General features: G+C 45.4%; 6 protein-coding genes across 7 annotated transcripts; 4 read left to right on the top strand and 2 right to left on the bottom strand.

The window, feature by feature from the left end:
- Positions 1 to 10,495: 10,495 nt before the first annotated feature.
- On the top strand, positions 10,496 to 15,241 carry LOC118087945 (protein C19orf12 homolog). Its single transcript, XM_035121025.2, has 3 exons — positions 10,496 to 10,970; positions 13,079 to 13,254; positions 14,528 to 15,241. Exons 2-3 carry the CDS (start codon positions 13,095 to 13,097, stop codon positions 14,791 to 14,793), a joined length of 426 nt encoding a protein of 141 aa, XP_034976916.1. The 5' UTR covers positions 10,496 to 10,970; positions 13,079 to 13,094; the 3' UTR covers positions 14,794 to 15,241.
- A 3,925-nt stretch (positions 15,242 to 19,166) lies between these two features.
- LOC132592364 (protein C19orf12 homolog) lies at positions 19,167 to 21,738 on the top strand. Its single transcript, XM_060276465.1, has 3 exons — positions 19,167 to 19,216; positions 19,910 to 20,088; positions 21,458 to 21,738. Exons 1-3 carry the CDS (start codon positions 19,167 to 19,169, stop codon positions 21,736 to 21,738), a joined length of 510 nt encoding a protein of 169 aa, XP_060132448.1.
- Positions 21,739 to 29,816: 8,078 nt separating this feature from the next.
- LOC118086800 (protein C19orf12 homolog) lies at positions 29,817 to 32,297 on the top strand. The gene is made up of 2 exons (XM_035118793.2): positions 29,817 to 29,979; positions 32,017 to 32,297. The coding sequence occupies exons 1-2, from the start codon at positions 29,817 to 29,819 to the stop codon at positions 32,295 to 32,297; spliced, it is 444 nt and encodes a 147-aa protein (XP_034974684.2).
- Positions 32,298 to 38,996: 6,699 nt separating this feature from the next.
- LOC118087956 (protein C19orf12 homolog) lies at positions 38,997 to 43,670 on the top strand. 2 transcript variants are annotated; one of them, XM_035121049.2, is made up of 3 exons: positions 38,997 to 39,293; positions 40,893 to 41,070; positions 42,367 to 43,670. In XM_035121049.2, exons 2-3 carry the CDS (start codon positions 40,911 to 40,913, stop codon positions 42,630 to 42,632), a joined length of 426 nt encoding a protein of 141 aa, XP_034976940.1. In that variant the 5' UTR covers positions 38,997 to 39,293; positions 40,893 to 40,910; the 3' UTR covers positions 42,633 to 43,670. The 2 variants fall into 2 exon arrangements, with proteins under 2 accessions (XP_034976940.1, XP_034976941.1); XM_035121050.2 differs by having other exon boundaries at positions 38,998 to 39,125.
- PLEKHF1 (pleckstrin homology and FYVE domain containing 1) lies at positions 43,667 to 67,432 on the bottom strand. Its single transcript, XM_035120455.2, has 2 exons — positions 66,976 to 67,432; positions 43,667 to 57,036 (listed from the first exon to the last, which is right to left on the bottom strand). The coding sequence occupies exon 2, from the start codon at positions 57,021 to 57,023 to the stop codon at positions 56,214 to 56,216; it is 810 nt and encodes a 269-aa protein (XP_034976346.1). The 5' UTR covers positions 57,024 to 57,036; positions 66,976 to 67,432; the 3' UTR covers positions 43,667 to 56,213.
- A 16,012-nt stretch (positions 67,433 to 83,444) lies between these two features.
- POP4 (POP4 homolog, ribonuclease P/MRP subunit) lies at positions 83,445 to 94,852 on the bottom strand. Its single transcript, XM_035120454.2, has 7 exons — positions 94,777 to 94,852; positions 92,631 to 92,683; positions 91,587 to 91,810; positions 89,498 to 89,575; positions 88,511 to 88,572; positions 85,946 to 86,047; positions 83,445 to 84,212 (listed from the first exon to the last, which is right to left on the bottom strand). Exons 1-7 carry the CDS (start codon positions 94,781 to 94,783, stop codon positions 84,076 to 84,078), a joined length of 663 nt encoding a protein of 220 aa, XP_034976345.2. The 5' UTR covers positions 94,784 to 94,852; the 3' UTR covers positions 83,445 to 84,075.
- Between the last annotated feature and the right edge of the window lie 22,954 nt (positions 94,853 to 117,806).

Here is a 117,806-nt window from a genome sequence, read left to right as displayed (position 1 = left end):
GAGCTGTGCAGGATCTCTAACAGCGCAGCTTGCTTGAATCTGGGGGACTCAGGTAAGGAATTATGGTGGTGATGTCACCCTTTGCATTACGCAGAGGCTAGATCCTTGTATTCAGCATGACCCCTGTTCTCCTAAGACAACAGCACTGAGATGTGGGGTTCTTAATATTTACTGCTTGGTTATCTTGGCCTTTTGAAGCATACTGTCCTTAGTTTCTTAAACCTTATTGCCACATTAGTCATGAGGACTAGAAACCTAAGAGATGAAAGTTTCAGGACTGCAGGTTTCTGAGCTGCAATAACATGACAGAAGGGGCAGCCTGCATTTGTCCTGTAGTTTGTGTATTGCCATTTAGGATTTCCAGATGCAGAATGCAGTTTTTTGCCAGTATATTGCTGGTTAACTTCTTTTAATTGGAAGCAACAGATAACTATTTCTAGTAAGACCTGACTTTAAAGATAATGCAGCCTGTAAAAGATTCGTATGTTGCTGGAGATTGGTGCTGCTGGAGAGAGAAACTACGGCACTTTGTAGCACTTTGCATTTTCAACAGTTTATCAAGGTCTGAGAGTGCAGATTTCCTTTGGGGGAAGTTAGTTCTTAAGTTTACAAAGTGCCCCTGCCATAAATACCCGTAAAAAGGACAATTTGGTAGGTCATGTTTATTTTTAAGCAGGTCAAAGGACATCCGTATGTTCGACTACATAAATCTGTCTGGTACAGTACAGAAATCCGCATGCCTCCATATCTCAAGGGGTTTTGCTTCTAGATCTGTAGAAATGCAAAAATATTGCTACACAAAGACAAATAGAAGGTGTGTGGGTGTTTTCCTCCCATCCATCACTGATACTTGTGTTTATTGATTTAAACCATTTATATACTGCTTAGCTACAGTAGTCTTGCCCCTAAGCAGTTTACAGAGTCGCCGTAAAGTCATCACCAGGTGTGCACCCAGAAAACTCTTGAATGCATGAGGCTTCTTGTTGGTGGCTGATATTTGCACTGAAAACTAGAGCTTTCAACCTGCTACATTGCATTATAATTAAAAAAAAAGATGATGATGATGACAACTATGGTGGATGCAGTGGTCAAGGGTCTGCCTCCCACTTTGCTGCTGCTCTCCCTTGATTCACATTTGTGTCTGTTGTCTAGGAAGCAGTCAGGAAGCAAGAGAAGCAGTAACACACATGCCTCTCCACCCCACATGCAAAATAATACTCATTTCCCTTGCCATCTATCTGCTTTGATCTAAAATACAGAACCTGATGGATGCCCTAGGTAAATCAAACGTTTTCCGTCTGCCAAAAGGGTTTTGCAAAAGCTTATTTCATGCCATTACCATTTTTCTGTTTCCAGCAGTAAATCAAAAAAGTATCAGCCCATTCATCCACTTTAAAAAAGTAACGCCTTGCCTTTGTGTAATTACCCAGGCCCAGTGGAGACCTCCATACACAGTAAATCTGTTCATTTAAAAGGTTTCACTTTTAAGTACAGCGGTGACATAAATTGGTGGAGAGCAAATTTATTTATTTAATAGGTTTATTCTGTTAACTGGCCTGATAACTGTTAAGACTTCTGCTGCTTCTTCATATGGCACGGCTCTTGCTAATGTCTCTGATTTATTTCTGCAGCGGATATTTATGTACGAAGGTCTAACTCCATCTAAGAGTGGTGGAAATTGGTATGTGGTTATGATTTATTCTCATTACTCGCCTGTACTTAACTGGTGTTCAGGGGACCTTCATTGTCTCTACAGCAGATTTCTGAGAAATTAAGTGGCTTAACAAGTAGCAAGAAGGGAAGCTGAAGAGAATATGGCTGAATTCAGAGATCACTTTGTTCCATTTCCCCAACTTTTCCTTGCCTGATAATTTCCATTTTTTAAAATGTGATCTTTCACACGACATAAAAGCCACTTGTGGAAATCTAGTGGAATCCAGCTGATGTTTTAGTGCTCATTTTCATGTTAATTGCTTCCAGGAAAAAATCCTACTGCAACCCCATTAACTTAGAAAATCGTGGGAGCTTTCCCCTGTTTTATTTATTTATTGCTGTTTTTGTGGATCACGCCGTGAGATGAAACCTGGGGCTGTTTTCCGGCGTACAGTTCTTTCCTGACATTTTCATGGGTGAATTGCCGGGAGAATTGTGAGGAAAGGGTGGTGACACGTCCAACATTGTCCGGTTTTGCATCACACCACGAACACTGGCTTGAATGAAACTTAGTGCAACATGGTATATCGATCAGAAACCCAGAGTTCCATGACGCGACAGGAATGTTAAAAACTGGGGCAGAAGTACTAGTGTTATATCCAGGAAATGCACCAAGAGGTGTAAGGCTGTTCTCTCCAAGGGCCGACTCATACTTGAACCATTGCCCAGTAATCAGAGGTGGGTGGAGGGAGAGAACCAATTTTTTCATGGTTGCTGCATCACTGCTAGATTTATTGGACAGCTTTCTTCCTCTTCCGCTTCCTTTATGTTGCTGCGAGTAGCACTGTACTCAGCATTGCTCTGGAAATCTTAAGAAACCTAAACGCACCAGTGCAGGTTTGAAAACAGTGGTTAGATTCAGGCTAAGGAGAAGGCCTTGAAGCTCCCACTTGGCTGCAAAAGATCTCCAATTCAATCTTTCATATTTCCATGTAGGACTGAGACTCCTGCCTGAATCCTTGGAGAGCAGTTATCAGTGTTACACCCAGGATGGGGAACCTGTGGGCCACCGGACAATGTTGGACCCCCAGTTCCCATCAGCCCCAACCAGTGCAGCCTACGGTCAGGAATGATGGGAACTGTAGTCCAGTAAACATCTTTGGAGGTCCACAGGTCAACTGCCACTGCTGCAGACAATCCTTGGCTAGAGAAACCAATGACCTGCTTCGGCGTCAGGAAGCTTTTCTGTGTTACTGTGCCTGCAGAATTAAGCCTGGGCTCAAATTAAGCCCTGCTTCTTCATTCGTATACAGTGGGATCTCGGTTTTCAAACGTAACCCATTCTGGAAGACCGTTCGGCTTCCGAAACATTTGAAAACCAAAGCATGCAGTTGCGGAAGCATTTACTTAGGGAAAACTTGATACGGAAGCCTTGTGGCACCTTCGACTTGCGAAAAGCATTCGAAAACAGAAGCAGTTACTTCCGGGTTTTAGGCATTCGAAAACCGAAACATTTGACTTCCGAGACGCTCGAAAACCGAGGTTCCACTCTAACAGAACAAGGAAAAGGTCTGCTGGAATACGCAAAACCATATTAATGTAAAGCCTAATACGGGTAGTCTGAAATCAACTATAATTCTGTGACATGCCTCTCCCCGCCTCCCCCCCTTCCCTTTACCCAGTCAAAGAAAATGTTAGGGAAATATAATCGGCAGTGAAACAATTAAAAGAATTGTCTTTCGCAAAGAGGGTTCTGCACAATATTTTTATAAATTGAAGTCGTATGTGTGGTTGTTTTTTGTTTAGGGATATATATGTATGTTTGTCATGCTCACAAGCCATCTCATCCCCCCCCCCGGCCTTTCTTCTTAAATCCTATTTGTAAATCTCAAGGGTGTCAGTTCTAAAGCAAGACAGGCCCAGCTGGCAGAAACTTGCAAGTGAAAGGCTGAATTTTTTAGCAGCTCCGAAGTTATTTTTAGAAAACATCTTTAGCTTTCCAATAAATTAAGATTGAAAGGCAGCGTCTTAATAAAAACAGAACAAGGAAGAACAATACCAGAGCAATCAAGCGGCGAGCTAAAAATATTGTGCTCGGGGACGGTGTGGAGCCGTTCTCTTCCTTTCCCATAATCCCTTGACACTTTTGCTCTTGGTTTTAGCATCACTGTCCGCAGGTTTCCATGCTTTCTCCCACGAATATTAAGTCCAGAAATTTGTTCTTTGTGAGAAGAGAACTTGGGTATGTGTAGAGTAGGGCTGCCACCCAACTGAAGAAAAGTTTGTAATTGATGAATCGTTTAAATGGGCATAAAGAATGCTTTAAAGAGAGAGGAAAACCTGTGGAAGAGCATATGGGTTCAAAGCTGCAGTAGTCCTGTTGGAGTGCTGGACTAGGACCTGGGAAACCAGGGTTCGAATCCCCACTCAGCCACAAAGCTCACTAGCCACTGTCTCTCAGCCTATCCTACCTCACAGGGCTGTTGAGAGGATAAAAGGAGCATTTGTACCACTTTGAGTTCCTTGGAATGGGACATATATATCATAGTAAATAATAATTATAATCTTATACCCCTCAGTCAGAACTAGGCCTTAGGTAAGCTACTGTACTGTTCTTTCAGAGTCAAAGGCCTTTGAGAGGAAGAATCAGTGGGGGTTTTCGGGGGGGGGGGACACGGGTACTCATACCCCTAAACATTTTGTGAATCTAAGTTTGGCCTCATTGAGGGACAGTATTTTAATATGAGTAGGAAAATGAGAGTACCCCTAAACATTTTTTGGGGGGGAAGCACTAGGAAGAATAATGTAAAGTGCTTTGAACTTTGCTATAGCTATATATAATTGCTTTAATTTTAGAAAACTCTAAAACGAATGCTGTGTAGACTCATAAATACAGATTCCTCCTTTTCCTGATAAAACGCGTTGCGTCAGATGTAGGTATTTTTTCACTGAAGTTGATTCCCCCTAATTTAAAGCACAGGGTAAGGTGGCAAAAAAATGGCTCATTAAGAACGGCTACCTCTGTGAGATTTCATGAGCTATAGCACACCCTAGTGATACCAAGAAATTAGAAAACAGAACCAGGTGGTTTAATGTGCCTCACAGAAGCTGACACACTCAAGAGTTATTGTGAGCTGGCAAAATTCCTTTGAGTACCTTGGGGAAGTGTGTTTGATTTCCATTTTTAAAAAGGGAGGGTGGGCATTGTAAGAGCTGTAAAATTGTTGCAGCGCAGCTGCATTCATCTCATCATCAGATGCTGCAAGGAAAGGGGAAGCCAAAATGTCAGTTTGTGGGCCCACCCTACCATAAACAGCAAAACAGGCCTGAAAGGTCACATAATAATAGTCACAGTTGTCATATCCATATTAACTCATGTTTTTTAAAAAAGTATGGAATGTTTAGGTACATTTTCAAAGTGGTTGTTTGGGAATTTAGAGGGTAACAGGTGAGGCAAAGTGGCCTCCTTACCACTTCATTGCTTCTGTGCTTGCAGCCTAACTCATGGACTGGCTGGATGCAGGGCGGGGGGGGGGGGGGAGAGGCAACAGCAGGAAAAAACCCCAAATGATAAAGCCTCAGTGCCCAGGCAGGGATTGGTGCTGAGACGGTGCTGAGTGGTCCCGTAAGATATCCCCAATGCATCCTTCCTTCCTTCCTATTCCAGTGACTGACTGCAATATTTTGAATTGGGACAGAGACAAAAATCTTTCCTGCAATCATAATGGAAGGACCTGTTTTGTGTGTTTATGCAAATAAAGTTTGCCATCGTGTCGGGTATTTATTTAAATGCCATGCAATTCTTCCCCTCCACATAGGCAGACAACCCTAAGGGGGGCGGGGGCGGCGGGGGAAGAAACTTCACCCCGAACAAAACAAACAGAATTGTTCCTAAGAACAATTTCGTTTCAAATCCACAGAACAATATTTCATTCATCCTTAATTATCTCCCCACTGGTAAGAGAAGCATCACAGACTCCTTTTGTTCTCCTGATTTTGCATGCAGTGTGATTAGGTAGCAGATTTATTTATTTTTTGTATATATATATATATATATATATATATATATATATATATATATACACACACACACACGCCAGTGTACACATGTGGGGTTTGGCCTCATTGTTTGACTGGTAGAGCAACAAGCAAGAGGAACACGCGTCCTGCCAAATTTCGCAGCCCCCCAAGGTGCACAAGTTCCAGGCTCCCTTTTCACTGCAATCCCCTCCCTTGCACTGCTTTGCTACCGGAACGGCGACCCCATTGTCTTCCGCCGCATTATTGTGAAGCGGCTTTTCTCTCCTGCTGTTTGTCCCCTGTAATCTGTTTGGTTGCTGCTGCTGTCATGAGAATCTCCTCTTGAAAGGAATCACTAAGTGCTCACAGATGCCTCTCTTGAACCTGCTGGCAAAGATGCAGGCTTTGACTAAAGTACCAGGCCTGTGATCCTACTGATGGGGAAGAAGGGGCAGAGTGAGACAGCAAATAATAATAATAAAAATCTCTCTGGTTGAGTTTATAATTTGTTGCTTTCATGGTGCTCTGTTCTCTGTGCTTGTACTCAACGTTATCTGCTCTCCCCTGTGGATTTCTCTACAAAGCATGATGGGAATGTTAGCATGGGAAAGGAAAATTAATACTGGCTGGCGATGTTTGCCTAGCGCACAGGCAAGGCAGATCACACAGCTACAAGCAAAGGGAGACATCTACCGTTTGAGAGATAGTAAAGGAGGCCCATGGCAGCACTGCAGGCTTGGTAGGCAATTTGTCCGATGTTAAATACCACGTTTGGGAATTCTGTTCGAAAGGCAGGCTTGGTATAAAAGCGAGAGAGTTTGCAGAGGCGATCATGGTTGGGAAAGCAAAATCTGTGAGAAAAAGCTGAAATAACTCTGGTGGAGTGGGGGTTGTTGATGGATGGCTTAACCATAGCAAAGGATCTGAGACGAGCTGCTCTCTGAAGTTCTGCACGCAGGGAGTTTTTCATGGGGAAATCATGCAAAATGTGATATCCTACCTACACGCTGGGATTGGTAGGGCAGGAGGCAGGGAGACTGACAGTAGAGGGCGCCAGAGCCAGTGACCAGCAGAGCCAACTCATTCTGACACTGTCCCATCTGCCTTCTCCCTGCTGAGCTCCACAAGGGGAACACTGAGATGAGGAAGGCGACAGGCAGTGCCACCCCCACTGGACTGATTGGAAGTAAGCAGGCAGGCTGGGTGGGGGCTGGCTGAAGACAGTGTGGTTGGTGGGGCAGTGCCCCATTTGCCCTAATGAGCCAGTCTCCAATGGCTGTATACCAAAATTCTGCTGCACTTGGCAGGCCCAACATTTTGCTGCCTGTTCCATGTAAAAAAAGGGGAGGGAACTGAATCTCACGTCAACACAAGAAATGGGGCAGGTTCTTCAACTGCACTTGAGGGCTGTTACCATTCGCTTTGGTGCCAGTGTGCTCCCACTGCTGGCGATTGAAGCCTAGTACACATGCCATTAGACACAGTCCATATCTATCCTGCAGTTTCTTGGGAAACCAGTCTTCCTCCAATTGAAAAACACAAGCCATACTCACTGTACAGTTAAGCTATAGTTACCAGATGTCCCCGTTTCCTGGGGACAACCCCCAGATTTACAAATCTGTCCCTGGACAAAATCCGTCCCCAGAATGTCCCCGGATTTCATTTAATGTCCCTAGATTTATATTTTAAGTATTGTAGATTTATTAGTAGGAAATGAATGTTGCATGATTGGTTCAACGGCACAAAGACACATCATATGAGGACTTCCAGCGAGGCAAAATGGCAGGCGCCACAGCAGCGAGCAGCTCCTGAAGCCAGCCAGAGTGAACTGCACTACCAGGCTGGCTCCGGGCCACTGCTACCACCACTGCCAAGGGGGAACCGGGGACGCCTGGCGCCAGGGCAGTCTCGAGCAGGTCAGCGCCCTGGCGCTGAGGGGCGGAGATCGCTCCGGCACCCCCGCCCTCGCAGGGCGCAGCATGGTTTCCGCGCGCCTTCGCCGCGCAGCGCCCTGCCTGCCGGCCCGGCGCCCTGGCGCACCATGCCACCGAGGCTCTACCGCTGACCCACCCCCATGATCCAAATTGAGCTGGGAGTGATTGCGCCCGGCCACCTGGCCAACTGCCCAGCAGCGCTCCAGGGCCAGTAAAAACCCCAAAGCTGATGCAGGGAGAAGGAGGAGAAGGAGAAGGAAGAGAGAGAAAGAGGAAGGAAAAAAAAGAGGGGAGCCCCGACCTTGCCGCACTGCTGCCGCCACTGCTACTGAGGAAGAGAGGTAGGAGAGCACCGAGAGGGCAAGGCCATGTGGCCGTCCCCAGGCCCGACCCAAGCCTACTCCACAGCAGATAAAATAAGGCCGGGGCCCAGAGGAAGGCCACATGACAGAGGAGACCACAGAAGAGAAGATATTACTTCTTAATTTTTAAAAATATATATATATATTTCTCTCTCTTTTTTTAAAAAAAAAGTGCCCCCGGATTCTTTGGAAAAAAATCTGTTAACCTTAAATTAAGCTGAGCAAGACACATGTGAGAAGAAGAAGAGTTTGGATTTGATATTCCGCTTTATCACTACCCGAAGGAGTCTCAAAGCGGCTAACAATCTCCTTTCCCCTCCTCCCCCACAACAGACACCCTGTGAGGTGGGTGGGGCTGAGAGACTTCAGAGAAGTGTGACTAGCCCAAGGTCACCCAGCAGCTGCATGTGGAGGAGCGGAGACGCGAACCCGGTTCCCCAGATTACGAGTCTACCGCTCTTAACCACTACACCACACTGGCAGGTGAGACAGCCATTGCACATGTGCAGATGACAGTTTAATGAATAGGAGGGGTTGTTGCAGGGGGAAGCTGCAGTCACACATAAACCAAACAGGTAATGCACATAAGATGAAGATATCCCCACACCTCCTGTGATGTGCAAATATGAATTGAAAAGCAGCTGGGAAGGTCAGACAACCTTGTGATGGTTTAAGTCACTAATGTGTATGTAGCCAATTTGTTTTAATTTTTTTTTGTTTATTTGAATATTTATGAGCCACACATTCATAAAATATATGCAGGTGGCTTACAACGTAAAATACAATAAAGTTAAAAGTGATAAATATCTATACAAAAATAATTAAAAACTTCAGTAAGGCAGCAATGTATACTGGTAAGTTAGAAAGGGGGGGGGATAAAAATCCTGAAATTCATATACAGTATATGATGGGATACTTGTGCCTTCAAATGCCCCAGGCAAGCATAAACCAGGATGGGCAGGCAGTGGATGCAACCTAAAGCACAAAAGAGGTTCACAAGCATGTGCTTTTCTCACCTGCCATCTATCCCCCCATCACTCTTCCAGAGCTCATCCATAATGCCACTTAATGTGACTAGGGAGCTTCCTGTACCTCCATTCATTCTCTGTGGTTCATCTGATGCTCTCCTCCTTGCTACGCTCCCCACCTCCCGCAATCCAGGTTTTCTTATATCAGGGATACTACCCCAACAATATGGACTGCGGAGGTAGAAAGTGTAGGAAGGCAGCTTTTTGGAGGAGAGCATCATATGGACAATGAAGGCACGGGAAATATCCTATGGTCATTAAACAACACTGTGGGTGATGCCCTAGTGATGCTCTGATGCCCAAGGTGAGCTTGACTCGGGGACAGTGAAGTGTAAGAGCACCAAGAGGAAGGAATACTCCTGTCCATTGCCTGTACTTTCCATCACATCCTCGTTGTTACTGGAGGACAGCTGTATTTGGAGATACAAGCCTCCCATGACCACATGCAGACTGATCTTCAAGTGTCCTTAAGAGAGTTTCCACTAGCTAAACACTGCTGGGCATGTTACAGGGCTAAATTTTAATGCAACCGCCAGATGGGGCTGTTTATGCAATACAATAAAAGCAACTTCAGAGGCAACCTTTCACCTCCTGCTGTTCTGATCCCCTCCCCAACAAAATTCATCAACATCCTTGGTTTTTTGTATGCGAAGTGACCCAACTACTGTACATCTGCAGGGGGGCATCAGGCCAGCAGACTCCAGGTCACATAATAGATTCTGCATTTAAGCAGCAGGAGTTGGACTCAAGGTCCCTTCCAACAACTCTCTGATTCTATGAAACCCTTGTCTCTCAGCAGCTCCTGATCCTTGTGATATAACAACAATGGTAATGTGTGCGTACCTAGCAGGGCCGTTTTAAGGATCAATGAGATCATGCATGTGGAAGGTTGCTAGATACAGTACTTACTATGATATATAAGCCTAAGCAGAGAGAGTTTAGCATGAAATTCGAGTTGCTTGGGAAGGCAGGAGGAGAGACGCTTTTAAAGGATGAAAACAAATGGAAACACGTTTATTCATATTGGATTTTAAATTGTCGCGAATTCCCCCTGGGTTTGCTGATAAAGGGTGGGCAAGGCATTAAAAACAACAACACTTATATGTGTGTGTTAATATACTTAACATTTTTAATATTTAAAGCTAATATACTTATTGAATAAATAGCCTATCTATAATAAAGTATTATTATTTTCCAGGGGCGGGGGAGACGTCCACCCTAAGCATTTCCAAGGAAAAACGAGGAAGGAGGCGCGCGTGGAAAGCGGACAGATTTAATATCTTTCTCCGCAAAAGCTTCCCGCTTCTTCCGGCAGAGCTCCGGCGCCTTTGGCACACGGGGAGTCAGGAGGCGCAGCCGCAAAGCTCTCCTCCTGCAGAACGCCTGCCTATTATGTTAAAAGACAGCTGTTGCAAGCACAGGAGCTCTGACAGCGGCGCGGGGGAAAGACACGCGAGCCATATAGTTTGCAGCTGGAACTTCCGTGCCCCAGATCCGCCTACATTCCGGAAACTTGAGCAAGCTCGGCTGGAACCGCGGCTGTGCGGGACGCAAAGCGAGGCCCAGATCCGCCCTCTGTGATGCCCCCACGGAACCTGCGGCTGGGCGGGAGCGACCTCGGCGACCCGGCTAAGTCGAGGCGGAGTTGTGCGCGCAGCCCCGGGCCGAGGGAGGAAAGCTTCCGGATCCGGGAACGAATTGCATGGCCCCGGGGCGGAGAGCAGGAGTTTGCAAAGGGGGTGGGGCCGGAGAGACTCGAGGAAAGCGCCCCGTTTGCCTCCCGGGGCTGGACGGAAGGGGCTCCCCATCCCCTCCGAGGCCGCTTTGCAAAGGCGCCGACTACATTTCCCGTCACCCCTCGCTCACGGCCGTGCGTGCTGGGAATTGTAGTCCAAAAATTAAAGCACATTCTCAAGGACTAACGGGTTTCCAGGGCAAGCCTTTCCAGGCTGGTTAAAAGGGCTTCCTGTCAGGTAAGTGAGAGTTTAGGCTTGCGGACTAGCAGCTTGCGTCGACTAGGACCCTCCTTCGCATGAAGCGCGCAGCGATTCTAAACGATCAGATCTGTTTGTATGAAAATCACGGCTAGGCACTACGGATTTCTCTTGTTTTGGCCCCGCTGATGACAACAGAAAGACCGTAGCTAACAGTGCGTGGCCAGTTGTCTGTCCGCTGCTGGAGGCTGTGGACAGAAATGCAGGGAGGGACTTGTTAAAGCCGAGATTTCTCGTAATGCAAAGAAAGATCCTTGCCTGCCATTTGGAAGGGGAGGACGGGGGCTGAACGACAGAAGCCCCGGGCATGGTAGTTTTGACAGGCAGCGTGGCTCATGCAAAATCTCTGGCGGGGCGAATAAGAAGGAAGCCAGAGCGGTTTCTATCAAACTAGGGGGGAAACCCCGCAATATGCAGGCAACTGGTGGGCTCTTGATCCCTGCAAAAATCAAAGGAATCTGAATCCGCTATGAAGGACCGTAGGTGTGGCTGGGTTTCAGAGCAGATCTTCGAATCGCAGTAGTCTCCTGTGGTTTGGGGGTGAGATCACTTCTGTGCGTTATTATGCATCATGCCCGTGCAGCAATCTTTTTATGTAAGGGCATCAATCCCACGAAGTCTAAGGGGTTTGTTTGTTTTTTGCAAGCTGGGAGTTTTTGGATTGCAATGAGAATGATGAAACCATGAAATGTATGCTCTGTCTGCAAAAGCAGGAACAGATCAGAACTCTGATTCTGAGAATTTTTAGTTCCCCTACCACTACCGCTTCTGCAGTCATGAGAGCTGGAGACTTGAGATGACAATGAAGCTTCCCCCCCAGGAAGTAAAGCCCATTGACTTGCTTGCAAGTAAATCTGCTTGGTCTCGCAGACCATTGGTTTACCTACCCCAGTGCTGTATACGCTGGCCTGGTTTCCCCACAACACTAAATCATGGTGTGATGTTATATGTGAAGATGATGGTTTCTTTACTGCTAACAAATGGTGATCTGGAGCCATGGTTTGTTGTTGACTTAGGAACCTTGGTTTGTTATAACTGTGGTTCGGTAATGCACGTAAACCTAGGGGCTTTCCTTTATTGTGATTCGTTTGACCACCCCACCCTACCCCAAAACAAAAAGGCACAAGGCAAGAGTAGCTGGGAAGCAAGGCAAATCTGGGAGACACTAGCCATGGTTTGTCTGAACATCTGTGGGACAACTCAACCATGGCCAAGTGTTTTGTCCAAACTGTTGCTCTTCCGACAGATAATCTCTCTCTGAGGTCTTCAGCAGGGATGAGAGAGGACGTGGCAGAGGGCCTTCTTGGTGGCTGCTCCCAGACTTTGGGACTCCCTTCCTAAAGATGTTAGACTGGCTCTCTCCTTGTTGCCCTTTCACTGCCAGGTGAAGGTGGATTTATTGCAACAGGCCTTTAGGAGCTGACTGTTTTTAGAAAGGTCTGGTGCTGTTATGTTTTTATTGTTGCCTGTATTTTTAATAGATGTTTGTTTTGATAGTATATTGATTGTCTTGATGTTTAATTACTATTAATGATTATCTTTTCTATCTTACTTGTGTATTTCCATTTTTCTCTGTAAGGTGCCTTGGGTCCCTATTTGCGGAAAAGGCAAAATATAATAATAATAATAATAATAATAATAATAATAATAATAATAATAATAGTCAGCTTTGTTACCCAGGATTGCTTTTAATTAGAGGTGTGGTGGACCTCCTACATTGAGTATAGGAAACCTTTGGCCCTCCAGATATCGCAGAACTATAGCTCCCATTAGCCCCAGCAAGCGTGGCAATTAAGAAAACATCCTTTCACACTGGTTAATTGATGTCTGTTTTTGTGTGTGCGTATTTTTTTAAATATACGACAGCGCCTCTTTGCTTGCTTGGATGGAAGCATGGGTATACTTTTTTCACAGTTGCCTGCTGCCTGCTGTACAGAGGTCTGAGTCACGTCCACTACACCCCACCCACCATTGGGGTGCACCCCCGCCCAGAAGAAAGTTGCTCGTGGTGGGATGCGACCCTTGAGCCTGAGTCAGGTTCTCTCGCATTTCTGTTAAGGTGTTGTACCTTTCCGTATGCTTTCAAGGTGTGAGCTACGCAAGATGCCTGTCAGCCTGAATGACGTCATGCAGCTCCTATGCCATGTGTCTGAAGAGCGGAGAATGAGGGCGGCCTTCAAGCATTCGGGGCGAGGAGCGATCGTGGCTGGGGCAACTGCTTTCTTGGGAGGCCTGGTGGGAGGCCCACCTGGGATAGCCGTCGGTAAGTCAGGCTCTCTTTCTAGCAGAGGGTCTGTCGAAACTACCTTGCTGTTCTTCTTTAGAGCTAGCAGTTACCAAACTTTTTCCGGCCCCGTAACCCAACATGGCTCCATGGTGGTTTGCATGGCACTATAAAATTCAAAACAGCAACAAGGAATTGCACATTTATTCAAAATCCAATTGAAACTAATTGTTTTTGGTTAATTCAACAAAGTTCATGCCTTTGGTCCAGCGATACCAGCTCTTCCAAGTCTGATAGTCTTTTACTCTTCCAGCCCTGCCCTGCACTTGCCTCTTACCAATTCCTGGGGGAGGGCATGGTACTGCCCACTTTGGGGAACAAGCAAATTAGAATGTTAATATCCTGATTTTGCTCAAAAACGGGAAACAAAAAACCAGCCCTGCAAGATGGGGTAGCAACAATAAATCCATAGCACAACCCTAACCATGTCTACCGTACTCGAAAATAAGGCCTATCAAGGTCAATGGGGATGACTCCCAACCTTAATAATATACCACCAAAATGCAACAGCAACCAGGATGTAAGGGGGAGAAAGTACAGAGAACCTCCCCCTTGCATCAGAAGTAGCTCCTCCCCAAGCAGTGATGGAAGTGAGGGCTCTGAGGAGGCCAGTCAGGAAGTGGAGAGAGAGGGCCAGGGCTCCAGCAGCATGGGAGAGCCCCGGCTACACAGGAGGGAGGAAAGAGAGGGTGAGAAGGGAGAAAAGGAAAGCATGGAGCAGGCATCCCCAAACTTCGGCCCTCCAGATGTTTTGGACTACAATTCCCATCATCCCTGACCATTGGTCCTGTTAGCTAGGGATCATGGGAGTTGTAGGCCAAAACATCTGGAGGGCCGCAGTTTGGGGATGCCTGGCATGGAGCGTAGACCCTTTCCTCCGGTTCCGGAATTACGCAGGAGAAAGAAAGGGAGGAGATTCACTGTCCCGAGACTCCTATGTTGGAGAAGATCACGTGGGGGGGGGGGGCAGTGCCGGATTCTGCATCGTTGGAGGTTTTACACACCTGTCTCACTGTAAATAGACTGCACTAATAAAAACTGTTTAAAGACAAGCATGCGGAGCGTCATTACTCTAGAGTAGTCGCAAGAACCCCTGACACAATATGTGAAACAAAACACCCTAAAGCCTTCATCCCCATCAGGAGGTTTCCACCCTAGATTCTGTGCGTCTGCACATGATTTGCCACATGGGGGTGTTTGGCATTGGTGAGCAATGTGTGGCTTAAAATTCATTTCTGTGCTGCTTTCCTAGGGGGTGCTGTTGGGGGCTTGCTTGGTGCCTGGATGACCTCTGGGCAGTTTCAGCCCATCCCTCAGATCATCCTGGAACTGCCTCCCGCGGAGCAGCAGCGGCTGTATGACAACGCCTACGCCATCATTGGGAATTTAGACTGGACCGATACAGCGCAGCTCATAGCCCTGGTCATGGGCAACAGAGCCATCCAAGACCAGCTGCTCTGCATGCTGACGAGCTACATCACCAACGAGCTTAGAGGTGAAATCAAGTATGAAAACTAGGGTCTGATGTGAAATTGAGTGTGGTTAAACAGACCTCTCCCCACCACCCACCACCCCTTTTTTGGGGGGTAACGTGGGGAATATCTTAAATCTGTTTGGATCGATGACTTTTCCCGTTGCAACTGGAGATTGTGACACTCTTATCCTCTGTTCCTCAAACCAATCTCAGAATAGTGTTTCCAATGGTTTGATGAGCCTCTGCCTTTCTACATCATTATCATCGCTCTGGCTGCTGTGGATACGTCCATTTCAGGCCTCATGTTGACTCGTGAGAGCCACATGTATGTTCACTGGAAGTTGACCACTTGTGACTACTAGGATCAGCCAGTGCTTGCAGCAGTCCTGCCCTGCGGTAGCTGCTTGTGTGTGTGTGTGTAGGTGTAGTGCTGATCTATCTGGCGTCCTAACTGAATAATGCTGACAAGGGGATCGTCCTGGTTTAGATGTCTCTGGTTAAATGGAGCTCACAACAGAATTTTGTTGGCTTGAATGAAGCTCACTGTTATTATGGGAGAGGCCGTTCACACTGCGCAATGAAACACTTTACCATGTGAGCTGCGTGCATCAGAGACATCCCCAGACGTCCAAATCCACAGGCACACTCACACATGGGGGGGGGGGGGGGAACTGGCAACAGTCATTTGTTCTATGACACAGAGCACCTTCTTTTGTAATGCTAATGGTGGTGCTTAACTAGCTGGCCAAGCTTAATACAGTGGTACCTCTACTTACGAATTTAATGCGTTCCGAATGCACATTTGTATGTCGAAAAAAATTGTAAGTTGAATCACATAGGAATGCATTGGGAGAAAAAAATCGTAAGTAGAAGCAACCCTATAAAAACCGCATCCAAGATGGCGGATGGAACTCTATTCGTAAGTAGAAGCATTCGTAAGTAGAGTTATTCGTAAGTAGAGGTACCACTGTATTGTAGACTTGGAAAAGGTTTGACAAGCTTCAACCCACTCAGTTAAGGGATCCCAAGAACTGGAAGGGGCTCAGTGCATGGGCATACCCAGCGTGGGGCGGGGGGGGCAGGGCCGGCACAGCCGTGGGCGAGAGCGGTGCTCCCGGCGGGGCTGGTGGGCGGAGGCGGAGCACAGCCTGGCGGAGTGCGAGTTCGGCGTTCCCACCCACCGCGCCGCGCCCTCCCTCCAGCTCCCCGTCGCGCCCTCCAGCAAGGCCAAGCACAGCGGGGAACCAGAGAGCGTGACGGAGTCAGTTTCACCTGGGCTCCGTAGCCTAGCCCACATTCCCACTTTGTGGCCCCACCCCTCCCACCCCTAGTTTTGATCCTGGGTATGCCCCTGGCTCAGGGCATCATCCACAGTGACCCCACCCCACCCTAAACCCACAACAACATATATAGGGATGGCTACCTGTTCTTCATCAGCATCTCACATTGATGCTCAAGGTGCTACTCACTGCCACTGTGATTAGTAGCTATTGATAGCCCTCCATTAATTTGTCTAATGGTCATTGCTACATCTCATGGAAGTGAGTTCCACAGATTAACTTGTTGCTATCTGGAAGGAAGACGGGAAAAAAAGCCATTTTCTTTTGTCTACCCTGAATCTTCCAATGTTCATGTATTTATTTCATAAAATTTATACACCGCTAGATTGTAAAACCTCAAAGGGGTTTACAAAAAGATTTTTTAAAATCAAGTAAAAATTACAACAATACTTTTAAAGCATAAAGTTAAAATAGCAAAATACTAATATTCACTTCTGCTTTCTAAGCATCTGGCTAGGGTCGTCTAAATGAATTATTATTATTTAAGCAGGCACGGAAAAGAGTACAGCGAAGACGCCTGCTTGATATCAAGAGGCAGGGAGTTCTGAAGTATCATCTTCTTCTTCTTTGGCGATCACTCGTAGCCGAGTAAGATTGTCTTCCATAAGCACGATTTAACAATGGGTCCGTAAGTGACTGTGGGGGCCAATTCTGGATCCACATGCCCTTCCACAGTGGGGACATTGGTTTCCAGGTGGGAGTTGATCATGGTGTGGATTTGCCAAGCGTGCCTTCCTCTTAGCATGTTTCTCCCTTGCGTCCTGAGATCGAGTTAGGTGCGCTGCCATGCTAAATAATAAAGTTCTTGCAAACACGGAATGGGAATGGGATAAGGTGATCCAGTAAGTATATGTTCGACTTTATTGGATGGTTCCCTGGTTCTAGTATATGAGAAACAGAAAAAACTTCTCAAAGAACATAAGAAGAGCCTGCTGGATCAGGCCAGCAGCCCATCTAGTCCTGTGTCCTGCTCTCACAGTTGCCAACCAGATGCCTCAGGAGGAAAACCCACAAGCAGGACCTGACCACAAGAGCCTTCTCTCCCCTCCTGTGGTTTCCAGCAACTGGAATTGTGGCTAGTAGTAGCCATTAACAGCTCTCTCCTCCTCTCTATCAACTTTATCCAAGGTGAAGGTCTGAAATACTGCATGGCCCCTGGTGCAGTCACCCAGGAATCCTAGAACTGTGCCATTAGGGACTTTTGCTACTTTAAAAATTAATCATGTTTCCTTTTGCTGTTGGAGAAAAATAAAGCTTTGAAGCCTCAAGGTGCCTTCTTTGAAGCCGCAAGCTACAGAGCCAATAATGTATCATTAGCTGTAGTTTTTTGTGTGTGTTGGAAATAAATAAATTATCACACTGAAACTCAGAGGTAGTTCAGGTTTTTTTTAAAAAACTAGTATATAGCGTGTGTTTGCATGACAGCTGATTCGCCTGCCTTTGGAGGGGGAAAAAACCCCAATTAAAAGCCACGTGTGATACAGGTCTGTTTGAGTCTGTCCTGGCTCAAAATTTGGGTCGAGTGTGCACAGCCTCACTTTCAATTCTAATTGCATAGGAACATAGAAAGCTGACTTACACTGAGTCAGACTATTAGTTCATCTAGCTCACTATTGTTTACAGCTCTCTGGGGTTTCAGACAGGGAATCTTGTCATCATGGAGGGTGCCTTTTCCAAAGGCCCTCCTAAACCTGGAGCCAGGTGCTCGGATTGAGTGATGAGCAGACTGGGTTTGCAATAGAATTACAGTGGTGCCTCGCAAGACAAATTTAATTCGTTCCGCGAGTCAATTCGCTTTGCGAAAAATTCGCCTTGCAAATCACAGTTTCCCATAGGAATGCATTGAAATTTCTTTTTTTGCCCATAGGAACGCATTAATTAAATTTCAATGCATTCCTATGGGAAACCGCGATCCGCAAGACGAATTTTTCGCAAAACGAATTTGTCTTGCGAGTCACCATCAGATCGCAAGACACATTCGTCTTGCGAATAATTCGTCTTGCAGGGCATTCGTCTTGCGAGGTACCACTGTACTTTATTCCCAGCTAATGGACAGTTGGGGTATGGGGCATGGCAGTACAGCCAGGGAGTGGCAGTCATCCTCCCATCGTTGAGTCAACAAGCACACATCCAGTGCATAGGATTAGACTGGATTCAGGTCCTTTCCTTGTCTATTTGCGGTGGCCATATTTGGCAGAGGATCAAAGCAACAGTTTGCTTTGAAAGGTGAAGTTGCTTCATTCACACTTTTCCCAGAACAAGATGTGAACAGAAATGCCGCCATCATTTGACATTCACACTTCTCTGAATTTTCCAGTGCAGTTCTCTACCCAAGTAATGTGTACAAACATGCTTACACTGGGGATAAAGTGTGTTTTAACAATTAGTGAAAATAACACCCTGATATATGTTGTGCTAGGCAAAACTGCATGCTAAAAAACGTATGTTTTGGAGAAACACACTCAGTTGCTGATGAGGGTTTTTTGGGGGGGGGGCTTTATTTTTGCAAACTGATGTGGAAATGTGAATTCAACTGTATTCAAGGTGGTAAAAGCAAGAAACAGAGAAAAACTGACATATTCACCCATCCCTACTTCTGAGCAAACATGCTTTAGGATTACACTGTAAGCCTTTCTAATTCTAACACATATAGCAGGTCCTTCTTTCGAAACGCCCTATTTCACCAGCCTATTCATAAGATGAAATGTTTTGACCACTGATAACCTGGGCCTGCAATTACCTGAGTGGCTGATGCAAAATCACAAGGCTAAGACATCCCACTTAGTTTGTAATGGACTGGGGGAGGAGGGAGAACCACCTAATTTAGGCAATACTGAGCTAGAGGGACCGGTGGTCTGGCTGGAATAAGTGGTGCTGGATTACCCAACAGACAGATCAAGCATGTGCTCAGTGCACTAGCAAAGCAGGGGCTCCCCGCCCCCATACAAAAAAAAGTTCTGGTTCAGGTGAGTCTGAGGAAGTATTTGATTAGGCAAGTGGGAAATGGGTGGCACCATCAAGGTCTTCTGCAAGATAATTCCAAATCAGCAAAAGAGGGCTGGTGGGATTGCTTGAGGATGGAAGAAACCTCTGGGCTGAGGAGCCTGGTGAAGTCTAAGGAGCAAATGTAAGACTCTAGAGACCAATGAAGATATTGGAAGTGGGGGAGCTAATAGCAGCATGGCTGAGGACTGAGTGGCTCCAAGGTAAGGCTGAAGACTTTGTGCTGGATACAGGAACAGCCAAGAAGCCAATGCAGGGTTTAATTTAAGGAGGCGGGGTTTTCTACAAAGCTGCTCAGGCCTAACCTTGATTAGGTCAGCAAAGAGGAGCACCTGTTTTTGAAAAAACTGAAAAGGGGGGGGTGTTCTACAAAGCTGCTCAGGTTCATTTCCTCCTTTGCATCCTGAATTAGAAGAACCATCTCCTCTGAAGTGGTCCAGTTTGTGGAAACATTGTAGCCAAAGAAGTTTTCTTTAGGAGTCAGGCAATTGGGTAAGTGATATTGTAACCCTCTTAAGCTTTGATGTTTCCTAAACACATTTACTTGGAAGTGAGGCCCTCTAGAAGAAAAAGGCTCTCATTTTAGAGGGCTTGCTTTGCATGCAGAACGTCCCAGATTCAGCTCCCAGCATCTCCAAGCAGGGCTGGGAGAGGCCCCCTGCCTGAAACTGCAGAGTTGCTTCCATTAGGAGCCCTATTCTGCCATATACTGGTACTATTTCCAGTCATGCCTAGATGGGCCAAATGGCCTGACTCAGTATATGGCAGCATCTTGTGGGCATGCTCATTAAAGGGGATCTTCCTTTCTGCTTTCAAGGTATAAGCCAGACATGTCTTCGCTTACCGAGCAGGAGATGATGCAGCTTCTGAGCCGACTATCTGAAGTGTGGGGAATGAAGGTTGCCACCAAGCAACCCAAACGAGTTTCCCTTATGGCAGGTTTGGGGGCCTTTTTCGGGGGCCTTTTAGGGGGCGGACCAGTTGGCATTGCAGTAGGTAAGTATGTGCTTCCTTATGAACCGGAAACCTCAGCGCACAATTGTCTTGTCTATTTAATTAAAGCGGTAGTGAATGGGTATGGAGGCATACATTTTATGCTTAGCGCTGGGGAAGGGCCATGGCTCAGTGGTAGAACATCTGCCTTGCAGGCAGAAGGTTCTTGATTCAATCCCTGGAAACTGCAGTTAGGGCTGTCCGAAGCCCTGGAGAGCTGCTGCCAATCAGTGTAGAAGATGATACTGAGCAAGATGGACCCATGGCAGTTTCCTGTGTTCCTGTCCAGGAAGGAGTCTTGACTCCTTTCATGGACAATCACCCAGGATTAATGGCAGTCAAAGACCTGGTTCACACATCACAGTGAGCCCAAACGATGACCTACTGAGAGTGCTGCTTGGTTTCTCCCTGGTCCTTTTAGCTTGGCAGCTAAGCCCTGCTCAGTGTGTTGTCCGAACCCAGGATCATGGTTCATCTCTCTCTTCCTTAACATTGGACACTGGGAGGGGCCTGCCTCTCCAGAGAGGGGTGTTCAGATGGTGTAGCCCACTTATGATCACCTAGATCCAGAAGGCTCCATCTCCATCTCCTTCTCCATCTCCATCTCACCAAAAGAGGAAAGAATAGGTCAGGCACAGGCGAACTCCGGCCCTCCAGATGTTTGGGACTACAATTCCCATCATCCCTAGCTAACAGGACCAGTGGTCAGGGATGATGGGAATTGTAGTCCCAAACACCTGGAGGGCCAGAGTTTGCCTATGCCTGGAATAGATTAATCCACCTAATGGGTGTAGTGAGAGATTGCAGAAACACTTGCTACTCTAAGCTGAGCCTGCCTCATTCCAAATACAGGATAGCAAGGGCGTGTGTCAGTATCAGAGCAACATTCAAAGCTTTGTGAGGCAGATCACCTGCCCTTGTTGTAGCTGCATGCAGAATTAATTATGTGTATTGCCCTGCATTACCTTAAGCTAGCGATTTGCATGTATATTGTGGTGATCTAAACATTAAAGCCTATTGGAAGGCTCCTCCTTCAAGTCCTTGTTCCTCAGCAACTGGGAACCAGGACAGAATCCTTGTATGAAATGAAACATTCCAAGGCAGGATCCTCTGGGCTCTGATCTTCACCTATACCAGAAGACAAAGGGGTGTGTGTTGTGTGTACCTGTGCATGTGCAGCTGGGGCAACCCAGCCAGATGGGCGGGGTATTATTATTATTATTATTATTATTATTATTATTATTATTATTATTATTCATGCACAGATGTACCAGAACTCTTGAATCTGCAAAAGATTTTCTGGATTGGGCTACAAAGCTTTCAAAGCAGGATGGCTTACAAAACAATACTTCTCTCTGTGCGGCTTTTCTAGGGGCTACAGTTGGTGGCTTGCTCAGCAAACAGATGACAGCTGGACAATTTAAGCCCGTCCGCCAGATTATTCAGGAAATGCCTCCTGAGAAGCAGCAGCAACTGTACAAGATAGCCTTACGCGTCATCCGGGACCGGGACATGGAGTGGCCGAACGTGGCGCAGCTCATGAACCTGGTCATGGAGGATGTAGCCATACAAGAGCAACTGGTTGGGGTGGTGATGGACTATCTCGCCAATGAACTCAAAGCCGAAATCAAGTTTGACAAAACGAAACCTTGATGAAACCAATGTGTGTGCATTCAGAAGCGGGTGCCAGATGAACATCCCACCAGCCTCACTGGGGATGTGTGGTGCAGGTCCTAGACTAAGCAGGCACCAAGCATTTAAAGCATTTGACTTTCCCCAAAATAATCCTGGGTACTGTGGCTTTTAAAAGGTTGCTGGGGAATTATAGCTCTGCGAAGAGTGAACTACAGTTCCCACTATTATTTTGGGAGAAAGTGGTGTCCTTTAAATGTACAGTGTGTACACAGCTCTAGATCCATCAGCGTACACAGCTCTAGATCCATCGGTGCGGGGAGCCTTTTGTCTCCCATTTTTATCCTTATATGCTTGTTTTCTTCCATTTCCCCACTACTCTTGATTAAAAGAAGAAAAGTTCAGAGTTGCAATGTGCCTTTTTGAAACAGTGTGCCAAGAACATAGAAAAAACAGAGTCTCTGTTTCCACCCCTCCTTAGCTGCTGAATTCAAATAAATCTGCTCTTCGTGAGCTTTGGTGTGATTGCATTTTAAGAACTGTTTGCAAGACCCCCGAGTAGGGATGAGGGAAAAATTCGAGTTTGTTTTCATTTTAATGGAATTTGCATTTTAATTTGCATTCCAGAACTAATATGTGAGCTTCTCAAAATTTTGTGATGAAGTTCTCTAGCCAGCCAGCCAATGTATGCAAAAATGCATATTTTAGTCAAAATTGCATAGCAAAATATTTATTAGAGGAAATCCACACTAAAATGCTTGCAAATGCAGGCAAGGCACATTGGATAGCCTCCTGTGATGTAAATATGGGTCTGGCTGTAGGCTGGGGGAGTGCCTGTAGCTCCAGTGTTTGATTGCTCTCATCTCCAGGTACAAGGGTCCGGTTATTTAGGCTACAAAACACTTCTGAAAGCTGCTTTCAACCAGAGCAGAGAACCCTTAGGGAGATGAGCTATGGTCATTTGTCTCTGAACCAAAGTAGACATGGTGATAAAAGTGTCAGCATCATTGTTATTATTTTTAAATCTGCATGTTGCATGCAAATTGCAGTCACTGGGTTGGGGGGTGGGGGTACGAAGCCAACAATTGCTGCTGCTGGTGCAGAGGAGGGGTATTAACCCTTTTCTTCCCTGCTGTGGTCATCATGGCTCCTGTGAAACTGTTGTTTGCACGGGAGCAAAGCTCCCTTTGGCATCACACATATGTCAGAGAGATGTAGTGGACAGAGTGCAGGGCTAGGACTTGGGAGAAACCAGGGTCTGATTTTCGCACTCAGCCACAAAACTCACAACATCGGGATGAGGATTTGGAGGTGAAGCCAAATGCTTCATGGACCAAGGTGGCTTTGAGGAAGAATTTGATAAAGCAGTAGGTGGGAGATTTCAAGGAGAGACTTCTAGGAAGTGGTTGAGGAGAGATGAAACAATTGAACTGAGGAGTGGGGTGAAGCTAGAGGAGCAAAGGCAAGACTTATGAAAATGTTAAAGCAGAGAGATAAGAGAGTGCCCCTTTTCCATTAACTTATGTATAAGGTGGTATGACTGAAGTCCAATATGGGCTGAAGGGAAAGCAGAGCCTTCCAGGATTTAGTGCAGGCATTGCATGTATGCCAGAGTGATGTAGTGCAGACACATCCAACAGGTAGATCAGTGGCTCTCCCCAAAGAAGCTGAACAACTTTGGCTCCCCTAAAAAAGCTCAACATTTTGCCCCCCCCCCAAACGGGCCTTCCCTCCTCCCTAAAAGGAGCTCAACAAGTTTGACCTGAACCCCCCATAACAGGGCTTTCCTTCCTAAAAAAAAGCTCAAAAACTTTGACCTGAACCCCCAAAATGGGGGTAGATAACTGCCAGTCGTTAACTCTGTGACTAGATCGCAGTCTCCTGGGACTTGGCCACCCCTGTTGTAGTGGAATAGAGTGCTGGGCTAGGATCTGGCAGAGACCAGGGTTCAAATCGCTCAGCCATGAAGTTGACCTTTGGCCAGTCACTGCCATTCTTCACCTAATCTCACCTCACGGGGTAGGGGGGCGGGTTGTGTGGATTAAACGAGGAAGGGGAGAACCATGTACACCACTTTGAGCTCCTTGGTGAGACCTTTCGGTACGTCCAAGGAAGACACCTTGCATCAACTCCAGAGCTTTGGCATGGCGTTTCTCAGCACACCTGCCCAGGTCTCAGTTACACATGCCAGGTTGTCCTCCTCATTGACAATCAAATCATGCGGGCATTAGCTGGAACACGTGCAGAGGACGGCGATCAAGATGCTCTAGGGTCTGGCAACCAAGCCTTATGAGGAATGGTTGAGGGAGTTGGGGGTGTTTAGCATGGATTTAGAGGAGACCGATAGGAGATCTTCAAATATCTATAGCCATCTTCAAATATCTAAAGGCAGGGCCGTCTCAAGCACGTCGGGTGCCCTGGCTCCGTGGCGCAGAGATCGCTCTGGTGCCCCCGCCCCGCTCCGTTCCTTGCCGCAGCTGGTGGATGGGCGGGCACAGCACGCAGCATGGTTTCCACACGGCCCTGGCGCCCCACGCCACCCAGACTACCCTTAGAGCCGGCCCTGTCTAAAGGACTGCCATATGGAAGATAGAGCGAGCTTGTTTTCTCTTGCTCTGGAGGCTTCGACCCAAACCAATGGATTCAAATGACAAGAAAAGAGATTCCCACGGAATGTTAGGAATAACTTTCTAACAGTAAGAGTTGTTTGACAGTAGGACAGACTACCTAGGAAGGTGGTAGATTCTCCTTCACTGGAGCTTGGATGATCCTCTACCAGGGATGCTTTAGCTGTGATTTCTGCTTTGTAGGGAGTTGGACTAGATGATGATTGAGGCCCCTTCCAACTCTCTATTTTTATGATGATGATGATGATAATAATAATTTATTTGTACCACGCCCATCTAGCTGGGTTTCCCCAGCCACTCTGGGCGGCTTCCAACAAAGATTAAAATACATTAAAATGTCACACATTAAAAACTTCCCTAAACAGGACTGCCTTCAGATGTTTTCTAAATGTCAGGTAGTTGTTTATCTCTTTGACATCTGATGGGAGGGCATTCCACAGGGTTGGCGCCACTACTGAGAAGGCCCTCTGCCTGGTTCCCTGTAGCTTTGCTTCTCGCAGTGAGGGAACCGCCAGAAGGCCCTCGGTACTGGACCTCAGTGTCCGGGCAGAACGATGGGGGTGGCGACGCTCCTTCAGGTATACTGGGCCGAGGCCATTTAGGGCTTTAAAGGTCAGCACCAACACTTTGAATTGTGCTCGGAAACATCATGATAGATGCTTTATTCTGGACAGACCATTACACCAGCGATTTGCTTGGTCAACATTCACAGTTTCTGATATATGGTGGGCAAACAGGGGAAGCAAGTGCTTTGATGTAACTAGCTCTCTCCCCCCCCCCCATGGATACCTTCAGCCACCTCCATACCTCCCACTCCCTGCCATCACTTGCATGGAAGGCCTATTCCCCTCCTCCCAACCAGATGCAGATGCCTCAGGAGGAAAACCCACAAGCAGGACCTGACCACAAGAGCCTTCTCTCCCCTCCTGTGGTTTCCAGCAACTGGAATTGTGGCTAGTAGTAGCCATTGACAGCCCTCTCCTCCTCTCTATCAACTTTATCCAAGGTGAAGGTCTGAAATACTGCATGGCCCCTGGTGCAGTCACCCAGGAATCCTAGAACTGTGCCATTAGGGACTTTTGCTACTTTAAAAATTAATCATGTTTCCTTTTGCTGTTGGAGAAAAATAAAGCTTTGAAGCCTCAAGGTGCCTTCTTTGAAGCCGCAAGCTACAGAGCCAATAATGTATCATTATCTGTAGTTTTGTGTGTGTGTTGGAAATAAATAAATTATCACACTGAAACTCAGAGGTAGTTCAGGTTTTTTTTAAAAAAACTATTATATAGCGTGTGTTTGCATGACAGCTGATTCGCCTGCCTTTGGAGGGGGAAAAAACCCCAATTAAAAGCCATGTGTGATACAGGTCTGTTTGAGTCTGTCCTGGCTCAAAATTTGGGTAGAGTGTGCACAGCCTCACTTTCAATTCTAATTGCATAGGAACATAGAAAGCTGCTTTACACTGAGTCAGACTGTTAGTTCATCTAGCTCAGTATTGTTTACAGCTCTCTGGGGTTTCAGACAGGGAATCTTGTCATCATGGAGGGTGCCTTTTCCAAAGGCCCTCCTAAACCTGGAGCCAGGTGCTCGGATTGAGTTCTGAGCAGACTGGGTTTGCAATGGCATTACAGTGGTGCCTCGCAAGACAAATTTAATTCGTTCCGCGAGTCAATTCGTTTTGTGAAAAATTCGTCTTGCGAATCGCGGTTTCCCATAGGAATGCATTGAAATTTCTTTTTTTGCCCATAGGAACGCATTAATTAAATTTCAATGCATTCCTATGGGAAACCGTGATCCGCAAGACGAATTTTTCGCAAAACGAATTCGTCTTGCGAGTCACCATCAGATCGCAAGACACATTCGTCTTGCGAAAAATTCATCTTGCAGGGCATTCATCTTGCGAGGTACCACTGTACTTTATCCCCAGCTAATGGACAGTTGGGGTATGGGGCATGGCAGGACAGCCAGGGAGTGGCAGTCATCCTTCCATCGTTGAGTCAACAAGCACACATCCAGTGCATAGGATTAGACTGGATTTAGGTCCTTTCCTTGTCTATTTGTGGTGGCCATATTTGGCAGAGGATCAAAGCAACACGTTGAGTCAATTGTTTTTAACATCACACTTCTGGATAATGGCTCCACCAACATGCAGTCAGCATCAAGCTGCTGGTGGTTGCAGCGGCTCCTTTAAGTACAGCTGGAATTCTGGGTTCATTTACCTGGTAGTAAGTCCCACTGAAAACACTGGAATTTCTGAGTAGAGAGTGGGGGGAAGAAATTCAATTCAGTTTGCTTTGAAAGGTGAAGTTGCTTCATTCACACTTTTCCCAGAACAAGAAATGCCGCCATCATTTGACATTCACACTTCTCTGAATTTTCCAGTGCAGTTCTCTACCCAAGTAATGTGTACAAACATGCTTACACTGGGGGTAAAGTGTGTTTTAACAATTAGTGGAAATAACACCCTGATATATGTTGTGCTAGGCAAAATTGCATGCTAAAAAACGTATGTTTTGGAGAAACACACTCAGTTGCTGATGAGGGGTTTTTTGGGGGGGGGGTTATTCTTGCAAACTGATGTGGAAATGTGAATTCAACTGAATTCAAGGTGGTAAAAGCAAGAAACAGAGAAAAGCTGACATATTCACCCATCCCTACTTCTGAGCAAACATGCTTTACGATTACACTGTAAGCCTTTCTAATTCTAACACATATAGCAGGTCCTTCTTTCGAAACACCCTATTTCACCAGCCTATTCATAAGATGAAATGTTTTGACCACTGATAACCTGGGCCTGCAATTACCTGAGTGGCTGATGCAAAATCACAAGGCTGAGACATCCCACTTAGTTTGTAATGGACTGGGGAGAGGGGGGGAGAGAAAACCACCTAATTTAGGCAATACTGAGCTAGATGGACCGGTGGTCTGGCTGGAATAAGTGGTGCTGGATTACCCAACAGACAGATCAAGCATGTGCTCAGTGCACTAGCAAAGCAGGGGCTCCCCGCCCCCATACAAAAAAAAAGTTCTGAAAGAATTTGGAATATATTACAAAGGGGGGAAGCATCAGAGTAGTCATTGAGAAAGATCAGAACTTTATTACACCTACTTACACGTCACTAGATTTTCCTGTTCTCTTTTTATTACTTATCCCCAGCTGTACCAGCGACCATCCTGTCCACATAGATGGAAATAATGAGAGGAAAGCAGATCCTGTCAAACTTAGTAATAAATTGATGTTTTATTATTAAAACTTTGTTCTTATGAGTTATACAAACTTTGTTTCTTTCCCCCTTCTTATCTATATATGCAGAAAAAACAGAATACGCTGTATAAATTGTTTTGTTTATTGTTTTTATTTTGAATTGCATATGGAGAGCGGGGAGATCATTCCTGTGTTACAGTTTCGATTAAACACAAAACAAAACAAAATAATGGGTATGATTAATCACACCAGAAGGATGGACATTGGGCAGTTAAGCAAAAGGCTCCATAGGTCAGGTCAGTCTGAGGAAGTATTTGATTAGGCAAGTGGGAAATGGGTGGCACCATCAAGGTCTTCTGCAAGATAATTCCAAATCAGCAAAAGAGGGCTGGTGGGATTGCTTGAGGACGGAAGAAACCTCTGGGCTGAGGAGCCTGGTGAAGTCTAAGGAGCAAATGTAAGACTCTAGAGACCAATGAAGATATTGGAAGTGGGGGAGCTAATAGCAGCATGGCTGAGGACTGAGTGGCTCCAAGGTAAGGCTGAAGACTTTGTGCTGGATACAGGAACAGCCAAGAAGCCAATGCAGGGTTTAATTTAAGGAGGCGGGGTTTTCTACAAAGCTGCTCAGGCCTAACCTTGATTAGGTCAGCAAAGAGGAGCACCTGTTTTTGAAAAAACTGAAAAGGGGGGGGGGTGTTCTACAAAGCTGCTCAGGTTCATTTCCTCCTTTGCATCCTGAATTAGAAGAACCATCTCCTCTGAAGTGGTCCAGTTTGTAGAAACATTGTAGCCAAAGAAGTTTTCTTTAGGAGTCAGGCAATTGGGTAAGTGATATTGTAACCCTCTTAAGCTATTAATATTACTTTGATGTTTCCTAAACACATTTACTTGAAAGTGAGGCCCTCTGACTTCATTGAGGGTTTCATCCCTGTAAATGTGCTGCTATCTTAGCTATTGACATTAACCTCTTTATTGGGCTTTCTGTTAAAGGAAACAAGATAGGATTTGTTATTTATTGAGACACAAAGAGGGAAGAGAGATTTGCTTGGCTTAGTTTATAATAATAATAATAATTTATTATTTATACACCACCCATCTGGCCGGGTTCCCCCAGCCACTCTGGGCAGCTTCCAACAAAATATTAAAATACAGAAATCCATCAAACATTAACAGCTTCCCTAAACAGGGCTGCCTTGAGGTGCCTTCTAAAGGTCTGGTAATTGTTGTTCTCTTTAACATCTGATGGGAGGGCGTTCAACAGGGCGGGTGCCACTACCGAGAAGGCCCTCTGCCTGGTTCCCTGTAACTTGGCTTCTCGTAGTGAGGGAACCGTCAGAAGGCCCTCGGCCCTGGACCTCAGTGTCCGGGCAGAACGATGGGGGTGGAGACACTCCTTCAGGTATACTGGACCGAGGCCGTTTAGGGCTTTAAAGGTCAGCACCAACACTTTCATATTATATTTCTTTTTTAGTGTTCTTGATTATAGCAAATAAAGACACGCCCATACCCTGACAACTAATTCTCTTACTAAATTGCAAAGGTTGCAGTCTTGCCTGCAGTTGGGCGTAAGCCCCCATGAGCTCAATTGCAGTGTGTTGTAAGATTGTAAATTGAATGGAGGCATGGGGTGTGAGAAGCCTCGAAAATATGAGGACCATAAGGCAATACACACCTTTTTTGGCACCAGTATAAATGGGTTATTGTCTGCAATGTTGGGTTTTGTATGCAAGTCAAAACAAGGGGTGGTATTCAGTGCTTGTCCTGCTCAGAGGAGAATCATTGAAGTTAATAGACATGCCTCACTTCATTCATGAATTTCAGTGGGCCTTCTCCAAGTAGGATTTAGTTGAGTACAATGCAAGAAGCAGATTTCTAGGTCTGTGGTTGTGAGAGAGAAAAGCATGGCAAATATGACCAGCTATATTTATCCCAAGCAATGCGGTTCAAAACCAAGGGAAGAGCCATGAGACTTGTTCAGCAGCAGATACTGTGGGGTGTCTAGAAGAAAAAGGCTCTCATTTTAGAGGGCTTGCTTTGCATGCAGAACATCCAGATCCAGCTCCCAGCATCTCCAAGCAGGGCTGGGAGAGGCCCCCTGCCTGAAACTGCAGAGTTGCTTCCATTAGGAGCCCTATTCTGCCATATACTGGTACTATTTCCAGTCATGCCTAGATGGGCCAAATGGCCTGACTCAGTATATGGCAGCATCTTGTGGGCATGCTCATTAAAGGGGATCTTCCTTTCTGCTTTCAAGGTATAAGCCAGACATGTCTTCGCTTACCGAGCAGGAGATGATGCAGCTTCTGAGCCGACTGTCTGAAGTGTGGGGAATGAAGGTTGTCAACAAGCAACCCAAACGAGTTTCCCTTACAGCAGGTTTGGGGGCCCTTTTTGGGGGCATGATGGGCGGACCAGTTGGTATTGCAGTAGGTAAGTATGTGCATCCTTATGAACCGCATTGCAACCTCAGCGCAAAATTTAATTAAAGCGGTAGTGAATGGGTATGGAGGCATACATTTTATGCTTAGCGCTGGGGACGGGCCATGGCTCAGTGGTAGAACATCTGCCTTGCAGGCAGAAGGTTCTTGGTTCAATCCCTGGAAACTCCAGTTAGGGCTGTCTGAAGCCCTGGAGAGCTGCTGCCAGTGTAGAAGATGATACTGAGCAAGATGGACCCATGGCAGTTTCCTGTGTTCCTGTCCAGTACCTCCTTACCAAAAGAAAGCATTTCTTCATTAAGTGCATGATTTAACTATGGAACTCACTTCCACAGGAGACAGTGTTGGCTACCAACTCCAGGGCTCTCCTTAAGCTGCATCCTCTCCCAAAGCCAGTGGTGGCACCTCCCATTTCACAGCCAGAGGAGAAATGTCTTGACTCCTTTCATGGACCATCACCCAGGATTAATGGCAGTCAAAGACCTGGTTCACACATCACAGTGAGCCCATATGATGACCTACTGAGAGTGCTGCTTGGTTTCTCCCTGGTCCTTTTAGCTTGGCAGCTAAGCCCTGCTCAGTGTGTTGTCCAAACCCAGGATCATGGTTCATCTCTCTCTTCCTTAACTACAATCTGTAGCTCCCCATGGTTCGGAAGGAGAGTGTGCCACCATGATTCTGGGTTTGGACAATATGCTACGCTAGGGCCAAGGAACCTTTGGTGCAATGTCTCTCCTTCTGAGGTTCTACAGAGCGAAAGCTGTAGCTCAGTGGTTGAGCACTTGCCAGGCGTTCCATGTGCAGAGACGTCCCATGTGCAACATCTAGAGCAGAATGCAAGGCAATCAACAGCCGGTGGAGTCACAGACAATGAAATGTAGAGCCATTCCAGGACTGGTTGAAAGAAAGGTGCTGGTGGGGCAGTGCCCCATTCTCCCTAACGGGCCAGCCTCCACTCATCCCCTTCTGTTAGCCATTGCTACAGTAGAGTCCTAGTCATGTAGACCACTTAGAGATTCTTTTCTTCTTCTAATTAAGCGGTATATATAAATCTTGCTAATTTCTTTTTTTGAAATGAGGGGTTAACTCTTAAGAGTCAGTAGGAGAGAATCCAGTTTGGGGTACCTCAAGGAGATCAGTGTTAAATATGCTAATGTCTCCTTCACTTTCAAGGAACGGACTTTGCAAATGGATAGTTTGCAGAGGACCAGAGAGCTGTTATTCCTGAATTGCAGGGGGTTGGAGTAGATGACCCCTGGGTCCCTTCCAACTCTTCAATTCTATGTTTCTGTGACCTGGGGGAGGGCTCCAGTGGGATGTGTAGGTCCCTGCTGGAATTGGGGCAGCCTGGGAGTGAGGATCCTGGGGAGGGGAGAGGTGCTCCTTCAACCTGATCTCTTGCCCCACCTCCTCTGTCACCACTTGCCTCTCTACAGCTGTCAGGTCCTCTCTTTGACACTTCCACAATGCCTGTTGCACCCCCAACCCCAGTGCCATTGGACACTGGGAGGGGCCTGCCTCTCCAGAGAGGGGTGTTCAGATGGTGTAGCACACTTATGATCACCTAGATCCAGAAGGCACCATCTGGATCCAGAAGGCACCATCCAGAAGGCGCCCTGCATTACCTTAAGCTAGTGATTTGCATGTATATTGTGGTGATCTAAACATTAAAGCCTATTGGAAGGCTCCTCCTTCAAGTCCTTGTTCCTCAGCAACTGGGAACCAGGACAGAATCCTTGTATGAAATGAAACATTCCAAGGCAGGATCCTCTGGGCTCTGATCTTCACCTATACCAGAAGACAAAGGGGAGTGTGTTGTGTGTACCTGTGCATGTGCAGCTGGGGCAACCCAGCCAGATGGGTGGGGTATTATTATTATTATTATTATTATTATTATTATTATTATTATTATTCATGCACAGATGTACCAGAACTCTTGAATCTGCAAAAGATTTTCTGGATTGGGCTACAAAGCTTTCAAAGCAGGATGGCTTACAAAACAATACTTCTCTCTGTGCGGCTTTTCTAGGGGCTACAGTTGGTGGCTTGCTCGGCAAACAGATGACAGCTGGACAATTTAAGCCCGTCCGCCAGATTATTCAGGAAATGCCTCCTGAGAAGCAGCAGCAACTGTACAAGATAGCCTTACGCGTCATCCGGGACCGGGACATGGAGTGGCCGAACGTGGCGCAGCTCATGAACCTGGTCATGGAGGATGTAGCCATACAAGAGCAACTGGTTGGGGTGGTGATGGACTATCTCGCCAATGAACTCAAAGCCGAAATCAAGTTTGACAAAACGAAACCTTGACGAAACCAATGTGTGTGCATTCAGAAGTGGGTGCCAGATGAACATCCCACCAGCCTCACTGGGGATGTGTGGTGCAGGTCCTAGGCTAAGCAGGCACCAAGCATTTAAAGCATTTGACTTTCCCCAAAATAATCCTGGGTACTGTGGCTTTTAAAAGGTTGCTGGGGAATTATAGCTCTGCGAAGAGTGAACTACAGTTCCCACTATTATTTTGGGAGAAAGTGGTGTCCTTTAAATGTACAGTGTGTACACAGCTCTAGATCCATCGGCGTACACAGCTCTAGATCCATCGGTGCGGGGAGCCTTTTGTCTCCCATTTTTATCCTTATATGCTTGTTTTCTTCCATTTCCCCACTGCTCTTGATTAAAAGAAGAAAAGTTCAGAGTTGCAATGTGCCTTTTTGAAACAGTGTGCCAAGAACATAGAAAAAACAGAGTCTCTGTTTCCACCCCTCCTTAGCTGCTGAATTCAAATAAATCTGCTCTTCGTGAGCTTTGGTGTGATTGCATTTTAAGAACTGTTTGCAAGACCCCCGAGTAGGGATGAGGGAAAAATTCGAGTTTGTTTTCATTTTAATGGAATTTGCATTTTAATTTGCATTCCAGAACAATTGAACATAGAAAAAGCAACAAATTTAAAAATACATTCGAAAATAAAATATCTGGGGATCTGGATTACTCCAAAAAATCTAAATTTATTTGAAGATAATTATCGAAAAATTTGGGGGGAAATAAAAAAGGACTTAGAACTGTGGAATAGATTTCATCTATCCTTTCTGGGGCGTATTTCAACAATCAAATATATTACCAAAATTACTCTTCTTATTTCAAACAATCCCAATTATACGAAAATTAGAATTTTTAGACAATTGGCAAAAAGAACTGTCAAAATTCATTTGGTCAGGGAAAAGGCCCAGGGTAAAGCATAAAATATTAATTGACAATAAAGAAAGAGGGGGGTTCGGTCTCCCCGATCTAAAAACATATTTTGAGGCGGCGTGCTTTGTATGGTTAAAAGAATGGTTTACATTGAACAATTCAGAACTTTTAGATCTAGAAGGGCATGACACCCGATTTGGGTGGCACGCCTATCTGAATTATGAGATATGCAAGGCCCACACAGCATTCAACAATCACATAAGATACCCGTTATTAAAAACATGGGGGAAATATAGAAAATATTTGGAACCAAAAACTCCAAAATGGATATCCCCAATAGAAGCAACAACGGTTAAGAAAAGGAATATGAACAGATGCTGGACAACATATAACAATATATTAATAGAAAAAGATGGACAAATAACAATTAAGAAATACGAAGAAGTTAAAAAATACTTTACAACATGGCTGGAGTACCATCAAATTCATGATATGTTTATAAAAGATAAGAAATTAGGATTTGAGAAAGATCCATCGAAATTAGAAATTAATTTAATAAATAACAATAACAAAATTATATCAAAAATGTATAAATTACTCCTTGAATACCATGTAATGGAGGAAGCCGTGAAAAATAATATGATAAAGTGGGCACAAGATATTGGGCGAACCATCATGCTTGTAGATTGGGAACAATTATGGAAGGTCAATATGAATTTCACGGCGAGTTACACAATTAGAGAAAATATGTACAAAGTCCAGCATCGGTGGTATTTGACCCCCTACAGATTATCAAAAATATATAAAAACGCATCAAGCGCCTGCTGGAGGTGTGGGGTAAGTAAGGGCGATTTTTTCCATATGTGGTGGACTTGCCAAAAAATTAAAATATTCTCGAACCAAATTTATGAGGAAATTAAGAAAATGTTAGGAACAACCTTTGCAAAGAAGCTGGAAGCGTTTCTATTAAGCATGGTTGGAAGCGAGATTCCAACTGCCATGAAAGAACTTTTTTTATATGCTACTGCAGCTGCAAGGCTATTGATTGCGAAAAATTGGAAGGAGACTGAAGCCCCTACCTTGATGGATTGGCAAAGTAAGCTACAGGAACTGGCAGAAATGGCCCTATTAACTAATAACCTGAAAGGCAAATCGCAAAAAAATTTCTCAGAAAATTGGATAAAATATAAATTATATATTCAAAAATACACTAAAGGTGCACTGGATTTGGTAATAATTGATTAAAAAAAAGAAGGGGGGAAAGAAAAATAAAAGGTATACGCAAGGTTTTGATGTATGAAGAAAAATGAACGTATTAGATGTGTATAACAGAGAAATATATTGGGTTTAGTACGTTCGCATAAGTTTAAAAATACATTAGAAATTGGCAGGAAGGAGAATAAGAAAGGAAAGTATAAGAAAGGGAAAAAAAACTACACAAACCCTTTGTTTTTCTTTCAACATTTTCAGTTTTTAATGACTTCTATCGAATTCTCTCTCCAGGCTTTAGAGTTGTTATATATAATTGGTATGTATAATGTATAATATGAAAAAATGAACGAGGGTAACAGGTGGGAGGGAGAGAAGATGGTAGGGAAGATGGTTGGAAAGAAGAGTGGAGAGGGGTGGGAGCAGGGAGGGTGGGAGGGGGGGAAGGGTTTTTTTATTCGCATAGGTATGGGCAATGGTTATGATCTATAAGATTTGATGTATTTGTGTTGTACCGTTACCATATGTGCATTTATGCTTTATGTAAAATTTTAAACTGATCAATAAACTTGTTTTTTAAATCAAAAAAAAAGAGAGAGAAGCTCAACAAGTTTGACCAAAACCCCCCAAATGGGGGTAGATCACTGCCAGTCTTTAACTCTGTGACTAGATCGCAGTCTCCTGGGACTTGGCCAGGGCCGGCTCTACATAGACCCCCGGTGGCGCAGTGCACCATGGCGGGGGGCTGGTAAGCTGGGCGCCGGCCTGGTAAGGAGGGCGCCGCGCGGAAACCAATTGCGCCCTGCGAGGGCGGGGCGGGCGGCAGAGCGATCTCCGCCCCTCAGCACCAGGGCGCGCGATCTGCTCAAGACGGCCCTGGACTTGGCCACCCCTGTTGTAGTGGAATAGAGTGCTGGACTAGGATCTGGCAGAGACCAGGGTTCAAATCGCTCAGCCATGAAGTTGACCTTTGGCCAGTCACTGCCATTCTTCACCTAATCTTACCTCACGGGGTAGGGGGGCGGGTTGTGTGGATTAAACGAGGAAGGGGAGAACCATGTACACCACTTTGAGCTCCTTGGTGAGACCTTTCGGTACGTCCAAGGAAGACACCTTTCTCAGCACATCTGCCCATGGCGTTTCTCAGCACATCTGCCCAGGTCTCAGTTACACATGCCAGGTTGTCCTTCTCATTGACAATCAAATCATGCGGGCATTAGCTGGAACACGTGCAGAGGACGGCGATCAAGATGCTCAAGGGTCTGGCAACCAAGCCTTATGAGGAATGGTTGAGGGAGTTGGGGGTGTTTAGCATGGATTTAGAGGAGACCGATAGGAGATGTGATAGCCATCTTCAAGTATCTAAAGGCAGGGCCGTCTCAAGCACGTCGGGCGCCGTGGTGCGGAGATCGCTCCGGCGCCCCCGCCCCGCTCCGTTTCTTGCCACAGCTGGTGGGCGGGCGGGCCGAGCCCACAGCACGGTTTCCACGTGACTCCGCTGTGCAGCGCCCCCCTACCAGGCTGACACCCATCCAGACTACCCCTAGAGCCGGCCCTGTCTAAAGGACTGCCATATGGAAGATAGAGCGAGCTTGTTTTCTCTTGCTCTGGAGGCTAGGACCCAAACCAATGGATTCAAATGACAAGAAAAGAGATTCCCACAGAATGTTAGGAATAACTTTCTAACAGTAAGAGTTGTTCGACAGTAGGGCAGACTACCTAGGAAGGTGGTAGACTCTCCTTCACTGGAGCTTGGATGATCCTCTATCAGGGATGCTTTAGCTGTGATTTCTGCTTTGTAGGGAGTTGGACTAGATGATGATTGAGGCCCCTTCCAACTCTATATATTTATGATGATGATGATGATGATAATAATAATAATAATAATAATAATTTATTATTTGCACCACGCCCATCCGGCTGGGTTTCCCCAACAAAGATTAAAATACATTAAAATGTCACACATTAAAAACTTCCCTAAACAGGGCTGCCTTCAGATGTTTTCTAAATGTCAGGTAGTTGTTTATCTGTTTAACATCTGATGGGAGGGCATTCCACAGGGTGGGCGCCACTACTGAGAAGGCCCTCTGCCTGGTTCCCTGTAGCTTTGCTTCTCGCAGTGAGGGAACCACCAGAAGGCCCTTGGCGCTGGACCTCAGTGTCTGGGCAGAATGATGGGGGTGGTGCCGCTCCTTCAGGTGTACTGGGCCGAGGCTGTTTAGGGCTTTAAAGGTCAGCACCAATACTTAAAATTGTGCTCGGAAATGTTATGATAGATGCTTTATTTTGGACAGACCATTAGACCAGGGATTTGCTTGGTCAACATTCACAGTTTCTGATATATGCTGGGCAAACAGGGGAAGCAAGTGCTTTGATGTAACTAGCTCCCCCCCCTCCATGGATACCTTCAGCCACCTCCACACCTCCCACTCCCTGCCAGCGCTTGCATGGAAGGCCCATTCCCCACCTCCCTTCACCCCTGGTCCAGACACCTACTTCTCTTAACCCTTGTCTACTCACAGGGTTAGATGGGAGGAAATGCAAATTCAACTATCCCAGCTAGAAACCACCCCACAAGATTGCTCCATCTTCTTCTAAGTGACATCCCTTTAGATATTTGAAGATGGCTGAGGCATTAGTTAAGAGCATGGTGGTTCCAATAATATTTGTAGTGGTTCCCCTTGGGTACAATGCATAGTGGTTACAGTTACCAGTCTTAATCTTTTAGGGAACGTAGTCCTTTAGATAGGCTGGCCGCTTGGTGACCTGGTTGGATCGCCGAGGGCCAGTATTCGAGTCCAGGGGGTTGCCCGCTGCCTGCTGAAACCACGGTGCGGCCGAAGGTGGTGGTGAGCCCAAGTCACCTGGCTCTGCTACTTTTGTGGGACCCTCCCCGAGTAGACTCTGCGGCCGGTCAGGTTCAGCAAAGGTCCGAACCTCTGGAGAGTCCGGCTGAACCTCTGACGCGGCTTGGCTAAGTTCCCAGTCCATAGATTGTGAGGGGGGTGTTGATGTGCACCCTTGACCAGGGTGTCTTGGGCGTCTCCCAGGTATGTCCTTTCGCTGCTGGTGGTGCCGGTCTCGATTCCTGGCATGGCTGACAGGTGGCGACCCAAGTGGTGATGGCCTTGTCCATGTTAGGCCACCATATGTAGCACCGAGCCAACGCCTTCATTCGGACAATTCCTGGGTGTCCGATGTGCAGGGCCTCGAGGACGCGTTGTCGGAGCCTTTGGGGAACCACAACTCGGTCTCCCGACAGTAAACAGCTGTGATGAACCGAGAGTTCATGCTGCCAGGACGCAAAAGGCTGGAACTCCGCTGCGAAGGGCCCTTCTGGCCACCCCCTCCACACCCAGTTGAGCACACGTCTGAGGGTGCGGTCCTGGGTAGATGCAGAGGCCACATCGGCGTCTGATACTGGCACTTCTGGGAGGTCCTCAATAAGAAGGAGAGAAGAAGCCGGAGCCGGATCTTCCACAAATGCTGGAAGGGGGCAGCGACTGAGGGCATCAGCGTGGCCCAGTGCCTTTCCAGGGCGATGCACGAGCTGGTAATGGTACGCTGCTAGGAATACAGCCCATCTCAGCATACGTGGCGACAGGACCGGTGGAGTTGGCCTATCCCCGGCAAGGAGGCCCAGGAGCGGCTTGTGGTCAGTGACGAGTTCGAAGGTTCTGCCGTAGAGATACTCGTGGAACCTCTTTACTCCTGCCACAAGTTCCTGTGCCTCCTTGTCCAGCTGACTGTAATTCTGCTTGGCTGGTGCCAGCATCCGGGAGAAGTAGGCAAGTGGTGCTTCACTTCCGTCCGTAAAATGGTGACTCAGTATGGCGCTGATTCCAAAAGGTGAGGCATCGCAGGCGAGGATCAGCGGCCTGGCTTCACTGTATTGCACTAGCACACTGTCCGATGAGAGAAGAGCCTTGACTGCATTGAAGGCCGTTGTTTCGTGATGACCCCAGGGCCATGGCGTCTTTGTGCTGAGTAGTCAATGGAGGGGCTCAGCTAGAGTTGCCTTGTGGGGCAAGAACATATTGTAGAAGTTCAGCAGCCCCAGGAACACCTGCAACTCTGTCTTGGTTTTTCGGAATTGGTGCCTGCTGGATGGCCCGGATCTTGGATTCCGTTGGGTGGAGACCGGAGGCATTGACACGGTAGCCCAGGAACTCCACCTCCGGAACAGCGATTTTGCACTTCTCTCTCTTTACCTTGAGCCCGGCGTCCTGGAATCTGGTCAACAATGCCAATCTTATCACCTCTTAGCCTCTTCCTCTCCAGGCTAAGCTCACCCAATTCCCTCAACCGTTCCAGGCTTCCAGGCCTTTATCATCTTGCTCCACCTTCTCAGCACACATTCCAGCTTATCAATATCCTTCTTAACTTGTGGTGCCCAGAAGAGGACACAGGACTCCAGGATTAGGAGGATAACCAAAAGGTTCCTTGGACCAGGTGGGTTTGAAGAAGAATTTGATAGCACGGGAGGGGGGTGGCTTGGGTATTCTGGGAGAGAATTCCAGGCATTATTTGAGAAGAGGAGAACCTTTGTACTCAAGGGTGTGGTGAAGCTAAAGGAGCAAAGGTGACATTTATGTGGACATTCAGGATGAGAGATACCAGACTTGGCTACTGAGATCCTTGAAGTTAAAACTGACAAGTTTGTGTGAGACACAGGAGCAGAGAGGGAGCCAATTGATTAAAGGAGGCGTGTCTGAGGCTTGATTGGATTAGCAATAAACTGTGAGCAGTGGGTTTTTTTGTTAAACTGAAAGTCAGGTTTTAGTCAAAGTTGCTTACTTTCATTTATTAATTTGCCTGCTTCCTGAACCAGAAGAACTATCTCTTGAAGAGGTCCATTTGGCTCTCTTATTCTATCCGAAGAGGTTCCTCTAGGAGAGAAGCTGTTGTGTGAGTGATATTGTAAAATCTCTTAAACTATTTTTAATTGAGTTTCCTTTATTAACGTGTTTGTTCAGAAGTAAGGCCCACTGACTTCAATGAGACTTACTCCCTTATATGCTGCATGCGCCGCTGCCCTAGTTTTCTGCCTGAATTTCCTTTACTGGGCATTCTGTTAAATGAAACAGGGTAGGATTTGTTATTCATTGAGATACAAAAAAAGAGAGGAGAGGAGTAGGGTGTTTGTTTGTTTTTTTAATTTAGTTGCAATGCAACATTTCACTTTACAGATTATATTCCTTTTTCAAGTTTCTGTGGATGGCATTCAGTGCTAATTCTACTCAGAACAGAGCCTTTGAAGTTAATATGCATGATTAACTTATGCTCAGTCATTTCAGTGGGTCAACTCTGAGTAGGGCTAACACTGAATACCACCCATAGGGTTTGTATTACACCTTATTCTATTACTGAATCATGAAGGTTGCAGTTGTGCTTGCACTTGGGTGTCAGCCGCAATGAATTAAAAAAAACACACCAAACGTTTATTTTTCTGCCACACCTTTGTTTTTAATTGTCTGTGGCCCCTTGGTCTTGACATTTACATTAAAAAAAATATGAATGCATTTTTGCCTTTTGTTTTTACTGTTTTAGTTTCATATTTGTTTTAATGTATGAATCCAAGTGACTCTGAGTTATGTTTTGTAAAAACAACAACAACTATTAATAGGTTCAAATAATAATAACAAAAAGAATAATAAATGAGGTTATTAAGCGCACACAGAAATGTATTGTAAGATAACAATAAATTAAATGGAAGTATGGGGGTGCCAGAAGGCCTAAAATATGGGTCATAAAACAAGACCAAACTTATTTGCAGCTGTGGAAGAAGATTGTTGATTGCAACCTTGTACGGTGGAACCCCAGTTTTCGAGCGTCTTGGAAGCCAAATGTTTCGGTTTCTGAACGCCGAAAACCCGGAAGTAATTGCTTCCATTTTCGAACGCACCGTGGAAGTCGATTGGCTTCTGAGGCGCATTTCTCAATTTTCTCCACTGAAATTGCCGCCCGCCCACTGTGCCTTGCTTGTCAAACGTTTTGTAAGTTGAACGGAATAGAGTACATCCGAGTTCAACATCCGAGGCTCCACTGTATCTTCTTGCATTCCAATAAAAATGGGGAGTAGATCCTTGCTCTCTGGCTGCATATGAGAAAAGTACAGCAACTAAGACCCAAAAAGGTTTGCCCAAAGCATTGCAGTTCAAAACCAACAGATGAATCATGAGGCTTGTCAAGCTTAAGATATTGTGGGAAGCTGGGAGGGGAAGCGGCTCAGTGGTAGAACATTTGCCTTGCAAGGAGAAGGTTCCAGGTTCAGTCTCCTGCATCTCCAGGTGTGGATGAGAAAACTCCCTGCCTGAAATCCAGAAGAGTTACTGTACTGCCAATCAGTGTAGGCAACCCTGAGTTATATGGACCAGTGGCCTGACTCAAAGTGGAAAGCAGCTGCCCAGCGCACTATGTGTGTGTTTTTCATCTGTATAATTTTAAAACAAGTTGTTGACTTGCGCATGCATGTCTTGTGACCATTGTACATTTTTTTAAAAAAAGACGTTCAAGGTCTAAACAATGCCGATTCATGTGAATGATGTGATTCAACTTCTGTGCCGACTATCTGAAGTGCGGGGAATGAAGGCAGCCATCAAACATTCGGGACGAGGAGCACTTATGGCAGGTTTCGGCGCGTTCACTGGAGGCTTGTTGGGTGGAGCAGTTGGCCTTGCAGTGGGTGAGTACATGGTCCCTTATGAAAGGGAACCCTCAGTGCAAAATGATCTTGCCATTTAACTAAAACATTAGTGAATATGGAAACACCCGTTGGTGAAAGGAAGGCAAAAGGCTGTGGCTCAGTGGAGGGAGCACCTGCCTGGCAAGCAGAAGGTCCCAGGTTCCACTGCCAGCATCTTCAGAGTAGGACTAGGAGAGACTTCTGCCTGAAACCCTGGAGAGCCGCTGCTAATCAATGGAAGCAGTACTGAGGGTATCACTCTAAGGCAGCTTCACTAAATCATAATCCTGGCTGGCTTACCTGTTGGGCCGCGCAGAGCTAAAAGGACTCTGCTCCTTGGGAGACAGCATGTTTGTGGCAGACTACGGTTTGGCGAAGCATTATGTTCAAGTACATCGAGAGTGGATTTTTTGAGGTGGTGGAGGTGAACAAACACATTGAACTAACACTAAATTGCAGTTTGGGATGGATGTGACCAGAACCAGAAATCCTCTCAATCCAGTGAGCTATTTTTCCTCTATCTTCCATCCTGTTCCCTTCCCGCCTTACAGCTGTCAATGGGCAAAATGTCTACACCTCCCAAATGCCACCCCATGGTGTCCTCCAGTGTGGTATAGTGGTTAAGAGTGGTAGTCTCATAATCTGGTGAACTGGGTTCCCGTCTCCGCTCCTCCACATGCAGCTGCTGGGTGACCTTGGGCTAGTCACACTTCTCTGAAGTCTCTCAGCCCCACCCACCTCACAGAGTGTTTGTTGTGGGGGAGGAAGGGAAAGGAGATTGTTAGCCGCTTTGAGACTCCTTCGGGTAGGGATAAAGCAGGATATCAAATCCAAACTACTACTACTACTACTCCTCTTCTTCTTCCTCTTCTTCTTCTTCTTCTTCTTCTTCTTCTTCTTCTTCTTCTTCTTCTTCTTCTTCTTCTTCTTCTTCTTCTTCTTCTTCTTCCAACTCCCTGCTCTAGCTTACTTCTAACTTTCCTTACTCTGAGGGATTTCTCTTTTCCAAAAGCAGCCCCCAAGAGCTGGTTCATTACTTAGGTCATATCAAATGCTAACCTACTCAGCAGAACCATATTTGTAGTAAAAGGACATGGCTAACACATGTTCAGTAAATACAGTGGGCCTACTACCCGGGTTTTCAAGTTTATGAGCTCTAATCTATCCCCACAACAGAAGATAAGGGGTGTGTGAGAGAATGAATGCAGCAGAACGATTGAATCTGCAAAAAGGCTTTCTAGATAGAGGCTTTGAGAGCAGGGTGGCTTAAAACACCTCTCTGTGTTGCTTTTCTAGGTGGGGCACTTGGTGCCTTGATCGCAGCCTCAATGGCCAGTGGACAATTTAAGCCCGTCCCTCAGATTATTCTGGAACTTCCTCCAATAGAGCAACAACGGCTTTATGAAGATGTCCGGGCCATTGTTAGGAACCTGGAATGGATGGATGTGGCACAGCTCACAGCACTGGTCATGGGAAACTCATCTCTTCAAGAGAAATTGCTCATGGTGGTGACAAACTACATCACCAAGGAGTTTGGAGCTACAATCAAGTATGGAAAGTAAAAACCACAAGAGCAGCAGTCTGTGAAGAGCAACAAGGAAGGTCCAGAAGATCCCACCAACTGTACTGTGGATGTTTGGAGCAAGTCCTAGGCTTTGCAGACACGACACAATTAAAGGGCTACAATACCACTTTAAGAGTAATTAGGAACCATTTGTTAAGGGCGCAGAGAGTTTTGCACAGCACCAGTACAAACCCACCACTAATGCACTATTTCTGTGGCAATGTTGGGTTACAGACAGAACACACCTGCAAAACAACCAACCAACCAACCAACCAACCAAGAACCCACCAGTTTGAAGATTCAGTTGCTAGTTTAATTGTAGCTGGCTTCTGCACAATGGACACAGAGAAAGTTTCTTCCAGGCAGAAAATTGTCATCCAAATTTGTATCCAATGTAGCGTCAAGTTGAAGTTACTAAGCAGGCGAGATGTGTTGCACCAGCAGAATGCTCTGTGCAAGAGCATGCAAAAGTTGGTAATTTTTTGTGCAATACCCTGTTTCTCCGAAAATAAGACGTAGCCATAAAATAAGCCGTAGCAGGATTTTTAAGCATTCAAGGAGTATAAGCCATACCCCGAAAATAAGACATAGTGATAGGTGCAGCAGCATTGCCGGCTGCGGCAGGAGGAGGAGGCAAAAAATAAGACATCCCCTGAAAATAATCCATAATGTGGGTTTTTTAAAGGAAAAATATAAGACGGTGTCTTATTTTCGGAGAAACACGGTAGATTACATAACCTGTTGAGTGGGATTCTTCTGTTTCCAACATTAAAATTCAGCTGCCCATTGGTGCAAGAGCCCTTGAACTAGTGGTCAGAGAACACTCAATACAGCCCATGGACATTTTCACAAATGAGAAAAGCCAGTCTCTCTCGAATGCTCTCTGCGAGAGCAGAACTCATTGATTTTATACAGGATGTTTTGTCTGACTCTTCAAGTCCAGGGATGGGGAACATGTGGTCATCCAGATATCAGTGGATGGGACAGCATCTTCCAATGCACCTGATGGCATCTTAGGCAGTGTATGGCAGGCCACATGGAGTTCTTTTCATAAGCATTTGACCACTGCTGCCTGGCCCGAGGCAGCTACCTTACTCTTTCTAATGGTAGGGCCGGCACTACTGCAATCGAAAAAGCGATAGCCTGCACATGTGGAACAGATGCTTCAGTTTATTCACAATGCAAATGTTTCATATCTATGTCTAGGAAATTGGTTGGCTGGCTGGCTGTACTCTATTCATTCAGATACTGCTGATCAAAGTACTTTCCTGTTTTGGAATGGGAAATGTGTGCCATTTTAGGATCGAACACAAGAGTGCCCATGCAAGCTTGTATTAAATTGGGAATTCCTGGGTGTGTGTTACTGTGCACACACAGTTCTGCTGACTCCTGCACATGCTCAGTTTGTGCAAAATGAGCACACATAAATCAACAATTTGGGAAGTGAGGACAAAGACAAAAGGGAGCACTCCCTGGGATGGGTGGGAACAAGTCCAACTCCCTGCAATGCAGGAATATCAAGTAAAGCATCCATGGCAGATGACCATCCAATCTCTGCTTTAAAACCTACAATGAAGGAGAGTCCACCACCTTCTGAAGAATCCATTCCACCATCAAACAGCTCTTACTGTCCAAAGGTTCTCCCCAATGCTTAGTCAGAATCTCCTTTCTTGTAACTTGAAGCCATTGCTTTGAGTCTTACCCCCCAGAGCTGGAGAAAACAAGCTTGTTCCATGTGACACTGTGACAGCCCTTCTCATATTTGAAAATGGCTACCATATCTCCTCTCAGCCTCCCCTACTCCAAGCTGAACATGGCCAACTCCCTAAACTGTTCCTCATCAGGCTTGGTTTCCAGACACTTTATAATCTTGCTCATCCTTCTCTGCACACGTTCCAGCTTGTCAATATCCTCCTTAAATTGTGGCGCCCAGAATTAGAGTTGTACTATTACTTCCCTTGATCTGGACATTACACTTCTGTTGATGCAGCCTAGAATAGCATTAGCTTTTTTTTAGCAGGGTCTGGTCTGGTTGCAGATTGGAAGGGGCACTGCAAGAGGTTGGACCAGATCAGGGCCGGCCCAACAGCCAGGCTGGGTGGCGCAGGGCGCCAGGCCACCAGGGGGTGCCGCGCTGCGCCCGCCACGCTGGGAAACGGGGCAGGGTGGGGGCGCCGGAGGGATCCAGCGCACCACGGCGCCAGGGCACCAGATCTGCTCAAGACAGCCCTGGACCAGATGACCCTTGGGGTCCCATCCAGCTCTACAATTCTAGGAGTCTGTGATTCCTGTTTAGCTTTTGGTTTACTAAGACCCCTAGAACCTTTTCACATGTATTACTGGCAATCCAGGTGTCTCCCGTCTTATATTTTGGCTGTGTACGCAACATACATTTTTAAAGCATATGGTTTTCCCCAAATAAATCTGGGAACTGTGGTTTACCGCTCATGAAGTTGCACTTCCCAGCACCCTGAACAAACTGCAGTTTCCAGGAAATCGTACGCTTTACGTAAATATTGTATAAGCAACCTTGATGGGAGGGGTTATACAGTGGTACCTTGGGTTAAGAACTTAATTTGTTCTGGAGGTCCGTTCTTAACCTGAAACTGTTCTTAACCTAAGGTGGCACTTAGCAAATGGGGCCTTCCGCTTCTGCGGCACAATTTCTGTTCTCATCCTGAAGCAAAGTTCTTAACCCGAGGTACTATTTCTGGGTTAGCGGAGTCTGCAACCTGAAATGTCTGTAACCCGAGGAGCCACTGTAATGTGTGACTTGGACCTGGGAGACCAGGTCGGCCATGAAGCTCACTGGGTGACCTTGGACCAGTCACCGCCTCTTGACTTAACCAACCTGACAGGGTTGTTGTGGGGATTAAATGAGAAGGGGAAGAACCATGCATGCCTTTTGGAGGAAAAGGTGGGTGGGACAAAATTACAATAAAGAAGGAAAACAACAAGAATAACTTCAACTACAAATGTGTGTGTGAAAATGTGGACCCAGCATTCTGTGGTGTCTTGGCCCTGTAGTTGCATTGCTGTATAAGCTGCATTGTACTTCTTACCCTTTCCCCATAATCCCACCAGCATAATTTGTTGGGATTTAAGGCTGTGTGTGTGTGTGTGTTGGGAAGCAGAGTGTAAGAGCAGCCACCTGCCACCCCAGCAGTCTGCCTTGAGGCTCTTAAGACGGTGCCTCTTATCAGCTGCATAATGTCAGTGCCAAGTGCCAAAAACACAGGTGTTGCCTTGGAAACCCAAGATACGCTGTGCCAGCAGTTCTAGCAAACAGCTGAAGAACTGTGTGTATGTCGCGGGTGGTGGAGAGGTGCACATTTCTACTGAGAAACCATCTGTTCCAGTGACAGTTATTAACCTGCTGGTGCTTTGAGTATGACGGAGTCAAGCCGAACTTTAGCAGGCAGATGGATAGAGTGACTGCTGCTGCTGCTTGCTTCTGTTCCAGCAGAAATCCCTTCTCTCTACTCCTCTCACATTGCTCTCAGGCTTATCAAGCAGTGGGAAGGAAGCCTGTTGAAGGATGAATCATAGAATCATACAACTATTGGGCTAGAAGAGACCCCTGACAGATGACCATCCAACCTTCGCTTAAAGACCTCCAGTGATGGAGAGTCCACCAGCTTCAGAGGGAGTCTAAATGCTATTGGAAAGCTTGCAAGCAGGATGCAAATACTATGGGCATCATCTGTGTGTCTGCATGACTTGGTATTCTGAGGTAGAGTGCCTTCATCCATGGCAGTTCCCTTCCTTAGGCTTACTGAAAGCTTTTGCCTTCATCAAGCTTCTACTATCAGGAATGTAAGAATCCAAAATTGTAGGGAGGAGAGAGGAAGTGGACTTTGCTTTGGCAGCTTGAATCTATTTTGTCTTTAATCAGGAAGGAAGCTTTCATCTCTGCATTTCAAGAGATCATAAAAATCAATGTGTTTCTCCACATTTCCAAGCCAGAATACACACATTTCATCGCTTAATTGCCGTTAACTCTCTCTGTTAATACCCCCCCCAATTAAGTGTGATTTATGAGAGCTGATTTTTTTAAAAAAACTCGGGAAAGATAAAATTTTAATTCATCCTAAACTTTGCAAGAGAGAACTGTGGGATTCCAAAGCCACTGGGAGGCTCAAAATAATTTCACCACAGCCAGGCTGCAGAAAGCAGCTTTCTTTCACTTCACTGTGGTTAATTGCCACAGTGAAACACTCTGTTGCTCAAAGAGAGACAGGGAGATCATGGGCTGAAGAAGAAGCCAACAGTAAAATGCAGCCCTTACTTCTGGTTTCCATTTGAAACTTGGGTGGTGTTCACACCAAACAAAGGCACATGCTGTCTCTGCACAGGTACAAGAGCTTGTGTGACACAGCCCACATCCACACCATGCATTTCAAGCAGTATTATGCTTTAAACAGCCATGCATTCCCCCCCAAAGGATCCTGGGAAGTGTAGTTTCTTAAGGGTGCTGAAGGTGGTTAGGAGACTCGTGGAGGAGAGAGAGGACTATCAATGGTTACTAGCCACAATCGCTATGCTCTGCCCCCACAGTCAGATACAGCAATAGCTCCTGAATACCAGTTGCCAGAAAACCCAGGAAAGTGCTCATGAGCTTGAATCCTGCTTGCTGGTTTCCCACAGGCATCTGGTTGGTCCAAGTGAGACTATGGTGCTGGATTAGATGGGCCATTGGCCTGATCCAGCAGGTGGTTCTGATGTTCTTATAGACCCCTATTCCTATCTCTCCCCCATCTTCTTTTATCTAGGCTAAATCAACCCAGTCCTTTCAACCTCTTCTCCCACAGCTTGTTTTCCATACCCCCTACCTAAACATGTTCCAGTTTATCTCTATCCTTCTTAAAAGAGCAGGACCTATAACTGGACATGATGCTGAAGAACAAAGCGGAGCTATTACTTCCCACCACTTGGATGGAAACTGTGGTCCTACTCATGAAGCCTAATGTTGCATTTGTTCAATTTTTATGTAATGGCTACTATGTGCATGTACTAGCAGTTCGAAAGCATGTCAAAGTGCAAGTAGATAAATAGGTATTGCTACAGCGGGAAGGTAAACAACGTTTCCGTGTGCCGCTCTGGTTCGCCAGAAGCGGCTTTGTCATGCTTGCCACATGACCTGGAAGCTCTACACCAGCTCCCTCGGCCAGTAATGCGAGATGAGCACCACAACACCAGAGTCGGTCACGACTGGACCTAATGGTCAGGGGTCCCTTTACCTTTACTATGTGCATGAGATGAGAGAATTATTATTATCATTATTATTATTTAGCCATCCTCCACCCTAAGGTTTTACTGCAATGGGATAAATCACAGCATTAAAAACATTTTAAAACAAATGATGATCACAATAGGGCGAGTCCTAAAATTATAAATCTCAAATGCCAAAGGCCAGGGTAAAGACATAATGCCTTCATGTGATGAAACTTGTATAGTGAAGCTGCCCAACACACCTGTGTTGAAGGAATTTCACAGCTTAGGGAGCTACCACTCACACCCTTGAGCCTAGTGAGGGTGGAGTAACTACCAAGAGGGCCCCCTGCTCTGATCATAGCACCCAACAGAGCCTATAGCAAATTGTCTGCATATGTGAACCTATACATGGAAGACATATCTGGGCACAGATGTTTAAGGAAGATCAAAAGCTCCCTGCCCTCATTTTTATTTTTAAATCCATTTTGAAGTAATCACAAATGTTGGCAAATTTGGGAAAGTGTGAAGTTCTGCAAAATCTTGCAATACAATGATTTTACAGTAACCACTTGTCAAAGCATCTAATCTCCTGCTGCGGAGCTTTAGCTTCTGCTGCTCTTACAGTGGCTGTTTTTCTTCGGCAATATCTTTCTGTTGACTTTGGAAGGCCGAAGCTTTGGGTTTCATCGCTCCGTAGGCAAGGGAGCCTCGTTTTCCTGTCATTTGCGGCTGGAGCGCCTCCAACACTGTCACTGGGAAGCATACAACAAAGCATAGTTCTGAAACTGCACTCAGCTCTCTCTCTCTCTCAAACAAAACTGCCTTGTTACTTTCCTAGCTTTGAAGAACAGTCATGTCTCACCACTTCAGGGGGAAAAAAATCCCAGAGTTTACTCCAGTCTGGTTTTGATAAGTAAATGCATTTCAAGGTTGAGTTTCCAGAGTCAAGCAGTTCTATGTTTATGAAGTGGCTTCCTGTTGGAAGGCATCTCTACTCTCCCCCCCCCCTTCATGTCTACCAGGGATGAAGAATCTGTGACTCTCATTTCGCCAGAGGTGAAATGGGAAAATCCTGCCCCCTTGCCAAGCCTCACTTACCAGGATCACACAGCTTTCAGTGAGACCTTGTGAGATTGTGCAGAGCTCAGTGAGGTCTTGTGAAAGCTCTGCAATATCCCACTAGAGGTTGTTAAGTTTTTCTTTAAGATTGATGTGGTCAATGGTGCTACGCAGAGATGTGTGTTTGTGGCCCTGATCTGAATGATAGCACACCTGCGAGCTTTTGATAATTTGAATAATTGGAGGTGGAGTTTACTTGCTGCACTGAATGGAGCGATGTGATTGGGTAATTGATTATTTTGAAAACTGTATTTAAGTTACCCAAATGTTTCATACGTTGGTGTAGTGTGAGGTGCAGAGTAATGGTGGCAAGAGGGGTGTATAGCGTATATTCAAAAATAAAAAGCAAGCAAAGATATTGCGGACAAGTTTGTTATTTCATCGTCCCTGCCGCTGCTGACACTCAGAGTTCTGCAAAATTGTGCGAGATCTTGATAGAAGCTACCACAGCGCAACCTTGGCAGCGGTAGCAGGAGTGGGCGAGGTACCCTTTGGGGCACTGCCCATGGGATTCTGCTGCCCGAGGCAGGCTGCTTCACTCCCTTTTCATGTTTGGACTGGCCCTGCCGCCAGATGTTGGAAGCATCCAGGTCACACCAATCCCAGCCAGGAAAGCCAAGAGTCATGAATGATGGATGTCCAACAGTATCTGCAAGGCGATTCCCTGTCCCCCCGATGTTGCGTTGATATACAAAGCCCTGAACAACTTGTGTCCAGGATGCCGTAAAGATCATCTGAGCCTCTATATCCCAGCTCGTTCACTGAGCTCATTCGGAGGCATCTTATTGGTTGTCCACAGTGTTATAGAGGACCAACTGATCTAACCATTTATGGTTGCAGGTCCCTTGGTGTCAAACACGCTTTCAACAGAGATTAGGTCTACATTCGCACCATGATGCCACTTTAAACAGCCATGGCTCCTCCCAAGTAATGATGGGAACTGTAGTTTGTGGTGGGTGTTGAGAGTTGTTAAGTAAAGGTAAAGGGACCCCTGACCGTTAAGTCCAGTAGCGGACAGCTCTGGGGTTGCAGTGCTCATCTCGCTTTACTGGCCGAGGGAGCCGGCGTACAGCTTCCGGGTCATGTGGCCAGCATGACTAAGCCTCTTCTGGTGAACCAGAGCAGCGCATGGAAATGCTGTTTACCTTCCCGCTGTAGCGGTACCTATTTATCTACTTGCACTTTGACGTGCTTTCGAACTGCTAGGTTGGCAGGAGCTGGGACCAAGCAACAGGAGCTCACACCGTTGCGGGGATTCGAACCACAGACCTTCTGATCGGCAAGCCCTAATCTGTGGTCTAAACCACAGAGCCACCCGCCTCCAGAGTTCCCTTAGAAGAGGGATTGACTATTAAACCACTCTGGGAATTGTAGCTCTGTTAGGGGCCTCCTAACAATTCTCACCACCCTTAACAAACTACTTTCAATCAGCATTTAACAGGAAACACTTTTTGACTGAAACATATTTTTAATGCTGCCCCACCCCCTACAAACCACAATACCATCTTTGTTTCATTCTTTTCTCTGGCCATTTTCCTGCGGCTTCCTTTGAACGTGCGTGTAAGCAGGTGAGATGAGTAATAAGGAGATGTCTCTGCCAAGCCGCCCCTCCTGATCTTCATGCTGCAAAAGCCAACCACAATTTTTGTGCAGCGGGACCCTTACGGCAAAGCAGTAGAGCATTGTGAGGGAAAGGTTATTGCCGAGCACCTAGTACCTAATACAGGCAGCCTCATGTGTTATCAAAGCCATTTAATTGCAACATTCAGAAAATGTTGCCAGTGCGGTTTAGTAGGTTAGTGTCAGACTAGGACACAGGAGACCAGGGTTCAAATCCCCCAATCAGCCATGAGGTTGACTGGGTGGACTTGGGCCAGTCTCAGTCTCAGTCTCTCAGCCTAACCTACCTCACAGCTTCTGGACCAAGTGCAAGGGGAGCCCCATACTGAGCGCACTACAGAAATCCAGTCTTGAAGCAACCAGCGCAGGAACCACTGTGGCCAAGCTTTCCCGATCCAGAAATGGTTGTAGCTGTTGTACCAACTGCAAGTAGGAACACCTTCTGTTTTCTATGGCTTTCTAGACTTCTATAATGGAAGGCAACCAAGGACTAGAATGCAGAAGCGTCTACTGTGGTAGCAAGAATGCAAAAGTGTCGTGTGTTTTTCGGAGCAGAATCAGCAAAAATTCCCTCAGCAACACACCAAAATCTACCCTACACACAGCTCAGCCCAGCGTTCTTCACTTGCAGCTCACCAGAACACAAGCTAAAAAGCAAGCTGGGGGGAGGGTGTGCAGTGAATACAATCCTCGTTCACTGTGGACAAAGAGTCACCTGGAATCTTTGCCATTAGAGATTTAGCAGGCACCTTCTGTGGCAATTTTTAAACACCTGCTGAAAACTTTTCTGTTCCACCAGGCCTATGTAGGTGGAATACATCCTTCCACAATGGTTCCCTGATGTCTGTGTTTAACTTTTTAAATATGGTTTTTATTGTGTTGTTTTACTGCTGTAAACTGCATATATACATACCGCTGCCGTATGTGTGTGTACACACACACACACACACACACACACACGATGCAGCAGTATACAAATATTTTTATAAATGAAATTTAGTTAAGATTAGCAGAGAGTTGTCGCCTCACAGACCTCCAATTCCCAGAGTGGTTTAACCATTAGTCCCTCTTCATGGAGAGTTCTGGGAGGGGAACAGGGGTCTCCCAACAACTACCCCAACACCCTGAGCAAACCACAGCTCCCAGAACTCTTTGAGAGAAGAGTGTGGCATCATAGCACATTATATGTATGGTGCGAATGTGGCCTTTGTGTCTCCTCTGTGGAGAACATGGCCGGTTTGTGTGAGAGTTCTTGGGAACATAGCCTAGAATGGGGCCTAGATTCAAACAACCAGCTTCCAGCTGTCTATATCCTTCACTTAGCTTAAGTACAATGCCTTGCAAAGCATCATGGGAACAACACTCCATAAACACACCATTGTTACTGCTATTTATTTGATCCAGATGAGGGAGGAAAACAAGACAAAGAACGTTTTTTCTTCTTCTTTTTAAATGCTCCTTAAAACCAGAAACATCTGTTTCGGTTATGGCTTTTGCTGGCCAATTTCTATGCTGCTTTCCATGGGCGAGGGCAGGCAAGGTACTATTTCAGCTGACACAGGACTTGGGGGAATGTAGTCAGTCGGAAAAGAATGAACTCCATGGAGGCAGGGGAAAGCAGGCCAAGCTCCTTCTCATTAATCTTCACTTTTCCAGCTCTTTCTTTGCAACTTGGAAACATCCACCTAGCACCCGGAGAGCCCATTCAGTTCACAGCAGGCTGGATGGCATTTGAAATCACATGGTCAGCTACTCATTCTGGACGGTTTTTCTTTTTAAGTGACAAAGTAGCCATGACTGTGGCTTCCTGCCATTAGTCCTTGAAGATTACACGCTCCATTAAACAGTGTGCATATCCTAATGCAAGCAGATTATAAAGGCAAAAAGCCTCCACCACACTCCAGTAATGGATTTAGGCACATATGGAAAATAGGGTGTTAGTTCCAAATAGCTTTCAGTAGGTGGCCTTCGGTTCAGTTCAGACCAAAAACCATTGCAGGCACAGCACGGGCTTTGCTACCGAACTGGAAAGCCATCTATGCGAAGGCAGATGTTACAAGAGACCCCACGGCATGGGCAGGTGAGCAACAGAGCAGGGTGGGGAACCTCCGGCTCGCGAACCTATTTCAGCCCACCAGACCTCTCCAGTTGGCCAACAAGGCAGTTTCAGCCAAGCCCATGCCCTCCTCAGTCAAAAGGGGATTTTCAGGCACCGGCTATCAGTTGATTGGTTGAGCCCCATGCAAAGCTCTGGGAAAGATGGCGCCTTGAAAGGGTCACCTGAAGACCCAACGATCAGCTGGTTGTCAGATCTTGAGAAGCCCCCTTGAAGGCGCTGCACAGCCTAGCCCTTCGGAAGGGGCTGGTGAAAAGGGCCACCTGACGTCATCGTGATCACAAGGGATCCTCTACATCAGGCACCCCCAAACTGCGGCCCTCCAGATGTTTTGGCCTACAACTCCCATGATCCCTAGCTAACAGGACCAGTGGTCAGGGATAATGGGAATTGTAGTCCAAAACATCTGGAGGGCCGAAGTCTGGGGATGCCTGCTCTACATCCACCTTTCAGACCTGGTGTGCAAGGGTAGGGGAGAGAACAGTCTGGTCCACTGGCCAGATCTGGTTCTCAAGCCCTGATACAGAGCATCTGCTTTACACACACAGAAGGTCCTTGGTTCAATTCCCAGCATCTTCAGGTTAGGCTGAGCATGTCCTCTGCCTTCCAGATGTAGCTGTACTGCAACTCCCATCAGTCCAAGTCATCGTAGACAATAACTAGAAATTATTTGTAGTCCAGCAACATCTGGAGATTTCTCCTGGAGTGGACAAAACTGATCTCATCTGAGCAAGTATGACTAGGCTGCCACATTTGCCCTCTGCGGCAATTTTTAATTCATTGCATTTTCATCCCATCTTTTTCTGCAAGGAGCTCAAGTTGGCATACATGGTTCCTCATTTAATCCCCACAACAACCCTGTGAGGTAGGTCACCAAGTGAGCTTCATGGCCAAGTGAGGATTTGAACCCCGGCATCTCCCAGGTTTTAGTCCGTCACTCTAACCACTGCACCATACAGCATGCCATGACAGTCAAACGGGGCCCTAGCATTTTTGTGTTATTTTCCACCAGCATGCACTAATCTTCAAGAAGAGACCTGAAAATTGCATCAAGGCAGTGTAGTATTAAATTAGAACTCTGTGCATCCATTAAAGGGAGAGAGAAAAGCCTGGTTAATTAACTTAAAAAGCTTGTTGGCCAACAGCTCTGAAGTAAACACATTGACCAATGAAAACAAAAACCCACAGATTAGGAAACGGTAAGTATAAAAATGCCAGTCAACATATTTGCTCCAAAAAACCCTGAAGAGTATAAAAGACAAGGTAACTGAACAGGCTAACAACACTGTGGTTGTCATTAAGGTCCAATATAACATTTGTTGTGGCAACCAAGTTGCTGCTGTCTAACGGTCGCAGACAGAAAAGAGTTAACCTAAATTCTACGGGAGTAAGGAATGAGTTATTTTCTTTTAGATTAATGTTAACAAGGCTTTTCTGCTGTCAATGACTGGTGTTGCAGCAGGTGGGGGCAACTGTTAAGTGCAGAGTCTTAAAAAAACTTTGCAGGCGGAAACAACCGGGTCCTTCCCCCACCTCCAGGAAAAGCCACACCACCACCTTTTGTCTGCAAACTATTTTTAGCGTTTCACATATATAGTGTTTTCAGTTATTTGTATGATTTTCTGCATGTGGAGAACATGACAGTTGGTTGCAAAAGGCCTCTGCATCCCACAAACAAAGCACTTCCTCTTGTTGTTTTGAATAATAAAAACAACAGTAATAAAAAAATTTGGGGCCAGGAAGCAAAGCCAAACTTAGTATACAGTGGTGCCTCAACTTACGAATTTAATCCGTTCCAAAGGCACCTTCGTAGGTTGAAAAATTTGTAAGCCGAAAAGCGCCATTGGAAACACGATTTCCCATAGGAATGCATTGGAAACGGAAAAATTCGTAAGTTGAAGCAACCCCATCTAAAAATTTGTAAGTTGAAAAAACCCTATCTAAAACCGGCGCAGTTTCCGTTCGGATGTCGAGACATTCGTAAGCGTGCGGCCATTTGCCCCACTCGTAAGTTGAAAAATTCGGTTTTCGAGTCATTCGTAAGTCGAGGAACCACTGTATATATACAAGCCAGCACTCGTGATACAATACCACTGTTAAGAAGCCATCTGCTTACATGAGAAAGCTGCTCCGAAAACCTTCATTTCCAAATGCTCAAGAAGGTTCTACCCTCCTTCTGCATCAAGCAGATCCAAAAAACTGCATCCTTCTGTGAATACCTCCCCAAAATGACTAGATTTTTTATATACAATCATATTATAAGCCCTTGATTAATTTCTGCATGGTGCTGTCAGCTTAAAAACTGTGAAGGGGATCTTCCTCTGGATTTCATAACTTATGATTTATGGATCCAAAATTTGACTCCTGGGTGTAAGAAAGACAGAGACTTCAAGTTGGGGTGGGTGCTGTTCTGATGTACAAGCCTGCAAGATGCCCAAGCTGAAAGTCAACACTTCAGGAGCCCATAGCTGCCAAGTTTTCCCTTTTCTCGCGAGGAAGCCTATTCAGCATAAGGGAATTTCCCTTAAAAAAAGGGAGAACTTGGCAGCTATGCAGGAGCCCCAGAAAATCTATCAAAGGGACCAAAACTTTCAGCAATGCTCAACACCTGATGTGTTTGGGGTCTAATTCAGCTCTGCCTCAAATGCCAATAAAAACAACTCACTGTTAGACCCCATCTGCACTATACATTTAAAGCAGTATCATACCACTTTAAAGGTCATGGCTTTCCACAAAGAATCCTAGGAACAGTGATTTGTTAAGGGTGCAGAGAGGAGACCTCTAGAATTCCCAGGGTTCCCTGGGAAGAGGAACGGATTGTTCTGGAAACTGTAGCTCTGTGGGTGGAATAAGGGGTCTCCTCACAACTCTCGGCACACATAACAAATGACAGCTCCCAGGATTCATGAAGGGAAGCATAAGAAGCTTCCTGAATCAGATCACTGGCCCACCTAGTTCAGAATGGTCTCCACTGACTGGCAGTGGCTTCCCAGAGTGTCAGACAGGAGTCTCTCCTAGCCCTAGATGGAGATGCTACTGGGGATTAAACCTGGGGACCTTCAGCACGCAAGGCAGATGCTCTACCGCTGAGCTACAGCCCTCCCCCATAGCCATGACTACTTGAAGCGGAATGATACTGCTTCAAATATATAGTGCAGGCCAGGCCTTAGAGCAGGCATCCCCAAACTTCGGCCCTACGGATGTTTTGGACTACAATTCCCATCATCCCTGACCACTGGTCCTGTTAGCTAGGGATCATGGGAATTGTAGGCCAAAACATCTGGAGGGCCGCAGTTTGGGGATGCCTGCCTTAGAGGAAACAAGCAGGCTCTTGCATATTTTAGTTTGATTCAGTTATCTTCTTCCTTAACCACAGAGGAGGAAAACCCATGGCACCAAAAGACATGATGAAAGCCACTCCTCTGAAAAGTGCACTTTGGAAAGTGTGTGTTCCCTGTACTCCTTGGAAATAAGCATGCGGCCCCTGAAATTAACAAGACCATGCAGGGGTCAGCTATGGAAAGATGACCAAGCTGTGTGGGATGTGTAAAACTCTGCCTCCGCTGACCACTGTTCCACTCTGTCCTCGTCGGACCTGTCGCTGTCATCTCCACTGGAAGGCTCATAGCCAGCCAGAGGAGAATGGACTATCTTCGGCTGGTCCTCGCTCTCCTTTTGCGCTGCCACCAGCTGTTTGTAGCAAAGGTTGCACACCCTTAAAGGCTTCGGGGACAGCCGGGGCATCAGGAACCTTTGCCGAGAGCAGTCTCCGCATACCACAAAGCCACACTTCCGACAGTGGTGCCTGCGCGTGAGAGCGGAGAACTTGGTTTGCGTGCAGCGCATGCAGATGTCGGTGGCCTTGTCCGGGATCCAGGGGGCGGCGTGTTCCGTGGGGGGCTGCTGGCCCATCTTGGACAGCAAGTGGCGGATGCATTCCTCCAGGTGGCTGATCCATTCTTTCCTCTCGGTCAGGGAGGCGGCGGAAACGACGAAGGACTTCTTGGCCGTCTTGATCATCCAGCGGTTCTTCATCTGCAGGGTATCCGGCAAAGTCTCCAGGGTGACTTCGTCAAGCGGTATGATGTGCTGGGAGCTGTACTTCCTCCTGTTGATCACAATGCTTCCATACACAAGGATGTCGTTGAACAGGAAGAAGATCCGCGGTTTGGCTTTCTTCCGGCATTCTTTGGTCAAAATCCCTTCGCCCAAGAGGACCCTTCCAGGTATGGCCAACGGCTGGCCGGATGCTCCAAAGCAGCTCTCCACAGTCGCAATGCGTTGGCTGTTGATCTCAGTGTTGGCCAGATGGTCTACCATCTTGAAAGGTCACCTGGAAGCAAGGAAGGAAAACAGAAGCTGTGACTGCTGAATCTGAGACCAAAGGGATCAAAGGAGTGGGAGTAGCTCCCCTAAGAGGAAAGGTTTTTTGTTTAGAGCAGAGTTCCCCCAATTTGGGTCTCCAGCTGGACTACAGTTCCCACCATCCCTGACCACTGGTCCTGCTAGCTAGGGATGATGGGAGTTGTAGTTCAACAACAGCTGGAGACCCAAGTTTGGAGAAAAGGCAAGCAAGAGGAGACACTTCAACTCCCATCATCCCCAGCCCAAATGGCCAATGGTCAGATATGATGGGAGCTGTCCAGCCTGAACAGCCACAGGTCCCCCACCCCTGCTACAGGGAGAGAGAGAAAGTCAACTCCCCCCTGAAATGCTCCCCAGTGCTCATGAGCCAATGCATGTGCTATAGGAGAAGGCGACCCCGTCAATCTCAATCTAATTTCACCTGCGGAAATAATTGCTTCCCAAGAACCATATGACCTATACCCACCTGCCAATTTATTCCAAAGAAAGTTTATTGCATACCTCTTATGCAACAGCAGCAGACAAGCCTAGCACATAAACCAGGCATCCCCAAACTGCGGCCCTCCAGATGTTTTGGCCTACAACTCCCATGATCCCTAGCTAACAGGACCAGTGGTCAGGAATGATGGGAATTGTAGTCCAAAACATCTGGAGGGCCGAAGTTTGGGGGTGCCCGACATGAACTGTGGAACTCCCTCCCACAGGAGGAGGCGATGGCTGCCATCTTGGATGGCTTTAAAAGAGGATTTGACAAACTTATGGAGGAGGAGAGGGCTATCGATGGCTACTAGCCAGGATGACTATGCTCCGCCTCCACAGCTGGAAGCAGCAGCACTGCTTCTGAATACCAGTTTCCAGAAAACAGCCAGAGGGGATTGTGCTCTTGCGCTTGAATCCTCCCTGCGGATTTCCCCACAGGCATCTGGTTGGCCACTGTGAGAACAGGATGCTGGACGAGATGATCCATCAGGCTACACTTGATCTTAGTCAAAAGGCCGAGAAGCGATGAATGTTAGATGAAGGAATAAATAAGCAAGATGAAAAAATATTTCTCTATGCAACCGCAGCTGCAAGAATACTGACCGCCACATATTGGAAAAGACAAGAAATACCAAAAATTAGTGAGTGGCAGGGGAAATTATTTAGCTATTTAGATCTAGCGAAATTAACTGATTCAATCAGAGGTTGTAGCAAACAGAATTTTGATCAAAGTTGGGGAAAAATTGGGGGATTACATGAAGAAACAGTGCCCTACACTAAAATCCTGGATTTATTTCTAACGTCCTGTACTCTTTGCAAAGATTACAACTGCAAGAGAAAGCATTAGGGAAGTATATCATGGTAAGGGAAGCAGTAACTAGTTAAAAACTTAGCTAATTCGATGATAAGTGGAAGTTTTATGGAAGGAGAGGATAATTTTGTTTGTTTGTTTCATTTGTTATGTTTATTTATTGTATTATTTGTTTTATATAATTCAGATTGAGTAAAGGGAATAGACAGAAAAGTCTAGTGGATTTCTGTATTAGATTTTATTTATATTTTCATTTGTAAGTTTGGTTATATGATAATTTCTATGATTTGCAAGATTTGTTTGTTTTGATTTGAATTTCAATAAAGTTTATTTTATTTTATTTTTAAAGAGATGATCCATCCATTTGTTCTTAAGCCTACAAAAGTTACTAGCCCACACACGACTACAGCCATGTTTTATTTCCCCAACAGCCTGCAAGAAGGAATCCTTGATGCCATGGGGCATCAGATGCAGATCCCTCCGGGTCCCTTCCCACTCTAGAGCCAGTGTGGTGTAGTGGTTAAGAGCGGTGGGCTCATAATCTGGTGAACCGGGTTCGATTCCCCGCTCCTGCACATGCAGCTGCTGGGTGACCTTGGGCTAGTCACAATTCTTTGAAGTCTCTCAGCCCCACTCACCTCACAGAGTGTTTGTTGCGGGGGAGGAAGGGAAAGGAGAATGTTAGCTGCTTTGAGACTCCTTTGGGTAGTGATAAAGCGGGATATCAAATCCAAACTCCTCCTCCTCTACAATTCTATGATTAAGAACCGCTTTTATTTCACACAAAAAATGCCTTTTCGCCTGGAGGCAATTTTGTGCTCACTGTAGGTGATTAGAAAAAGCAGATATTTATAAGTGTGCATAAGAGCCGTTCAGCTTAAGGACCTTGGAAGCTTCCTCAGCATTTTTTTTTAAAGAAAAGAAACAAATGCACTGCTGTGTTGCTTTGAGGATCAGTTCATAATAGTGAAGGACCGACTGCCCCACCATCAGCCAGCGTGATCGTTTTATATTTAAAAGACAAAACTAAATGCCACCACGGAGTCGTTTTGCTTCTGCTATTATGAACATAATGACTTTTGCACACTACAGAACAGGAGGGGAGGGAGAAGAATGAAAAGGAAAGAAAGCTAAAAACTACAGTACCTCTGATCTCGGTGCCCATTTGAAGTGGGAACACACAGCTGAGAACGGCAAACTCCAATTATATATATAAAAAGGACTGTTGGAGCCAACCTTTCATAGCTATTAGCGAGAGGTTGTTTTCATGAGAGCTCTTGGCAGGAGGCCTCTAGTAACCTTTCATCACAGAATTCGAGGGGCTGATTAGTTTCACAGGACTCTTCTGTGGACTTGTGTCTTGCAATGCAAAAACGTCCCCGAGCTTTGCAACAGGGCGGCATTAATTGTACCCCTTGGTGCAGACCAAGGATGAAAAGCAAAAGGGCCCTTAGCACGAAAGCTCTAAGCCACCTGGAACTCCACACCAGGGTAGCAATGAGGTGCCACAGCCACCTCCCTCTTTCTCTGTTCCATCAAAACCAGCCTTTTCCCCCACAAACGTAAAGAGCAGCCCTGTTGGGTGAGGCCAAGGAGCCACCTAATCCACTGGCCCCAGCCAGCTAGCTAGTGTTTGGAAAGCTTATATAGCAACAGCTCTCCTCTCGTGTTTTGTGGAGTAGAGGCTAGAGTGCTGGGCTAGAACCTGGGAGACTAGTAAGGTGGTAGACTCTCTTCTTCAGGAGAGGCTTTTAAGCGAAAGCTGCCATGGATGCCTTCGTTGCGATTCCTGCATTGCAGGAGGTGGGACTGCTAAACAATCCTTGGGGTTCCTTCCAGCTCTACATTTCTACGGCTCTATGAGACCAGGCTTCAAACTCTCAACCCCATTCAGGCATGAAGCCCCATTGGGTGACAGTGGGCCAATCAGTCTCTCTCTCTCTCTCTCTCTCTCTCTCTCAGCCTACCCTACCTCGCAGAGGATGAAATGGAAAGAACTGTGTATGCTACCCTGAACTTCTTGGAGTATAAATGTATGAGGAGTAATGCACCCACTTGATGATGATGATAATCTATTATTTCTACCCCGCCCATCTGGCTGGGTTTCCCCAGCCACTCTGGGCGGCTTCCAACGGAAGATTTAAAATACATTAAAACATCAGTCATTAAAAACTTCCCTAAACAGGGCTGCCTTCAGATGCATCCTATATAATAAAGTGCAAGTGTCCCTGCGTCCAAGTTTTTCCGTGTGTCCCTGGGCTACTGTGCATGGGCCCTAGGGACACAGGGATTGGACCAGAGACTTAGAACGCACACACGCGCGCCCTCCCCCCACCCCTCTGTCTCCTCCAACTGCCGTTCCCAGCCAGACAGCGCGTCGGGAAGCAAGTGTGGAGGCCGGCGGAGGTGAATGGGGGGGGGAGGAAGGGCGCCTTTGAGGAGCCCGGTCCAGCTCCCGCAGCCACGTCCCCAGAGCCTGATGCCACCATCTTTGTCCGCCGCCGCCTCCTCCTCACAACGCTCCCTGGCCCGTGAGAGGAGCGGCGGGGCCGCAGACTTCCCTCCCTCTCTGCGCTCGCATGGGACGGAGCTTCGGAAACCTTCTCAGGAGCCCCGTCTCATGCAGGAGGTGCGCGGCGAGGCGGCGGGGGGGGGAGGAGAAGCGCTCCTCACCCCCGCCGCCTCGGCACACAGCGCTGGCATGGGACGGGGCTTCGGAGACCTTCTCCGAAGCCCCGTCTCATGCTGGAGGTGCGCGGCGAGGCGGCGGGGGGGGGGGGAGAGAAGTGCTCCTCCCCCCGCCGCCTCGCCATGCAGCGCCGGCATGGGACGGGGCTTCGGAGACCTTCTCCGAAGCCCCGTCTCATGCGGGAGGTGCGCGGCGAGGTGGCGGGGGGGAGGAGAAGCGCTCCTCCCCACCCCGCCGCCTCGGCACGCAGCGCCGGCATGGGACGGAGTTTCGGAGAAGGTCTCCGAAGCCCCATCTCATGCGGGAGGTGCGCGGCGAGGCGGAGGGGGGAGAAGCGCTCCTCCCCCCCCCGCCGCCTCGGCATGCAGCGCCGGCATGGGACGGAGTTTCGGAGAAGGTCTCCGAAGCCCCGTCTCATGCGGGAGGTGCGCGGCGAGGCGGCGGCGGCGGCGGGGGGGTTGGGAGAAGTGCTTCTCTCCCCCCCCACCGCCTCGCCGCGCACCTCCCGCATGAGACGGGGCTTCGGAGACCTCCGAAGCTCCGTCCCATGCCGGCGATGCACGAGAGCAGCGTTCTAGCGCCCGTTTTTAAACGGGCTGAATTCCACTAGTTTTAAATAAAAGGACACATTCTACTCATGTAAAAACATGGTTATTTCCGGACCATCCGCGGGCAGGATATAGAAGGCGATTGGGCCGCATCCGGCCCCCGGGCCTTAGTTTGGGGACCCCTGGTTTAGGGCTTTAAAAGTCAGCACCAACACTTTGAATTGTGCTTGGAAATGCTCTTAGTAGGAATAAATCCTACTTGCGAGTTACAGTCAAATAAGGTATGTATTCTGGTAAGACTAGCAGTCTTGAACACAACAAATAAATACAAACAAGAAATTAGCTTCAAATTCACTAGAGTATATGTAGCTTGAAACAAGTGTTGCAACTTAGAATACACGGTAGTAAAAACACAAAAGATATCAACTAACAATATCCGTAAATATCAGTCCTATTCTAAAAGTGTCCAAAGGGTTGTTTTATATAGAGCCGGAGTGCCAAGTCGATTCAGTAAAAGAACCCAAGACAGGGCCCTGTTTCGAAGAGATTATGAAGGAAAGTTAATCCCTTTGACTTCCCCCACTAAAAGCCCCTGGGTTTAGTTATCTGTAATTCTCCCGGCTTAATCCACAACAGAGGGGATCTTTTCAGTGGTGGCCCCCTATATCTGTGGAACACTCTCCACAGGAAAAAACCTCACCGTCATTATCAGTGTTTAGGCACTAGGCACTTTTTATTGACTTTTGGCCTTTGCTAAGCTGGCCCCTGCAGCAGGGCTCATATTTAGGTGGGTATGGGAAGGGCTTTCTTTAATATTATATCAGATGAACATTTTTGGTGTCTTCTATAATGCATTGTTTTTTGTTTTTTGTTTTTTTTAAAAAAATCCTGCTGTTAAGTCACTTGAAGGCTTTTATTTTTGTAAAAAGGGGCAAATACATATAGATGACAATAATAATAACATCTATAGCTCCTAGGGTTCTTCAGAAGCCATAATAGCCAAATAGTTTCACGGGTGACACAGGTGTAATATAACATGAAAATGAAACCACTGCAGAGCTCTTCAGAAGTGATTTGATCTCAAAGCCTGCAGCGACAGAAGTGATCCTGCTTAAGGAATCCACTGGGAGGCACCCAATAAATTCATGACTGTCCTACATTGTGCAATTTCTAGGGGAAAGAACTGGGTGAAAGGTAGAACTGAAGTGATTCATCCAGGAAAGGCAGCAGGGTAAGTTCACGGATAACAGCAAAATGTGGAGAGGTTGTTGGTCTCCACAAAACAACCCCATTGCCAGTTTCAAAGAAAGAAAGGAAAAAACCTGGAACAAATTCAACAAGGCTGGGAAATTATGCAGATGCAGAAAAGAACAAGATCGGAATGAGAAGAATCTGAACTCTGAAGCAAAAGAATATTGTGACTCAGCAAATTTTCAGAGCAGGCAGCTGACCAGTTCAGAGAGCAAGTTTAGCTCCTTAGCACTGGTTTTTAGCAATCATTTGCAGGCATTAGATTAGGTGATAGGCACAGTCTTTTGCCAAGGCTGCAGCTGTGATTTAAAGCTCCAAGAACCTTAGTTAACACACGCACACACACACGGAAAAACTGGGGATGGTATCCACGGCTAGCCCTACTCAGAGTAGGACCATTGAAGTGAATGGACATGGCTAATTTCAGTGGGTCTACTTAGTTGGTAATATGGCTTAGTCATGGGTCTTAACTGCTGCAGAGCACATCTTGAACCCCCTGCTGCCAAAGTTAAGCACTTTAATAGTACAACTCCATTGCATGCTGACTTAAAGGTAACCCTTCTGAACACAATGGGGCATATCCCAAAGTAAGTGTGCAGCCTTGTTACATGGATTTCAAATTTTTGGGGGGGGGGGTTCAAACAACTTTGCTTCCCTGGGCCGCTATCCTGTCACATGGAACAAAAACTTTTGAAATGCTTGAAGAGTAAAGCATACCTTCCTGTTGCAAGAACTGAACACAAAATATTTGGTCGTTTTAGCAAAATTGGGAGCATTGTTCCCACTGAGAGCTGTTACTCTTAGGACATGAGAAGGTGCACAGTCTCCTAGTGTTCATCCCAGTAATGTTAGGGAAGGGCCACAGCTCAGTGGCAGAGCATATGCTTTGAATGCAGAAGGTCCCAGGTTCAATCCCTGGCAACTCCAGGCAGTGCAAGTTCCCTGCCTGAAACTGCTGCCTATCAGTGCAGACAGTACTGAGCTAGATCAGGCACCCCCAAACTTCGGCCCTCCAGATGTTTTGGACTACAATTCCCATCTTCCCCGACCACTGGTCCTGTTAGCTAGGGATCATGGGAGTTGTAGGCCAAAACATCTGGAGGGCCGCAGTTTGGGGATGCCTGATCTAGATGGTTCAATGGTCTGATTCAGTATAAGGCAGCTTCCTATATTTTAGGATACGCCATTCCAACTGAGCATGCTCAATGGCCATGAAACGCTGCCTTGACTGTTGGAGGAGAGGAAGACAGGGAATGGAGATGGTTTGTACGCTGAACAGAGCGTACTCCGTGCTGCAACATTTTATTGCAGGTCTCACTTGTATACTTCCAAAGAAAGAGAGGCCTGGCATTGGTTTATAGGGATCTGGTGACTCAAGAAGAGAAGCCCTGACACAAACATTTCTTGTGCGGCAGTTGAGACAATGACTAATAGCACCTGATGTTGGCCACTTTTGGGGAGAGTAAACTATTGCCTGGGATGCCATTAGTTTCAGAAGAAACTAATTGGGAGTTGCACAGGATTGAAACAGAGTCATGCTTGGGAGGGTGAGGCTGACAAGGTGGTTGCAAAGCCCCCACAGTTACTCTACTGGTGCCTATCTGCTTACAGCAAATGGGAGCAGGCTGTCTCCAGACCTCCTGCCTCACGACTGCACAGATGTTAGAGGCTGGGAGTGTGGCACAAAACCTTCTCTGTCTGTGGCCCAAACCCTCTGGAGCCACTTTCCTAGTGAGATCCTTCTGTGTCCAATGCTGCAGTTGTTCCGAAAACCCTGATTGGTGGCTAATTGTTTTTTTGTTTTAAAAAAAGAGCACTGACTCACTCCCACATGAGCAGAGACAGAGACCAGAGCATCAACTGGCTGTATGGCTGTGCTTATCTTTACTTTGATCTCTGCAGACTAAGCTTTCCATTTCCTGGCCAATTTGGCCAGCGTTCAGTACCATTCTTCCTCCAGCACTATGCCAAGGAAAGCAAAACACACCTGACAAAGTGGGCTCTCAAGTCCACGAGAAACACAATAAACCTTCATTTTCATGAAGGAGCCTTCAGCAGCAACAGAAGGCTCTGGTTATTATGCTCCCTCCATCCTCCTCTGTTCCCCCCTCAACTCTGCTAGGGTTGGTTTAGCCTGGAGAAAAGAAGATGGGGAAGAGGAAAAAGGGTCCATAAGAACATCAGAAGAGCCTTCTGGTTCATGCCAATGGCCCATCTAGTCCAGCGTCCTGTTCTCCCAGTGGCCAACCAGACGCCTGTGGGAAACTAGCAAGCAGGATTTGAGCACATTAACTCTCTCCCCTCCTGTGGCTTCCATGCCATGCATAATTTTCCATGCCATGCATAATTTTATAATTTTATAAAATTCTATCATGCTGCCTCTTGGATGCCTTTGCTCTTAAGCTGAAAAGTCCCAAACGCTGCCTTCATAGGAAACTTCCTCCATCCACTTGATCATTTTGGCTGCCCTTTTCTGAACTTTTTCCAACTTTGCCCAATCCTCTTTTAAAGCCATTGTGGTTCCTATCATTTGCCTGCCTCCAATTTCATTTGTGGGGTAGGGGTGTGTGACGGTGAAGTCCCCCGTGCTTTAGTAGGCTGGGGAAAAGGGTGATATGCAGGCATGTCCAACAGGTAGATTGTGATCTACCAGTAGATCACTGGAGGTCTGTGGTAGATCAGTGGCTCCCCCCAAAGAAGCTAAAAAACTTTGGCTCCCCTAAAAAAGCTCAACATCTTTGCCCTGCACCCCTAAAATGACCTGAACCACCCAAAACAGGGCTTTCCTTCCTAAAAAAAAGTTCAATGTTGCTTTCCTCTTCCCTAAAGAAGCTCAACAACTTTTACATGAACCCCCCAACATGGGCCTTCCTCCTTCCTAAGAAAAGCTCAACAACTTTGACCTGAACCACCCAAAAAGGAGGTAGATCACTCCCAGTTGTCTGTGAGTAGATCGCAGTCTCTTGGAAGTTGGCCACCACTGCAATATAGGAAGGAGGGGGGACAGGGTCAGCAGCCAGCTTGAAATGCATGGTTATAGGTAGAGGTGCCACCTCCGGGTCAAGACCCAGGAACGCTACAGAATGAGAAACTAGGTCAAGCAGGCCCTGTTTAGAAGTTCCTTATCAGTCCTCTCTATGACACCAACAGAGAGGGAGTTACTGTCATGCTACAGTGACAGCAAATAATGTAGAGTTGCGTCAAGATCCTCCACTGTTTCACTCACCTCGCCTCCTTTTCAGAGCCTCCTGCTGTTGACTCACATTTGACAGTCACCTGGTTGTTTCAACATTGACAGGAGCACTTCTTGGTTTCACTATTTCTTAACGCACCAGCTACATGCTTTGAAGGATTCCTGTATCACCACTAAATACACACCCAGACCTAAGAGCTGGGCTGTGGAAGCTTCCATATGTTGCTGCTGGGACTACCACTCCCATCAACCGTGACCTTTGGCCAGGCTGGATGGAGCTCATGGGAGGTGGAGTCCATCAACATCTGGAAAGTCACAGGTTCTCCACACACACACACACACACACACACACACACACACACCACCCTGCCTTACAGAACCACATCCCCTTTCTATAATCTGGCAGCTGTCCCTGCCATCACACTTAAATAACGAAATAAATAATTTAAAAACAAAGTAAGCATCATCATCATCATCATTATTGATGATAATAATATTAATTTCACTTATAAATCACTTCCCATGAGGCATGCCGAAGAGATCTGCAGTAGCATTTAGGTCCATTTCAAGTACATTCTTGAATGAAGAAAAGCATCACTTTATGTATATTTCGGCTGCCAGCGGATACAGAGAGTTGGCGTGATGGAAGTCTGAAAGCCGCTCCCACGGGCGGAATTTGGAAATAGCATTTTAAAAAACCCTTTCAGATTACAACAGCGCACTGGCTCTTCGCTCTCAGGTCCGGCGCCGGCACCGCAACAGTTTTGCAAAGTATGTGAAACTTTAAAGGATCGGTGAATTCCAAGCCCCGTAGAAAGACGCTACAGTACTGTACACAGACCCTTCGCACAGACCCCACCCCCATGCAGCGTTTCTCTCTCGCCTACGGCCGTGCAAGGCGGAGAGCGCGGTCGAGCCAAAAGACATGAATGTACCTCCTCGTGACTTTTCTTGTTTCCTGTCCCAACCGGGTCGCCGGGTCCGTCGATCCCGCCAAGCGACGCCTGGGAATCCGCCTTCAAGGGATCCTGTCGCAGGAGAAAGTGCAATTCCAAAGATTTCCCTCCTTTTTAATCCAGAAGGGCCCCCGCAGAAGGCTCTAGGTTGAGGCTGCAACGCTACCCTTCCCTGGAAGCAAGTCCCATTGAATTTAATGGAACCTACTTCTGAGTAGGCGAGTACAGACTTGCGCCTGTAAAAACTCACCCTACTTTCTTCTTTCTTTCCCTTTTTGCATCCGCGGCTGCGTAAAAAAATGGATGAAACAACAACAATAACAGCAAAGTATCTCTGGAACGCTCAGAGTCCCCAACATTCCATTCTCCCCGCTTTCCGTAAGTGTCACGAGCCAATCAACAGGCCGCCTCCGAAGCAGGACCGTCCGGTTCTGGGACGCTCAGTCTCAGCATTCCACGCGTAGCCACGCCCCCGAAAATAACGGCGGCCAATCAGAGGGCGCAGCCAGAGCCTGGTGAGTTTGGCTGGGCGGGTGAAAAAGAGAGCGAGAGAGAAAAAGAGAAGAAAACAGGGGAAGGAAGAAAAAAGAAAAAAGAACAAGGGTGACTTAAAGCGGCGGTGCGGTGCATGGCGGTGCGGTGCATTCTGCTAGTAACGGAGAATCATAGAATTTTAGAGTTGAAAGGCACACCAAGGGTCATCTAGTCCAACCCCCTGCAATGCAGGAGTCACAACTAAAGCATCCATGGCTGATATGGCCACCCAAGCTCTGTTTAAAAACTTCCAGTGAAAGAGAGTCCTTCCAAGGGAATCCATTCCACTGTCAAACAGCTCTTAACTTCAGTAAATTCTTTCTAATGTTTGGTTGAAATCTCTTTTCTTGTAACTTGAAGCCATTGGTTTGGGTCCTACCCTCCAGAGCAGGAGAAAATAAGCTTGCTCCATCTTCCATGTGACAGCCCTTTAGATGTTTGAAGATGGCTATCATATCTCGCCTCAGTCATCTCTTCTTCTGGTTAAACATACCTGAACATACCCAGCTCCCTCAACTGTTCCTCATAAGGCTTGGTTTCCAGAACCTTGAACATTTTGTTCACCCTCGATTGTACACATTCCAGCTTGTCAATGCCCTTAAATTGCAGTGCCCAGAACTGTACACAGGACTCCAGGTATGGTCTGGCAAAGGCAGAATAGAATGATGCTATTACTACCCTTGATCTGGACACTATACTTCTGTTGATGTCCAGATCAAGGGAAATAATAGTACCAGTACCTTTGTCAGACCCTACTTGGAGAGTAACAGATGCTGACATATCCTCCCTGGGAAGGAATCTAGGAAGGGTGGAAATAGATAGGGAGTGGGAAGGGCACCTGGGAGCAGATGGTGTCTTAGAGCCAGTGCAGTGTTCGGGCCTGGGAAGAATTTGGCCCAAACCAACTTCCCGGTCAACAGCTGTGTATTTGGAGCAGAGATGGCTGGGAAGCCCATCCACCCCAACCAGCAATGCATAGCTGCCAAGTTATCCCTTTTTTAAAGGGATTTCCCCTTATGCTGAATAGGCTTCCTCGTGAGAAAAGGGAAAACTTGGCAGCTATGGGTCAGAGATCAGCATTATAGCATTTGGAGGGCTGTAGATTGTCGGAGGCAGTGAGAAATTTTACTTTCTTGGGCTCCTTGATCACTGCAGATGGTGACAGCAGTCACGAAATTAAAAGACGCCTGCTACTTGGGAGAAAAGCAATGACAAACCTAGACAGCAACTTAAAAAGCAGAGACATCACCTTGCCTACAAAGGTCTGTATAGTTAAAGCTATGGTTTCCCCAGTAGTGATGTATGGAAGTGATAGCTGGACCATAAAGAAGGCTGATCGCCGAAGAATTGATGCTTTTGAATTATGGTGCTGGAGGAGACTCTTGAGAGTCCCATAGACTGCAAGAAAATCAAACCTATCCATTCTGAAGGAAATCAGCCCTGAGCGCTCACTGGAAGGACAGATCGTGAAGCTGAGGCTCCGATACTTTGGCCACCTCATGAGAAGAGAAGAATCCTTGGAAAAGACCCTGATGTTGGAAAGATTGAGGGCACTAGGAGAAGGGGACGACAGAGGACAAGATGGTTGGACAGTGTTCTCGAAGCTACGAACATGAGTTTGACCAAACTGTGGAAGGCAGTGCAAGACAGGAGTGCCTGGCGTGCTATGGTCCATGGGGTCATGAAGAGCCGGACACGACTAAACGACTAAACAACAACAACAACAACAACAACAACAACAACAACAACAACAGATTGTCGGATGTAGTAAAACACACACATTTTGAGTGATCGGATTGCTGTGGGAGGGAGTATTTTGTGGTAACAAATCAGCTTCTCTCCAGGAACAAGAGAAGACCAATTCTGCAAAAAAATAAAAAAAAATAAAAATGTGCACACAGATGCTGGTGGGGAAGCAAGGGCATTTCCTTTGCATTCAGAAGGTCCCATGTACAATCGTCAGCATCTCCAGGTAGGGCTGGGATGTCCCCTACCTGAAAGCTAGAGAGCTTCTGCCAGTCCGTGTAGACAATACTGAGCTAGATGGACCCTAGAGTCTGACTCAGAATGAGGCAACTTTCTGTATTCCTATGACTGGCTAGTGCTTATGAAGGCACAAACCTACTCCCCCACCCCACCCAGCAGTCACCTGGGTATCTATATATAATCTATCTATCATCTATCATCTATCATCTATCATTCATCTATCTATCTATCTATCTATCTATCTATCTATCTATCTATCTATCTATCTATCTATCTATCTATCATCTATCTCTCATCTATCTATCTATCTATCTATCTATCTATCTATCTATCTAATCTATCATTTCTCTCTCTCTCATCTCTCTCTCATCTATCTATCTAATATATTATCTAGCTTTCAATCATCTTTAAAAGGTAGGCAGTGGGCAAACTTTCAATTCAATAAATTATTATTATTATTATTATTATTATTATTATTATTATTATTATTATTATTAAAACCAATATCTCCCAAGCATGGGGAAGAAGTTGCAAGACCAGCTACTGAAGCACTGTTTGATTTCTGGCAAATAAGCCTATTAAATTTATTAGAAAGGTGGTCAAAACCAGATTTGCCCTTTGGGAGAAAAGACTCATACCAAGTCTTTTTATTAAAGGACGTTTGTCTCCACCCGCTCTTTTGGATCACAATAGTTCTTGTGTTACATGCTTCATGGCAACTGATGGGGGTTGCCTTTTAAATTGAAATGTTTCTAGGCTTTAGTGTTCTTTGGAACTAATAACATGGTAGCTCTCCCTGTGTTTTGAAGCAGTTATCCTGACTGCTGGCGTGTGTCTATAATTCTTGGCACAGTCTTCTGGTTTTGTGGCCTCTGATTTTGTGTAATGGGCAATCTGGTGTGGGTTTGTCTGGTGTGGGTTATTCCGAAATCACATTCTTTGTTGGCCCTGCTAACTGGAGCTATAGAAAACCAGAGTCAAATAATTTCAGGACTGCCACATGTTCCCCATTCGTATACTGCTTTTGTATAAATATAAACATGGATGTTTACAATAGAAATAATAAGAGAGAATGATGATTCTCAGCAGTCTTGCTAAACTACAATCTCCAGGAATATTTGATGGAAGCCATGACTGTTAGAGTGTCATAATGCTAAGTTTCATTTTGCTATACATTCTGAGAATGAAATGCAGCATTTTAAAGTACTATCTTATGACATGGAAAGGGTTTTAAAGTATCGAGTAATACATAACTCTTTGGCAGGCAGAGTCTAAAAAGTCCTTTGTCACATGACAGCTGGCCTTCTTCCCTGCCAATCAAAGACAGCAGTATCATATTACCTTTTTATGGTAGTGCTGAATTTTTCAATTTTTTTTATGATTCATCTTTTGAATTTGAACACTTGACATTATCTCAGTAATTTGCAAGTTTGGAAGCAATATTCAACATTGCTTCGCTTCTGACAATGTTCTTTTTGATCCGTTTATTTTCCCATGCCTGGAAGCTGAAGTTCCTCTGTGTTTTCTGACTTTACTGGAGAAGAAAAATCTGTGCATGCTCCTCTTTTCAATTCTCATTCTTCCCTAGCTCCCTTTTTATTTAAACAGCAATCTTGTATTCACTGTGTGTTCTTTTATTATAACACGGGAAATCGTGATGAATGATTAGGTATTTCAAACACTAAAACTTAGGTAGATTAGCTACTTCAAATATTAGAAGTGAAAAAATATTGCAGAGGACAAGTGCATGATAATAATCAGTTAATTTAAAAAGTTGTAAATGTGTGCACCGTGATAGACAGATTCCTCACAGAGGTACATAAAAGAGCTAGATGGAATAAAAAATACAGCACCTTTAGGCCTGCGAAGGAGAGGCTGCCATGAAAGATGATGGGGCATAGGAAGCTGTTTTCTACCAGGTCATCTACTGCTTCATCAACCCCAATCTTGTCTGCTCTGATCAGTAATGGCTCTCCAAGGTCCCAGGCAGGGGACAATGAGAGGTCAGAAAGAGAAGAGGGAGAAACTTGGGAGGAAGAGGTGTTGGAAGCTGAAGAGGTAATAGGGACTGGACCTAGACCAGGCATCCCCAAACTGCGGCCCTCCAGATGTTTTGGCCTACAACTCCCATGATCCCTAGCTAACAGGACAAGTGGTTGGGGAAGATGGGAATTGTAGTCCAAAACATCTGGAGGGCCGAAGAAGAGTAAGAAGAAGAGTTTGGATTTGATATCCCGCTTTATCACTACCCAAAGGAGTCTCAAAGCGGCTAACATTCTCCTTTCCCTTCCTCCCCCACAACAAACACTCTGTGAGGTGAGTGAGGCTGAGAGACTTCAGAGAAGTGTGACTAGTGCAAGGTCACCCAGCATGTGGTGCATGTGGAGGAGTGGAGACTCAAACCCGGTTCACCAGATTATGAGTCTACCGCTCTTAACCACTACATCACAATGGGGATGCCTGATCTAGACACATCAAAGAAGTGTTTCAGTTAAACGTGTTGTAAACTTTGTATGGGCAATCGGGTTGGCAAAAATGGAACTCCATAGCGCCATCTTGTGTCACAGTGTTATAATGCACATACAATGCACATCAAGTGCTTTTTCTTTGCCAATGTAGTTGAGTCCAGGGTTTAGTGAGCAGGGGGAGCCTGTGGCAGAGAGAAGTGCAGAAGCAGGAGAGGAGGGTGGCCAAGAGGCAGAGATGAGTCAAGCTGCTGAAGAAGCTAGGCTGTCCTCCCAATCCTGCTGTAACAAGCTCCCCTCCCCCTGGTCTCCCAGGACCAGAAGAGGTATGAAGAGGGAAGAGCAGAGAGAAGTATGTCAGCAGAGTCTCAGGTTGCTTTGGGAAGACCCAGAGGAGGGGGAGATTTAGGCAGCTGCGGGAAGGTGGGGGCAGCCTCCACAACTGCCTTATTGGGGCAAGACCTAGTGAGAAGATCCTCTGTGCTCATTAGGTCTGGCTCCCCTGAGCAGGCATTGTTTCTTCTAATAAAGAATTAACTTCATGTACTCCATGTGATTTTTATTGCTGGCTGACTCCCTGACATTAACTTGCATACAGTTCAAAGGCAGCCAGTTGAAATCCCACAAATTAATTGTATGCAAGGCAGAGAGCTTGAAAGCACCAGGTTTTCCTGGTGCAGAAAGAGATTTTAAGCTTTCTGCTTTCCTTACCAGGCTTCCAAGATCTCAGGTGGCCTCCCAGAGCCTGGAGAGTTGAAAAGCGCTCTGCCTTCCTTGTGGGGCAAGACCCATTTGGAGTGCTGGCTCCAGAAGGCAAGATTGCTCATGTAGGAGCAGTTCCAATGGGGAGATTTGAGTAAACACGGTTTTGTGTATATGTGACACCCCTGGAACGTAACCCCGGCACAAGATGCGACCATACTGCACAGACTCTCTGCAAGCCAGCCAAGCCCAATCGCTAAACAATGAATCTCTCTTTCCCCTATTTATTCCTCTTGGTGCACAGCAGCGGGCAGATTATAGGAAACGGTTTTCCATTTAACCCCAAGTGGTAAAGAAATGGGCTTGCAGCTCTCCTAGTAAATTTGCACTTACCATCCGTTAATGGATGGGCTTAGGCGAGCTCCACACTGCTAGCGTTGTATAGAAACGGAGGGAGGGGGGGGAATTGCCTGGGAATTTGTTTTTAATTAAGCAATAAGGCTCAATGGGCTACTCCCGTCATGCAATAAAAACCACTCCCAGAGAAGGGTAGGAAGGCATTTGCTTCAGATGAGCTGCTTCAAATCACCCCCAGATTGCGATCGGATGATGACTCCCTGGAGTTAAGATTAGATGGCCCTCCCAAGAGTTGTCTTATAGCTTATAACTAAAAAGGATTCACAGCACAACAGCTAAGTAGCTTTTGTGTTCGAAAGGAATGGAGTTAGCAGAGGGAAGAGACACAGCAATGTGGCTCCTTGTTATAGATAGAACCATGGAATTGTAGAGGTGGAATATGGGCCGAGTGCAGAGTAACTGTGAGTCCGTGGTGGTGCAGGGGTTAGAGCAGGCACCCCCAAACTGCGGCCCTCCAGATCTTTTGGCCTACAACTCCCATGATCCCTAGCTAACAGGACCAGTGGTCAGGGATGATGGGAATTGTAGTCCAAAACATCTGGAGGGCCGAAGTTTGGGGGTGCCTGGGTTAGAGTGTCACACTAGGACCTGGGAGACCCGGGTTCAAATCCCCCGCTCAGCCATGAAGCTCACTGGGTGACCTTGGGGGCCAGTCACTGCCTCTCAGCCTAACCTCCCTCACAAGGTTTTTGCAGGGATGAAATGAGGAGGGGGAGAACCATGTCAGCTTCCTTGAGCCCCATGGAGAAAAAGGTGGTAAACTCAGCTAAACCTTCTCTACTTTTAGGCAGGGTTAAGCAGGTTTGAGAATGACGTTAAAAGTTGGCAGGGAACCCATTATTTGTGATAAAAGCTGATGTGACATAAACTGTGGACACACCCTTTTGAAGTACATTCATAACACATTTCCCCTCTCAAAGAATCTTGGGCACTGTAGTTTGTTCAGGGTTGCCAGAAATTGTAACATTGTGAAGGGTAAACTAAAACTGCCCAGAACTCCTTGAGGGAAAGGATGTGTTTTTAATGTGCTTTAAAGGCACGGTGCATACACAGCCTATAATGGTTATACAGTCATACCTCGGTTTAAGTACGCCTCGGTTTGAATATTTTCAGTTTAAGTACTCCATGGACCGTCTGGAACGGATTAATCCACTTTCCATTACTTTCAATGGGAAAGTTCGCTTCAGCTTAAGTACGCTTCGGGTTAAGTACAGACTTCCGGAACCAATTGTGTTTGTAAACAGAGGTACCACTGTAACTGGGAAGACCTGAGGTGGTATTCACAGATTTCTCCCCAGTAAATGGATGGAGATTTGATTCAAGGTGTTTTAGGGATTCTGGCACGGGTGGCAGATAATACTCAGAAGTGTCAAGAGTATATTAATAAGAATAAGAATAAGATTTACATTATCAACATGCCCTTCACTCTAAGGTCCCAAAGGCAGTTACAACCACAATTTTAAAAACAGTTCAAAACAACCGACGATCACAAAAATAAGATGGGTCCTAAAACATCACAGGTGTCAAAGGACATGGTAAAGAGGTGTGTTTTTAGCAGATATAGTGTGTATGTGCCCCCTCCCCCACTTTATTGTCATAGTTTCTCCTAGACATATTTGGCTGACTTGTTCAATGGCACGTAAAATTGCTTTGTAATATTGCTCCAGAATTACTGGATTATTATTATTATTATTGGAAGAAAAGCATGACTTTGTGGGTAAGCTGTGCCACCTTGTGGTAGGAATCCAACTGTGTGTTGCCACAATCCATTTAGCACTTTTTATTTGCTTTTCTCCATGCAAGCCTGTCCTATAACCACTAAGCAAGTCATAGAATCATAGAGTTGGAAGAGACCCCCAACAGTCATCTAGTTCAAGACACCCCCCCCCCGCAATGCAGGAAATGCTGCTGAAGAATCCCTGATAGATTGGTTTACATCCTATGCTTTAAAACTGCTGGAGATGTAATAAAGACAGTGTCTCTTTGAAGCATGTGTTCTTACAGTGCCCTATACTCACCAAGTTTTTTTGGGGAAAGTGCTGGATTATATGAATATGACTGTGCAGAAAAAGCTAAAAAAATTCAGAGGAAAATATTATTTTGAATTATATACTTACTGTATGGAAGCTGAGAACTGGACAGCGAGAATGGATTCTGTGAGCCCTGACTGTGATGAAATGAAAGAATAAAGATCCCCTTTAATCACTGGATTGATGACATGACAACACTTGCAACATACGAATGTATTGCTTATAGACGTGGACTTGGTTTGGATAAATGTATTGACATTTGGAATGAGTTCAAACAGAATATAGTAGGTTACTAATAATCATATATGTACAGTATTAGGACAATAATATTATTTATAAAGTCCTACCTTGGAAGTCGAACAGAATCCGTTCCGGAAGTCCGATCAACTTCCAAAACGTTTGGAAACCAAAGTGCGGTTTCCGATTGGCTGCAGGAAGCTCTTGCAGCCAATCGGAAGCTGCGGAAGCCTCGTCGGACATTCGGGTTCCAAAGAACGTTTGCAAACCAGAAGACTCACTTCCGGGTTTGCAGCGTTCGACTTGCAAGGCGTTCGGGATCCAAGGTACAACTGTATATCTCTATATAACTGATTATACTCAATGTATTATAGCTTTCTTTCCTATTGTATTTTTTTGTACTTTCCCCCTCTCTCCTTTCTTGTAATTTGAATTTATTGGTTTGGCTCCTCTCCTCTGGAGCAGCAGAAAACAAGCTTGCTCCATCTTCTATGTGACATCCCTTCAGATTTTTGAAGATGGCTGTCATATCGTCATGTGGTCTTCCTCTGGTAGCTCTTTGAAAAACTGGCTTTTCAGGGGGTGCTCTTAATTTACAAGTGTGTGGCATCCCCCCTCACCTTACCAATAATAATAATAATAATAATAATAATAATAATAATAATAATTTATACCCCGCCCTCCCCGGCCAAAACCGTGCTCAGAGCGGCTAACATAAAATGTACAACACATTAACATAAAATCAGACAATCAATTAAAATACATCCTGAAATCCAATCAGGATCAGAATAAAATCCAATCAGATGGCAACCCGCAGATTAGGGTTGGGTACCTTAAATGCTCACCAGGCCCAACTGTTTGTGCTGAATTTATATGAGCCTGTGAGAAAAATTGGGAGGCCACTTTCATGCAAGTTCTTACGAAACGGGAGAGGGAGTCAGACTGTAGCGACTTTTGAAGCGAAACACTGAAATCTTCCTCTTGCCTTCCTCACGGGCTTGGATCTCGGAAGCCTTCCATTTGCCAATGGCTCTTCCCCCCTCATTATCATAGGGTTGCAATAAAGCTCTAATTCCTGGAATAAAATACAGCCGAATCTGTTATTCAGCCAATTAAGCCTTCCATCTCCATTATTTAGGATGGCTACTTACCTTTTACTGAATGGGTAGCCATAATGCAAGAGTTCCTATAAAAACCCCTCAAATGGCCACTGTGGCAGCAAGTAGATTTCCCTTGGAGTAAAATAATCCTTGGTGAGTGAGATATAACGATCATTTACATTAATTAGGCAGCCACCTAATGGGGTGTTCAAGAGCTGCTACATCACTGGAATTCTTTCATGAGCAGTCCCAGCCACCCAGCCGAACCGTTCCAAGCCCATAATTTTGAAATAATCTTTTAGGCTGCCGGTGTGCCTGGTGGTGGGGGCTGCAAGCTAGCCAAAGGGAAGTCTCATTTCTGATCACTTTACAAGGGGAATCGTCTATATCTCGAGCCTGCCACACAAAGCCGAATGGTTATCTTCCCCAAAGCAGGAAGAAAAGGAAGAACACAAGAAGAGCCTGCTGGATCAGGCCAATGGCTCATCAAGTTCAGCATCCTGTTCTCATGGTTTCACCCCCTCAGACGGGTAGATAATTAAAAATCTGTTTTTAAAGTTTATCAGCTGCCTTTCCAAAGACATCTCTGCCCAAGGAAAAGCACAATAAAGATAAAAAAACCATAACAGAAGGTAGCCACAAAGTAAGGAACCACAATTCCCCCAAAACAGCAAAGAATGAAAGTTGTTTATTAATAAAGAGCCAAGAACCTAACTTAAACTGCAACCAGACATTCTCCTTGAGAAGTGGGAGGCCTGCTTTGACACATTTCTTGTGTTTTTCTGCTGAAAAAGAGAAGGCAGGAAATCGATCTAAACAACAACAGAGAATGCTCCAGGTTACATGCACCATCTGTCAGTCTATCATGCAAAAGATGGGACACAGAGCTACATGACCCTTGCTTGTTAGACTCATAGAAACTTAGCTGAATTCATACAAGCAAAGGTGTTTCCAAAGATGCCCTGTGCCCAGGCCAGTGGACACTTTGTTATGTGTCCATTATGCATTGCCGGGGATTGGACTAGAGATGAACCTTGGAGTCCTTTCCAATTCTACAAGTCTATGATTCCATGTGTTGAGTTTGTAGGATGGGATGCACTTCTGCATGGCTAGTTTACTCCAGGAAAACAATAACAGAGGGTCTTTGGGTGGGCATTTTAAAGACTAACAATTATCAGAGGTTTCACGGACTGGAGTCCAAATACAGTGGTACCTCTACTTACGAATAACTCTACTTACGAATGTTTCTACTTACGAACGGAGCTCCATCCGCCATCTTGGATGCGGTTTAGACAGGATTTTTAGGACAAGCGCCAGCTCATCTTCCTCCCTGAGCTCGGTGATGACAGCACTGGGAGGGGAAATAGGGACATTTCAGGGTCAAATCAGAAGCCAGGATGGCTTTCGTAATTCCTGGACTGCCCTTGGAAAACCGGAACCCTTGGAAGGGTATAAAGTGACAGAAATTTAGCAACCCGGGTGACTCATTTGAAAGGATAGGTATATATTTAAAGAAGAGTGACTGTTGATAATGAATTGAGTTGTGTGCACACACACAACAGCTTGTGTGTCCTTCACAGTCCAATGAAACACAGTTAGGGCTCACTTTAATTTGTGTAGCATCTTTGCTAACGATGTCGATTTAAGACGTCCATTAAAGGCCCATAATGTTAATTAACTGGACTGTGCCAATAAAGTTCTATTAGCCTCCCCCTATTAAATTAATATGATAGGCATTTAACAGATGTCCTAATTAGATGTTACATCAAGGAATGAGGTAAATTAGAATCAAGCCACTGTTCGAAGGGGAACTTTTGTGCCATGTTGGGGGGGGGGAGAGAATTGTGCATGTTGGGGCGAAAAAGAAGGAACACCACAACCCTTAACTTCACACAGAAAAAGTGGCTGTGAGCAACTTTGGAAAGAGATATTGGAGTCATAACAGGTCCGATACTTAGGAAATTAAGATGGGGATCAAAACTAAAATTACAAATGCCATTGGGTAAATTTGAGGGGTACCGACAAGACTAGTTGACACCTTCCCCATGCCACATACGGAAGGTGGTAGTTGAATCCTACTTCACCAATGGTAGCGGAGCATCTTCCTCATCCTCTGCAACTAGACCTCCAGTTTTCACCTGAAGTCTCCAGGTTTGCCTGGCTCCTTCCAGGTGACAGGTGGAGGGCTTGAATCTCCAGGTTGGTGAGAGTATCTATTATTATTATTAGCCATTAAAAAGATTGGATATGCAGCTTGCAATCTTTCAGTCTGGCAGAAGCTGGCTGCAAATTATAGCATAGACACTTGAGGGTGGGGAGTCTGCCTTCTTTCATTCCTCTCTCCCAATTAACCTCCATCTCCAGGGCCTGCCCTGTGACATCACTGAGGGACGCTCCCGTTCCATCACCAGGGGTCCCTACTAGGTCTTGGGTTCAGGCTCTGAAATTTCAGGGTCTGGGATGCTCCTGACCTGGCAAGCCTATCTGCACTTGCAAGCCTATCTGCAGCATCCAGAGACTGAGGCCATCTCCTTGCTCTACCTAACAATAGGGCCAGGCCTGCAACCCATATCTGAAGTAGAGAGGGTGCATTTCTGGCCACCCTATCTCAAAATAGGGCAACATAAATGAGGTGGAGAAAGTGGGACCGGGATAAAAGAAAAAGAAGCATTTAAATATGCAACGGATTGTAAGGGCTGTAGCTCAGTGGTAGAGCACCTGCTTGGCATGCAGAAAGTCACAGGTTCAGTCCACAGTGGCATAGCCAGGTACTGCTGGGAGAGACTCCCTTCCTGAAACCCTGGAGAGCTGCTGCCAGTCAGTGTAGACAGTACTGAGCTACAAGGGCCAGTGGTCTGACTTGGTGTAAGACAGCTGTTTATGTTCCTAATAATATTCCAGATTTCCTTGAGCAAGTGAGCCCACCTGTTATTATCAAACTGCTTCAACGGTCCAGGCAGAAAAGGCTGAGAAGGAGGGGAAGGCAATTGGCTGCATTTGGGGGAACCTATGACCTTTTGCCTTAGAAATTTCCTGCACCCCAATACCAACAGCAGGGAAGCAGCTCTCTAATGCAGAATTGCATCCCATAGTGACACCAGCAGCCAGCAGACCAGTCTTATCCTTTTATCCTTTTCTGTGTTTGCATACTCGAAAATTCAGAGCTTTAAATGGCAGGCTGTGCCCTTGTTGCAGATTTACAAGCATCCCTGCCATTTGGCTGCAAATCTCCTCCAAAAAATAATAAATAAGCACTTAGCTTAATTTTCAATCCAGCTCCGACTCCTCCCTTTTCCTCTTTAGAAAGCAGGGAGAAGACATTTTAGCAGTTTATGCAAGCCCACCCGCACGCATTTGACATGGAAATAATGGATCATTTTGCCACCTTTCAAAGACATCCGAAATCTGTTGCTGGAGGCAGCTGCTTCAGATCAGCCTCGTAGGGTCAGCTATGCTGCACAGGATCACTCTGAGAACAAAAGAACCTCCAGCAGGAAAACCTGCTGGATCAGACCACCTAGTGCAGCACCCTGTTCCTCCAGTGGCCACCCAGATGCCTCTGGGAAGCCAGCAAGCAGGATCCAAGGACAAGAACCGGCTCCCTTTCTGTGGTTTCCAGCGACTGGTATTCAGAAGCATTGCAGCCCCCACCTGCGAAGGCAAAGCATAGTAGCCATCAATAGCCCTCACCTCCATGAATTTGCCCAATCCTCTCTTAAAACCATCCAAGTTGGTAGCCATCACTGCCTCCTGTGGCAGAGAGTTCCATAGTTTAGCCATGCACTGTGTGTGTGAAGTACTGCATTTTATCTATTCCCATTCTTCTAACATTCAACTTCATTGGGTGCCCACGAGTTCCGGCAGTATGAGAGGAACTTTTCTCTGCCCACTTTCTCCATGCCGTGCATAGTTGTATTATTAATTTACTAAAAAGTCCCAAATGCTGCACTCAGCAGCAGCAGCAGCAGCAGCACAAATCACTGCTCACATAGCTGCATAGGATTGGAGGAAAAGGCACTGACCTTTTCATGGCCACTTAGAGGATTTGTGGTTGAGATGGTGTTTGAATCCTGGGCTGCCAGTCATTGAATTGGTGGACGCAGCACAGAGATCTGGGTCAAATCTCACCTCTCATTTGGGCTATTTTACCCGATTTGGAGATAGGGATGCGGGTGGCGCTGTGGTCTAACCACTGAGCCTAGGGCTTGCCGATCGTAAGGTCGGCGGTTCGAATCCCTGCGACGGGGTGAGCTCCCATTGTTTGGTCCCAGCTCCTGCCATCCTAGCAGTTCAAAAGCACGTCAAAGTGCAAGTAGATAAATAGGTACCACTCCGGCGGGAAGGTAAATGGCGTTTCTGTGTGCTGCCCTGGTTCACCAGAAGCGGCTTAGTCATGCTGGCCACATGACCTGGAAGCTGTACGCCAGCTCCCTCGGCCAGTAAAGTGAGATGAGCGCTGCAACCCCAGAGTCGTCTGTGACTGGACCTAATGGTCAGGGGTACCTTTACCTTTACCCAATTTGGACGGAATGCCAAACCATAGTTTTTTAGTGTTATGTGCAAGAGCTGGCTCCCAGGTGCAGCTGCAAGAATAGAATTGGCAGAGGGAATGCAGCCCCTGGGCTCCCCAAAAGTCCCCCTGATCCTGCTTTAGGACACACACAGAAGCTCAAAACTATTTTAAGGGATGACGCTCCGAAGATCCATGTTTTATGCATGGCCCTTCCCTGTTGCAAATAAATTGTGTGCTCAGGCTTGTCCTTATTCATAATCCCATCCCACTGAATGCCCTGCTATTCTCTTTCATTTCAATGTCAATGTGCCTCCCGTCTTTTTTTTTTTTTTAAAGAAAAATTCGGTATAGTTAATCTTTGCAGCACACATTTACCTCTGGAGAATTGCGCTCCGTTGGAAGGCCACTCCCCTCCTCCTCCTCGCCACAAAGAGAAAACAATGGGAGAAACTTTGCATTACAAAGCCCGGGACCGGGTATTGCTTCTCGGGAGCATCAAAAGAGTTATTTTCCATCTCAATTTGAAGAGTTTACATGGTTCAGCAGAATGCCCCAAGAAGCGCGGGGGAGGTGCTGGAGCCTTAGAAAGATGGGCTGCATTTACATAATCTTTTTTTAAAACAACAACAGTGGGAGAGAATAGTTGTTGGTATGTTCAGCAGTAAACACCTGCCTATTAAACAGTGAAGAAAAAGAGCCCTTTTTTGGGGGGGGGGAAGCACGCAAACAATACCGTTCCTTTCCAAGTCATCATTCAAAAACCCAGGACAATCAAAATAATTCATACAATTTTGCACACCGCCCCAGTACTTAGAACATTCCCCCCCCCCGCCAAACTTTCTTACAAAGAGAAGGAGACAAAGGAATGCAATTGTTCCCAAATCTTTTGAATCTTGAGCATTAAAGCGAGAAGACTGTTAAAGCATATAATTTTCAAAGCACAGTTAAAGCAACAGGCCAGAATACGGGAGAAGCGGGCACCCCCAATTTCCCCACCCCAATTCCCCCACAAAAACCACTTTTGAAAGCTCGTTTCCTCCCTTTGGGAAACTGCACAAGTGGAAATAACCCCTACCTAGAAAGGAAGAAAAATAAAAGCCTGAACATACATTCTAGAGGTGTTCCCTTCCTAGTTGTTCGCATCAAAGACAAAAATGAAGACTTGTGGCCTATTAAAGGCTCATCGACTTCTTGTGGACTAGAAGCACTTCCTGGTGATGTGGACTTTTGCCTGTGGAAGTCTGCACCACAAGAGAAAAAAAACTGTACTCATGGTAAAAATGACAGGTTTTTTAGGGTGGGGCTGAAGATTCAAAATTCAAAACAGCAACAATGAATTGCATGTTTATTAGAAATCCAGTTAAAACTATTTTGCTTAATTAATTAAAAAAAATTATAATTGACAGACTCAGTCCAGTGATACCAGTTTTTCCAAATCCGATAGTCATTTACACCTCAAGTACCCCCCCTGCAGCCCCATGCCTCTTAGCACCCACCCTCAGATGGTACCACCCACTTTGGGAACTTCTAGACTTGGTGGACAAACCTTTGCCAGTTTTTCCTTTGGCATACATAGAAAACCAGCCCTCTGCCAAGCAGCACTGACCCATCGCCTTCCTAGCCGAAAATGCTTGCTGTATGTGTGTTGCAAGTGCAAGGAAAAGGAAGGTACTTTTTATCATATGTTGTGGTCCTGTAGAAAAGCAAGAGACTTCTGGGAAATGATATATAGTAATGAATTTTTAAAAATGTTTAAAATAACTTTTGTTAAAAAACTAGAAGCCTTTTTGCTTGGACTAACAGGTGATGGAATACCAAGGGATCTAAAGAGATTATTTATGTACGCAACAATAGCAGCAAGAACGTTATTTGCCCAGAAATGGAAAGAAGAGAAGGAATCAACAAAAGAAGAATGGATAACTAAAATGATAGACTATGCTGAAATGGCAAAGATGACTGTGAAGATCAGAGACCAGGACGAGGAAAAGTTTGAGCAAGAATGGAAAAAATGTTTGGACTATTTAAAAGACCATTGTAATTACATTAAAACGCTAGGGACCCAGGTGGCGCTGTGGGTTAAACCACTGAGCCTAGGGCTTGCTGATCAGAAGGTCGGCGGTTCGAATCCCTGTGACGGGGTGAGCTCCCGTTGCTTGGTCCCAGCTCCTGCCAACCTAGCAGTTCGAAAGCACGTCAAAGTGCAAGTAGATAAATAGGGACCACTCCGGCGGGAAGGTAAACGGCGTTTCCATGTGCTGCTCTGGTTTGCCAGAAGCGGCTTTGTCATGCTGGCCACATGACCTGGAAGCTATACGCCAGCTCCATCGGCCAATAATGCGAGATGAGCGTGCAACCCCAGAGTCGGTGACGACTGGACCTAATCGTCAGGGGTCCGTTTACCTTTACCTTTTAGGTTTGATATAACATTTATATGTTATATCATGTTACATGTTAACATTGGAAATCAAGGCAAATAAGAGGATATGAGTTTGAAAATAAAAATGAGATGCAAGAAAATAAGGGGAGAAAATTGGAATTCAGAATGGCGGTGGGAGGAAGTTCATACTGTATCTGACATTTTGGGAAAAGCATTAATATGTGAAAAATTGTAACAAAAAATTTGAAAATAATATATTTAAGAAAGAAAAGAAAATGCTTGCTGCAAATGTGTTCTTTCCTACTGCAAAGATATATTGAGTCATCCTTGGGATAGTTACAAGGATATGCAAACCAGGACTCACTTTGCTACTGCAAAATGCATAATCTTATGGGAGGTTATGGAAGGTTTACTTTGCTGTAAACAAACTATCAGATTAGATCCTGGGGCTTAGTGGAAATGATTTTATTTATTTAACAGGTTTAATAACATCGATAAAACACAAAGTATGTACAAAGGATAGAAACAGGTGTTCGAAACATAGCGGGAGCATTCATTTATGCGGATGCATTTCTCAAATCCTCTTGTTTAAAACAACAAGGGTTGTCCCTTCACATACACTCAAGTCTCAGGATGCACAAACTGCTAGGAATAGTCTCCCCATCCCTTGGAAACAACACATCAGCGGCTCCCATTTCCAGAAAGAAAGAAAGAAGGTTCACAGGTCAATTGTTCCTCTTCCTTTGAACTTCTTTGCAGAACGCTCGCTGGCTCGGAACTGAATCTTGCTTCCGTAGATGTAGGAGATGAAGCCATCGATCTCTAGGCTGAAGACGTTGTTGAGCTTTGGGATGACTGGAAAGGGAAGCCAAGAAGATGACAGGCGTCAGGGGCCCGCTGTGCAAATGCAGAGCCTTATGTGGTACTATTGATTTATCACCTTCTTTATTTATTTACTGCATTTAGATCTCACCTTTTCCTCGAGTCCACGACTCCCTTGACCAACTACATTCTTTCTGCGGCACCCCTGTGGGTCTCAGGAGCCCAGTATTGCCTGCAGAGCTGGCAGCCTCTCACCACTTTTCAAACACCCTCCCTTGTGGAATGTCCCCTCTGCCTCTTCTTCTCTACCCTCTCTTTGGGAGTCCTTTGGGCAGGTGTGGAGGACTCCCTGGTCCTGAATGGGGTAACTGTGCCCCTGAAGGACCAGATGCGCAGCCTGGGAGTCATTTCGGACTCACAGCTGTCCATGGAGGCACAGGTCAATTCTGTGTCCAGGGCAGCTGTCTATCAGCTCCATCTGGTACGCAGGCTGAGACCCTACCTGCCTGCAGACTGTCTCGCCAGAGTGGTGCATGCTCTAGTTATGCTCTACTCCTGCAATGCACTCTATGTGGGGCTACCTTTGAATGTGACCCAGAAGCTACGGTTCCCTCGCTACGAGAAGCCAAGTTACAGGGAACCAGGCAGAGGGCCTTTTCAGTAGTGGCACCCACTCTGTGGAACACCCTCCCACCAGAGGTCAAAGAGAACAACAAATACCAGACCTTTAGAAGGCATCTTAAGGCAGCCCTGTTTCAGGAAGCTTTTAATGTTTGATGGATTCTTGTATTTTAATATTTTGTTGGAAGCCTCCCAGAGTGGCTGGGGGAACCCAGCCAGATGGGCGGAGTATAAATAATAAAGTATTATTATTATTATTATTATTATTATTATTATTAGCTGTGCAAGCCTTTGGGATGCAGAGGTGTGAGAGGACATCAGTGGAGGGTGGGAAAGAAAGTGACAGAGGCCAGTGTTGCCCGCAGCACCTCTGATCGTCATTCAAGGCATCCCAGGGTGCCACGGCACAATGATTGAAAACCACTGCAGTTCACCACATTGTACGGGGTGCTTAACTCACAATGAGGGGGGCAGACCCCTGTTTTGAGGGGGCCTACAAATCAAGACTTAGACATAAGCAGCAGAGGACAGGGAGAGACATGGATAGTTTAAAGCCAAAGGCCTCATTAAAAAGGTGGCGTTGTGGGTTAAACCACAGAGCCTAGGGCTTCCCGATCAGAAGGTTAGTGGTTCGAATCCCTGCGACGGGGTGAGCTCCCATTGCTTGGTCCCAGCTCCTGCCAACCTAGCAGTTCGAAAGCACGTCAAAGTGCAAGTAGATAAATAGGTACCGCTCCGGTGGGAAGGTAAACGGCGTTTCCGTGCACTGCTCTGGTTTGCCAGAAGCGGCTTAGTCATGCTGGCCACATGACCCGGAAGCTGTATGCCGGCTCCCTCGGCCAGTAAAGCGAGGTGAGTGCCGCAACCCCAGAGTCGTCCACGACTGGACCTAATGGTCAGGGGTCCCTTTACCTTTAAAGTACAGTACAGCATACTCTGAAAACAGATCTTAATTGTGATTTACCAATTTCACTTTTTTGAAGAAAAAAAAAAACCAAACCAAAATCTCAACTATGCAGCAATTAACCAAGACCCTTCCAGGGTGAAATGAGACAAATGGCCATTAGTGAAGTAGGAGCCGTGATTCATTGTGCAATTTGAAGGGACCATGAACAAAGCAAGTTACAGTAAGGAGGATCCGGTACCTTTCACCTTGTCTTCTCTTGTGATAATTTTGAAAACGTGTTTCATTTCCTGCAGGACAATGCCCGTGATGCCGACATAGGAGGGACATTTCGATTTAGTCACTATAGCAAAGAAAAGCAGATTATTAGGGCTGAACAATCAGTTTTAGCATTACACTTATTGCAATACTCTACCTGCCTCTGTGCTTCCCCTTACAGTACAGAATGCAACTGCTTGTGTAATTGACAAGGGTCATCCAGCTGATTTCAGTGTCTATTTATTTACCACACTCAGCGGATTTGCACCAACAAGGGGTAATTGATCTGGCTTCCAATCATGATGTTTAAGTAGCATAGAAACCACAGCTTCCCAGTTTTGACATCACAAGGAACTGTGGTTTGACGAGGCAGGGTAAAAGTGCAAAAGCTTGGCATCTGAGAGGAGGCACATGACTTATCATTCCAAGATTGTTTTGCTGGAACCAGGACACAGACTGACCACATGGTTGCCCCCAATTAATTGGGCAGCCTATACAGTGAGGGGGAAAAGGTATTTGATCCCCTGCTAAATTTGCCCGTTTGCCCTCTGACAAAGAAATGACTAGTCCATAATTTTAATGGTAGGTTTATTGTAGCTGTGAGAGACAGAATAACAACAGGAAAAACCCCAGAAATCCAGAAGACAAAAGTCAGAGACTGATGTGCATTATAATGAGGGAAATAAGTATTTGATCCATTTGCAAAAGATGACTTAGTACTTGGTGGCAAAAGCCTTGTTGGCAATTACATAGGTCAGGTATTTCTTGTAGGTGGCCACCAGGTTTGCACACATCCCAGGAGGTATTTTGTCCTACTCCTCTTTGCAGATCCTCTCCAAGCCAGTAAAATTTCGAGGCTGATGTGTAGCTACTCAGACCTTCAGCTCCCTCCACAGATTTTTGATGGGATTAAAGTCTGGAGACTAGCTAGGCCACTCCAGGACCTTAATGTACTTCTTCTTGAGCCACTCCTTTGTTGCCTTGGCTGTGTGTTTTGGGTCATTGTCATGCTGGAATACCCATTACCCATCCTCAACCCATTTTCAATGCCCTGGCTGAGGGAAGGAGGTGCTCACCCTGTCTCCTTAGCAGAAAAACACCCCCAAAGCATAATATGTCCCCCTCCATGTTTGACGGTGGGGATGGTGTTCTTGGGGTCATAGGCAGCATTCCTCCTCCTCCAAACACGTAGAGTTAAGTTGATGCCAAAGAGATTGATTTTGGTCTCATCTGTCCACAGCACTTTCACCCAGTTCTCCCCTGGGTCATTCAGATGTGCACTGGCAAACTGCAGACGTGCCTGTACATGTGCTGTCTTAAGCAAGGGAACCTTGCGGGCTCTGCAAGATCTCAGTCCTTCACGTCGTAGTCTGCTACCAACTGTTTTCATGGTGACTATGGTCCCAGCTGCCCTGGGCTGCTTCATCACTGTTCTCATGATCACTGCAACTCCATGAGATTAGATCTTGCATGGAGCCCCAGACCAAGGGAGGTTGACAGTTATTTTGTGTTTCTTCCATTTGCGAATTATTGCACCAACTGTTGTCACCTTCTCACCAAGCTGCTTTGGGAATAGTCTTGTAGCCCAGTCTAGCCTTGTGCAGATCTACAATCTTGTCCCTGATATCCTTGGACAGCTCTTTGGTCTTGGTCATGGTGGCGACTTTGGAATCTGCTGGATTGAGTGCTTCTGTCGACAGGTGTCTTTTGTACAGGTACTGTAACGAGCTGGGATTACAGGTAAAACCTCTCCCTTACAGCAGGTGCCTCTAATCTCAGTTCCTTACATACAGTGAAGATACCAGGTAGTCTAACATCTGGCTGGTTGATAGGGGATCAAATACTTATTTCCCTCATTATAATGCACATCAATCTCTGACTTTTGTCTTCTGGGGTTTTTCCTGTTGTTATTCTGTCTCTCACAGCTACAATAAACCTACCATTAAAATTATAGACTAGTCATTTCTTCGTCAGAGGGCAAACGAGCAAATTTAGCAGGGGATGAAATACTCCCCCCCCCACACTGTATATTTTTGTTTAGCAAGCAGGCATTTCCAATATAATATTGCAGTGTATCTCTAGTGTGTGTTAACTGAGTCTGTCGCTAAAGGGATTAGAAAGACAAAAAATTAGCTTTGAAGACAGTAATAAAAGTATCATCATTTGGAAGAGATTTCCGAAGGCACGTGGGTTTGCAGGGAGGAGGCAGAAGCTGCCTATTCTTATCCCCATATCAATGAATACATTCTACCGGATCAAAAACCCTTGGGTATGAGCACCAATTAAATACAGTCCTCGGTCTGATCCAGTATGGCTTTACTTACGTGCAGCCCATTTGAAAACAAAAAAAGTACATAATTTCCTTTGAAGCGGTTGATCCCTCTTATGCAAAATATGCAGGTTTCATTGATCAATCACTTGCTCAGCTGATCAATTCAAAACTCACAGAGTCAACTGAGATCTGCTTAAGTAGGTGACATTTGACTTTCAACTTTCAGAACTGTCCGAGTTAAAAGCATCCCTGCATTTAGGATTGGAAGTCAAATACCTGTAATGAGAGCTCCGTGAAGATCAGCTTTCAGCAATTTGGCCTGAATCATCTGTGGCTGCCTGATAAAAATAACATATAATATACTAATTAATGTTATAATTCTTCAAAGTATTAAAAAAAGCAACAATATTAACATCACAGTGCCAAGAAACATTAAGCCATTCAAATACTGAAATACTCAATTTAAAGCAGCCTTGCAAATAAGCCTTCGGAGTCACTAGCCCGCAAGCGGTTGGCAGATGGCTGAATGTCCATGCAAGGTGCAGAGGAGTGAGCTTCCCTCGCCATTCTATGGTAGGCATAAAGGAGGAATAGTGTGATTCATCTCTCCCCCAGCAGCCTCTTCACTGTCCCATGCAACCAGGAACTGCATGCATATATTACCTTACAAACACAGGGTTGCATTCAACGACCTTTTACTCAGAGTTGCCCTATTGAAATTAATTGATCTATGTTAGCCATGCCCTGTAATTTCAATGGGGCAGATCAGAGTTATGACTAGCACTGGCTACAACCCATAAGTCCTGGACCTTACCTAAAATAACCCCTACAGGCTCTTAAAAGTCAGAATGCATGTAGAGAAAAATCACACGGCACAGCCTTTTCTTCCCCCCAAATATTTTAAATAGTTATCTTTAACTGTTTTTGCTGATAATTTCATTGCTTTATTCTTACTGCTTTGAGGTTTATTTATTTGGTGCTGCCAAATAAAACAAAAAAAAGTATGATAATAAGTAATTCCATTTGGGGCTAACACAGGGATAGGGGAACTTGTGGTGAAAACACTGAACCCGCATCATCCATGACCACTAGCCAGGCTGTTTGCTGGGGCTGATGGGAGTTGGAGTCCAACAACATCTGGAGAGGCATGGGTTCCTCATACCGTGATTTCCTGAGAAACGGCGCCTGATCACTGCTATGCTCCAAATGTGCATATAAGTCTCCAAATGTGATCCAAGCACTACTTAAGCCTAATGAACTTACGCTTCCGGCTTCAGCCCGTTACAGAGTTCTCTGATGTACTGCTCCCACAGCTCATGTAATGGCACAAATATCTCGTACCTGCAGAAGACGTCAAAAAATGTCTTTGTTAATTCCCCATTTGGCAACAATGCCCTGAAGCATCTATTAAATCTAAGAACGCAAGAAGAGCCCGGCTGGATCAGGCCCCAGTGAGCTATCTGGTCCAGCATCCTGTTCTCACAGTGGACAACTAGATGCCTGCGGGAAAGCAGCAAGCACAAGGACTTGAGCCCCTCCTGTGGCTTCTAGCAACTGGTATTCAGAAGCATTGCTTCCTCCGACTGTGGAGGCAGAGCACAGCCATCACGGTGAGCAGCCATCGATAGCCCTCTCGTCCGAAACGGAAACTATTCAATTTAAGATTTCAGAAACGGTTTCCCTCCTGATTTCATGGATTGAATACTACGAGTGGGGAAAAGGCAACTCACAAAAGGATAGCGTAAAGGCTGAAGACGGGGAAGCTGTGGGTGAAGTTTGGGCCTTCCTATTCAGAAAGCGCTCCAGCTGTAAGGGTATAAAAGATGGCCATCCAATGGCTTTAATGTTGTTCAAGGGCAGTGATCACATTGAAGAGAAAGTTACGATCTGAGTTGTTTAACCGCCAGCCCCCTTTTCAGAAGGAATTCTAGGAATTGTAGCTCCATGAGGGGAACAGGAATCTCCTAACCTCTATATATCCTTAACGAACTACAGGATCCCCGTGATTCTTTGCAGGAAGCCCAGACTGTTTAAAGTGGTGTGACACTGCTTTAATTCCATAGTTTAGATGAGGCTCGATAGTGAGTCATTTTTATTGAAGTTTAAGGCAGAGCTAAATTGGATCTGAAACATGACAGCTGTTGAGTGTTGCTGAAAGTTTTGGTTCATTTAATTTTTTGGACTAAGGACAGCCTTATTCTCTGCTCCTGAAATGCTGAGCTGCTTGTCTTCTGGGTTATAACTGCATCATACATTTAAAACACTTATTATACCACTCAACAGTCATGGCTCTCTCTCCCCCCCCCAAAAAAATAAAAAAATATTAGGAACCATAGTTTGTTCAGGCTGCCGAGAGTTGCTAGGAGACCCCCTAGTCTCCTCATAGAGCTACAATTAGCAGAGTGGCTTAAAAACCCATCCTTCTTCCCAGGGAATTCTGTGTAGGGAATAGGGGGGGTCTATCACCAGAAGGTGATGCTATCTGATGATTGCTATCGGAGCACAGCTGAGCCTACCCACCAGTTCTGCCGTTTGAAAGCCTTAAAAACAAAAGAAAAGTGATCATGCACAAATTTAAAACAAGGCACCTTTTGGAATAAAAGGGTCACAAGTTGCCCTCTAGTGGCAAAGTACCATTATAGAATTATTTTAAATGAGAAATCTAGTGCTTTGAATACTCTAGGAAGCTGCCCTGCACCGAGTCAGATCATTGGTCCATCTATGCCAGTGCCGTCTACACTGACTGGCAAAAACTCTCCCGGGTTTCAGGCAGGGATTCTTTTCCAAACCCTACCTGGAGATGCAGGGGAATGAACCACCCGAGTGCTCAGACAGGTTGACTTGAAAGTGATGCCTATCATGTCAAAGGCAAGTTATCTTCCTTGGTTATGAACCAACATGGTGAAAAGAACCTGTTTACTCATTGCCTCTATCAAAATCAGAATGGTACAGACCAAAGCACATTTCCTTACTGTTAGACTCTGTCCTGGGATGGAGTCCACCCTCCCCCACCTCCATCAGTCCCTTGGGCCCAGGCTACTTGAAAGATCATATATCCATATCCAAATCTGCCTGGGTGTTAAGATCCTCAGGAGTGCAACTTCTCTCGGTCCCATCAACATCAGAAACATGGTGGTGACCCAAGAGAGAGAGCCTTTTCTGTGGCTGCTCCCCCATTATGTGGAATTCCCTCCCCGAGAGAGGTCAGACTGACTTCCTCTTTGCTAGCTTTCAGCCAGCAGGCTGAGACCGATGCTGACCGCTAGGCTGCTGTCTAGGTTGGTGGCCACTGCTGCCTCCTGCGGGAGCGAAACTCGCAGCTTAACTATTTCCTTCATGAAGAAGTACCTACCTCTGGTGCTCTGGTTTAATGTCAAAGAGCTTCATCTCTCTCCTCTGCTTGGCAGAGAACCCCTTGCCTTTCCTCTTCTTCTGCCTTCTCCTCCTCTTGTGCAGGTGTTCAAGGACAACCGCTTTTCGGGTTAAGTGGTCCTGGATGTCTTCATCGCTCTTCCGAGGCATGCTGCGCTTTAGGAAGGCTTTCACAAAGGCCTCGGCTTCCTTTGACCCTTGAGGCTACAAAAAGAAGAAGAAAAAGAATTCACTGAGACTAAAGTAACTTCTCCACAAATCATAGGCTATGTGAAGGACCATATTATCCATAGAAATCTGCCTGGGCTCCAAGATCTTTGGGGGAGGCCCTTTTCTCAGCCCCACCACCTTCACAGGCACGCTTGGTGGGGACACAGGAGAAGGGCCTTCTTGGTGGCTGCTCCCAGCCTTTGGAACTCCCTCCCGAGAGAAGCTAGACTGGCTCCCTCCTGGTCCTGCAGACTTAAGAGGCCTTTGCAAACTGACTGGTTTTAGCTTTTGTTTTTAAGAAAAGGGCTTTTAATAGTGCTGCAATGTTTTTATTACCTAGATTTTAATTAACTTATCTTTTTATATCAGCACCACCCATGAACAAACAGAGGCATTGCCAAGCTTGGGGGTGGGGAATTCCTCTCTTTGCCCCTTGCAGCAGGTTTGAAGCCAAACAGTCCAACGAGGACCGAAACATGCTCAGTGGTCACAGAATTCTGACTCACAGGAGGGGGAAGCGGAACGGAGTATTCTGGTTGATAGACCAGAATACCGAAAACAAGTATTCCATACTGCAGCATTTTGTTACATATGAACACCAGAATCGCACCAATGGCCCATCTAGTCCAGCATCCTGTTCTCATAGTGGCCAACCTGATGTCTCTGGGAAACCCACAAGCAGGATTTGAGCCCAAGAGCCCTCTTCTCTCTGTGGTTTCTAGCAACTCAGTCTGACACAGCAGAGGTCCTAGTCCTGCTTCCACCTTGCCTTCATACAAATCCCATGCTTTTTGCCCCAACGCACAGAAAATACCTGTATGTTCAGGAGCGTGGCTGTCTGCTGGGGTAGCTGCTGATATAACACACCTGGAAGAGATTAGGGAGAGGTTTCCATGCATCCTTTCCAAACACAAACATTGAAGGCTTCATGTTCAATAACCAAGCAGCAGCATTCAAAACAGGAGCAGACTGGTCTAAACACGTGGGGCGTTTTGTCATCTTCCGTTTCACATATGGAGTCCAAAACACTGTTCCAAATAAGACACCCCCAAAACCAGTGTACAGTGGTACCTCGACTTACGAATGACTCGAAAACCGAATTTTTCGACTTACGAATGGGGGTAATGGCCGTGCGCTTTCGAATGTCTCGACATCCGGGGAAAAAACCGTGGCGGTTTTAGATAGGGATTTTTCGACTTACAAATTTTTAGATAGGGTTGCTTCAACTTACAATTTTTTTCCGTTTTCAATGCATTCCTATGGGAAATCGTGTTTCCAATGGCGTTTTTCGACTTACAATTTTTTCAACTTACGAAGGTGCCTTTGGAACGGATTAAATTTGTAAGTTGAGGCACCACTGTAGTGGTTAGAGTGTGGGACTGGGACGTGGGAAATTGGGGTTCTAGTCCCTACTCAGTCATGAAGCTCCCTGGAGAAAAAGGTGGCATACAAATGCAATAAATAATAAAAATATATATCTTATGTCACACAACCCTCCACACTCATGGACTCACATTGAGGAAATATTAAATTCCAGATCTGCTTTTCAGCATAGCCCAGACCCTGATGGAGATGCATTTTCTGATGGGTAAAGGTGACACTAAGCCAAACTATGGGTGAGTGGGAACATGCAGGCTCCCAGCAAGGAGATCACAGCCTCTTTGCTCCTCCTTGGGTTATTTTAGCTCAGCCCAACACTGGTTGGCAGCCATTCACTCACACAGGAGAAAGTAGTATCCCCTGGAGCATTGTTTACAACAGGGACATAAATCGGCCCCTTGTTCTTGGTAGCCCCAAATGAATCAAGCATCCCCTTAGTTCAATGCTGGGTTCTGGTTCTATAGTTATTCTAGTGTGATGGAATGCTGGAAGAGTAGGAGTTGGAAATTATTATTATTATTATTATTATTATTACTGTAATCATATTTATTATATTATTTATTTATATCCCTCCTTTTCCCCAGACCAGGAGTCTGGGACTCAGCTTGATTCATTTGCTATTCAGTGAAACAAGAGTGTAATTTGGTACTATACACTGGGATCGAGATTTAATTCTGGAAACGTTAATTCTGCTGTTATTGACATTCATTTTTTTGGATCTTTAGTTTTTGGATCTTATTATGACTTAGTTACTTTTGTTGTGCACATTTTGATACATTTTTATTCATTGCTTATGACTACTTGTCTCGTATTTTTGCAATTATGTAATCATGTTGCAAGCATGGTTGAAAGGCGGCAAACAAACAAACAAACAAACAAACAAATAAATGACAATGGTGATAAACAACATGGTCAAGTCCCTGTTTGGCAACTTGCAAAGATAATAACTGAAGGGAAATAAGATACAGTACATGAAAGTGAGAGAAATCACCTTAGGCCTCCCTCCCGATCCATAGGTCTATTGGGGCGCCCTGTAAGTATACCCCCAATTATGTATGTATTATTGACAGAGGCTTGTGCCTGAATTCAGATTACTGTACTTGAATTCCATTCCTCTCCCGTTTAGCTTGCCCCATGCCTGAGCCTTAAGGGGGAATCTGCTGCTTTAAGGTCATGTTCGCAAGATCAACAGACACGCGTCAACAAGCTTGCGCTACTCGCAAAGAAGGTGGGCGAAAGAGTAACAAAAATTAGTCCCGCTTCCCTCCCTGCTCGTCGGGAAGCTAGCAAAAACGAAAACAAAGCAGACTTCAGGTCACTCCAGATCAGTGGTTCCAGAGTAAAATAGAATGGGGGTTTAAGCACTCTGCATCACGGGGCGGGTGTGGATGAACGCGTGGGGAAAAGGTAGCTCCTCCACCCCAATTCCCAAATGGGTAAAATAGGGCAGCGTTAACGACCGCGAGGCCAGAACCGGAGTCACTCCGGATTAATAATTCCGGAGCAAAACGATAAGATACACGCCCCCACGCCGATGGGAAAGGAGCAAAGTGGTTTGAGGTCGATCCAAGCACACTTACTCTCCATCTTGCCGGCCGGACCCTTCTCCGCAACGAAAGAGGCGACGGCGATTCAGTCCGCTCACACGCTCCTCCTCCTCCTCCGCCCACAAAATGAAACGCACATGCGCTGCCTTCGCCCTCTGGTTGGCTTAGAGGAGGAGAGACGCATCTCCGCTAGCCCCACCCCTCAGAACGAGTGTAGAGCTAAAATAGGAGAAGCAAATTCTGATCAGTATTCTATCTACGCACGCGCAGTTATGCTTTTTGCAGATCCTTGATGAGTCGTAGAAACAGAAATAATAGGGGTAAACAAGCAAGCTGCAGTGCGCTACATTGCAGGGCTGTCGTTAAGTCAGTCTGAAAAGAATGACGGATTATGCGTCTGCAGGACGTTTTGAATTATTTAAACTTCGAAAAATATGCATTTGCAGCACTTTTTTGCTAAAGGGATTTTTTTTAAAGGCAGGCTTATGGTATATATGTGGCAATTACGTTGTTTCCTCTCACTTTCTTCACAAAATGAAACCTGAGCAAAAAAGGAGGCCAGACTCCTCTATCTGCTTCCTCGATGGGGTCTCTTGTCCAATCCCGGTTAAGCAACATTCCTAGACAGCTGCCCCTTTTACAGTACTGTACTGTATATCCTTGCAGGCGAACAAAACCTTAGCGTCAAATGAAACCTGGGAAGTCTTATCTACAGAGAATGTAACTGGTCCTTTATTTTAGGAACACACATGGCTGCCTCAACAGGCAAGGAAGAATCTATGTGGAAAAGTTGCAGTATTTGGGACTTTTTCAGTTCAGAGATAAGGCGAATAAGATGCTAGAAGTTTATAAAATTTATGCATGGCATGCAGGACGTGGATGGAGAAAAGCTTTTTCTCCCTCTCCTCATAGCACTGGAACTCGCGGCTATCCGTTGAAGATGAAGGTTGGAAGATTCAGGACAAAGAAAAGAAAACAATTCTTCAAGCACTGCATACTTAAAACCATGGGACTCCACAGGAGGCAATGATGGCCACCGACTTGGATGGCTTTTGAAAAAAAAGATAAGGCAAGTTCATGGAGGAGAAGTGCGTTGTAATGTTGGAGGCAGTAATGCTTTCAAATAGCAGTTGCTGGAAACCGCAGGAGGGGAAGGGTGCATTTGTGCTCAAATCCTGCTTGTGGGTTTCCCACAGGCACCTGGTTGGCCACTGTGAGAACAGGATGGTGGACTAGATGGGCCATTGGCCTGATCCAGCAGGCTCTTTACACCACTGCTTGATTTATGATTGGCATACAGAGTGATAGCCCAACAGTGACTTCTCATCTATAGGGATACAGGGCTCTCTTGCTGGGCTTTGATGGTGGTTGGATCTCAGACTTGGGAGACCAGAGTTAAAATTCTCATTCAACCATGTGGCTCCCTGGGTGACCTTAGGCCAGTTGCTGTCACTCAGCCTAATTCTACTTCACAGGGTTGCTGTAAAGTGAGGAGAGGGAGAATCATGTACGCCACCTTGAGCCCTTGGAGGAAAGGTGGAATAAAATGTAGAAACTAAAAGAATTATAATTACATCAATGAAACCATCCCACCACTTGCCAATATGTGTGGGGGAGAAACTTGTCACAGCCAATTAGATCTCTTTTTTAAAAAATTGATTTAACCCCTCGAATTTCTGCCGTCGTTAAGCGAGGCACCATTTTCGTGAACGAAAGATCAAGAAAGCGCTATCGGTCTTTGGAGCCACATGAGTGCCCCTTCACTGGATTTATGTCATAATTTGCAAAGCATCTAAGGCATTAACAGTCAAACCAGCATTGGCAATACTTGGCTGTAAATTCAACGATCCAAGCTAAACTGGTGCCTGGGGGAAGATGGTCTCTTTTGCCAATTTCACGGCTTCGTTTTAATTTTCTTGTTTTTGTGAGCTCGAGGTAAGAATTCATTGTTGAATGAATGATGATGCATTTCCTCATGTTAAGACTGTGGCCTGCCCACTATTCTCCTAAAGAGGAGAAGCCTAGCATGGAAGACTTGTGTATAGTACGCAGAAAGGGCACAAAGGGTAAACCACCCAAAAGGTATGCTGAAGAGTTTGCTAAAACAGTCATAGCAGATGCAGCTGTTGTTAGTAACTCAGAGAAGGTTTGGGAACCTTCAAGCTTCCAAGAGGTCCAAAGTTTAACCTCAGAGGATGCTGAGCCATGGTTAAATGCCATGAAGGCTGAACTTAATTCCTTAGAGAGGAACAAGACATGGGAACTAGTTCCAGGGCTACCCAGGCCACAAAAGGATTACAAAGTTCAGTTATTGCAAAAGTTTTTCAGTGTTAATTTTATGCATTTAAAAAAATCTCCATGGTATTTAACAATAATGTCTTATGTCCTTTAGAGGAGAAATTGTGAATTGTAGAATTTTAAATACCTGTCATAATCCTTGGCTTCACTCAATTTTGTTTATAACACACTTCCATTTTCTTCTTGTTGTGAGGGTGGGGGGTGGGGAGGGGCCTCACAAGTGGAACAGCCTAGGGCATCTCTTCATCTAAATCCAGCCCTGGACTTCAGTCAGATAGAAAGATGAAAAAGTGAATGGGCCCTTTCCCCATGAAGCTGAAGAAAGCTCACTTACACACACACACACACACACACACACGATGCAGGGAGAGGGAGAGTTGGAAAATCTGGTAGAGGCTGCATGGCTCTCCCCACTGAAGCAGAAGATAGGATCCCCTGTGGGTTTGCTACTGTGTGAGAAATAAATTCTGGAGGGATGGAGGGAAGGGCAGGAAGCTGAGGAAGAGAATCAGACTACTAGATCAGGCACAGGCAAACTTGGCCCTCCAGATGTTTTGGGACTACAACTCCCATCATCCCTGACCACTGGTACTGTTAGCTAGGGATGATGGGAGTTGTAGTCCCAAAACATCTGGAGGGCCAAGTTTGCCTATGCCTGTATTAGATGATCCTTCCAACTCTACAGTTTTATGATACTGTGATCCCTTCAGAACTTTGAATGTGTTTAAGTACCTGCGGTTGAGTCATTTTATAACAACAAACAACATTCTTTTCCCCCCAAAGACCCACAAAAACATTTCCAAAAGCAAAATAAAGCAGAAGTACAGGGAAAGGGTTCCAAGGCGGTCACTATGTTTTATCCAGAGCATGTAGGTTTCTATTTCTTATTACTTCCAAGAGGAAGATACTGGTAGCCGTGTTGGTCTGCCATACTCAAAACAAAATAAAAAAATTCCTTCCAGTAGCACCTTAGAGACCAACTAAGTTTGTCATAGGTTTGTCATAAGTTTGTCATAGCTTTTGTGTGCATGCACACTTCTTCAGATACACTGAAACAGAAGTCACCAGACCCTTATATATAGTGAGAGGGTGGGGAGGGGTATTACTCAGAAGGGTGGTGGGAATGGGTGATTGGCTGATAGGAGTGGTAAACCTGTGGACGACTGTTAATGACTGCAATTGGTCTTTTAGGAAAAAGCAAAGGGTCAGATGGCTAAAAAAGCTTTATCATGTATAATGAGATAAAAATCCAATGTCTCTATTCAGACCAGGTCTCTCCATGGTTTTAAGTTTGGTAATAAGGTGCAATTCAGAAACTTCTCTTTCTAGTCTATTTCTGAAATTCTTTTATAATAAGACAGCTACTTATTACAGTCGTCTGTATGTTACTGTGATTAAGGAAACAGCTCTCTCTCTCTCTCTCTCTCTCCCTCCCTCCAGTATTCATATGGAAAAACACAGCCCTGTGAGGTATGTTAGGCTGAGAGTGAGTGACTGGCCCAAGGCCACACTCAGTGAACATCATATGGTTGAGTGGGGATTCGAACCCTTGTCTCCTAGGTGCTAGTCCAATACTCGTAACTACTACACCATGCTGGCTCTTAGCTGAAGCGAAGCAAGTGTGCAACTATCCTCCAGATTGAGGCCATGCAATGTTAATGTGTCCAGATGGTGTGTACCTAGAAGTTATGGATACCCTCTGTTACTTTTTCAACTAATTAGCCTTAAAGTTTAATAATGTATTCCTTTCAGTGACTCTACTCCGAGTTGAACTGAATTGGATTACAATGCCTAGTTTATCAAAGTCCAGGTCCAATGCTCTTGTCCACTACACCAGAGTGGCTCAAAGGCAATTCTGAGCAAGATGGAAAGCAACAGAAACCCCTGGCAGTGGCGCCAACAACAACAACAACAATGACAACAAAAACAACGACAACAACAAATTTATACCCTGCCCATCTGGCTGGGTTTCTCCAGCCACTCTTATCAGAACCAGCTTCTCAAATGTACAGTGAGTGATGGACATGAAGGTGATAGTCTAAAGACGTAATGCAAAAATGTAAGTTTTGAGAGCAAATTTGATTGATAAGAAAGATAGAGAGGTTTTACTATATTAATTTTTTTGTTATGCTTTGGAACTTTGCAATATAAGGGCAGGTATGCAGATTTGTAAAAGCTGCACGATGCTAAATGAAAATAATTCCAGCTCATAAGAAAAAAAATACTGTAAATCTTACATTGGTAGCTCATGAGAAAAATCCATGAGAACCCCAGATACACATCACATTTCTATTGTTCAGGATCTGAGTGCTTTAAATCTGAAAGTTGGACTAAATAATAGCAGCACACTTCTTTGACTCCTATAAACTGTCCTCTAAAAATACAATAATCATTTCTGACTCTAATTTCTCATCTTTCCTTTACCAAAACCCCCAGCTTCCACAGGACTTTAGTTAGGCTGTAACCCATGCATCTTTTCACTAGAGGGCAGGGTAAGATAAGAATTGGAAGTGGGGAAAGTCATTTATACAAATTACATTTTTCTCCTCACAAAAGACTATGCTCTGAATCTGGGCCACAAAATCTCTGTTGATTACTGTGAGCATATATTTTGAAACGCGTAACATTTTAACAATTGAAGAGAAGCCCATAGGGATGTATCCCCAAATTTCATAAACCAAAGTTTGGTGTTGTTGTTGTTTAGTCGTTTAGTCATGTCCGACTCTTCGTGACCCCATGGACCATAGCACGCCAGGCACTCCTGTCTTCCACTGCCTCCCGCAGTTTGGTCAAACTCATGTTCGTAGCTTCGAGAACACTGTCCAACCATCTCATCCTCTGTCGTCCCCTTCTCCTAGTGCCCTCAATCTTTCCCAACATCAGGGTCTTTTCCCTGGAGAAGGAACTGGCAAGCCACTCCAGTATCCCTGCCAAGAAAACTCCATGGACAAAGACAACAGGCATATAAAAGTTTGGTGTATTTGGTAACAATTAATATGCTGAGTCAGATGGTTGGTCCTCCAGCCCAGTATCGTCTACACTGACAGGCAATGGCTCTCCAGGATTTATGACCGGGAAGCTTTCCCAGCACCACCATAAAATGCCTGACTTGGGTCAAACCTGGGACTTTCTACATATAAAGCAGACCTTTCTACCACTAACATACAGCCCTTCCCATAAACCCCATTGAAAGTTGACACTTTCTGTTACTATGCCAAATTTATGGGTCACCAGCTGAAGCGTGATCTGCATAAGGACATAAGAAGAGTGTTCTGGATTAGGCCAATGGCCCATCTAGTACAGCATCCCATTCTCGCAGTGGAATCCAGAAGCAGGACCCGAGCACAAGAGCTGAGTGTGAGAAATGGAGATATAAAACCTAGGAGTCAAATGGCACCTTAAATCTAGTCTATGGTCTCCACAACGATAAGTCTAGCCATTTATCTTTGTGTGTGCAAGATTACAAAGCAAATGGTCTGTAGGGCGGCATCAAAAGACACACAGTGGTGCTGCGCTGCCCCACAGACCAGCTGGCTGGTGCTGCTTCACAACCACACCAGTCAGATGGAGATGTTAGGTGCCAAACCTGGCGACCAGACATCTCCACTTTCTCACAAAAGGCTGGTTGCACATCGCAAACTGTGCCTGGAGCCCAGTTCCCTTGTCAGTTGCTACCAGGCATTTGGTAACTTGCCTAATGCCCTGCCTAAACTTGATTTTCTTCCTTTCTACTAATGTTGTAGAATCAAACCATTCCCCCCCCCTACATTTTATGTCAGTAATTCTCAAGGCTGGGAAGGATCCAGCAAACTGTGCCAGTTATAGGCTTATCTCTTTTATTAATTCAGAGTTGGAAAGCCTGACAGTAGTCCAAGGTGAGAGGCTGCAGACTGTAATATTTACTCTAAAACATAAAAACGAAGTGGGTTTTGATAGAGAAAGAGGTTGACAATATCAGACATTTACAATTTTCAATGCCCCATGCTGCACTCTCGGACCCGGTTTCCTGGAAGTAAGCCTCGCTGAATTCAATTAAACTTCCTTTTGAGTAGACACGTTTACTAGGATTGTGCTGGCTTCTGCAGTGATTGATTTCCATTCTTTGGCCCAGGCCAAATGTGATGCAGCCACAACCACTGTGATTAATGTAGATAAGGCTGTTGATAGGGTTCATCAGCATTTTCTTCTAGCCTCCCCCTCCCAATAAGCCTTTGGGTTCATCAAATGGATTAAACTTTATATACCTCTGCTTACCATTTCATATGGTTGCCAGTTGCATAATCTCTCAGCCAGTTCTCTCAATGGCTACTAGCCGCTATGGCTATTTTCCTGCCTTCGCTGTTGGAGATGCATCTGAATACCAGTTTCTGGAAACCACAGGAGGGCTCTTGTGCTCAGGTCCTCCACAGGCAGGTTTGCCACAGACATCTGGTTGGTCACTGGAAGCACAGAATGCTGGACCGGATGGACGACTGGCTTGATCTAACAGGTTCATCTTATGTTCTTAGGTCCAGTTCTTTTGCAATATGGACCCATATTGGTTGCCCCCTTTGCTACTTTTCAGTCAGGCATGTGTTTTCAGACAAAGGGTGAAGATTTGAAAACTGGTATCGTTGAGTACAAAGTGACATACAGTCATACCTTGGAAGTCGAACAGAATCCATTCCGGAAGTCCGTTCGACTTCCAAAACGTTCGACTTCCAAAGCACGGCCTCTGATTGGCTGCAGGAAGCTCCTGCAGCCAATCGGAAGCTGCAGAAGCCCCGTTGGACGTTTGGCTTCCAAAAGAATGTTCAAAAACTGGAACACTCACTTCCGGTTTTTGATTGTTTGGGAGCTGGAATGTTTGACTCCCAAGGCGTTCAGGAGCCGAAGTACAACTGTACTCATTTCAATGGATGGTCCCAACTTATGGAATTTGATCTTTTGTACGATTAGGCAATTCATTGGGGTTATCCATTCCAGGGGTTCCTGAACTGGAATCTGTGGGCCACTGGTGGTCTGTGAACTTCATTCAGGTGGTCCATGGAGTGTCTGGGGATTGGAAGGTGGGAAGCGGCACATCCATTATGTTAAATATTCACATTGAATTTATGCATTGTATTTCATTGCTTCTTTTGTTTCTTACATTGTGTTTTATTGCATAATATATTACAAATAAAAGAAGCAATAAAAATACATCGGCCAGCCAGTTTTTGCCCTTGATCTGCCTCCAATGCTCCAGATTCCATCTAGTGTGCTTCTGCCATGACTCTCCACATTCTATTTAGACATTCTAACTTCAAATGTCTAGCAACCAATATTTAAGAAAAGAGAAAGGATTGTGAGCCTCCACTCTATTTTTTTTTAAAAAAGTTTGGAACGTCCTCTGTTTTAATTGCCTAGTCTTAAGTGGACCTGGTGTAGATAACTGTAGTCATCAGATTTTGGAAACTTCACTACCTCCTTTGAAAATAGTAGAAGTAGGGGTGGGGAAAATCTTGCCTTTGTTTTGTGAAAGGGATCAATTATATTCTTTTCTTTTTGTACTTCCAAAAAGTTTTGGTATTTAAGGAGAGGTCATCTTCCCTTCTTTCCTCCTTCACCTTTGAGGAAGAATGTCCTCTTGTCTTTCAATTTGATTACAGCCCATTTGCTAAACACTTCTCTCTGAATGTCTGACCTAGATTTGCAAGTGACATAACAGGAAGCCATTCTCTCCTCTCCCTCTCTCCCTCCTGGTGCCAGGAGCAAATGGTCCCAAATAAAATATTATTTAATAAAGGAATTAGTTCCAGCTGAATTTCCCCAATGGGAGGGGAAAATGTGCTCCCATTTTAAGCTGAATATGATGAAGGCAGGTTAAGGTCAAGAGGGAAGGCTGTAACATTGTCTCCAAAGGGCATCTAGCAAAACATTTTAAAATTTTAATGTCTCCATAAGGGCACTTGGCTTCCTTCTCGTCTGCTTGTCAGTACCTTTTCTCAGTCATGTTACGCAATGGAACAAAACCTCAGACAAGATGCTCTCATCTCCCAGTGTAAAAGTTGAGCTTCCTCCAAACTCTGCAGGCAGCAGTGGTGTAGTGGCAAGGCCATGGCAGCTAAACTGGTGTCAAACCAGCATAAATTTGTAGTGTAGCTAGGTCTGATGTAATTGCATTGCGTAGAATATATGTGACTTGCGGTTTGTGAGCAATTGCTTGTTTCGCTTTCAACTGCTACAGCAAAGAATGAGAAAGGAATAATCACAACAACAGTATGAAAGACAATAGCAATTGTGGAGCAAGTTCTGCCCCCCTACCAAGAACCACAACATTCAGTTTCTGGTTATCACAAATTGCCCATTACTTGGGATGTCAATTTTGCTTTTGTCCCTTGATGTCACAAGTTCAAGAGCAGCTGGAGCCTCTTCCATTCCTGGATGATTTACTTAATCCCTTAAGTCACTGGTCTGACCTTATAAATCATTCTAATTATTGCAGCTAAATAGACTGTAGAATGAGATGGGTTGAAATGATGGCATTTAGTCTCGCAATAACGTGCATTCATTATAGAAAAAAAAGAATTTTATTAGCCAACTTCGAGGCTAATTGCAATGCAAGAAGATAGAAATTTAATGGAAGGCTTTTGGTAAGGATTTGCCAATTGATACGAATTAGGAGATGGCTTCCATTGTATGGTCTTAGACAAGAAAACATAGTGGTCTTTGAGACAATGAAAAATGAGGCGAGTTGTCAATACCTCCCTGCATTATGCATGTTCTGTTTAAAATGCCAGTTCTCAGCAAAGTTGCTGGGGCTTGGGGGCCACAGGGGAAGTGGTAGTGAATACCAGGGCCTCTTCCAGGGCAAAGTAATTCAGGACCCTGGACAGCTACCAGTTCTAGCTGAAGTTGCAAAGCTGCCTCAGAGTAAAGGCAGGTGTGGGGAACCTTTGGCTTACCAGACATTGCTGAACTACAACTCTCATCGTCCCTGGCCATTGGCCATGATTGCTGGGGTTGATGGGAGCTGTAGTTTAGCAACATATGGAGGTTCCCACTGCTGGCTTAATCTTGACTTGACCTTTCAGTAGCTTGGCCTTCAAGGGAGATCTGCTTGCCATTTTAAAGGGACTATGGCCTCTTCTGCCATTGTATCCATCTGTATGGTGCTGGAGCAGAAAAGGCTCCAGTGGAATCAATAAGGAATGATGATAAAAGAGTCGCGTCCTTAGGCTGGGTCAGTGCAGAAAGGGATGCTGAGCAGGGTGGCTTGTGCATTGTGTGAATCTGAGTCTTCCTTGGGGCAACACTGAGACCCTGAGGCAGGGGACATGGCATCCCATCATCACTCTTCAATTGAATTGAATTGAATTGATTATGGTCCCCAACCAGACTCACATGCCATATTAAACAAAACCAAGGCAGAATAAAATAAAATTTGAATTAACAATCAATATAACGATAGACAATACAATTATGGCAGCAGTTAAAATATGGTTTAAGTCTTAGTCTCTACAATATTATCTAAAATTTGCTTCTAAGGCCATAGTCTTTATAATAGCACAGCTTGTTCTCTAAGTTTTATGGCAACCGCGCAAAATTTGGCCACCTTTATCGTGATCTCTGGATCCTTGTCCTCTATCAAATATTTTAGACATTGCGGTTCGGACCCACTTAGAATTTTCTGTATAACAGTGGTGATAAAAACCGAGCGTATATCCCTGTAAAAATGGCATCGTAGCAGGACATGAGAGATGGTTTTCACCTGTATCAAGCTGCAGGGGCAGACTCTTTCCATGTATGGTTTACCCATGTATCTGCCCTGCACCAAGGTGGACGGCAGCATGTTGAATCTAGTGAGGGTAAATGACCGTCTATATTTAGGTATTTGTAATTTTGACAAATATGCCATTGGGGTAAACCCTCTCCCATTATCTTTGATTGCTGAATGCTTATTCATCTCGCTCACGTGACGCTGAAGTTCTACATCCCAGATTCGTTGGTGAATTGTTACTCTGGCTTTCTCATAGCCAACGACTAGATCACTCTTCAATGAATGGGAAATAATTTGGCACCATAAACCCCATGTACCCCAAGTGGATATCTCTTCCCAAGTATCGTAGGTTTCACAGATACATACATATGCGAGCAATTAGCACTTGCAGATATAGATCACAATTTTTTGACTTTAATTCTGGAAAGTTTAAATTAGCACATGTGGGAACTGTGTTTGCAAGTTGGTCTTGGAGATGAATATTGTAATTTTCACTTCTTTCTTGAGAATATTGTTATCACTGAGTGGTGTGAGATTCCAGGGGTTCCAGACACTTATGGGTCTGTGTTTCAGTTGGAAATGAGGCACAGTAGAGCCTGTGCTGTCTTTATGATATATGGCTTATTTACACATACTGTATATACAGCTTAAGCATTTGCATCCTTAGAGGGTCCTTTTCCTCCCATTGCTGCAGCCTTGGATTCCAAAGAGCCCCCAAATATTGTGTCTGACCCTCTATGCAGCCTTTTGCTTATCACTGCTAACAGGAAGGGCATCCAGCAGAGAGTAACTGTTTTGTTAATCACCCATTACCTTTCTTTTATTCTACAATATGATGGCACTTCTGCCAGGCGATCTCCTGAGCACAGAAAAACTGGTTTGACCTGGGTTTTATTTTGATACTGCTAAATTCAACATCTAGCATGTTCTTGTAATACTCCAAGTATTGGTTAAGTTCTAACACTGACTAAATCTAGGAATTATGAAGCGGATCTGGCACTCAGGAGTTTAGGGGATCCTTGCCCCACCATTTATAAAAAATTATAGATTTTCATCAAAATCTAGTGCAACATGAACTGGAGATCGAAGGATCTGACAATATTGGTTATCTTCCCTTCTTAAATTCAGTTCTTCATATTTTTGCTGCAATTCGTGATTTTATTATTATTATAATAATAAAACTTCGTGAAGCTTCATCAGCATTTCACTGTGAAATATCCCTAATAAGCACATTTTTATAGGCAGGTTTGACCAAGTTGGCCGAAGTTCAACCCCCAGCATTTTCAGGGCAGGGCTGGAAAAGATTCCTGCCCGAAACTCTGGAGAGTCACTGCCAGTCATTGTAGACAACACTGAGCTAGATGGACCAATGGGTCTGACTCAGTATAAAGCAACTTCCCATGTTCCTCGGTCTACTTTTCTCTCCCATTCGCTGTTTTGTATGGGTGGTTAAACCTTTCTTTAGATCCTCAAGCTCTGCAGCATTTGAATTACCCACTTCATTGAACCCCAATTAGGTGGGAATGAGCAGTGTAAATGATTTACCAGTGGGAATCATTCATGGAAGTGCCATGGTTTATATTGGGTTGAAAGCATTTCGAGACCTCCTAAACATTTGCTAAGCGACTTTTGTGATTACATCAGGCCCTTTTGAGATGAGCGCAAAGTATTCTTTTCAAACTTTCTGGGCCTTGTTTGCACCCAACCCCTTTACAGTAAAGCAGAATTTTTAACAGAGCAAGGATGCCAACTTGAATAAAATATTTTTTGGGGGGGGGCAGGTAAGCCCTGCCTTGTATAATCGATCAAATGATGTGGTGCACACAGACGATTTGAACGGCAATGCCCATCAACTTTGGGGGGTCCAGCCCCCTCAAATATTTTATAGGGAGGGCTGAAGCCCCCTCAGCCCCAGGAGTTGACTCCTTTGTAACAGGGTAGGATTAGACATTGATTTTGAAAGGCAAGGGGCTCATGCTTGATAAGGTAGGAAAGAGACATGGGTGGGTGGTGGAGGCATAGGCTGAGCTGGGAGAGAGGAGGTGCCATGCCTCCCTCTTCTTTTGAAAAATTAGTTCTTTAAATTTCCCCAGAGGACCCCACCCCAGCCAAATATATTACGAAAACCTGTATCTCCGTACATATGTCACTATTTATAACACTATACACCTGTAAAACACATTCTTATTACACAGCCCACAAATTAATATAAGCCTGCGGCTTTCTGGAGAATTTGTGAGCGAAACCATGCTCCGCCATTCTCCCGCAAAGGTGTCTTTGTGCTTTGTTCCTCTTGCCAATCTTAATTGGTGGTTCAGTTTTTCCGTAAGGGCAATAGGTTGTGCTCTCTTGTACCAAGCATTCATGTCTGCAACTTTTAAGTCCCTCCAGAATGTGACCGTGCCTTTGTCTCCTCAAGTCTCAAAGAGTTTTTCCAAAGGAGAGATGCCACCTCCAGCTGAAGATGCTCAAGGATGGTTAATAAATCTGATGGTGACGGTGAAGATTCTATGGATTTTGTCACTGTGCTTATTTACATTGTTAGTAGCATCCACTTGTCCACCTGCTCACTCACTTACTTACCATGTTTCTCATATTATAAGACACGTCTTACATTTATTTTTTCCTCAAAAACACACACTATGGCTTATTTTCAAGGGATGTCTTAATTTTTTCCTCCTCCTCCTGCCGCGGCCGGCATTGCTGCTGTGCCTATCACTATGTCTTATTTTCAGGGTATGGCTTATATTCCTTGAATGCTTAAAAATCCTGCTATGGCTTATTTTATGGGTATGTCTTAAAATATGAGAAACAGGGTAGGTGGGTGGTGGGAAGGCAAACTCAGGATTGTGGCCATACACTCTCCCTGTGAACTGGGTGCACCGCCTAGTGGATTGTGTGAACAGACCCTACACAAACTGCACACATGCGTACTTTTTGCAAGGTTTCCAATGGCACGTCAAGCATGTGTGCTGAGTCTATTCATGCAACACATTGAATGCATGTATACTAGGGCCTAGGGGAGAAGCTACTGCTATGATCCTGCTCCCTGTTTGTTTGTTTGTGTGTGTCTGCATTGAGTGTCTAAAAAGGGTTACAACTGCTGTGCTGCACCATCCTTCACTATGCCAATTACTGTATATTCCTCGTCTTCCCTTCAAGCTAGCCCATAAGCAGGAAGTGGCTGTGTAAGGATGTAATCTCAGCAGGCCTACTTAAGGGAACCAACTAATTTCAAATACCAAGTTTTATTGAGCTCTCTCTTCCCATTTGCGGCTGTCAGACGCTGTGCTGCATCCAGGTAAACAGCTCCTGCACTCCCCGTTTCATGATTTAATTGGCTTTTCCATTGTAAGCAACAAATCAGGCGGCTGCTTTGTCTCCAGCTCTGCAAATGCCACCAGTGGCGGCGGCGGCGGCAGCAGCAACAGCAGACGATCGCCGAATGGAGTGAGACGCGCAGTGTGAGACACATGGCCTTTTCATGGCAGTGAGCATGAGCTGTACACTTCCTGGCACCACACCGCTGCAGCGAGGTTTAAATTATCCCTGGGTAATGATCCATAAACTTGCAGGAATCACCCATGCGCATTTATGACCGTGTTGACAAATTCTTATTCTTCTTCTTTTTGCAAAACAGAAAACCGCTGGATGTTTTCTTTGCAAAAGTTTGCCTCTGCACACGCTCTGGGCCGTTGCACAAGAAAATGAGACACCCTAAAGAGACTGATAATAACCACATCTTTTAAAAACAGGGTTTGAGTTTTAGGATGAATGAAGTCACTGAAAGCCTGTTAAATCTCAGTGCCTACCATTCCAGGGATCCTGGGATTGTTTCCATCTTTGAAGGTTGTAGTCTTAGGCATACTTATTTGGGAGCAAGCCTAGTAGGACTTACTTCTGAGTAAAGGTATGCAGCATTGCATTGCATGACAGGGAAGGGCAATGGCACTGAACCAAGATCCCAATCCATACCCCCATCCAATTTCCCCCCCATGCACTACCAACACGGCTATACTGTATAAATATATGCATTATACTGAGTCAGACTCTTGGGCTGTGTGTGCATTACAGCTTACTCTGGCTCCAGAGTGTTTCCACTGCTGGTGTTTGAAGCCAAGGACACTTGATGCTAGTCACAATCCATCCTGTATCCTGTGGTTTCTTGAGCAATACTGCTGGTTGATGTGCTTTCCCTCAAACTGCCTTGCATTCGATTTTGAAACGGCAGCTATGGTTAAGCTGAGGTGTGTACACTCCAGACAGCCATTGCACACATGACAGCTTCAGTGGAGTTTGGCCTGGGGAAACAAATTAAGTAAAGGATGTTGGGTGAAGACATCCCCATCCCTTCTCTGGAGTGTACAGCAATGTAACTTGAAATACAGCAGGGGGGGGGGGAGATTGACCTTGCTGTGTTTCAAGCCACTAATCGGTATGTAACCTTGGCCTCTATTGCCCGCGGCTGCTTTCTCTGACACCTCTGCAAGTTCTCAGGGCCAAATGACGTGTTATGTTAAATGCATGACTGTATCCCACGTACCTTTAAAAATAAAATAAAATTACGGAAGCTATGAAGGGATGTCCAAACAGGGTAGGACATGTGACATGCAAGGTGATTTTATTTATATACATATATATACCCTGTTTCTCATATTTTAAGACATACCCAAAAAATAAGCCATAGCAGGATTTTTAAGCATTCAAGGAATATAAGCCATACCCCGAAAATAAGACATAGTGATAGGAGCAGCAGGAATGCCGGCCGCGGCAGGAGGAGGAGAAAAACAATAAGACATCCCTTGAAAATAAGCCATAGTGTGTTTTTTTGAGGAAAAAATAAATATAAGACATGTCTTATAATATGAGAAACACGGTATATTTAAAAATATGATCTGTTGATGCTGCAGCATGAACAATAAGCTGCGATTAGCAACTGCCCTCCCACAGAAGCAGTATTGGTTTGTGAGTGTGTGTGCATGATTTTCATCAGCAAATGTGATGCAGGATAGGAATGATTTAAATAAATGCATAAAGAAGGCAAGGAGGAAACTTTGGGTGGATTTTGAAACCCCTTTTGCAATGAGTGATCATGTATAAACAAGCCCCGTAAGCAGCGCTGTTAATTCTAAAGGACCCATTTGATTCATCGCTAGGTAAAGATACATCTGGTTTTGTCAGCACCAGTAAAAATAAATGAAATAAAATAAAATCTGCAGGTTGAAATACTGTTACTAAAGCTGAACTATCAATATGGAACAAATCTGGCAAAATTTGGTAGTATATGTGATGTTACCTTGATCCAAGGCTAAGCAGCATCCTTCTTTGATTTGTGTTAGCTGGCATTCCCTCAGAATCCTACACTGCTTGTCCCCACAGAGTGCTTATGGCCTCCTGTTGTTCCAACAGGTTGATCAATAGCATAGCCACAACAGGCAATGCTTGTTCTCAGGCAATGCTTGTTCTGAACCGTTGCCCAGTATAGTTATTCCTTCAGCTGACTTCAAACAAACAAACACACAGGGGCAGAATCTACTGAGTACCGTTTGCCCACAGGCCTCAATTATCCTGAACTGAAGTGTTGGCGAGAAGGAGGATAACATCCCCTGCAGTAGACGGTAGGGTGGTCCTTCAGCCCCTGCTGAGCAAGGCATTGCATGTTCAGCAAATGTTCTGATTGTTCTGCTAACTCAGCAAAAACTGGGAGTAAGACTATGGTCTTCAGGCAATTAATTAGCCAGTTTGATTCAGATCTTTTTGATTGACTAAAACAGTGCATTCATGAATCAGGCAACCAATATACTTTCATATAAGTATTACTTCTTTCATATAAGTATACTTAACAGTGCAATCTTGCACAGGTCTACTCAGAAGTAAGTACCATTGATTGCCACAGGGCTTACTTCTAGGTAAGCAGGTATAGGATTGCCCTCCCAAAGCTTCATCAGAGATTGAGATACCCAGGCTAGATCTATACTGATAAAAAAAAACGCTATAGGAAAAAAAGCGCCATTAAAGCTCTCAGTGCAAAATCCCATTGATGATGGATCACTGCCCTACAGGGCCACCTGGTGTCTCATGTTTATGATGCAGTTATAACGATATAATTGACGACTGTTGGGAGCTGCGTGGTCCAACAACATCCAGAGGACTGCAGGTTCTCCAGCCATGAATTGGACAGATTTGCCTACCCCTACTTGGGAATAAGCACCGTTGAACAAAGTGGAGTTTACTTCTGAGTAAAAAGGCATACTGGTGCACAGTTAGAACTCTATTGATTTCCATGGGAGGAAGTTAACTGCATGTTTAACTCTCCTACTGAAATCGGTGGGATATAAAAGTACTTAAGGGATATGAGTTCTCACCATTGACCTTTCTGGCTGACAAAACCCCTTAAACCCTCAAGCCTGCTTTTTAATTTTTACCCACTGTCTTTTATTACGGCTGCTAGTGTTTTAATGTATTGTCATTAGGTTTAAGCTAATTTATTTTCTATAATGCTGTTGTTCACATTACCGTTGAATGAGGCCATGGGATCTGTTTTGATGAAGGGCATTTTAAGTAAATGAATAAAAATAAATTAAGGTGGCCGCCCTGTATCCACTTACCTGAATTAAACTTGCTTCTGAGTGGACAGGAATAGGAGCATGCTATAGGCATTGACTGCAGCTTGCCCATTACTTTTTCTTTTTAACTGTGCTGCATCATACTTTTTGAATTAATATTCTCACAGTTTCCCTCCACCAATCTGTCTTGGCTAAAAGCATTAATTAAGACATTAACATTTTTGATCCCATCAAATTTTTCAGCTCCTTTTTTATTAAATAGAAGTACTGAGGGACTTGCAATAATAACTGCCTGAATTTCAGGGATAATGAAAAATGAACTTGACGAACCTCTGGTTGAGCCTGAAATATATTGGGTCCTTGAGATGCTGTGGATACGAGCTTGCATGTTAACCACTAGTCTGCGCCATCTCCTGCATGACAACCCTCCAGATATTTGAAGAACTCCATTGTGCCCTCCTCTTGTAATCTTCTCTTTTCCAGGCTGAGCATGCCCTGCTCTTGCAATCATTCCTTGCAAGTAGAGGCGCAGTGGTATAGGATTGTGTGTGTGTGTGTGTGTGTGTGTGTGTAGGTTATTCTTTCAGTAGCAGGGTACCTTTCTCCAGCATCCTAGAACCACCCACTTAACATGAAAGGGGAGCTTCTTAGCCAATGAGAAGATGTCTTCTCACCTTTCATGCTAATACCGGTAGGAGTCAATCTGAGTGAAAAGAGGCGAGTTGGCCACTGAGGATGGGCTCCTAAGGTCCCTCTGGAGAAGGTGCAGGGGAAGAACTCCTGCATGCTCCAAAACGAAGCATTTGGGAACGCTGATTTGGGGAGCTGTGGTGGCATTAGACAAAGAGGATAAGGTTAACCCTTTCCCATCCAGCTGCTACCCTCTTAAGGTGTCCCTCCGCCAGTTTTCGAAGAGGGCATGCAGAGGGCTAACTCTTCCTTCTGCAGCTGCCCCCCCCCCAAGGCGTTTAGGCTTGGGATGGGGGAGGTCCCATTTGCACTAATGGAAACTCACCTCCCAATTGATGCTGGCAGGATGGGGATGAGCAGGGTCAGGGTGTGAGCTGAATCCAGCCTGCTGGCCAGAGGTTCTCTGCCCCTACCATAGACAGAACGCCAAAGCCAAAAAGATCTCTCTAGTTGTCACCCACTTCACCACTAACAGGGAGGAAACAGAGACAAACACACACATTTAAGCTGAGAGGAGTCCAGGAAGGACACATTCAGCTTCTAGAGGTGCCACACTTGTTTAAGCATTAACATAAATTTATCATTATATTTTGAGTCCCTTCTAATCCCCAGTGAGGGTTTGCCTCTAACAGAGGAGGTTGCTGGTCAAACATTATTTTTTTTGTAAGACAATGTCCTCATCAGTTTCCCCAAAGAATGAGCTTGGTTGCAAGAGTTACAACTAAATGATGGTGCCATATAGGGTAATGGCTGGGCCTTTCCTCCACCCCCCACCCCCCAGCTGCTAGGTAGGAGAACAAAAGCCAGAGTGTGTGTATGAGCTAAGCAGGAAGCAACATGCTCGCTCTGTGCTGGATCCAAAGTGGTGCCAATTGGAGAAGACAGATCTCTTGGGGTGTTGAGGCTGGGAGCATCTCCATTTTAAACTCAGGTTCTATATACATACAGTATCTGCTAATAAAACCATATATTCTAAAGACACCACAGTCTCCGCTGACTTTCATTTCATGGAAACAGAACCCCTGGAATCTCTCATGACTTGGAGACCGGGGTGGCATGCAACGTTACGTTCATACTTCCCAATTTGCAAACATTTTAAGAACAGTTGCAAGGCTGGGATGAGGGAAGTGATTTGGTGATGTCATGTGTGCTAGCCAATGCATGCTCAGTAGAACTGGCTTTTCCTTGACATGCTAGAAAACAGTGGTACCATTCCCCCTCTCCACAGCTGAGCTCTCCAGGACAGAAAACACACACACACACACACACACACACACACACACACACACACACACACGTAAGTGCACTGCAGGGCAGTGAAGTTGCTTCCCACCCACTTCTGTCACTTTGTAAATGATGTCTATGTCATTGTCCTGAGTATCTTATGCCCCAAGCCACATAGGGCTCTGCTGGTTAAGAAGAGGGCATTGCTTTGTGCATAGAATGCTTAGAAGAAGTGGGTGTAGATTCCAGAGCACTGGTGCAATGTGCTTAAAATAGACACTCTCATCAAGATGTAGGCTGTTGGGTGGCCTGCTACATCCTTTAACCCTGCGCTGCTCAGTGCTGTGGCACAGCCAGAGTTTGTGACCTGTTTTGATGCACACTGTCCATACAAGTTAGAAACCGTCCACAGCACCCAGATGGCACTTTGATTTAATGTAGCATATCAAAAGGTTCAGCTAACCCATCATTAGATTCTGAAAGGTTTCAGAACTGAAGGAGATTAGGTTTGTGGAGGATACACACCCACCCACATGCCCACCCCAAAACCACAAAGCCCTTGTACAGCTAGGGCAGTGTCCATTTCTAATTCACCATGACAGCCTGCACTGGAAAGAACATAGACTTCTTCTGAAGGAGTAAGGCTTGCCCCAGGCCTCTGTCGATCAAAGCCACTCTCGTCCTTTGCAAACATGGTCAGTAAAAAAGAAGTAGGGCTCTCAAAGCACCACGGGGGGGGGGATTTCAAAGCTCCTCTGCCTATGACATGCACCCACTTGACCACTTTAGCACTATTTTAAGTGTTGCATAAGAACTCGATCATAACTGGATCTTTAAGTGTGGCAGCACCTACACTTCGGAACTCCCTGCCTATTAATATCACGAGGGCGCCTTCACTGTACACTTTTTGGTGCCAGCTCAAAACATTTTTGTTTAGACAAGCCTACCCAAATGTTTAGGAAGTAGAGGTAAAGGGACCCCTGACCATTAGGTCCAGTCGTGACCGACTCTGGGGTTGCGGCGCTCATCTCACATTATTGGCTGAAGGAGCCGGCGTACAGCTTCCAGGTCATGTGGCCAGCATGACTAAGCTGCTTCTGGTGAACCAGAGCAGCACACGGAAACGCCGTTTACCTTCCCACCGGGGCGGTACCTATTTATCTACTTGCACTTTGACATGAAGCAGATGCGAGTTTTAATCTGCTTTTATTCTATTGTTCTTTTTAACTTTTCAAAAGTCTTAAATGATTGTTGTTAATTCTTCTTATTGGTAATTTTATTGTTTTATCTTCTTTTTCTGTTAATTGCTTGGAGGGCTTCGCCCCCAATCAAATAGTATATAAATGTTATGAAGTGATAAGAAGTAAATCTAATCCAAAACAGGAAATTCACTGCTACACTCGACGAGCTGTGTAAAAGCTGGAATTAACCTCACCGAAAGCTTGTATGGAAAGAAATGATGTTTTCACCACTTGGAGAGGCTCACATCACTCTCTCTGGTCTTTCATCACATGGATAAACTCTTGTGATGGTTAGGTTCCTGGACCAGGACTTGGGAGAGATAAAGATCGAAATCCCCACTTAGCCATGAAGCTCACTGGGTGACCTCAATGGCCAGCCGCCATCTCCCAGCCCAGCCTACCTCACAGGGTTGTTGTGAGGATAAAAATGGGGAAGGCAGAAAACCATGCACACCACCCTGAGCTTGTTAGAGGAAAGGCAGGACATAAACTGTAATAGATAAATAAAAAATGAAGGTTGAAGTCAATATGGATGAAAGGAAGATCAACTTTTTAGAGTGAGGACTGATTTTGTGAGTTGGGGGGGGGGAAAGGGGTACAGCAGAATGCAAGACCATGCCACCTGACCTGCTTTCCTCAGCTGTGCTAGCCCTAAAGAAAAGGAATAATCCATTTGGGGGGGAAGGTAATTATGTCCCCAATAACCTGATGCAATGTTTCATCCCTGCCGTAGTTCCAGAGCAAGGATCTTCCGTCTTAGACACAGGAAAGCTGCCTCCTGTTGAGTCAGACCATTGGTCCATCTAGCGCAGTTCTCCCAACACTGACTGGCAGCAGCTGTCCAAGTTTTCAGGTAGGCAGCCTTACCTGGAGATACCAAGGGAGGAGGAAGATTGAACACGGGACCTTTTACACACAAAGCATGTCCTCTGCTACTGAGCCATGATAGTTCCTTTCATTTTTTTAAAAAAATTGATTTCGACGTTTATTTATTTATTTTATTAAAAAAAGTCTCCCCCGCCTCTGCTTCTAATTCTTCCCTTCAGGCTCTCCCCCAGCCCATTCTTCTAATGTGATTAAAGGATGATGCAGGGGGAATGGGGGAGAAAAAAGAATAATACCCTTTGGTTATTACATACAGTTTCTCAGCACACACAAAAGCCTTTAATTGATGTCAAACCCTTGCCCAGATAATTGATTGTATGACTAAAATGTAACAAACAAATGCAGAGGGAAGACAGGGAGTCAAGGACAATGTCGGCAGCTCAAGACACGTGATTCATTTGGACTGAATCGGTGTTTATCCAGAGCCTGGAATTTCAGAGGGCAGGCTTGGATTTAGAGGGGCCTTGGGAGACAGAAGCTTTTTGCTTCAAAATCTTCTACCAAGTTTGCAAGGGCATGGCAAGAATGCATGCCTCTACAGCAGGGACAGATGGGAAATTCGATTCCGTTTGCATTTAAACCCAGTTTGATCCAGTTCATACTTCTGGAAACAGTTCATTAACGGAACACAGCCATCCCTCTGGAATCTATCCAAATTTTTCCAATGCATAGAACATTTATAAAAATGCATTATATTAAAGCAGCACGTGCACAAGAATTGAGATATTGTTGAAAATGACATATACAAATGCACTGTGCTGGGAGAAATAGCTTGCAAAACCGTGTGCTTTTATCAAAATTGCATTCCCCCCCCCCGAGTTCAGATCTCACAAGCTGCTGTGATAAAGTATAAAATGTACTTAAGAAGGCTAAGAAATCAACACAGACATGCACACTCAGTGGAACAGGAGTTTAATTTATTTCAAAGCCCAAATAGTCTAAAGAGTGAAAAGAACCACATGGAAGAGAATGAAGTTGAAGAGAGCCAGTGTGGTGTAGTGGTTTAAGTGTTGCACTAAGACCTGGGAAAGACCACGGTTCAAATCCCCGCTTGGCCATGAAGCTCGCCTTGGGCCAGTCACTGCCTCTTAGCCTAACCTACCTCGCAGGGTTGTTGTGGGGATTAAATGCAGAAGGGAAGACCCATGCATGGCACCTTGAGATCCTTGGAGGAAAAGGTGGGATGCTATAAATAAATGCTATAAATAAAACAGCTAATAATAAGATGACATCATTCAATGCTCCACCATCAAACAAATTTAATTCATGTTCAGTTTGCCCATCAATTCCGGGAACTACTTGCGGGTGCAGTTCCAAGATTTGCGAACTAATTCAGTGAACTTTGTGAAATGGAACTAGTTCATTGCAAGCGCTGAGCTCAACGACCAAGTCCACTACTCAAAATTCCCTCTCTGCAACCACTAGTTTGAAGAGAGGATTCTGAACAGTTGTGGCTCTGAAACAGCTCCCCAGCTCTACGCTATGCTTCTGAGAGAGGAGGATGCAGTTAATCATAGTGTGAATCTTTCAGTGCTTTGACTGCAGGTTGCTGGCATCTTTTTAAAGCACCGGTCCTGTAGATTATTCTGCCATCTTCAGATTGCTTTGTTTGTGGAAACAATCAGCCATGTTGCCCATTGTATGGTGGCAGCATCAGCAACTCCTTAATTAAGTGCTTTGTTGAGGTATATTAGAGAGAGAAATGTGCATTCTGCCAAGGACTCTCACATCTGTTTCAGGGTTTTCAACCTCTTGAAATGGCACTCAGGTGGGGGCTTGGAGCTCCCTGGAGGCTCCAGACAAAGGAATAAAAAAAACCCCCTCATTGCTCTGATATTCAGGATGCTGTGCCATATTCTTACGATGCAGTGATCAAATAGCAAGTGGACAGATTATCTGCTGGAAGGCCAAGAGCCACCAGCTGCAGGCAAATATCAGAAGAGATAGTCCAAGTCAGTTTGGAGTGCCTGAAAGTTGACATGATGTGCCCCTCCCCTTAGTGGCACACCTACCTACCTACCTACCTACCTACCTACCTACCTACCTACCTACCTACCGTGTTTTTCGCTCCATAAGACACACCTGGCCAAAAGATGCACCTAATTTTTAGAGGAGGAAAGGGGGAAAGCCCTGTTTTTTGGGGGGATCAGCTCACAGTTGTGCAGTCTTTTTGCAAAGGGGAAAAGCCGCTTTTTGGGGGGATCAGCTCACAGTTGTGCAGGGTTGTTTTTTTTTTTTTGCAAAGGTGGAAGTTCCATTTTTTTGAGATCAGCTCACAGTTGTGCAGCTTACCTTGCAAAGGGGGAAAATCCTGTTTTTATGGAGTTCAACTCACAGTTCTGCAGCTTCTTTAGGAAAGGAAAGGAAAGGGAGCCAATTGTACAGTTTCCAGACAGATAATCTAATCAGCCAGTCACATGT

The sequence above is a fragment of the Zootoca vivipara genome, chromosome 6 (assembly GCF_963506605.1).
Source record: "Zootoca vivipara chromosome 6, rZooViv1.1, whole genome shotgun sequence".
Taxonomy (NCBI): domain Eukaryota; kingdom Metazoa; phylum Chordata; class Lepidosauria; order Squamata; family Lacertidae; genus Zootoca; species Zootoca vivipara.
This window is presented reverse-complemented; position numbering and strand designations above follow the sequence as displayed.

Excerpts from the sequence above, each read along its gene's own strand:
- LOC118087945 (XM_035121025.2), top strand. The coding sequence starts at position 13,095 with ATGCCTGTCAGCCTGAATGACGTCATGCAGCTCCTATGCCATGTGTCT. Across the intron at positions 13,255-14,527 it reads CCCACCTGGGATAGCCGTCG|GGGGTGCTGTTGGGGGCTTG; the intron begins GTAAGTCAGGCT and ends CTGCTTTCCTAG.
- PLEKHF1 (XM_035120455.2), bottom strand. The coding sequence starts at position 57,023 with ATGGTAGACCATCTGGCCAACACTGAGATCAACAGCCAACGCATTGCG.
- POP4 (XM_035120454.2), bottom strand. Across the intron at positions 91,811-92,630 it reads CCACGCTCCTGAACATACAG|CCTCAAGGGTCAAAGGAAGC; the intron begins GTATTTTCTGTG and ends TTCTTTTTGTAG. Across the intron at positions 89,576-91,586 it reads ATTAAACCAGAGCACCAGAG|GTACGAGATATTTGTGCCAT; the intron begins GTAGGTACTTCT and ends CGTCTTCTGCAG.
- LOC118086800 (XM_035118793.2), top strand. The coding sequence starts at position 29,817 with ATGTCTTCGCTTACCGAGCAGGAGATGATGCAGCTTCTGAGCCGACTG. Across the intron at positions 29,980-32,016 it reads ACCAGTTGGTATTGCAGTAG|GGGCTACAGTTGGTGGCTTG; the intron begins GTAAGTATGTGC and ends CGGCTTTTCTAG.
- LOC132592364 (XM_060276465.1), top strand. The coding sequence starts at position 19,167 with ATGGAAGAAACCTCTGGGCTGAGGAGCCTGGTGAAGTCTAAGGAGCAA. Across the intron at positions 19,217-19,909 it reads GTGAAGTCTAAGGAGCAAAT|GTATAAGCCAGACATGTCTT; the intron begins GTAAGACTCTAG and ends TCTGCTTTCAAG. Across the intron at positions 20,089-21,457 it reads ACCAGTTGGCATTGCAGTAG|GGGCTACAGTTGGTGGCTTG; the intron begins GTAAGTATGTGC and ends CGGCTTTTCTAG.
- LOC118087956 (XM_035121049.2), top strand. The coding sequence starts at position 40,911 with ATGCCGATTCATGTGAATGATGTGATTCAACTTCTGTGCCGACTATCT. Across the intron at positions 41,071-42,366 it reads AGCAGTTGGCCTTGCAGTGG|GTGGGGCACTTGGTGCCTTG; the intron begins GTGAGTACATGG and ends TTGCTTTTCTAG.